General features: G+C 42.7%; 2 protein-coding genes across 7 annotated transcripts; both read left to right on the forward strand.

The window, feature by feature from the left end:
- The first annotated feature begins 1614 nt into the window (after positions 1-1614).
- On the forward strand, positions 1615-19849 carry AP1S3 (adaptor related protein complex 1 subunit sigma 3). Of its 2 annotated transcripts, none has more exons than XM_083868921.1 (5): positions 1615-1680; positions 14832-15010; positions 16185-16293; positions 17244-17381; positions 18320-19848. In XM_083868921.1, exons 1-5 carry the CDS (start codon positions 1678-1680, stop codon positions 18353-18355), a joined length of 465 nt encoding a protein of 154 aa, XP_083725047.1. In that variant the 5' UTR covers positions 1615-1677; the 3' UTR covers positions 18356-19848. The 2 variants fall into 2 exon arrangements, with proteins under 2 accessions (XP_083725047.1, XP_083725046.1); XM_083868920.1 differs by lacking the exon at positions 1615-1680 and adding an exon at positions 1868-1980 and having other exon boundaries at positions 18320-19849.
- A 3892-nt stretch (positions 19850-23741) lies between these two features.
- Positions 23742-59438, forward strand: SCG2 (secretogranin II). Of its 5 annotated transcripts, none has more exons than XM_083868867.1 (2): positions 23742-23790; positions 57102-59438. In XM_083868867.1, exons 1-2 carry the CDS (start codon positions 23757-23759, stop codon positions 58988-58990), a joined length of 1923 nt encoding a protein of 640 aa, XP_083724993.1. In that variant the 5' UTR covers positions 23742-23756; the 3' UTR covers positions 58991-59438. The 5 variants fall into 5 exon arrangements, with proteins under 5 accessions (XP_083724993.1, XP_083724996.1, XP_083724997.1 ...); XM_083868870.1 differs by lacking the exon at positions 23742-23790 and adding an exon at positions 25354-25377; XM_083868871.1 differs by lacking the exon at positions 23742-23790 and adding an exon at positions 34451-34457.
- Positions 59439-144179: the final 84741 nt, after the last annotated feature.

Raw genomic sequence — 144179 nt, forward strand, 5'->3', positions numbered from 1 at the left:
CTGGGGTGCTTTGACAGATTCTGATTGTACTAAGCATGTATTTGGCAAGCTCACTGAAGGCAAGATGGCCCCAGTAAGGGGACAGTGCTGTCTGGGAGCACAGCAGGGTGTGTGCTGCACCCCACAGCACCAGGAGTGAAGTGCTCCTGCCCTCTGGAGACAGTGCTGCCCTATGGGCCCACCATGGGTACTCAGGAAGGGCAGAGGCCCTGGGCAAGTCAGCAGATGAGGCATCACTGAGATCTGTGGGGCAGCTGGGCCTTGTACTCTGTGTGTGGTGCACAGGAGTGGAAGCAGAGCACTGGGCAGCAGCACAGCACAGCACAGCCCAGCCTGCTGTGTGCTGCTTGAAATGCAGAAACCAGAACTGAGCAAGCTGCAGTGAAAGACTCCAGGAACAGTGTGTCTGTTTAGACCAACCCAAAACTTAGGGAGGGCCGAGGGGAGTAGGGTCATGCACAGTTAGAGGAATGTGGAAATTACCTCCATGCTGTTGAATGACATATGAGCATAAGGAGCACACACCTGCATTTGCACTCTGCTCTTGCGAATTTGCATTTCCAACTGGGAGCAGATTTCAGCCCAGCTGCCCTCTCAGCTGTACGTGCACAATTGTTTTTGGCCAGGGATCGCTCTCCCTTCTCTGAAGCCAGAGGCTGCAGAGGGGTTGTCGTTGACACCACAGGGATCCCTTAAGCCCCCAAGCCCCTTTGGATTTCTCTCCCTTTCTCAGTGATGGGTCACATGCACCACTCCATCCAGAGCAGGGCACAGCTCTTCTCTGCCTGAGCAGTTGGGATCCATATCCTGAGCTGATGCATGCTGTGCTCTGGAAGATGTTTCTCCTTTAGACTACAGACATGGGACTTAAGTATGCTAAGTCTTCTCACTTTGTGGTCCTGTGGTAGTTTGCATGTGGATCAGACTCCTCCTTACAACTCTGAGAAGCCTTAGGCCTGGATTTAGATCTTTTGATTCAACCGCTGAGTCTGTGGATGTTTCACATTCTTTTGGCAGCACCTGCTTATCAGCAAATCCCTGCCACAGGTTACGGGGATTTGCTGATGGCCTGCCCTCTCATGCAGTGCATCACAAAGCAGCGGTGGGCAGAGCCCAGCCAGCCAAGGTGTTTAAACTATCAGAGCTCCATTTTGATGGAGATGGGCAGCAGAGCGATCATCTCTGCAGATCTACCCGTGTCTTCAGGGCATGAATGCTTGACGGGGGAGTATCTCCAGCCAGTGGATGACATGAACTGGGTTTAATTAACGTCGGGAATGCCGAGGGGAGAAGCTTTGAGCGGTTCAGGCACGTAGAGGGGCAGCAGGTGGGGCCAGCCCGTGCGGGCGGGGGCTCGGCACCCCCGGGCTGCCAGCTGCTCGCTGCTGGGGGTCTGTGGAGCCCTGCCCCTGTCCCTGGCCCTGCCTGTGCCCCTGTCCCTGGCCCTGCCTGTGCCCCTGGCCCTGCCCCAGCCTGTGCCCCCGGCCCTGCCCTGCCCGGCCCTGCCCTGCCGGCGGGGAGCCCGGCCCGCGCCCCGGGGCGGCGGCAGGAGGCGCCGGGAGTTCCCTTTCGGGGCATTGTGGGAAGGCGCGATGCGGCCCGGCCTCACCTGAACGGGGCGGGCGGGACGGAGGCGGCCGGGCCGGGCTGGGCCGGCTCCCAGCCAGCCGCCGCACCATGGTGAGTGAGCGGGGCCGAGGGAGCGGGGCCGGGCCGGGCAGGGCAGGGCAGGAACAGCCGCCCGTGCCCCGCCGGGGCCGCCGAGCCCCTCGACGGGCGCGTTGTCAGGGCGCGGAGCGGGGCCGGGCGGAGCGGGGCTACCCCTCGGCGCCGCCTGAGAGCCGGTCCCAGCCGGGTTCCAGCAAGGTTTGCACCTGTCTGGGGGAAATGAAAGTTTTGTTCTTTTCCGGTTTGTTTTCCGACCCTCGAGATGAGCTCGGGTCACGCCGAGAGCTTTTCGTAGACAACCAGGAAAACAAGGCATGTTACCGAGAGGTTTATAAAGTCTTCCTGTAACTCGAGGAGCTGAGGTGCGAGTCGGCTCCAATACCTGGGGAAGGATCGAGTCAGGTTTCATAGGGATCTGTCTGTCTTTAGGGTGACTGGTGGCAGAGCGGGTCAGTGTTGGGCAGTGGGTTTTCCTGTGGCGGGATCATTGGGAAGAGCTTTTCCCCAGGTGTATTCCCTGTTGTCAGGTAAGTGGAGGGCTTGGACTGCAGCATTTCCTGCAGCCCGGGCGCTTCTGCACCGCTGCCCAGTCTGATGGGGCATGTTGGGTTTTGGCTGCACCTTTCCATAGGTAATGCATCAGCGAGACAGCGTATGGGTTCTCTTTCTGTTCTTGTCTGCCGGTCAGCAGTGTTACTGTGCCCCCCGGCCCCAGGGCCGGCAGTGCCCTGTTGGAGCTCAGAAGGGGCCGCAGCCCTGAGGGTTCAAGGGCTGACGGGCAGATCTGGAATCCTTGGCCTCTGCAGTGCTGCGCTTGGTGTTGGTCTGCTGAGATCAGAAAAGATTGCTGTGGATGCTCTCGTCTGTTAAGAATGATGGTCAACATCCTGAGAACAATGCCTAGGTCTTCCTCAGGGGGGACTGCAGGCTTCCAGGTAGTGAGATGGTCAATGATGCCTCTTAAGAGAGAAGCCATCTCACTGCTTGGTAATTCAGGCTTGAGGCAGGTTCTGCGGGCATGCCCCGAGCTGCTGTCTTGCACAACTTGCCCATTGTGTGCACCTGTAATACCAGTTACTGCCAGTGCAGCTGAACAGAAGCCTCTCTACTCCTTCAGTGGGGCCAAGTGCTGTTGTTTGTCTCTATCCTCAAAGGCAGAGCTATGTTGTTTCTCTTCAGTGGTTTAGCCAGAATGCTAAATACGTGTTAGTCTCCTGTATTTAGAAAGGTGTACCTGTCATTATATTTGCAAATAGAATATGCACAGTAATGAGTTTACAGATGGCAGTGCAGTCTCCACGCCTTAAGTCCCTGTAGAGATGTAGCTTTTCTGGTTACACCCCGAGACAGCCCTACATACCCACTTCCCTCTCGTAAAGCTTATGTAAACAACTGGAGTTCTATTTTGCCCTTGAAGGTCAGTAAATATGGGAGCTGATTTCAGGGAATCTGATCTCAGAACTCTCCTTGATGCGTGTACTTCACAAATGCCAGTTTTCAAAGCACTCACGATAGCCCCAGGGGAGCACTGCTGACAATAGTGCTGCTTACTGACGATTTGGAGCCTGGCTGCTGTATTGATGGTTAGAATTTTACAAGGTGAGTGTGCGTTCTTACAAGTAAGAATTGCATGTTTCCTTTTTTTTTTGAGGCCATAGTACAAACAGTTGTTGTATATTAGTGCTGTCAGCCTTACCATGTTATTCTCTTGAGGATCTGCTGCTGATGAAACAGTGCTTTTGTCAGGAAACTCTAGTTTTAAATTCCTCTGTCATCCAGTCTCGGGAAAGGGGTTGTTAACACTCGGTTATGAGTCAAGAAAAAAGAGTTTGCTGGGTTACAAAGCAAGAATAAGCCTTATGAGTGATGAACTTTCAACAGGTCATTTAAACTTTCCATAAACTGGTTCCTCTGTTTTGGAATGACAGAGTTGTGCTTGCCACCTCTTTCTGTTTTGAGATGGAATTAAAGGTGATTGTACAAATGGTACCATGTCTTAGCAATAGACCGTTGTTCCAATTGTTTGCTCTCTTGTAGATTTCCAAGCAAGTTTCAGGGAAGAGTCTGTTGAGCAAAGCTGATTTCATATCCTGTTGAGAGATACAGCTTTTATACCCAGCTTGTGCTTTGTGACATGTTTTTTAAAAAAATTACTTTTTAGAAAGACTAAATTCTGCTTCCTGACATATGTGGGTGCAGCAGAGATACATGTAATGAAGGATTGCTGTCTCAACAAAGTCAAAGAGTGGGGAGAGAGCACAGAGGAGAAAAAGATAAGTCTCCCCAAGGACATATGTTGCTGTAGTCTCTCGTGCCTGTAAGTGTTGCAACACCTCGATCCTACTGCTGCCTCAGTGTTATCAGTATTACTTTTGTGAATAAATACAGGGCTCTGCTTGCGTAGCTCTGCATGCAGGATTGGTGCCTGTATAGTAAAGGGCCTGGTTCCCTCCTACCTGTGCTACTCATCACTGCAGGGAGACAAATTAGTACTTGTGGGCATGATCTGAAACCCTGGAGGAAGATCAAAATAATCCCATTGAGCACAGTGGCTCTAAAAATGTACTTGGCCTGAATAGCAAAGAAGTTGGCAAGCACTGTTTCCACTTAGCAAGACATTTGATAACCAGTCACTGATCTAGAAGCTGGGGTGGAAATTTAGTTGATGTGACTGCAGCTGCTGGCACCTGCCTGGTGTTTGGAAATGAACTCTCAGCTCTTCTGAATATTGATCTCATCAACACTCTCAATGCTCTTAATTGTGAAAATGAACATAGATCTGCAAAAGGTGTTTTCAATGCTGCACAGAATTTACTATTTACAGTTCTAAGAATGACTGCTTATTTTCCACTCATGATACAGGCCTCACAAAGACAATGAACTTTGCCTCTAGGCATTTACCTCTGGAAGACAAGAAGGGCAGCAGATTAGAACAGATGAGAGGAGAGAAAATGACAAATTAGTCTGTTGTTCAAGACAGCGGTTCTTATGTTACATGACCAAAAAAAAAAAAAAAGTTGATGTGGTATTTCCTTGTTAATGTGTCTTGTAGTGAACTTTTACTGTGGTAGTACATAATGGCAATGGAATGGTATCCTGAGGTTTAGAAGATCCTGAGCTGATAGACTTTCTGCTGGCAAAGAGGTGACTGCAGGGGGAGTGATAGAAACACAGGAAATTGTGAACACTATAAAGATTGGCTGCTACACAAAGAGTCAGGGTACATCCTGTGAAATTTAAATGTATAAAAAATACATGGGAATACTTTCTCACACAGTGTAGATGACTGTTCTCAGTCCAGTGCTGAGCGTGCTGTGGGTGTCCCTGTAGTTAGGCAGTTCACAGAGGGTGGGGCCACAGGTGGGTTGTCTGGATGCAGTTTCTGTTCTGTAATTCTTAAACCTGTGGTTCTTGGAAATAGGACTACCAGAGTGATTTTACATATGCCCTGTTCCTTATGCTTGTGCCCTTCTGGAAGCAGCTTAGATCAGAGTACAGCTCAGGGGCTGATCCATAATCTGGCATTCCAATACTCCCTGTCATTCAGCTGGACTTCAGAATTTTGTGGGATTTGTGAGGAAAAATGTTTTTACAGTCCTTTGGAAGTGTGTGATCTCTGGCTTGCCAATTTGTGGATGTTCATCTCTGAGTGCTCATGACCATTACAGATTGTCACTGTTTAATACTGGAGCCCTCTCAGGCCATGCAGGAATTGCCATTCATGCTTTACTGTCCCTGAATAATAAGCTCCTTCCTGGAAAGCAAATGTTATGGTAGATCATCTGCTGATTATTTGCTTAATAATCACCAATGTAATAGTACTTGCTTTATATATATATATATATTTCACTCACAAATAAGGAAACTGCAGGCATGTCAGAGCCAGGAGTTACTAGGATGTGGAATGCCTAGAGGGCCTTAGAGATGCATTTAGGGTAGGCAAATGCAGGGAGAAGGCTGGAAGGATAATGAGCAGCTGGATCTGTCATGAGGCAAGAAAATGACAGATTTTGCCACTTTCCCGTCTCTTTAGTTACTTCCAAATCCCATGTTTTATAAACAATCCCATGGACCTTCTGAAGCCATCAGTTACCTGCAAGAGGCACAAAAGGACAATGTGATGAAAGTACTGAGGAAACTGGTGGGTCAGGGAGGGCAGGTAGAGCGGCCCCTCCCTCAAGTACTTGCAAGATTTATGCTTTGGCATCCACATGGGGCAATTCTGTGACCCAGTTGTGGCCTTGCTAGTGACGCCTAAGTTAAAACAATGCTGCTTGTGTGAGAAGAATTCTGTCTGCATCACATGTTCCCAGTTACTAATTTCCATCTCTGCCCATTCATTTCCCTACTGTCCTGTTCCTGCAGGCTGTCATCTGCGTTTTCTCGGCTGCATTGGCTCTGTGCTTTCTTGAGTAGCCACCCCTGGGCCTTTGCATTTCTGCAGATGTTGCAATGTGGAGAGCGAGTTGCAGGATCTGGTCTTGCAAGTGTGGCACTTCATTTGGGAGCAGGAATACAGCATGCAGAGACATTGGGTAGGATGGGAAGGTGCAATTTACATTTGTGTGTTCAAAGGCAAGCTTGGTGTGCCTTTCTGGCCAGACATGCCTGTCTGGCCTGGAATGTCCTGGTATGTGTTTCTCAGTATTACAGACATAACCCCAGGTGCTCTATGCACCAGTGTTTTTTCTTCTCTAGCTTGCTGAGTTTATGTAGGATGTCCATCTGCTTTCCTCTGTTAGGGAGGGCATTAAAATCCCTATGCACTAACCAGTAAATGCCTGTTGTTACCTTGCCTTTGGAACTTGGGGATAGTTTTGCTCAGACATTTTCGGTTCTCAGTGACTTGTTAAGCAGCACAGGAGCTCTGTGGTTACCATCCTCTGCTGAGTCCCCTGGGGTAAGTGATGGGCACAAACTGCAAAAGAATGAGAAACAGACTCACTGTTGTTTGAGTAAAGTGCAGAAATGTACTATGTTGTGCATTTGTCATGCAAGGCTGTGTGCTGGAAGGAGAGCAGGTGAAGAGTTGGGTGAGTGCCTGTGTGCTCTGAGCTCTGGGGAGGCTGTGGGAAGTGCTGCATGAAACTCTCATCAGCCACTGGGCTCAGGAGATGGGATGGGAAAGATGCAGGACCTCAGGCATTCCCTTTCTTTCAAGTCTCCTGACAGGACTTGGATAAATAGCAGAATGAATTTGTGATCCTTTCTCATTCTACAGGCTAAATATTGGGCCAACATATAAAACATTTTGAAAGATTCTCTGCTCTGGCTCACCCTTCTGTAAACAGTGGTTGCTTCTTTTATGTTTATGCTTAGGTTAAATCCATGTTGGGTTTTTACCTTAATGAAAAAATGCCATTTTAAAGGGGAAAATTGAGAATTTCTCAGTTGAAAATATCTAAATTAAATGCTTCAGTGTTTCCAAAAGATTATTCTGTGCTCTTTCAGAGTTATGACCATGATCTGAAGTCACATGTATCTTTGGTCCTTTTGGAGCTCAGGTTTTCTGTGAGCATCTTTGTTGGGAGCTGGAGGAACGGCTGTGAGGCTGCTGCCAATCTGCACTCCTCCTGCTCCACCAGACATGGGGATCCCCAGGCTGGAGCAGTGTCTGTCAGCTGCCTGAGGAGCCAGGTTAGCTTGTCACCATCTGGGTGTGCCTGCCCTGTCCCAGAGCAAAGGTTTTTAACTTTGCTCTAGCGAGGTCAGAGGCAAGGGGAGGGCACTGCAGTGCCTTCTTTTAGCAGGGCTTTGCAAATAACAGATAAGGCAAAGTGGAAATGAAACTAGAAGAGCTGCACCTTTTGCTGGAATCCACTGGGTGAGGTTTTAGTTCTGTTTCTTCACTTGTAGTTGAAGGAACAGGCTGGAAGAATAGCTTCTTGTGCCTGTAAAGCGCACTGGGGGTGTAGTGAATTAGGAGTAGCTCTCGGCAGCTTGTTCGGCTCTCCCCTGGTCCCTTCCTCCTTGTAGTAACCTAATGAAGGTGTCCTCTGCCTCCCAAAAACATGTAAGCAAATAAAAACACCTCTAAGAGCCCAGCCTAGGAGGCAGAAGGGATGTGATTACCTAGTTAATAATTGTTTCAAATCTCTTCAGGCTGCTGCTTTCTGTGAGCTCAGCCAGCTCACATCCCTGCTGTGTGTCCAGTGGTGGCACTGAAGGGACGGTGCTGTGGCTGCTTCCCTGGCCTGCTCTCTCTCCTATGGCAGAGCCTGAGGCAGCTCTCATGCAAACTCCAGCCTGGGTCTGTGCTTGCTTATCACCTAAAAACTGGAATAATTCCACTTACAGGAATAAAAATTTAAGAAAAATTTTAAGAGTAATGATCCTCTGTAACAACTGGATGCCATTGCCTGGATCTGCCCCTTAGGAGCTGTTTTGGAAAGCTGTGCTGCCTCTGCTCTCCAGAGCAGTGCAGGAAATCCAGGTCACTGTTGATGGGACAGCCCAGCCTGTGAGGAGGAGGCACAGGCATGTCTGTGCTGTAGGGAGGACACGGACAGGAATGTCACCAGGTCAGGAATGTCACCAAGTCGTGCCTGTGCTGTGGGGAGGGTACTGGTGAAGGAATGCCACCAGTTTATGAGGAATGAGCCGAGGTTGGGAGGACTCGACCTGCTGGATGTAGAGATAAGCAGGAGCAGAGCCAGAGGGAGCTTGGGCACTTATGGGGCACAGAGAAAGCTCCTTGAGCTTTGTTTTCTGCTCCTTAGTTAAGGATCAGGAGGGAGCAGCGTGAGCTCAGCTATACTGTTTTGATTATAGTTTTATTTAACTCAAGTGAGGCTATCAAGAAGGTTATTGCTGTCTGGATCAATACCATATGTTATAAATATCCTTAAAATGCTGGTGTGCTGGTCCATTTAAAATCTTGGGTAATAAGATAAGGGTGGCTTCTGCATCATGAAAAGCATAAAATCAATGTGTAACTATGGTCACGTGTGCCTGTAATGATCTGGCACAGCTTTTATTGTGTGGACTTTGGATGTATTGTTTAGGGGAAATTGCTCAGAAATGTTCCTAATGGAGATTAAGTGAGGAAGAATCCTGTGCCAGGTAGGCAGCAATACACTGCTTCAGGATTTCCGTGTTGCTGGGTTTGTGCATATTTTATTTTTTCTTATTTGCTTACATCATGCAGACTAATTACATGTTTGAAATTTTAAAGCTGAGAGCCCACAGTATTTAACAAACATCTGTCAGCTCCTGTGCTGCTGTGAATGTTTTAGTGACAGAGTAAGCAAGTAAGGAAAATAATATTTTTAATAAAGTAGTCTGTTTTGAATTTTATATATTTGCTTTAGAAGCGTCTGAGACCCCAGAGTGTGTATTAAAGGTCAGCAGCCAGATGGGATTTCGTGTAACAGCAGAATACCAAAATACCTGTACTTGAGTGTGTTAGTATTCTGTCTTGTCCTGATGTGGGTAGATTATTAATAGCTCAGTAGGTCTGTTCAGTACATCTTCCTCATTTCACCCTAAACACTTGGCATTCCAAACCAACTATGTGTTCCCAATTTTTTTTTTAAAATTTCAGTATTTACTTTCCTTTCCCCCTCCAAAACAAAACAGAAAAAGCCTCACTAAACAAGCAAAAACTAAAAGGAATTTTTTATTCTTTAAATGCCTTAGAGATTAAAAGGAAAAAAAAAAAGCTAATGGCTGGAATAATGTGAATGATCATATTTTTAAAAATAATTTAATGAAAGTAGATTTTGTTCAATTTCAGTTGTGATGTAAAAATAAGTACTGATAAAAACATCTGAACAGCTGTCTGTGCTGGGAAATAGAGTCTTTCATATCAGAGGAAAGAATGCAAAATAGTAAGAGAGAAGCAGAATATGAACTCTGTTAGTCTAAAACAGTGGCAGCAGATCAAGCAGACTTCAGGGGGATCAGAATAAGTTTAAAAAGAAGTTTATCATAGCAAGTGGCTTCCTCTCCACCAGGTACAGCCAGTCAGTCTGGATTTTCATCCCACTTCCCATTTTATGTGGTCTGGGAATTTTCACTGATGAGCATGTCCTGTATTGTCTGTTGCCTTACAGAAAGTTTTTAAGGAAAGCTGAAAGTTTCCTCACTCTACCAAGATGTCTGTTTAAGGAGAGCAATTCCTAATTTGCAAATTTTACTTACATGTGAATTTCAGGTGTCTGTTTTATAAAGGTGGCTTTGATTTTGGAGGGCTCTTAACTGAGTTTGGGGAGGTTACAGGAGAAGCAGGGTGTAAGCCCAGAGCTGCTGGAGTCACAGAGCTGCCTCACCAATCAAATCCTTGCCCAGCCACACACCCAGACAGGAAAGGGGATTCTTGGCTCTTTTTTTCTGCAGTCTTCCTCTTCTGCCTCTCCTCCCCTGAGGCTCCTTGATGAGTTTCCCATCTCCATCCTGGTCTCCTCCCCCAGGGACATGGAGAAGCCAGATGCCACAGAACAGGTTTGGAACCAGTCAGCAAATGTTATGCAGGTTGAATTACAGGAGGAGGAGAAGCAGTTCTAGTGCATGTTCTTCTTTCTCACAGAAGGGTGAATTAGTGACTCTTGCACACCCATGGAAATCACCTTGCAGAAAGAAATGGGGCATCTTTTACATGTTTGTGTTATTAAACAGTAAACTGGAGAAATTACTCTAGAAAAAGAAAGCCAAAGCCCCTTTCCCATGTATTCATTTTTATCTGCTACCCCTGCAGGTGGTTTGTTGTGTATGTAATGGAATACAACCCTTTAGACAGTTGTACTAATTGTTGCCAATTAGGTTAAATTTTAAACCCTCTGTAAAGGCAAAAATTATCCAAGTTTGAAACTACTGAGCCAGTCATAATGTGTTTGATCAGTCTCAAGTGTATAATGGCCAAATAGTGAGGAAGGCTGCACCAAAGGGGACCTGCAGTCCTGGCAGGGAACAGTCCAGAAGACAAGCTTGGGTGAGCTGTTTATCAGATTATCACAGCCCATTAGTTAAAGGAGGGAAAGGTCTTCCAAGGAAGGCAGAAAGAAATCACATTGTGTGTTAGTTTCATCTATATCTCTGTTTGCTGTTCATGAATATACAAACTTTCTGTATTTTGCAATTTTGATGACTATTCTATTTATTGGTAAATTACTTAATGTCAAAGTCTACTGTTTGGTTTTGGTGGTTTTTTTTAGCCCTGGGACTAAAAGTGTTGGTTTTTATCCTGGTACAGTTTTGCAGATCTTGATAGAACAAAAGGCCCCATAACTTTCCAGCTGTTGAGTAACTTACTGCTGCAGATGATTCATATATGCATGAGAAGGGGATACAGTTCCAGTTTAGAAATCTGGTTTAAGTGTTTGATCTAAAAAATACCCCAACAAACTATTTTTCCAATAGCCTACAAATAGAAAATGCAGTCATTTGGATTACTTACTGATGTTTATGGAGGTGATCTTGCACAGTGCTGTGCGTGGTTGGGTCTGATTCAGTCAAACAAGCTAATAAAATTACTCTCAGCTCCCAGACCAAAGCTTGTCTCCACAGACTCCACATGTGAAGGAAGCCAATGCTCTGTTAGGAACTGTACTCTTCATCCCAACCCACTCAGTCTCGGACCTAAAAATTCCCTCTGGCATCAGCCTTGGGTCTGGTGATAGTTAGTCACAGCCAGCATGCCCTGGGATGGTAAGAAAGGGAACCAAGCACCCTACTTTTAAGGTACTTTGCTTGTAGCAAGTCATTTGCATTTGTTTTCCTCTGGAATTAGAACTTTTAAAAATGACTAAAGCATTGCAGGATAATCTATCTCTCTTTGCAGTTTGGCTGCTGAAAACCAACCAAAAATTTCTTAATCAACATCTGTCTTGTCATCAGCACTACAGGAAAGCAAATATGTTTTCACAGTCAAGGAGCAAGGAACAGATGAGCTGTTAGATTTGTGTTTGTGCAGTACTACAACATTACCAGGTTTATTGATGCATCAGTCTTTCCAGTGGGATGTAATGAACGGAGCCATGAGAGTGAGGAATGTGTTGTGTCATGACAGTGGGCTGGGCAGAACAAAGCTGAACTGAATAGAACAGCCCTGGATATTGAAATTGAAAATGCTGAAAGCCATTTAACCTTTTAAGAATGTATTATTTACCTCCTACAGAGTTGCCCAGATTGAAGAGGCTTCAGATATTAGAAAAAGGAAGAAGAACTGTAAGAGGAGAAACCCCCACACAATATTTTTGCTTCTAAGTACCTACAGCTTTCTAATATGTTGTTTTGTAACAAGAGTTCTTGGCTGGCCAGTGATATGTACCTAGACTTGAGCGTGCACTATTTTGCTGCAGGGTATAAATTTTAGAATTTTGCTACAGTAAAGGCTCTATTTTCTAGCTGTATATATTACTGTAATAATAAAATTGCCATGTGATGTATGCAGTTATAGTCTGCATATGAAACAGGGTGGATAGGAGACTCAAACAATGAGATCTTTTGAGCTTGTGTATGAATGTTTATGCATTTAGGAGCATTAATGGATATTTTCTGATTGCAAAGAACATTGCCTCAACTCATAAAAGTGGTGGTGAGACATCACCTGCATGCGTACAAGAAATAGTGGAGTTCTCAAAGCACTTCTAAGTGGAGAACAGCTCACTTTCCTATGGGTGAAGCATAACATCCTGAAGTCACTAATCAGCAGAAAGTGGTGGTAATATTCACAGCGATTCCCTGGTTTGTTGGTATTTAACCTTTTGGAGGCATAAGGTTGCACTTTCACACATATATGTGTATTGCATGCAGGTTTAAGATCTCTTGGGTCCAACAGCTGACCCTAAACCAGAGTATCTTTTCTTTTTTTTTCCTAGTGAAACACTGCAGGCAAAGGATGCCACAAAACTGACAGTCTGTGCTGAACATGCTGTCAGCTTTTGATAGTGATTCATTGACTCATTCCCTGCCTTTTCAGTCAAATCTGATCATCCTCTCCTATCTGGTGATTCACCGTATTTTTAGAAATTTGTTTATCAAATAGCTGCTACCTGTACCCAATGGCTTTAGATGGACTCCTGCTGACCTTATCTGTGGAACCAAGGCTCTGCTTTTCAAAACACCCTTGTCTTTACAAGGGCTTTGGGGTTAATGTGCTGTACAGCAAGCAAAACAGCCTTTCATTCAGCCACTGAGCTCCTCTCAGTGGGCAAGTGTGTGGACAGTGAGTGCTGTCCCTACCTCACCTGGGAAGGGGTAACCCTGGCAGCTGGAAGATCCCCATGTCAAAACCCAGCTGGTAATATGAACAGAGAAAGGCAAAACCATGGTGCTTTGCTTTTCACTGTAATCAGGCCATGTGTCCTGCCAGCAGCATACTTGTTTTTATTTAGCAAGCTTGTTTGGAGAGTATTATAGGACTCAACAGAAGGCAGCTACAAAGTCCTTGTAATTTTATCAAGCACATTAGACTAACGATGGCAAGAGCTTTATTTCCAGCAGTAGATCCTGCCACAGACACACATGACTAAAACCTTCCTCCTTTCCCTAAAATGATCCTGCATTTGAAGTCTTAGTATAGTCAGAAGTCTTATCTCCAGATTACTCAACAACTATGCAACTCAATAGCTAGAGAATGGTTCTGAATTATGAATGAATGCTTTGTTTAAAATCCAGTAGCTTTTCCCTTTTTTGTTTTTCTTTCATGTAGAAACTTCTCTGACTTCACCAGAGTGTGTAATGATTGTGTCTTCACAGAAATCTGCATTGTAATCTTGATAGTGATTGTGAACATTAACTTTGTAATCCTCACTTGGAAATGTAGTGATGAAGTATAGGTACAGCCATCGACTGGAACGGGAAACAAGGATTAGGGTGTAAATTGAAAAACTCTAGGGAAGGGTAAGGTTAGGCTAATGGTGAAGGGTGTGGTAAGAGACCTGCTGGATCAGGGCCTTGCAAGGATTGGGAGCAAGTGAGGAAAGTGAGGCCCCTGTGCTTCTCCCTGGTCCCCCCAGGATCAGGGTAAGCCACCAGTCACCGTATGGACAGCTGGCAGTGTACCTGATTGGATACAGGATACACATGGATATAGCTACACTTACCCTTCCTGCAGATGCCTGGGTCCTGATGTTGGTACTGGTGAGAACAGCAGCCAGCATGCCTGGCAAGAACAGGATTACAAACAGCTCTATCTCCCTGCCCACCCCCCAGGTGGGTCTGTAGGGCTTTTTTTTTTCCAGTTAGCAGAAGATGTCTTGTTGGAGAAGGATGTTGTCCTCAAACTGATATCCTACATTCATGCTCTGGGGTGAATGAGTTACTATACTGCTAATATACACTATGGTCAGTTATTTTAACGTCCTAATAGTACTATTTATATAAATGTGAATTGATACTTTTCTCCCAAAGCTCTGCTGGCATATAAAAGCTGGCTCTTGTGTATTTCAGTAATACTGGTTATGCTAAACATGAAAAAATTATAGGTCAAACCCTGTAAAGTTATGACTAGCTTTAAAGTTGAAATTTTTGAACAGTATAGATACTGTCCTTTATTTAATACAGTATCACTCACTGAGGTGACAAACTCACTCCTTTGTCATTACAGTTGCGTAAGTTTTGTAATATTACTGATTTCTTCAGTAAAGCCAGTCAAGTCTCCTTTCCAAAGTAGGTTTCTTCTGCCCCTTATTGCCTCTTCTAGGCACCTGCTGTTTTGTGATCTGAAGTAGTGCAATATCAGAGTTCTTAGTGATTATGATTACTCTCTCAATCTTCATATTTCTAGTCTTCTGCCACATTGATCCTAATTCCTTATTCCTGTTGTGGATAAGTTTTTATTCCCTTCACTGAAGTATTTGATTTTGCTGATTGATGCCCTCTTCTCACCACTGCAAAGTCGTGATGCTCCTCCTGTTCCCCAGGCAGGGGCAGAAAAGGAAGCAAAGCTGCTGTTTGCACAAGGTAAGGAGGATGGGTAGGAGAGGATGCTAAGGGTTTACCTTTACGTGCTACGGGGAGGGGAGAGCTGCCTGGGAAAGAAACAGGAGAGAGGAGGGATCTTTCCCAAGCTGAGCCTCCCCCAGACCTCACTGACACCGTGTCCGGCCATCACGCCAGGGCTGCAGGTGTGTGGCCAGGACTCGGATTTCTGGTGCCAGGCAGAGGAATGCTCTTCCCTGGCCATGGCCCTGGTGTTAACCATGTTGCTTTGTTTACTCTAGATACACTTTATACTGCTGTTCAGTCGGCAGGGGAAGTTAAGGCTTCAGAAATGGTACACGACGCTACCTGATAAAGAGAAGAAAAAGATCATTCGAGAAATTGTTCAGATTATTTTGTCTCGCAATCAAAGAACAAGTAGTTTTGTTGACTGGAAAGACCTCAAGCTTGTTTACAAAAGGTGTGAGTAATTTTGTAAGAACATATAATCACTATTTATATGAATAACACGTGCTAGAAGAGAAGTAAAGACTCACTTAAGAAGAAGCAGCAAACAACACTTGTGCTGGGCTTGAGATAGGAGCCTGCCATTGGCAATCTGACTATAACAAGGCAGTGTCCCTGGACAAACCATAAGGGTAATTGTGGGGTGCAAAATACTTCTACAGTCTGTCAAATGAGAAAAACAGGAGTAGCCGAATAGGTATTACTGTTCAGAAAGTGTTAGACCTCACTGCCCCTTCAAATTCCCTAGGGTAGCCTGGCTGAGATGTGTGTGCTGGGTTTTATCAGCTGTGGAGATTGCAGGAACTGTTCCAAGGCACTTCCATAATTTTGTCAAATTTTGTTTTTGAAATATTTGTTGCTCTGAAAGGTATTAATTCCCACTTCCTTTTCCAAAGAAAGCACCCCAGATACACAATGCCTAATGCTAACTGCCTATTTGTTCTCCTAAAGTTTTAGCAAACAAATGTAGCCTTAATCTGTAGTACACTGGGTAAATTAAACATCTCCCACTTAGCAAAAACTGAGTTCCATGCTCTGAAGGGAGGGATATAAACATCTGACCAGAAGCTGTGACAAGTTGGCCTCCAGCCACAGTATCAGCAAGCTGAATAGATGTTGGGTTGGTTTAAACATAAATTTTTGGTGCAAGTTAGTAACAAAGCTTGTTTGGTCTAAGCAGCTTCATGCATTCTGGCCCTCTATAAAACACTGTCAGTTGACAGCCAGCAGGCTTGCTGAGATCTAATTCCTTTCACCTTTGCCTTATTTATATTTTTTAATTAGAAGGGGTAGCTTGTCCTACAGTTTAATTAACCCATTTACTGTAGTGCTATTCAGCAGGTGGAGGAGACCTGAAAGAACTCTTTACTACTGATTTATTTTATTATGTCCAGTGTTACAGGTGTCCCACTTTAGCAAGGGTGGAGTTGGTTCTTCTAACTAAAATAATAACTCATTTAAATCATCCGATCTTCTAAAGTGTTCTCTGGGATACTATAAGAGTGAAAGAAAATGTTTATTTTTGAGACTAGATAGGAATTAACTGTCATATGAATGACCTCTAACAGATGAGCAGAGCACTGAGGTCCCAGCTGTTCACTGCTATGTTTTTGCCTGTGTTTCCCCAGGTATGCCAGTTTGTATTTCTGCTGTGCAATAGAAGACCAGGATAATGAGCTCCTGACACTAGAGGTCGTTCATCGATATGTGGAGCTCCTGGACAGATACTTTGGAAATGTAGGTTTCACTTTCTCCCATGAACTCATTCCTGTCTGTCTGATAAACAAAATTATGTGCAGCTGATTTGCTTTGTTTCTGTCTGCTGCACTTGCCCTGCAGGTGCTCTCAATCCAGAATGAAATTAATTATTGGAGCATTTTATGAAATAGTGCTGAAATGATCATAAGATTGTTTTTCCATCATTTTTCCACTCACCCAGAATTAATCTTGATGCTTTGTATGTCTGTCTTGGGATAAAATTTAAAGGGTAAGCATCAGGAAAATTTATTAAAAAACTCAAAGTATGTTAAAATACTTAAATTCTCTCTCCTGACATCTTCAGATATGCTGGTTTTGTTTGTCTCATAACACAATTAATGTGTAACAATTAATGACATAGAAGCAAAAGATAAAATCAGTGTGTTTTTAAAGAAAAGACTTAAAGAAGGCCCAAGTAAGTCTTTCATTAAGTCTTTAGAGGCTACAAAAGACCCATCTTTTCTATGAATACTTTTGAAATTATCCTGCCTGCCTTAATTCATATTTTAGTTAAATCACTGTGTCATGACTCATGTCTTTACTGCCTCAAAAAGCAGTTGATGGCTGTTGCAGGCCAGGGAATTGTGTTGCTCTGTGAAATTCTGAACTCACGGGTAGGTAACCCATATTATAAGGGCTGTGTTGGACCTGTGGTAAGGTTTGTGAGCCAGGAAGTCAGCTTTGATCTCTCACAACCAGCATGAACTTAATACTAAGTGGAATATCTTTGCTGTAAATCTGTACATGTGGAGAGAATATGTGCAGAAGCTTCAATATGACATAACAAGCAGTTTGTTTCTTCACCCTGCTGCCTGCCACAGGCATGCATATGCTGGGGATATTTGATCATCACAACAACTTTTGGTCTAGTAGTATTTAAAATACGATAAAAGTGATTTAAACATGGTTGTGCCCTCTTGTTCTGGCAGGTGTGCGAGCTGGATATTATCTTTAATTTTGAAAAGGCTTATTTTATTCTTGATGAGTTTATAATTGGTGGAGAAGTACAAGAGACTTCAAAGAAGACTGCAGTGAAAGCCATAGAAGACTCTGACATGTTGCAGGAGGTAAGGCAGAGGAGGACAAAAAGCAAACACCTCATCTTCCTTGTTTGTTTGAGGGGAGATGAAAACACAGCTAAGCACTTCTGGTACTTAATTATCCAAGTGTGTCTTACATTCAGTTTCAACAGGTAAAACAGTGCAGTTACATAAGCTTCAATTCAACCCTCTTCTGGAGGCTCTTTTATATAAGCTGTTGCTCTCTTGCAACTTAACTGCTAGAGTTTATTAAGAAATGTTTTAGATGTATCCAAGATACCTCTTCAGTATAATAACATAATCTAAGGTTATATTTTTTTGTATGCATATGTATATGTAAATACAGAAAATCTCTGCTATTTCACTAATACATGGGAAACAACCTACTATTAACATTTCAAATGGGAAAGATTATGTGCTGGTAACTCTGCTTTTATTCAGAAGCACCTGTGTAAATTTTCTGCAGGGTACAGATATGTAACCCTTATTCAGAGTGGTGCAGGAATTCTCTTGTAACTTGGAATGTAACAGATACCATTGATTCAAGAATGGCAAAAACAGTTGAATGTGATGGGTTTCGTTCATTTTTTTTCCTTGGCAGTGAAGGATCCATCACAATCCTGAAGGGAGCAGCACACTGGTAAAACTGGCTTGGGACATGGTGTGGGAGTTGAGCAGGTTTCCACAATGCTCTGCCCTGTGCATATGAAACTCAGCCACTGTTCAAAGACCACTGGTGTGATGAGTTCAGCCACAACTGTGCTATGGCATGATTTAAACATCAGATTTTAAACCACTCTGTTACATGTTTTAAAAGCAGAATTATTTCTGCATTTTGATCTATTTTTTCTAATTTCCTGCAAAACTACAACTGTCCTCAAAGAGGACACAAGAGGGTTTCTATGGGTATTACTATACCACTCCATAATGCATCAGTTGTTTCTTTTTTTTTTTTTGTTTCCTAGACAGTGGAAGAATACATGAACAAGCCTGCATTTTAATGTTAAACTACCTGGAGAGAAAACTGCTGTATGCACCTCTGAAGTGCACTTCCTGAAATTGCTTCCCAATGTGCCAGATCCTCGGAGAAAGACCAAAAATCAGTAACTGAAGGGGTTTGTTTGTATAATGGTGAAGATGAAGGTCAGCTAATGTAGCAAAGGGTTTAACAATTCTGTGCCTTGGATTACTCTGTATATGAGTTTCTCAGAGTTGTTATTACCCCAATCTAGAGAAGTTTCTCTTCTCTTTGCTGGACTCAGCTCTTGTTTTACACCCCGTCTTTTAGCTACGGGTTTTGTCATCACAAAATGCTCCTCTGACAATACTTTGAAGAGGTATTTTTACTAGTTTTGTTCACTGCTGACTGTATGACTCTACTTTTGTACAAATGTCCATTATTTTGAATGTAATGGTTATTCTGCTGTAATAATAATTTTTTTCTAAAAGCCAAATTGTTGTGGGCCCTGATTTCACCAACTTGTTGTGACAAGATTAACCCTTGAGGTATAAGAGGAAAATACATGTCTCTCTGGGGAAGCCCCTTTCTTTCACTGTCTTCCTTCTCTTTCCTGCTCTAGTCTGCTAATAAGACTGCTCTAACTGCTCCTAGAGTGCACTCCATGCCTCCATTTAATCTGGAAGACTGTTTAGAGGTATGCTTCTCCTAAGTTTATTGAATCTTTTTTCTTCCTGCTGCATGCAGATGGGCTGTTTCTGTCTTTCTCCTCATTTTCCTATCCCCTTCCTAGATCCCTTGGACCTCTGCAAAGGCTCCAAACTTTGGAATTTGCAGCATGAGTGCAGGAGAAAACCTGAAGAGAAAAAAATCAGCCTTTGGAAGATAATCTCATATATCTTTCAGTATCCCAAACCTATGTTTTTCAGAAGAGTTTTCCAATCTCAAATTCACACACCTGTTGGGATGATCAGCTTTCTAGTAGTTGAAGATGCTCTGTGTTTGTGAAGGTTGGGTAATTTAATTAGCTTTTTATAACTTTACCAGCTGTGTAAAGGATAAAATAGTAGAGAGGAGTCAGCTGGGCTGCGGTGCCCTCCTGTGTGTTACAAACCATTGCAGTGGAGTGTGTGTGCAGCCAGGTGTGTTAACTCATCTTTTAGTGCAATTTTAGACTCTATAAGACCCTATAAACTGACTGAGCTGGCTTTCTTAGAGAGATTGTCCTCCTTTAACAGAATCCAAAGCTCAGAGAACTTCTGTTTATCTGAGCTTATAACTCTCAGCTAGATGTTTTGTTTACGTCAAATCATGAAATTATTCTATATAAAAATTAGGGAAGTTACCAGACAAATATGCCAGAATGATCCAAACATTGTCTCAGTTCCCTTCAATATATACTTCCCTTGATTTCTGGTATGTACAGTCAATATTTTCTTTCAGAGGTCTTTCTAATCTTTAAATGTCCTGCATGCTTACTCTGATTTTGTCATAGCTCCTTCCTTCCTTGTCAGTGTGTAGCTTCCTACAGGAGGGACACTGGGGGTTGTTTGGAGGCTGGGGGCACTTTAACACAACACAACTTTGCTGATTGTCAGCCCACCATTCTGCCTGTGCCTTCCAGTCTGTTAGTAAAACTGTGACAAACTGGTTGATAGCATCATGTTGCTCTTTTTTATAATTACTTTATCCATCTGTTTTCTCTGTATTGATGTCAAAGGCATACTTTCAATCTGGAAAAGACAGTGAAAATTGCTGAAGGCCTTTTAATAGCTCTGAGGACACCCAATTTAATAGTAAATTAATGAAACTGTATGATTTGTATATTTTCTCATGATTTGAAATTAAGTTTTTTAAAGTACAATGTTTAATTGATTAAGAAGTCATTAAGAAATTACTTCAGAATGTGCAAAGAGGCTCCTTCCACTCTGCCTTTGTAAGTGACTTCTGCCAACTGAAATCATCAGTAGTTTGATTTTATTCCCTTTTGGAGCCATTCCATGATTCTCTGACTCTTAAAACTGTCACGTTGGTTGAATTCTGAATTAGATCAAAATAGGAGTACCAAGAAGATTTCTTGTACAAATAAGTGTATCATAAGCCTGTCTTTTCAGTCATTTTCAAAAGAGTTAGAAGGTTTCTTTCTGCATCATTTCAAGCTGAAGAGAATTCCTGATGGAAGAAAAGAATGCACTGGGTAGAGATACTTACACCAGCCATATCAGTGTGGGATCTGAAATAAATAGCATTGCCAAACTGGTGTATCCAGTGTCAGCTTGAGAGGTGCGAAGGAATTAGTTGGGTAAGTGTGAAAGAGTTAGTCTGGTTTCCTTACCCTAGTGCAAAAATTCATTGGAATATGGTGTGCCTGTTGTGCCACCTGCCTCTGCACTACAAAGATGAATGGAAAGCATGTTAAGTACTCTGAAAAAACTGCTGAATTATGTTCATCCTTCAGGAAACATCTACAAACTCCTGCTGTTTTTTCGTGTAAGAGAGTTCCACAAAGCCAACAGGTGAGCCTTAGCTGATGTGACTTTTGCAAGCGCCAGCCTGCATACTTAAAAACAGATGGGTTTGAAACATAAAACTTGTATTTAAACATTTTACAACCTTCAGTGAGAAAGGGATCACTCAACTAAGTAATGTTGTAATGGAATTCAGTTCAACTCAGGTTTTTCTCCAAAGGGAAGAAGCCCAAATGAAACCCAGTTATTGTTGGGTCACCTTTAGGTCACCTTTAGGTCAGACTGCAAGTATTCCCATCTTTGTGAATTTCATTGACACTAACAGAACTCTACATAGATAGTGCACTGCAGTGCATAGCTCATCATAAGATCTGTGTCTCTTGATGTCTTAGTTCCTTGATTTTTCTTGGGGCAGGAGGTGCATATTATCTTTTGTACATATTCACTAATCTCTGAAGCATTACCATTTAAATTTGCTATTGATGTTTCTCTTTCCAACTTGCCTGACTATCCTAAGCAATGTTGAATGTAAAGTTTTCTGACAAACTTTATGAAATCATTATCCAAAAAAGTATTAGCAGCTCTTTAAGTTTTTCCCATCTCATCTTTTGCTGCTACCTAAACTCTCACCTTGCTGACAAGCTTCCAGCATATGTCCTAGTTTGCAAAATTGCATTTACTAAAATAACTATTAATCATGGTCATGTTCCTAGCCTAGATTCCCTTCCTTACTCTCACCAGCTGCATGTAACAAAAAAAGCTGCTTGATTTTCATGTGAGTATCTCTACCTGGAGGATTCTTAGTGTGATCTTGCTCCTCAGCAGTTGGGACAGTGCTGCTTCTCTGTTGTGCAACTATGTGTAGAACATGAGTTGAGACATCTCAGAACATACCATGGCAGAAAAGACAAACATTAAACTGGGATAAAAATAAGTGTAATAGTGTCAAAAGTAATAAAAATGTGACAAATCATCGTGAGCGAGAGGCAAGAGCAGCAGGATCACACAGGATTAATGAATATTTATAATTTATGTTTCTTTTTTCATTGTGAATTTCTGAGTGTTCATTAAAAGCTGTCAATTCTTACAAATAATTTAAGAAAACTCACATTTAGGTTGCCTCCTATCAGCTTTTATTTAACCAAGAGCCACTGAAAGTCTTCAACACCTTCCCCAGCTGCTCCTGCAACCCACCTATGCTTTCAGAAACCTCCGTGAGAAACTCATGGTAAACTTTAGGTGTGATTCTGCATCTGAATTTTCCTTGGACAGGATAATACTTATAAAAGAATGAATTACTATTTTTTCCTTTGTTTCAGAGTCCTTTCAATATAGAACACATTTTTTTATCCTCTGCTTAGCACTGCTGCATTGGAGTAATGGAGCATGCAGAATCAATACATCAGGTGTTGGGAGGGGCTGGCTTATAAGGGAAGATCAGAGTGTAAGTGTGTGAGTGGGGCTTTCAAAGATACCCAGAGATGTTCAGTCTACAGTCCCCTCAAAATAACAAGGCAGTTCACAGAGAGAGAGAGAGCTCCCATCCTTGCCTGTCCATGACGTTCTGTTCCACAAAGTGCGTTTGAAAGTATTTCTGTCAGCACAGCTCCTGTGTGAGGGGGATGCTGCTCTCACCCTGCCTGAGATGACTAAACCCAAAGGTCTCAGTTGTGCAGCTGATCCGGATGGTGGAGTTTTCATTAACTTTACCCAGTGTCTTTATGAGCGTGGAATCTGCATCATCCTCCTGCATCACTGTATTTCTGACTGAGAGGGCTGGCAGAACTTGTGAGCTCAGACAGGTAACAGTGTCCTTCTGGGGGAGCTGACGACATTCCTGCTGAATTCACTAGTGTGTGTGTGTGTTCCTTGGCAGGATCACGGTACAAATGAAATAGAGCTGTTGGTTTAAATGTCTGTTAGCATATTTCAGGGATCTTTTTTCATGAAGGTAGCTGGGCTGGGTTATAGTGTAGTAGTGAAAGCTTTGTGTTTGTAGCAGAATTAACAGGCTGTGCTGCAAGAGAGTTAATGTTTGCTGTCATGGAAACCTGTTGCCTTGGAACATGATTAATGAGACAGGCTAAAGGAAAGGAAGAAGCTATTCTTGAAATTAGTGTTCAGCAAACCCTAATCAAGACCAGCAGTATACAATACCATGAATTTTGGTTGTTTCAAATTCTGTTGTCTAGTTCACTTAACCTTGTCTTTTTATTTACTTACTCAACAGCTCTTATAACCACATATTTTTGTGCAAAGAAAATAGTTTAAAACTAATCCTTTGGCTGACTAGAAATAAGTAGCATGTTACTTTCACTCCCAGTACACTACAAAATTTGTTCAACTTTTGTGGAAAGTACACGCTGAAGACAAACTTCTCTGGAATGCTCCAGTAGGCCAGGAGACAGAAGCAGTTTAGGTGAGGATTTTTGCCTTTTGACTGTAGTTGTAGATTTCAGAGAGCCCAGGAATATGAGGTAGGGAATATTTCTGTGAACTTATCCATTTGGAGAAATCTGGTTACTCCTGTGTATTGGTGTGGTAAGATTGCTGTTCCCTAATGCTGAAAGGAAACTTGGTGAGGGGAACATACAAAATGTGGTTTAAAGTTGATGTGACCCTTCTGCCATCTCCTTTTAGAATTGCCACTGAGACTTCTTTCTTCCAGAGTTCCTGTTCCAAACCCAGTATGTATCATTACACACCAGATTCTGCAATGGGGAGTAGAATCTTTTTCTCCTGCACAGGTGAATTTGTGTGTCTGTTGTAAAAAAATAATGCTGAATGTAGAATCCTTAGTTTACACAGGATGGCAAATTCATTTCAGCTTGCTGTGAATTTCTGCCCTCTGGACCAGGATCTTGCATGAATAAACTACCAGCAGCTCTAAGTCTCCCATGCCTTGTGGAGATCACACTCCAGGGCCCTCCTCCAAACTCAAGGGGAGGAGTCAGCCTTAGCTGGGCTGAGCCTATAATGTCACAGGGGAACATCTTCACAGAAGTTTCAGGTGAAAGAATCTTTTTATTTCTCCAGAGGGCTTAGGGTGGGATTCTAGGTGAGTATTATGCTGGATAACAGCTCTGAAGGCACAATCTGACAATGTAGCAAGAAGGAAATATTCTGGGAAAAAGAACAAGGAGCTGTCTGGGTTTGTAAGTTGACAGCTACACTGGGGTGAAGAAGGGTTTTTTCTGGTGTCTGTTGTCAAGGACGAGGTGGTCCTTGCTTGTTCTCAGAAGGAAAACTGGCTTGGATAATGAGTTCTTGCTTGGCAAAGGCTGACACAGCATTATGTTGGCAATGACAAGAATGTTCTGCTGGCAAAAAGGTACCACAGAGAGTAATGAAGAATCATAAGTTATTTTAAAATACAGTAGTAAAACATTGATTCATTCTGCTTGGGTTAATACGAGGAAACATCAGCATTTAGCATGACAGTTCTGTCTGAATGATGATGGAAACAATTAATTGTCAAAAAGGTTATGTCATAATGCATATTCCAATATTTCTGTTTAAGTCTGGCATGAGAGTGGAAAGCCTAAGATATCAAGAAATCTTATTCTTCCTTCAGTCCCAGGCAGGATCAGCTGTACTTACATTCTGAGTGATATTTTTGTAACTTCTCCAAATCAGCCTGTGGTGGACATTTCAAAACATTCCTGAAGAATCTGCCCTGAAACTAAACTCCCCCTCTGAGATGAAATGCTTTTCCTAATGCCAGCTCCTTTATTGCAACACAAGACCAGTACTACTTGTGATACCAAGCACAGATAAAGAAAAACCTCTGTTCCATTTCCCTGCAGCAGCCCTGTAGGGGTTCTCTGTTTTGCAGTCCAGCTCCCAGGTAATGCTCAGGAGCTGTGAAGCTCAAGGCTGGCTGTGCCCTTCAGAATGGGCTGAGTGGTTTTAACCTTGACTCTCTTGAACTGTATTCAGTTGTGATGATGAGTAACTGGTCAAAAAATGTAAATAGCAACTAAACTGATGAAAAGCAGGATCACAATTCCTTTCTCCTGTTTTCTTATTCTCTGTAACTGCTCAGAACAGCTGAGCATGAGGCCTGGATTCAGCAAATACTTTCTACCCTGTTACAAACATGGCACAAAGCTCAGACTGCTTTAAAGGGGTACCTGCATTTTTGAGTTTAAATCACCCTCTGCCTGTCTGCTCAGCACTGAGGAAACAGCTGTTTCTGTCCAGGTGTAGGAAAAGGGGAGTTCTTTTCACTGTTACAACTCTGGAGTCCTGTTTTAAGATAAAATTAATGAGAAATTAAGCTTGTTTAAATTTGAACAGGTTCTGGCTGTGGGTATCAGGTTCCCACATGCAATTTTCCAGCTGGGAAACAGCAGAAGAGCTCACCTCTAACAGGCAGGGCTTTTCTGGAGGGCAGGAAACTTAAAATATGAAATGGCAGACAGTGAAAGAAGAAATTTCAAAAGTGATGATTTCTGGCTATCTGGGTTCTCCTGTGGGATGCTGGAACACAGCTGGGCACAGCTGCAGCCTGGTGCCTGTGGAGGGGAGCATAAGAGCACACATGGACAGCTGGTCTTTGACAGAGTGTGGTGGCCAGGTTAGTCCTGTTCAGGAGGTAAGTGCCCAATCAGTGTCCCAAGATGTGTTGGCTTGGAGAGGAAATGGGAAATGAAATCCTTTGGGACAGCAGAAGAAATTAAGGGGCTGGCAGTGAGACACAAGGCTCTGCTGTTGGTTGGCTTGTCCTGCCATGCATTAGGAGGCAGAGAAGCCTGTGTATGATGTGCAGAGAAGGTTGTCATAATAGCCATGTTGGAGCATCCTGTTCTTTCCTGAAGGGGAAAAATCTGGGAGCCTAAATGTTTGCGGATTACTCTGGTAAAAGGAAAAACTATCAGAAAATCAAATGGATTCTTAGAGAGAGAACCTCCATTTTCCTTCTGTTCATTCTTAAAAATAAAAAAAAAATTGTTTATAAACATACTGATGGTTGTTGAGGGGTTTCTTCCATTCCTTCCAGTAATGACTGTATAGCTGCTGAGGGCTGTGTGTGTGAGGCCAAGGAGTAACAGTGTGGCACAAGCCAACAGGAGTGAAAATGCTTATTGCTCCCCTTCTGCTCCAAGGTGATCCCAGCCAGGAGCAGGAGGGAGGTCCTCCAGGTCTCTGGCATGCAGCTTCCCCTTGGCACAGGTCGGGGAAGCAGGAAATCTCTCAGTCAGGGATGGCAGCCAAGAGCATTCAGAGGTCCCCGGTAGCAGGTGGTGGGAGCAGAGGCAGACTGCCCTGCTTCCAGCATCCCTGCAGGAGAGGGCAGACAGTGTCAGACAGTCCACGGCAAGGAGAGGCTGTTGCAAGGGGGAAGATTTAGAAGCAGGGCCTTCAGGTGCAGCCTGCACACCATTTGGAGGGCAATACTTTTGGTGGCGTTATCCACAGCTTTTAATTCATCCACACTTTTCTGCATCGCTGCTGCCCCCATTCATTTTACCACTTTTTTTTTTTTTTTTTTTTTTTTTTTTGAAACCTTTCTCCTGTTTTCTCCAGTTTTTTCTTTCTAGTTTTCCTTCCTTTCCTTTTCCTGATGTGTTGATGTGTAGTCTTGCATAAACTCTCCTTCACCTCCTGTCTCTTCCTTTCTCTACTCATTTTGAACTGACTTTCACAGAGGGAAGGCAAGGCTCTGTCTTTCCAGGGACAGCAGAGCAGTGGAGCCCAGGAGCCGTGTTCTGCTTAGCCCTCAGCTCCTGCTGATGGCACTTCCACAACCTTTCCCTCATCTCCTTTCTGTTTGTGCTTCTGCCAAGAATGCAGAGTCTGTTGGAAGGCCTTGTTTGAGGAATGACCACATTTCTGGTGTTGTATTTCCTGTTTCTCCTCCTTGAGTAACTGCAGAGCTCGATGTAGCTCAGGTGAATTTTGCCGTTTGTGATGCTTTGCGTAGGGTGTTTCTGCTACTAGATCAGATGGCAGCTTGGAGCTTTTCCAAACTGGAATGTTATATAGGGTCCATATATGTCATTAAGAGCCATATGGAAAACTGTTAAAACTTCACTGCTAATCAATTCTAGAAAGATGAGCAAGAAGAATATTTTTACTCACATTTTAGCATGTTTGTTGTCCAGAGTTAACTCAGACACCCAGAGGGCATTTTGCTGTGAACTTTCCATCTCTGCTGCAGCTGTGTTTGAGAAAACTGATTTGGAATGCAGGTAAACAGAGACCCCCACAGAAAAGCAGTTAAACTAAGCCAAGGCTAAGAATGCTAACAGAACCAAAAGGTCAGTCAGGAAACCAATTCCACACCAAAGTGACAGAAAGATGGTGTTGATTTTGTTGATTATTTTTAAATAGAAAATTGTGTTGGGCAGAGGCTGGTGTCATGGCAACCCTTGGCCTGTGTGTAACAGTTTTTTCTGCACCTTTTCTGTTTGGTCTATCATTTCAGTCATCCTTGCCTTTCATACTGTGGCTGTAGCCTGAGTAGGTGAGGGGGAAAGGAGCTCAGGTGGGAGCACAGCCATGCTCCGGCAGTATTTTCCAGGTCTGGCACAAATCCTGTGTGTATGGGCAGCCACACATTGCCCCATGCACTTTCCAAACCTCCACTTTGTCCCTGATTGACTGACTGTGATGAAGAGTATTTCTGCAGTATTTCTGCTTCCAACACCGTGCTGGGGAGGTCAGGATTCAGGAGCTGTAAGTGATGCTGCCCTCCAGGCAGCCAGGATGGGAGCTAAATATATCCCCTGCCACTGCCACTCCCAGCTGAGGAGTGAGAACTGCTGCCTGGGCTCAGAGCAGGCTGGGGCTTGGCTGTGCTGCCTAAAGTTAGCAGAGAAAATACATATCACAGATGTAAGTAATTAATCCCATGTAAGAGCTAAGTCTCAAGTTACCCAGCTTGTTCTCCTCTCCATCCCTTTGCAGGTTTTCTGGGTAAAATGCTGTGGTCCATCTAACAGGACTTGCAGCCTCAAATAAAAATCCAAGTTTTAACTACATAGAAATAGCCCCTTTCTACGTTGCTTCTTCTGCTTTTAACTTTTATGGCTCTCAGTTCTTGTTTGTTTCACAAATTCAGGGTTGTGTTCATGTATGATTTTTTTTCATGTCTTCACATTTCACATGACCTTAGCAAGGACAGAAGGTCTGGAGTTTGGTAGCACCTGACTTGTTGATGTTTCTCTTCCTGTCTGTTTGGGCACCCTTATCAGGTGTTACTGGGCAGCATCATTTGGGCATTTCAAGGACTGATGAACAGCTGCTTTAGGTTGTGTCAGCGTTTCATGGAAGCCTTCCCACCTTGCTGTGAGCATGGGGAGGGCCAGGGCAGGGTGTGTGCTCACCACCCTGACGAGCTCTGCTGAGCAGGGAGGTTCCTGTGGGCTGCACAAGCAGGGCTTACCAGCAGGCCTAAGGCTGGGAGGTTTGTTTTCATTTTTCAGTCAGTATCTGATAGATCAGTGTGCCTGAAGAAGTATGGTGTTGGTACTCAACAGAAAAGTTTCCCCTTCGAAGGTGCAGTGGGTGCATACACAAGGTGCAGCTCCTCAGGCAGCAGCAGAGATGACCCCTGACCAAACCCCTGTGTTTGGGAGGAAGTTCAGGCTGTTATGTTGATACCTTTTTTTATCTTTTTAATGAAACCTCCTTCCTGCCATTTCAGAGGAGAGGAGGCTTTGACGTCATGTGCTGATGAGTCACTGCTGTTAACAGGCCAGCAAGCAGGGATTGAGAGTGCTGTCTGGAGCAGCTGCTCTGTTAATCATTCACAAAAAGCCCAGAGAAAGCTCAAGGGGAATGCTTGTGAATAATTAAATTTCTGTTTTCATTATGAAGACGCAGTTGCTTTACCTGGATCTGCTAGAATCCAGGTATTGTGAAGTGAGAGAAGTGGTCAACGATCTCACTGATTTGTTGATAACACTGTAAATAGCTTTTGGATAGTCGTTGGTGTCAGTCAAGCATAGCCATGACTTAACAATTTCATGTAAAGGTTATCTAATATAGTTCTGACCATCATCTACATCTCACTTGCCACAACCACTTCAACCATATTTATGTTTTGTAGAAGAGAGTTCTTGGGGAAGCAAATGACCTTGATAGGGCAAGACATGGATTTTACTGGAAGGCTTGGCTTCTGTGTGTATCTCATAGCCTAAAGTTGTGTATTCTTGAAGAAAGCAGAGTTGTCCAGGTTTGTTCACTGATAGTTCTTCTCTTCATAAACATCTTCTGGGGTGACTGGATCATGTAGAGCTGCTGCTAAATTGGTACCATGACAAAAAAATGTTGCACTCATTGTGATAAGCTTTAAACTTCAGTTGTCATGATCAAAGAATTAATTAGATTCTGTTTTGGGTGAGTAGGAGTTTTATTTCAGACAAGGTCAAAACTGGATAAATTCCTAAATATTGAATTATTCACTGCTGAACTCTTCCTCTCTAGTTTTAAATGTCTTGGACAAGAGCTGCTGCCTTTTACTCAGAGGTAGAATAAGATGGGCAGTTTTACTCCCCAAATAATCCCATCCCTTAAGTGGTCAGTTGAAACTACCTTAGAACAGAAGGATGACGCTTGGTCTTGGCAAAATATTAGGTCTAGCTTTGCTTATGCAGTTGGATTGGTGGGACCATGGGGAGCGTAGGATTGCTTACAAACATCGACTTTAATTACCTGTACAATGTGACAGAAAGTTGTTCTGCCTGTCAGACAAGTAATGAGAAGGAAAGCCCACACACCAAAACCATTTGAGTCTGATGAACCTTTCTGTCTTTGGGCATTGTTCTCATGGACCTGTGAAAGCCCACGGATTTGTAGGCAGAACCTAATTAACTACAGCTGTTGAAGGAGAAACTTAGAAACGATTTGTTGAAAACTGTGTTTTTTCATCTTTCAGCACTGTGGCCAATTTACTGTGGGTTTGCTTTCTTGAATTGATTTGTAAAAAGTGTAACTGATCATATCAGCTCCTCCATACCCACATTAGCCCCAAATTCTGCAGCTTCCTATCATCAGCTTCCTAAAACATGCTTATTCAATGGGCTGAGTTATCCTTGATAGATAAAAAAAATCCTGGCAGATGAAACCAGATAACATCACTGTGGAAGAGAGTTGTCCTGGAACTGCAATAGCTGATGATTTGCCATTTCTGTAATGAGATGATTTCCAGAGCCCACTTCTCAGTCTGCAGATATGGTGGCCAGTCTGGAGCCTTTCAGAAGAGCTGGCCTTGCTCCTTGAGCTGGAGTGGGAGAATGGGTGGCTATTTAGATATTTCAGGGTAAGAGCAAAGGCCCAGCAGAGAGGATACATGAAATCTTATGGAGGGGAGCAAGGGGGGATCATTGGAATGGTGAAATCTGGGATGGGATGCCAGCAGCAAGCTGACTGTCCTGGGTGGGGAAACCAGAGCCAGAAGGATGGGGGGAGCAGTTACAGTTATGAGGGTGCAGCTTCCCAGATCATTGCCATGCTGGAGTGAGGGAGGAGCTTTGTCAAAACCATGGAAGGGGTTATCAGAAGGAAATGAAGTTTGCATTGATTTTGGCAGTGGTAGAGCTCAATTTGCAGAAGTCAACAGTGAGAGGTTCTGTACATACCCTGTCACAAGCAATCAGAGATCATGAACCAAGTGACTGTGTTCCCCTCAAAATCAGAGCCAAGGATGGATGATTTGTAACTTTGGTCCTGTGGCACACCCCTTCTGGAACTTTTCATGTTTGCCTTCTGAGCCTTTGAGATTCCTATGTTCAAATTCCTATTAATTTCATGGCCTGGAGAGACTTACATATTAAAAGTCTCTCTTAGATGTGATTCTAATAAATAATTGACATTATAAGTATATCTGGCTTTACTAATAACTCCTGATATTGTGAAATTTGGACTCTTCAGCATCATGAGCCACTGAGCCTGGGCTGTGGGATAGAGTCCACTTTGGATATCAGAGCTTAGGGTGGTTATTTACACAGCAGAGGAAAAGGTGTCATCAAAGCAAATTGTGTTGCTGGCAGATGGAGCATACATTATATGACATGTAATAATAATGAAGGTCTCAGAGCAGAGCTGCCAGCAAAAATTGAGAAATACTGAAAATAGGGGAAAGCAAACAGGCACTTACGAAGTGTGAGAATAAAACAATATCAAAAGGAGGACACCAGTTAAAACCTAAACCAAATACCATTTCTGAGAATCAATATTTTTCATCTCAAATCTTGGTTCTACAGAAGATGCTTTTTTTTAGCTGCTCATTAAAAAGGGTCCTCCTGAAGAGCTATTGTTCCCTGGGAAATCAGATGCATTGTGTAGTCAAATATCATATTAAAAATAGAGAAGGATTTCTGGAAAGATGTGGATGCAAGAAACCAATAAATTCTGAAGAGGTTGTTAAAAGCCACCCAGAGAAAAGGGCCATGTGAGGTGTACTACAACACTGGGAAGCTGTCAGCAACCAGAAATCCTCTGGGACACCAAAGCCTGGGTCTGCACGTAACCCTGAGCACCTGGGAGCCTCTGAGCTCCCTCCCCTGGAGTCCTTGCCTTATGGATGAGGACAGCTGAAGGCCTTTGCTCTGACTTTTCTATTACTGGAAGCATTCTCTGTGGGAAGGGCTGGAAGGTTTAAAAACAAGTTTGAAAATTTTCCCTGTTCTCCAGACACATTTTTTTCTCATAATTGCAAAGCAAGTATAGGCTTTTTTGTTATTGTTGAGTTGTTGTTTTTTTTTTTTTTTTTAATGACTGATTCAGCCAGCCATTTAATCTTTTGCTCTCTGTACTCAGCAAAAATGTGAGTTTATCAGGAAAAATAATAATTAGAGAAAGATTAACACAAAGGACCAAAACAAACTGGGATTAAAGGATGAGTTCAGGAATCTTTCCCCAGCCCAGGTCAACAGTTCCCAGAAATTGTCCAGCAGATTTTGTCTTAAATCGTGTTCTTGGGCCAGTGTCCAAGCCTGAGCCCCGTGGCATTGGAGGGTGGATATTCCCTCCCTCAAGCACTCTCCTCTGAGCACAGGCCTGGCTGCTGCCTGCCTTGGTGCTCATCAGTGATCACAGCCTTGTGCAGGAAAAGGCACAACTGTTTGCTGCTCAAATCATCAGATTTGTTCACTCACTTCTGGCCTCTCAGTTTGTGCTTGGGAGAACTCATCAAGGCTCCTTGGACCTGCCAGCCCCCCAGGGCTGCAGGCAATGCCTTACTCACACAGCAAAGCATTTGGGAGTTCTTGTAATGCCAGAGCTGGTTATTAGGTGTGTCATCATTAATTATTGACAGAGCACTCAGAGATGGGATTGTGATAGTTCTGTTCTTTGTTTCTTTTATAAGAAAAAGAATAGCTTCAAAAGTTAAATTTTAGAAGTTTAAAACTTTACAGCAGTGCCTATTCTCCCGTGCCTGAGGGGATGCATTTCTTTTCTTCTAAGGTCAGAAATAACTTTCTCTTTTATCTTCCATCCTTGATCAGGCACTGTGGGATTTCCAGAGGGCTCTGTTTCCCATATAAGCCAGCACATCAGATGACTCCAATGCATCAGCTAGGAGCTGTTCTCACAGATACCAAAGGCAGAAGGGTAGTTCTGACTCTGGCGCAGTGATTAACTGCTCCCTGCTCCTCAGGAGACACGAGCAGAATCCTCAGGATCCATCCTGCCTTCAGCCCATGCTCATGAAGATGGAAATACCTGTTGCACCCCCTGCTCTCGCACCCTGATCTTGCCCATCACATCCTTACAGACTTTGTGGCAGGGTTCTGAGTGTCCCTGTGATGCTGCTCTGAATTTTGAGAGTGTGGCACCTTGTCTCCTCAGAGAGACAAAGACGTGCCCTTCATTTAGATCCAGCCTGCTGGAAAATAAGGTCAACCTGATTGTTTTGGAACAGATGGCTTCCTTCCATGTAGTGGCATTTCCCTGGCTAAATGGAGCCTGACTAGACATAAATATCAAATGTAGCTATATGTGGATCTATAAGTATAGGCAATGAATTGTGGGGTTACGAGAATTTAGAGCTGCTGAAGAAATTATTATTTTTTTCCCAAAAAATCAGTCAGCCCTTATTATGAATAACTCCTTTACTTTATCTTCAATAGTCAACCTTTAAAGTAAGTTAAGATGACAGGTGACAGGTTAGCCCAGTCCCCTCAGGGGAAAGTTTTCAGTGAAAGATGGCTGGGAGCTACTGCACGAGAAGAGTGTGATATATTCTGAGCCCTCTGCCTCAGCAGAGAGAGGGTTTGTTGAGTTCTGTGGAAATGTGAGCTAAACCAGATCTGATCTGGATACTCAAACAGGAGATTGATGGGGAAAGTGTGGGTTATGAGGCTAGAAAAAGTACAGGTGAATTAATGGCACACAGAAAGACTACTTTGCTGTTTCCAAGTAAATGCATGCTGATGTCAGTTTTGCTTGCTTTTTTCAAAATATAGGGGATGAATTTGCCCCAGATTCTTGTCTGACTGTGTTACAGCATGTCTGGAGGGGGTAGGGGGAGTGCACGTCTTTTTCATGCATTCGAGCAATACTTGAGATTTCCTGTTTTTCAGAGTGTCCATATGCATTTTGTGGTCTTATAGAAGTAATTTAGATAATATTAATTAATTGTTTCTAATACTATTGTGCTGGAAGGGGCCTTTAGAGGCCCATTCCAGCTCTATTTTCATATTGCCAAAGAAGCAGGCAGCTCCAGCAGTGAAGGTCCCTGCTGCAGGGTGTTTTACTCCTGTGTGAGAGAGTGGCCTTGGTGGCCTGGGGCGCTCTGCCTTCCAAGAGGGGCAGTCAGATCTCTCCATCTTTATCTCATTAGCTCTTCTCAGAAAAAGCAGCAGAAATCTAATGTAATCACTTTGGTGTTCAGAGGCCCTGGCTCAGCAAGGACACTCTGGCTCAGTAAGGGGAAATGCTGCTTCATGACTCACTTCCACTTCTCTTGACTGAGTCACTGTCCATCCCTGCTGCTAGAACTACCTGAAAGAGTCTGACTGCATTCCTGGGCACTTGGAGTCTACCTAACTTCAGTGAACTGAAGGGAGCTCACTCAAAGACATGGGAGCTTGTTGTCCCCTCCAAAACACCATGAACTATAGAGATTTAGCAAGTGTGTTTGAAAGCCTGGCTTAAAAATGTACAGATTTCCTTTGGCTGGAAGGTCATCACTGAAAATGGACTGAAATACACCCATGAGGACTTCAAAGGAGTTCACATCTGAGCTAGACCTGAATTTCTCTTTCAGAGCTTGGGCAAGTTTCCAGAGCAGAAACAGACTTGGATGTGGATTTTAAATATGATCAGCCTTGCAAGTCAAGCACCAAGTTCAAGTGCACAGTGAAGGAAGCAGCTTGACTGAGTGCCCAGCCACATTTATGTGCCGTTGGGCTCCTGTGTCTGAACAGGAGGGGAATAACCACCAGGAGCACCTCCACACTGCCTCTATGGGAGATCCTCAGCTGCTTTTTCCTGGGTTTCCTTCTGGCTCTTTGAGCTCTTTTCTTCATCAGCTGGTTCTGCTTCCAGAAATGCTGCCAGCTCCCCACATATTTGTCTTTCCTGTCGGGTTTCCCAGTGCCTGTGCTGACTGCATCCCACAGGTCTCCCTGGTCCAGCTGCAAGTCCAGAAGATGATGAGGTCTTAGGTGTGAGCCTGCTCAGCCTCTCCTCACATGATCCATCCACACATGGGAAGAGACCAAGGTATTTTAAAAGCAAAACCAGTTAATTACAAAATAATTTCCTGAAACAAACATTTGTGTGCATTTAAAGGATTTTTTTGTCTTTCTTCACTCAAAGGTTTTTTTGTTCTTCATCAATATTGAAGTCATCCTGTTTTAAGAAATTTAGATGAAAACTAACTTAACACATGATACCCCAGCATTCTTATAAAAATGCTCACTTGTTTAAAGATCTTTACAAAATGGGAATAAATAAACCAGCATCAGCATTGAGACTTAAATAAAGCTCGATGCATCATTTATTTCTCAGTGAAGTTAGGCTACCCAGCTCCTCAAATACATAAGTTTTCATTCTTTTTCTTGTGATTTGGTTGCCTAAGGCACTAATTACATAGCAAGGTAATATAGCATAACAGTCCTTCACACAGACCTTGTCTTTAGTTTCAGTGTTTCCAAAGGAGATCTCTCAACCTGCCTGGAGCAACCTTCCAGAAGGCAAGGTCATTATTCAGAGACCTGCTTTACATAGACATCTTTTCTGCTCCCAAGTAAAAGATTCCTGGTCATGAAACTTGTTGACCCTCTCCAGATACTTTCATTTATCAACCCAACTGTTAGTCCAGAACAGCTTTGGGGTTTTTTACTTTGCTAAGATGTAGTGATCAGTCAAATGACCCAAGGAGGGTCAGAACACCTGCAGAGCTGCTGGCTGCCTTCCCAGCCCTGAGCTGCTGCTGGTTGTGTCCAGCTCCTGCACAGACCCAGTGGCAGCAGCTGGGAGCTTGGGCTGAGACCTTCCTTGCCCCAGTGAATTGATACATCCCTGTAGCCCTGGTTCCATGCCTCAAGTGTTTTGGGTGTTTTGGTTTTCTGAAATTCTTTTCCCAGGGAATTTTCTGTAAACAGGAGAAATGTTTTTGTAACTGTACCTATGTTATTCGTTCCTTTTCCTAGGAGGGACTTCTTGATGCCCCTCTGCTCTGACCAATGTGATTGAAGAGGTTTGCCTTTGTTTCACCAATCAAATTGGTCTGTGTAAAGTAGTATAAAAGGGAGACACATCCCAAAAACAAAGGAGTCATTTTCAGCCTACTGACTCTCATAGTCTTTGTTGTTGTGGTGTAAAACAGTGTCACATCCCTTGCAACAAACACAGACCAGAATATTACTGTAAGCAGGTCTTACTGTATTATATAAGGCAATGAGGAAATTAGCAGGACACAAAGCAAAACCTGGCTCCATTAAATCTGATTAGTAGTTTTTGCTAGTGAATGCTGGCAGCACAGAGGTTTTGTGTTGTTTCACAGAGGTTGGCTGATAGTAAGTGACTGAGGCTGAACAAGGAGTGCTTGTTTTACATGTGCTGTGCCCAAAACAATCTTTACGTTCATGTGTGAATTTAAATGATCCCCAAGTCTGTGCAGAAGTGAGTCCCTGAAAATTAATTTTCAAAGGCTGGAAATGTATTCCCCAAGTCCCTGGTCTTCTGGCCTTGCTCATTATAGGATGCATTCTTCCCTGTGATTAAGGTGGTTATGAGCTATGTATTGCCAGCTAAACACAAATAAATGAGACTGATTAATGAGTTACCAGCCCTCAGTAATTCCTGATGATTGACATGGTCTTGGTGTGGTTTGGGTTGCTCCAGTGCAGCTGCTTGAAGCTGTCTGTACCCTCCTTGTAGCTCTCTTTTCCCTCTAGGAGGGAGAAGAGACCATTCCTGAAGCCTGAACCTGGCTTCTGAATTTCTGCAGTCTTTCAAGTTTGCTTTTATTTGTTACATTTGACAGGTCTCATGAAGTGATTTATTAGTGGTGTATTGAATATTGCTGGATACATGGGCTTCTTTGTTCTTAGTTCTACAGCCACATTTTAGCTAGACCTCTTTTCCATCATTTAACTCATATTAAAATACAATGTATGTTTTGGAACAGAAAATTAAATTCTATAACTCAATCTGAAAACTAATACCTACCAGAAGCTAAATTTAAGTCTGTGAGCAGCCCAGGGGTTTGCTCTTTGGGCAGGCAAGTTTTCAGCCATAAAAAGATGGATCAGATGCATCTCTGGATAAGATGCAGAGAGGTTGCATCATTGCAAGACTCTGGCTGGCAAAACATGCCATAAGAGCAGAACACTGTTGCTTAGCGACTCATGAAGGATGATTAACCCTTTCCCAGAACTCCCAATATTCCTATGGAAGCCCTCTTGAGCCATCATTCTGGACAATAATTGAATATGAAGAAACTATTCTAATATCTTTAGCTATTAGATGTATTGAGGTATTAATCATTAATGTTTAATGAAGGACTGTCTTAATCTTACCATTAGTTACTGGAGGAGATCACTAAATCAAAAGCCATTTGTCCTTGGTATGATGTGTAATTATTGCAAAGGAAGGCTCATATAATTACAGTAAAGTTGGAGTAAGAAGTGATTAAAACTATTTTGGGACTGATGGTGGTCACTGCTGCTATTTCCTCATATGAACTCAGGCACTTCTAAAATTTCAGCTGAATTTAAAGACTGAGCTCATGGATGGACATTACTCTTGCATGAGGTACCTTGAAGCAGAGTTCAGTACCAGCAGCAGTTAGGGAAATACCTCTCATCCCTTTCCAGTGCAACAGAGACATAAAGGCCATGTCAATCTGAAACCAGTAATTTTAATAAAAAATATAATTAATCTTTGATGTTGATGGGCTGGAAAAATGCAGTTCTCTTGTTTGAATGGTGCCTGAAATTCAGCATGAGCTGATAAGCAGAAATGTGTGGGTGGAGTGGGCGGGTTGGGTTTTACCTGGTGCTGCCTTTTGCAGATACTACAGAGCAGAAATTTTTCCACACAGTGTCACTAATGTGTTACAGCATTTGGGTTGATATTTTTCAAAATGTAATCACTTTGAATGGTGTTCACCTTATGCAGGTTGAGCTCTCTTAATGTGAAGTGTGGAGTTGCTTTAGCTGTGGGCAGCCAGAGCAAGATGAGCAATCCTCCCCTCTCTGAAACAGCCCCTTGGGTGGGCTGGGCTGCCCGGGTTTGCCCTTTAAAGACCATTGACTGCAGCCCACAGAGAGTGCTGGGTGAGAATCCCCCTGCCCTCAGGCTGGAGGGGTGTCCTGAGGAGTGTTGTCTTCAGAAGGATGGCCTCCCAGTGTTCAGCGTACTGCTGAACAGCAGTGGTAGAGCAGCATGGTGTTCCATTGCAGCAGTGGAAAAATCCCCCCATGGGAACAGAAGTTCATAGATAGAGGATTTTAAATTGCAATGGTCACTCTCTGTGATTTTAGTTGGTAATAACGGCAAGAATTCCCCTGGAGCAAGAAACACTCTTGGTTTCACCTCTCCCCCTCGAGGAGCTCCAGTAGCAGCAATAATTTTCTGTAACTATTGACCCTCAGTTCTGGTAACTTGAGAGAAGGTGGGGGCTGAGAGCAGCTACCATGTACCTGGGCCTGTGTGCACTCCCAGCACCTGTGTGACTCTGCTTCATCAACAGGGAAACCCACCTGAGCTAGAAACATTTTGTACCTGGTAATGTTGAGATTGTGTTCTCTTTTGTTTGCAGATGGGTAACTCTGTGACCTTAGCAGAGACTTATAAGGCATTAGAATCAATCCAGGTGACAAGTTGGCACGAAGATAACCTTTGCTGTGGCAAATCCAAATGAAGGTCTTGTGTTTCTTAATTTGTCCTTATTCTGTGTGCTGCTATCAGGCAGATGCAGAGGCTGCTGGTGATCTTGTTTCCCAAATGCATTATCCTGATGCATTTCAGACTTTCAGCTCCAGAGAGCAGCCCGTGTGACAAACAAGCTGACTGTGTGCCCTGTGGGGTTTTGCACTGCTGCTTTTTGAGTGAGTCCATGCCACTGAGAGATCTCCAGGGAGATTAATGCTGTGACAGAGGAACAAAACAATGCAGATATTTCTGAATTGTTTGGCAGAATATTCACTGTTTTTTGAATGCACTTTCTTAACTTGCCAACAGCAAAAAGAAACTTGTGTGATTGATATCTGAGCTGTTTTCTTTTGCTGTTGTCAATAAGAAGATGGAGCTTCCAAACTGGGATGTTTCGGCGTTTGGCTGGAATGGATGGATTTGCCTTGTGTGAAATACGATTCCTGTTGGCGCCTGTCAGAGGCTGCAGCCATTTGTCTTGTGCTGAGCTGGCTGGCTTGTCACGCCGTGGGGACAGCATGTGTTATTACCCTGCTCTGTCCCTCCGTTGGCAGGCTCTGATCATGCCAGCTGTGGTGGTTTGGTCCTGAGTAAGAGATCCTGCAGTGGGGCTTGCAGCTGTTCCTGAGCAGAGACCAGCCTGGGAAACCTTGACACCAGTGCCTGTGTACAGAGCAGTCCGGCGGTCAGCTGTGTGCTCCAGGGGAGGAACCAGCACAGCAGTGCTCTCCTGGTGCTGGGGAGGGACAGGGCTGAAGCAGCAGAGCCCTGAGCTCTCTGCTGAGCCCTGGGAGAGGCAATACTGCTGTCTCAGCTCCTGTCTCCAGGCCTGCTCCTGGCACTGTTCCGGGCTGATGGGCACAGCAAGTGCTCACACCATGGGCTCTGCCCGGGCTGCACCCCGAAGGTCTCTGTGCTCTCATCTCTGCTTCTGGGGGTGCACAGAGCTGAGACACTGGGATTTCATCATATGCTTCTGGGAGGAACAAACTGAGGCTGGGATTTGTGTGGGCAGTAGGGCTACAGCAGAGCAATATGTGTGGATGAATCTGATTGCCATTGGGGAAATTCTTGGCATTTCTTGTACCTGTTCTGATTCAGGTTTGGTGCGGTTTGGGGGGCACTGTGTGGTTTTGTCTCTGTAGGAGAGCCCGGTCTATGGAAAGGCTGTGATGTACTTTGACAGTGAAATGTCAGTGCACATGGAGTGGCTGGGGCTGTGTGGGGTTCAGGGTGAGGGTGGTGCTGGGGCTGAGATATTTCTGTGGGCTCAGGCACCCTGACTTGGCTCTGGGTCCCCCACAGTGTGTGAGCACACAGGGCACCTGGGGCTTAGGCTGCAGTGAAGCCATGGCTGTTTGTAAAGCTCTGTCCTGTCCCCTCCCTCCCTCCCTTCTGTGCTGCACCAGGAAAGGAGTAATGTGGCAGAGAGAAAGCCCAAACACCCTGGGAGTGAGTGAGGAGGACAGTCACACCTGAGCACGGGCTGGGGCCTGCCCCTGCCTCTGCACCCTGGTGGAGTGAGCCCAGGTCAGCCCTGCTCCAGCATCCCCAGGGCTGTGCTTGTTCCAGGATGGATTTGCTGTCAGCAAATACACATGTACCTGCCCACAGGGATCCAGTGCTCCATTTCCCATAAATTCTTTAGTTTAGGGTGAAAATCTGGATGTGTGGTTATTCATTAGTTCCAGGGGTGCTTCAGCCATGTGAACTGTAAATAAGAAAATGGCATGTGAAACTAGAATGGGGAAATAAAAGGCAACTAATCTAGAAATTATTGATTTTCTTTTTCCAGTTGTTCATGGTTAATATTTAGCCACCCCTAGCTGTGCTTGAACACGCCTGTGAACACAAAATGTGAGACAGGCAATAAGAAGTGGCTGATTTCATTTTAACATCCTTTAATTAGTGCAGAAAATAGCCTGTCACCCATATCTGAGGTGGAAGGGCTGCACACTGAAGCGTTCCCCATGATGAAATAATGTGTGATTCCAGGTGAGGATCTTTCAGCACTGTCAACAGTGAGCCCTAGGGAGTTTGTTCTTTCCAGCTGGATGATAGCAAGTGACAGATTTCTTAATATTTGTTACAGTGTTGATGCCTTTCACTGGCACATCAGAGAAAAAGATTCAGTGCTCTGAATAGCTGAACCTGGCGTTTTTGTTCTCACCACTGGATTTTAGTGGTATAGCTTAAAATGTAAAGCCTGTGATATGAGATTATCAAAAGTTCTTTAGTTAGCCTGTAAACAACTATATTTTAAATTGTATTAAATTCATCGTGCTTCAGAGCTGGAGCCCACTCTAGTGCCACAATGCTATACAACACAGAAATTTCTGCAGGTAACTTCTGTTCAAAGCCACAGACAGTTGATTTCAGTCACAATACAAGGGGCTATTATGTCACATTTCTCTTCTCTTGTGGTTTATTTTGAGCAGATTTCTATCCTATGAGTTGTTTGCCTTCATACCCCCCTCAAAACCTGCTGAAAATTTTATGCCTTTTTGTTGAGGTAAAAGGGCCTCTCAGTCTTGAAGGCTTAAGGTTCAAGCTGTGATGGTCAGGGAAAGCTGTCTGTTCTGCAGGGAGACAGTCTGGGAACAGGGAGGTTGAGGGGGCTGATGGAGTCCCTGCAGTGAGGCTCTGCAGCCAGCCTAGGACACACAGCCAGCAGAAGGGGAACCACAGCCTGGAGCCCCATCAGAGCCTCCCTCTGGATCCATCACTGTGGCTGGAAAACTTCATCAGCTGCTTGATTTTCAGTGACTGACAACACATTGTCATAGTTGGTGTTACAAAGGGGAACCTGCTTTGTCTCTCAGCTCTTCCTCTTGCAGGCTGCCCATTGTTAGTGGAGACAGAGCAAAAGGAGCAGTAGCAGCTTCCAGTGAGAGGGAGATAACTGGGGAAGGAGGGCTGGGGTGAGACAAGCCCTACCCTCAGGGACACCATGTACAGGCAGAAGGGCTCTGATCACCTCCTCCCAGCCCCTTGGCTGGGCTGTGGGTGAGTGTTGGTGCACAACAACTCTGATTTGCCTTCAAGTATTAGAGAGCAACTGCTGATTGTCTTAGCAAGTGTTTCTAGGTTTTCTAGCCCAATAAACTTGGATGGTATCACACTGCAATGGCTGAAGAAAGTGTTTTGCAACCTTTACTGGAACTGAAAGTTGGGAAATTTTTTGTGGCTACTGAAGCCAGCTCCATTAAAATGGCTTCCCTCTCTGTCTCCAAGAAGTTCCTGGTAACAGAGATAATAGTTGGATGTTTTGATTCTGTCTAAAACTAATTTCCATTGTATCAAGAGGGAAAAGGTGCTACAGAATCAGATAGTTTCAAGAAATCACATATGTAAGCAATGCTATATTGTGAGAAGGTGGCTCTATTTCAGATAAAATGTATAATTGTTATTGAGAAACATCAGAAGACACCCATGAAATATGTGACTGAATGTGTATTTGATAGTAGACAAAAATGATCATCAAATCCCAAAGTGTCCCAGTTACAAACATTCAATTACACACATTAATTTCTTCTGGTCTAGATCACCCAATTCTGTCTGGTAAACATCACTTTTATTTTGGGAGTGCTTTTTCCCCCTGACCCATGTGAAAAATTGGATCTTCCTGGCCCATTTGCAGCAGCCTGTAACAGGCAAGCATGTGTCTCCAGATGTCACACAGGGCTTGATGCCCTGAGATCCTGGGCACAGGTCATACCTTGGAGCACTGACAGTATCTAGTAATGAGGCAGTGTCATGTCAGATACAACTGGATGAGTTATTTGTAGCAAACAACTGATTTAATTTCTTTCCCTTGGTGCCTGAATGATCTGCTGTGAGGTTTTGACTGCCAGAGATCTGCGTGTGTGAAATGACAATGACTGTTTTATGCAAATGGTTCCATGCTCTGGGTTGCCTATCAACTATTCAGAGACATTATTTCTCATTATTTGCTGTTTCGGCTGAATGACAGTCCTTGCAAGTCACGGGGCACTGAGGCTGAGCCCTGAATGAACAACTTCCAAACTCACATGGAGCCTCCAGGATGATCTTCCAGAAGCACCATACGCATGCTCTGAGCACAAACACTCATGGAAAGGAATTTGCTGTGCTCTCCTCGTGTTCTTTGCTGTGTTTATTGCCAGCAATTAGGAGCACAGCCTGGTGTGTGGCATAACCCCGTGCCTCTCTGCAGGGAACTTTGTGAGCAGGTTTTGGCAGCATTTTCTTGGTTACAAACACGTTAGCCCAGTGCAGGGAGGCAGGGTGAGCTGGCAGTGGGCAGGGGATGATCTGGGTGGGTTTGGCCACAGGACTCAGCACTGTCCCTGCTCCTCCTTGCACAGTCCAGGCTTCTTCTCTGCCTGGGAAGCAGGAGACGTTTGCTGTGTTCCTTATGCAGTTTTTCAGCAAGAGGTTGTACATGAGAGAGCTACATCACTTGTGACAGTTGTAGCTCTAAATAGGGAATGATTAATATTTCATGGTTATTTTTCTGTAAGACATGATTCTTGGGAGAATGCATCAGACCGACTTGCTGGAGAGAATGAGCCTGCCTTGCTCAGCTTCAAATGAAAATGTAGTCAGGCACTGCATGCTAATATTCCTGCTTTAGATGAAAGCTCTCTGTCTGCCTGACTAATGCTCGACTGCCAGTACGTCAGTGCAAAAGTGTGCACTGCAGTTTTGGAAACTTCTCTTTTCCTCATCAGTCTGGCAAGTTTTCTGGCACTCTGCCTTTACCTTCTGCACCTTCAGTCTAGGTTTTAAATAGTACAAGAGGTCATGAATGTCAGCCGACTGCATCAACTGCAAAAACTTTGATTCTGATCTTTCCTTTTTTATTTATTTTTTCCTTTCTTGAGTCATAAGCAAACCACTTCAAAATATTTCAGGGTTGCACCAGACAATAGCAAACAATTGGTCAAGGAAACATTCTTGTCTCTGTGATATGAATTTCTGTGAAAGTGGTTGTTCAAAATGCCTCTAGATAACAAATATTGGCAAATATCTTACAGAACTTTTGTTCATATAACATTAATAGAATGGCCACAGAGTTACTGTTATTCAGCAGCGAGGCTACCAAGGCTTTGACTGCCCTGGACTGCTCCAAGAATCCAAGAAAGTCTACAGGAAGACTATGGAAAGCTTGGTAACAAAAATGCAGTGGAACAGTGGAAGCTGGTGGGGTTTTTTTGTTTGTTTGTTTTTTTGGTTTTTTTTTGTTTGTTTGTTTGTTTGTTTTTTTGTGCTCTTCCAGTTGTTCTGTAGGAGGACTTATACTCTACTGTGGTAGGATGCTGTTAAATACTGCAAACCAGGATGAAAGAAACAAAAGAAACATAGGAACAGATTCCTACTTATATATAAAGATTTTTTTTAACCTGAACTCAGACCAGAAGAAAAATTCTGTATGTTCCCCCAGGCTGGCATAATGAGATTTAATCCTTTCACAAACAGCTGTACTGGAATAGAAACTATTCATAGCAGATTCTGCGGGTCCCACCCAGGGTTTCATTGGGTTAGAAACAGTAGAGAATGCTCAGAAATGTGATGAAAGAGAGGCAAGATTAAAGAAAAAGTCATATGTTAGAATGTGTCAGCATTGAAGTGGTCTGTGAAAGGTTAATTGAACCATCCTCCACTTCTGTCCCCTGCAAGTGCTACACCTGCCCTAAATTACCGTCATGTCTGCCTTCTCTGTCTGCGCAAAAGGGTGGATATACTTGCTGCCACCAAGCAAAACAAGCACTCCTAGTTCTTTCTAAGATGCTATTTTGCAGCTGGAGTTGTTTCTATATCACAGCTGTTCCAGATAATTTTAAAGTATCTTGGTAGCCTCTAAGTGAAGCAGAAAGAAATGTATAGGAATGGCAACTACTTTGCAAGACCTCTATACACACAAGGCAATTGAAATTAAGTTTTGGAGAGGAATGATTCGTAGCACCTGAAGTACATAGAGAACTCATTAAGGCACAGGGTCATCTCAGAACGTTTGTCTGTGCTGTGTAAGGATTTAGGGATGTAGAAAACTACATAGCCTGAATTGCTTTGCTTTGCATTGTTTTTCTGCCTAAAAAACCTGATCAAACCATCTCTTTGGGGTGTGTATAATTTTCTGCACGTGTGGTTATATACTGTGGTATTTGGTGATCCATCTTTTTTAAGCTAATGCAGCTTATACGTCAGGCAAGACTTGCTCAGCATTATTAAATTTTGTGTTGCTTTATGAATTTAAGACTTTCAGCACAATGCAAAATATGAATTCAACAGCTACTCTGTAGGTCAGAGTAGTCTTAAGCTAATAGGCAATATAGGCATGGGAAGATGCCACATTTATCAGTGGATTGTAGGCAGCTTTGTAGGTGTTGCTTTCGATGATCAACAGAGCAATCAAATTTGCGGGTTTGTTTTACAGTCTGTCTGCCTGAAAATTTTTTGCTTGCTTGCTTTTTTTTTTTTTTTTGGATCTTTTCTCCTGAAGTGTCATTGTTTTGTAAAAGGACTGGTTGGACTTGGTTATAATAATTACAAAAAGAGGTTGGGTTTGATTTGGTTTGGTCTGATGCCACTGGCACAGAGAAGCCTCTGCAGTGGTGTTTGGTTTCCAAGTTAATGCTGTCTGGGTGTTGCTGTCGATAGATGGTCTCTGAGCCCTGGCTGTCTGTGCAGCTGTGAGAAGTAACAACATAAACCTAGTATTAAGGTTTTTGTCAATACTAATTTAAAATCATGGTTGAGGGCTCTCATTCAGTAAACACTGACTGCTGCTCAAAGCACTTAGATATGTTTTTAATTTTGTGCATATTGCAAATATATTTGGTCTTATTACAACTGAAGCATATATTTGGAATCCTATGGGTTTACTGCTTTTTAAAAGCAAATAAATGGCTGGAATTCATATGTGCTTGGTGAGTAAAAATCAGGAAACATAACTGAAGTTTTTATATGGATTTGCTTTTGGGAGCAGGTTCTGTATTTCTGCTTCCCTGCAGGTTAGTTGTGCTGGGATTTACTCTGTTATGCTTCTCCCTTCAACTAATTTTTCCTCAGATTTCCTCTTACATTATAAGCCTCATTTCATACATTTAATATCACTGTTCATCAGCCTAATTACCCTTTGGTCCCACCTCCTTGGCACAGACCCTCAAAGAGACACTCAGTATTCCTGCCTCAGCTCTGCACCATCTGGTCTTTCCCGTTCAGAGCCTGTGCCCGTGGTTTCCAGAGGAGCTCTGGTCTCTGTGCTCTGCTGGCTCAGGTACTGCAGCTGCAGCCCTGGCAGCTGCCTGCTTCCTTCACTTACCAACTTCTGCTGTCTCCTCACGCTACAGTTCTTCCTTCCCATTTCTTCCTGTTCCCTACAAAATACCTCCATTCTTCAAAAAATAGAATAAAATGGGATTGATGTCCTTCCCAGGGGCTCAGGGGGCTCTGCTCCTGCACAGGATCAAGTCTGTACCTGCCAGGTACTACCAGGTCCTTGCAGAAGAGAGGATGAGGAGTGAGAAATGACATCAGGGTGAGAAACAGCCAGCAGGGGTGTCACTGCAGCCGTGGTCAGAGAGGCACAGTGTGACACCACGGGGACACACACCTGCCACAACAGGCACTGCTACACCAGGGGAAACCCAGGAGAATCCACCTCAACAGATTGGTCATGGCTCCCTGATCAAAAGCAAGCATCAGCTTGGGTTTGTTTTTGTTTGTGTGCTTTGTATATAATAGCATCATGAAATTGTTGTGTTCAATTGAGAACCTCATCAATATTACATCTGCAACAGATGGTGAAAACCTCCTGGTATGGACAAGTAATCCATTTAGTTCTTCAGACAAGATCTCCAGCACCAGGCAGAGCATCTGGCCTTTTGGTCCATCTTTGAGGTACATTGGTGGAAACCCACAGCCCCTCAGAGCTCCCTGTGACCCCATGTCCACACAGGAGCACCTGTTTGGGATGATGCTGACAGCAATTCATTGAGGGCTTTCTGACCTGATTTTAAACAGCTGCAATGAATCACTTTTGCCTTGAATTTCAGACCATTTATTTTTGGAGAGCAGAACACTTCTGTGAGATGCAGCATCATGCTGAATGCAGTAGGAACAGATGACAGGATACCTGGCATTTTTTTGGAAAATAGCCACTGAGTCCTTGGGGACACAGGTTGCATCTGTGAGCAGCTCCTGGGCTGTGCTTTTTGAGTTTTGTAGCCCTGCTGCTGGTCGGGTGGACCTGAGGTGATGCTTTGCAGCACAGTGGCAACAGCAGAACTGCTTCAAAATAAAGGCATCAGCTGCAAGTTTGGTGAAAAAGGTACCCTCCCAAGCAGGAATCTCAGGACTGGGAAGGGCTTTCAGCCAGTCTCAGGCACTTATCAGTAAGGTATGTAAGACAGAAAGTATTTTCCTTAGGGGAAAATCACAGCATTTACACCTGATTATATGGATTTTACTTGCCAGTCAAGGCTCTTATAGCTGAGAGAGATGTGAGACTGCTATCTAAAACAGTTTGGACATCCAAACAAACATTCTTCCCAGCTTGCAGAAATGTTAGTAGTTGTCCTGTAGGTTTGAGTCTGTTTGGAGAAACAATGTCACCCTTTGTATTTTGATTTTTGCCATAGAAGGGAGCCTGCCTATCAGTTTTTTCCTGCCCCAAGAGATCTTTCCGTGGCTGAGTGATAAGAAAAAGCAAATTACAGACGTTAACAGAGCTCTTAATATTTGCGGTGGATGGATGCCATGCTGTGCCATATACCCAGCCATACCCACCCTGAGGCTCCCACCCCATCCCATGTTGGATGGACAATGGTGGCTTTCCATGTACACCTGCTCACTATGGAATTGTGCAGCTCACAGATAACACTGATTTCTCTGTGTCCTGCTGTCCAGAATCTGCCTCCTGCACCATCTGTTTGATGGCATTAAACCCTCCCCACCCAGGGGTGGGGGTCAGTAGGTCAGTGGGCTGTGCTGGTTCTGGGCTCACTTCTGAGTACAGCCCACAGCAGTGGGGGGTAAATGATTAACCTGCATCTGTTCTGCTTTTTGCACTGAGACTCTGGATGTGCCTTCATTCCACAGCCACTGAACTAGGGAAGCTGCCACTGAAGCCAGCCAGCTCTCCCTGGGTCTATATCCTGAAATTCAAAGTCAGCACAGCTGAACCCTAAAATAACAAGATTTCTGCTTTGATGCTGATATGCAAATGCTAATAGCCATAACCACATGGGAGGACATGAATTTGTGCTCTCTTTTTGATGCAATCTCTCATAATTATGTTGACTAAACTTTTAATTTAGTACATATTTTTTAAACAGGGCATGGCATGAAGTGGTTTTGCCTTGTCCACACAAGCTAACAAATAAAATTGTTTGCACTTTTCTTTTAGAAGGAGGAAATTCTATTACACTGTCTCTGTGCTGTGCCTAGCACTGAGTCTCTTTTGTCTATTTTTGTCACATTCTTGACCAAAAACTCGATTTGATTTTGACCCAATTCTGTATAAATTACTGTAGCAACAGGGTTGGAAATCATGCATGTATGTACTGAGCAAAGGACAAACCTATGGCCACAGAAAGGGCTGTAATGAAACCAGTGAAAGGAATGACCCTGACAAGGACAATGCACAAGAAAATTGTGATAATGTTTTATGGCACGGAGCAGAGCATGGCTTTTTGCCCTCCTGGCTTTAGCACAGAAATTCTCACATGCTCCATTGCTAAAGCACCCGTTGCCCTAATGGTTTGGGGATGGAAGAACCTTTGCCCACGTGCAGTAATGCCAGCATGCTTTGGGAACAGTTGGGAACTCAATAAAAAAGAGGAAGCACAGGAGTGTTAATTTGGAGTGGCAGTTTTTCTCCTCTGAACTCCATCCTGTGCTGTCAAACAAGGCAGCAGATAACAAAATGAATACTTTTCTGCCAGAGACACGGAGATCCAAAATCACTGAGCTTCTTCATGTTTATGACTGATTAATGTAAAAATTAATGAGGCTTTAATGTAAGTAAGGAATAGAAATGACTTAGCCCCAAGATCATGTAGTTTCTGCAGAGCAGAATTGCTGAATGATTTAGCAGAGGACTAAATAATGGACCTAATCTTATGCAAAACTGTGAAAGCACTTCTCTCTGTTTATTTAACATGAAAACTCACATAAATGTGTGTACAGACCACTGTTGTGCAATTTTTTTTTCTCTCCCATGCAAAACTTTTGTGTTCTCTCATGAGAAAACGTCACTGAAGGGCAATCCTGGCTGACCCAGATACCCCAAGGTGGCCCATGCCCCAGGCTGGACACTTACACCAGCTGAGGATCTGGACATGAGCAGGTGGTATGCAGTGGGAAGGCACAGGCAAACCGGTTTTGCTGGCTGCTGCTGCTCAATGTTGCCACAGCTGCTCTGAGGAGTTTCAGTTATGTAATCTCCAGTGATCTGGGGTGAACCTGTGCAGATTCTCCAACTGCCAAGACACGGTTTCTTTGTCTCCTTTCCCCATGAGCCAGCAGTGGGGAGAGGCACAGCTCCTCAAACAAACTCCACCTGGCTACAAGCAGACTATTTGGAGAGTTGGCTGGGGCTGGAGTAAAGGCTGCCTCTTCCACATGTGAATGATGCTGAAAGTTGCTGGGTCGTGCAGCATCCTGTGGATGACGAGTTGTTGGAGCAGGCTGGGAGCAGCAACCCCTGCCTGAGCACAGCCAGCCCTGCAGCTGAGACCCTCGAGGTGTCAAGGCAAATGGGAGCCTGCCCCATGCTAATTAAAACTCTTTTGTCAACTTCTCCTTGGCAAAGTGCAAAGAAATCCTCTTTTCATGCCCAACGGCAAGAATAAATCCTATTTTGGGTTTCAGAAGCAGCCGCATGACTTAAATGAGCCCTTCAGTTTCATTCATGTTTGCTGTCTATTAATCTGTTCTCCTCAACCTCAGCAGGGTATGACTCAGGGCTTCACATTGTCTTCCTCCCTGAACTATCTGTGTTTTGACTTTAAATTCTGCTGTCTGACGCAAAGCAGTGCTGAAATCATGACAGTTTGATCCAGCCAGCTCCCAGGAGACTCTTGATCTTTACTGGCTGGTAAATGTAGCACTCAGAACAGCTATGCAGAGCAGATATCGATATTTTTACACCAAATGTTGGTAAGCAGATGTCACAGGCTTGTGAAAAGCCTTGAAACTCCTCAGGAGAAAATATGTGAGTATGTGTGTGGGAGGCCTGGAGATAAAAATAATTTGGTGGTTCTATGAGAAGGCATATATTCCTTAATCCGTTGGTGTTCTGCTATTCCTGTGCAGGGCACTCAAAGTGGAGGCTGCTATACTGGAACAAGTATAGCAGTAAACTCTTTCCCTCTTGATTCATCTGCTTCTTTTGCAGCTCCTTCCAGCCCAGGTTTCTCTGGCCCTGGCTGAGCTGATAGATCCCATTCCCTGCCCTGAGCAGGGAGTCTCTCTTGTGGAGTGGAGCCTGATTATCCCAAACTTCAGGCATCCCATAGTAAGTGTAGGTCACTGGGCAGGTAGCAGCAGTGAGGCAGCAGGGCTGGGCTCCTCCAGCAGTCACTAGAGAAAACGAGAGACACTGGAGGGGTGACAAAGCCCCAGGGGAGGACTCTGAGCAGGCGGGGCACAGCTGAGCCTCAGGTGAGCCCGGCCCTGGTGCAGAGCACGGGCTGCCAAGCTCCAGTGGGTGTGGAGTGATGATTCCACGGCCGAGCACTGGGACACACCCCCGTGCTGCAGGAGGGGCACCCAAGCCTTGCCCAAGGCTCCTCTTTTGAGTTGTTGGGGTTTGTTTTAATGAGCAGGCGGCCTGAAATCCTGAGCTTGTAAATGTTGGATAAAAGTCCAGATTTGGATTTTTTGTTTTTCCTTAGCTTTTCCTGTTCTTGAAATATTCCCTCAGGAGGGTGTGTGGGGCAGACTGGTGTTAAACCTGCTCGTTGCAGTGTTGAATAAAGCCCAGTGAGCTACAGCCACTGGACGCTTGCCTTGACATCCCTGCTTTTAAAGGACTGTGGTTACAAACTGCAAAGGCTTTTTTTGTCCTTACAGTGCTGTATTTATCTCTCCCCTTATGGCTTTGGAAATGAAATTTGAGCCATTTATTGTGCACTAAATTTAGGGAGGCCAAAAATATTTGCATACAAATATGATTGATCTTTCAAGCATGAAAAATGAGCAGAAAATGACGAGTCTGATGTTGGAAACAAGCAGAGCTCAAGTATTTTAAAATTAAAATAATTTAGAAGAATCTGTATCTATGATGGCAGATGAGCTTTTTCCAAGGATAGAAAACCTCCTCTTTCTCATTATATACAGAATAAATGAAGATATTCAAGTCAGATATGGGCTGAATTTTAAATGTGACAATGGCATTTATTCTGCAGGAGATGTCATGGTTGTAATGAATTGTAAATTATTTTTAGTTGCTACTAGAAACAGAAGAAGGAGGGAGAAATAATCAATATTGACACAACCATGCTTTATTTTTAAGTAGTGCTTATCTTGGTGGCACCAATTAGAGGAGAGAGCTAGAGCTGCAGAAGAGCAAACCATTCTGGTGTTTAGAAAAGGGCCACAGCAGCCAGACAAATGTGCTGCCTCTGTGTTTCTCCTGGGATGGTCATTCCAGCAGAATCATCATTCCATCCTTTCCTGGGAGCTGGGCAGTTGTGCTGGGAGGCCACAGTCCATGAATAGCTGTGGTTCTGGCCACCATCCCCCGACTGGTGCTGCTGTGTCCTGGAGCCTGGGCACAAGGACAGTGACCCCAAGGCCCTTTGCCAGACCATACTTCCCCCTCAAGACAAGTTTCCTGACTTTTCTTTTCCCATTGACTGTAGGCATGATGATATTCCAGCTGGGGTATGACAAACAGAGTGGGCTGGAACCCTCTGGCCTCTGTTTGCTGCAGTGAGCTTCCCCTCCCAGCCCCATGCCCTTTTTCTTGCATGAAATGAAATAAAAGCCTTTTGCTTCAAGGTGCAGGGTTGATTGATTAACTTTTATCTTCTCATGATGCATGACTAGGTAAGGTAGAGCATGTGACAAGGCAAGCTGTTCAGAGAAATCACTGCAGATAGAGCTGAGCTGCTCCCATCATCCACAAAAGGATGCAGCATGGTCAACATTCATTCAGAAAAACAAGATTACCCAGCTCCTTTGCTTAAGCAGTTGATATTGAGCTAATTCTAATGCAATTTCCTAAAATTTAGAGATGCTGTGATGCGATCTTTCTCTTGTATAAAATGCCATGGAACTTCTGATGACAGAACAGATCCAATTTTCTTTTGCGTGACTCATCCTGAGGAAAAGAATGCTGTACATTTAATAGGACCAAAAAAAGTACATTCAGTAAGGCCCTCCTTGTAGGGCTGTGTGGATGCAATCAGTCGTAAGCACAAAGTCCAGGCAACACTTTTTGATATGGAGTAAAATTGACAGGTGGATTGTACAAAGCCTTTGGAAAATTTTATCCACTGAACCCAGAATAGCCACAGCAGAGACCTAAGCCAAGTGTCTGCCTGACTTTATATGCTGTAAATCTGAGGTGAGTGGTTGAGGAGGATAAAATCTTGCTCATGTGCCAAATAATTTGGGTTGTCTGAAATGCATTCTAATGTGGAAGATCAGGGATAGATGGATGGGGTTCAACAGGATGATTTCATGGGAAAGAATTTGTTCCAAAAGTATTAGTCATTTGGTGACAGAATGCACAAGAGCGTGTTGGAAATACCTGCAGAAGCACAAGAAAATTCCTGAAAGTCTGAATTGAGTAATTTTCTTCTGGATTTTTTCTTTTTTGTTATTATTTTGTTTGTTGGTTTTGATTACATTGAATATTCTGTCCATGGACTGAGGTGTATTAGTGGCAGCAATGTCTGCAGAGCTGTGTTTGGTGGGCATTCAGAGCCCTGCTGAAGGGGTTGTGATGTTCAGCAATACAATTCCCAGCTGCTCAGAGGGCACTTGGACCTTGCCCTCTGATACTGCAGCAATGCCTTTCTGTTTCACTTCCTGGGGCTGGCTGTCATGGGCCCTAATGCAATATTCTTTTGGGCTCTTTTCTTCCTGGGTGTGGTAATGAGGATGAGTCTGGATGGAATCTGGGACCAGAATAAAGTTGCTGCTGAAGAGTTTTGGCACAAAAACTGATACTGTATTTTACTCATAAAACTATATGAGGTGAAACAAGCTCTCTATTTCCAGATCTCCATGTCAACTACAGCGAATGCAGCCAGGATTTTTCTTGTTGTCTGTTCATGGCTACAATTATTTCTAGCTTACTGTTCTTACAATAATTTAATTTTGTAATGTTTATTGGCTTGGAAGGTACATTCATCCTAGGGTTTTTTGCATTTTGTGCTGTAAAAGGTCAAAATTGTCAGGAAAGATTTATTTTTGGGGAAAAGGAATCCTTATTTAAAAGCCAAAGTAAAACAACCTTTCTGTAATAGAAAGGAAGCTAGAAAGGAAGAAGGAACAAGCTAAAGTTGAGCATCAGCTGAAGCCATGTGTTACATCTTATGTTGTGTGATTTATGGCATGGTGGTATTTACTCACCCCACTGATCCAGGCATGGACGTGCTGCCCTTTCTGAGTGCTGAGAATGGAGGTAAAACCTGAGGTCCTATTCAGCAGCTCCTGGCAGTGGTGCTGGGGATGGGTAAATCCCTCTCTGGCTCCATCCCCATCCAGAGGAGCACCAGCCTGGCCCCTGTCCCATGCCACAGCCACTGGCAGAGCCAGAGCACACAGGCTGGGATGGGGCTGTTGGGGCAGGAGGACCCTGCTGCCTTATCTTTCCCCAACATTCTTCAGTTTTTCCATCTACCTCAGATAGACAGTGTCCTTCTCCCCTCAGCCCTCTTCCACAGGAGTGCCCATCTCTAGTTGGTCCAGAGCTCCAGGGCCTCCTACACCTGATGACAGACAATTCAGAGCCCTGCTGAAGTGGATGTGGTGTCAGCAATACAGTTCCCAGCTGTGTGAACTATCCCTGCCCTGTGACAAAGCCAGAAATGTGCCACAATAGCTGAGTCAATGAACTAAAGAGAAAAAAATAAAAAAACCCTGCTGGCCATAGCTGTTGACAGACCATCTCCTGCCAAGGCATGGGCACAGCCCCCACACACACTGTCACACTGACCCCGGGGTGCAGAGTTTTCCTCATCACTGTCACACTGACCCTGGGGTGCAGAGTCTTCCTCAGAGCTGGGCTCACACCCACCTCCAGCCCCTGTGTGTTCCCTGCCCCACAGCACTGTGTGTCCCTGCTGCTGGTTTGGCCTGCACCCACCCCCGAGGTGTGGGTCATCTTCACCCACCCCCAGCCTGGGCTGAGGATCAACTTCACCCACTCAGCCTGGGGTGAGGGTCATCTTCACCCACCCCCGAGGATTAGGTCGGGTATATCAAGTCCTTCCTCTCAGCCTGTGGGAGCTGAGAGGCAGAAGGCATTGGCTGTATCACCTCTGTCCTTTTTTTCCCCTCTTTAAACCCTTTTTCCCTTTCCCCCTTCTCCCTTCCTTGCCCTTGCTTTTCTCCGCTTGTTTTTGCTGGTGGCTTTTTCCCTCTATCTTTTTTACTCTTCCCCGTGTTTCCCCTTGCCCGTGGCGGTGGTGGGTGCGGGTTTGGCGGGGCTGTGTTCCCGCGGAGCCGGGCGGGGCGGGGCAGGGCGGGCGGTGACGCGCGGCGAGGGCGGTATAAGCGGAGCTGTCCGGGTGCTGAAGGCGGCGGAGCGGCGAGCGGCGGCAGCGCAGGTAGGGCTGCCGGGCCCGCGGGATGGACACCGGGCCGTCGGGATGGATACAGGGCTGTCGGGATGTCGGGGTGTAGGGATGTAGAGGTGTAGGGGTGTAAGGGTGTAGGGATGTAGGGATGTGCAGAGGGAGCCCCAGGGATGCGCACGGGGATCCGGCACCGAGAGAGCGCTGAAGTCGCACCGAGAGCCGGCGGTGCCGGGGCTGGGGCTTGTGAGGGAGCAGCACATCTCTATAAAACGCGCCCCTCTGGCTGTGTATGCTGTGTCCATGTGCTGTCAGCACCGCCCGGGCTCAGACGGGGAGCCGAGCGCTCCCGGGAGCGATGGCGCTCAGCCCTGCCCGGTCCCCGCCGCGGCACTCCGGTGGATGGGCGGGGGGTGCCCTCGGATGCAAACACCCTCCGAGTCACTTCCCAGATGTATCCGCACATAAACAGTCGTGATATTCACTAGAACTGCTGCGGGGTTTGGGCTTTTACCCTTCCTTGCTGTCTTGTTTGTGTTTTCAGTTCCTTCCACAGGGTAAAGGCTTAGAGAGGCTTTAACACAAGGCAAATTTACTGCAGTCGTGTTATTTATTGAAATAAAAAATGGGAGGAAGAGTGCATAATGTATTTATTTTCCCTGTGGGAAACTGCTGTTAGGTTTCACCTAAGACTCTCAGGGCACAGACCCATCTATAGGAAAAACCTATGAGTTCTCATAGCAAAATTTCACTGGAAACATTAGTGTCACATCAGAAACAACTGCTAGGAGAATGAGAGAGAAAATTACTGCTACCATGGAAACATCCCAGAAAGGAGATATATTCTGTGTCTGTTTTTTAGGGAACTTTTTTTCAGTCTGTATTGCCTTTGTATGTGTTAAATTTTGATCATGATTGCCACATTTTGTAAAGAGGAGCTTCTTCATCTTCCTTTGTTGGCTAAAAGATGATTTTCCTGTTTGTTAGGTGCTAATAGAGGAGAAAATACGCTCTCCATGTAGCCTGGCTTCACAGTTATCCATCTGGAGACAAAAGAGCTCTTTTAGCATATTGTCTTTTGAGAGGCACAGAAGAGAATGCTTACAATATTTCCTAAAGATAGGCTAAAATGTCCTGTTTCAAAAACAAATGTGGAATTAAAGTCTGAAAGACTGGGGAGGAGTCCTCCTACCTTGGATAGCGCAGTATATTTAATGACCAGGTTTACGACCCGAACTCAGAGCTTTTAAAAGAAATCCTTCAAATATCATGTATCAACAAATTAGAAGTACAAATTGACCTAGAGGCAAATGCACACAAAATATGTAGAGAGGAGTCAATGATCTGTTATTGCTGAGAAGGAAATATCCAACTGAGCAACATCCTTGTGGAACACTAAACTAAACTTTGCCTGGCTGCACACATTTTGATTTTAGTGGGATGCTGACAGCTCTTGCAAAGGCTGTAACAATCCAAATTGTGTGCAGCAAAGGAGGGTGAATTCCTGGTCTTTATGAGTGGGAGGTGCTTGGCAGATGATTATAGAATGACTCCCCCTTCCCCCATCCCTTGGAAAGGACAGTTTCACATGTGCTAAACAAATGAACTCTGTTAATAACCGGTCTCTGCTGAAAAAGAAAGTCTTCATTTCATTTATTTGTTACAGAAATAGAAAATTAGGTGATTTTTTTTTCAATGGAGATATATATTTATGTACTGGGCTAGTGCCTTTTTTGTGATAGAAAATGAAGCAATGTGTTGGCTTTGTCTCAGGGCAAACTCAGATCTGGAGGGTGGGATCTTCTAATCAGCTGTTGAACTAATCATTTGTGAAATCAATGCTCAAATGTATCCAGGCTTGAAGTCAGAAATGTTTGGGCAAATTGTTTGCTATTATGCCTATTAGTCTGCTCATGCATACTGAAGGGGGAAAACAAGCAGCTCTCTAAACTGATAGTGCTTTAATTATTTAGTTAAGTCACATTATGTTAAGGACAAAAACTGAGTGGAAAAATCTACAAGTGAGCTGAAATGAACATAGTCATGCTCACTTTCTACTCCCACAGTGGATAAACATGGGTGCACACAGTTCCTTCAGGCTGTCATGAGCCACCAGTGTCTCAACAGGATGCTTTTACCAAGCCAAAAAACTAAAGGAACCAAAATAGGTCAATTAATCAAAACAGTTTCTATCTTTATCATTCCTTTCTCATTACTGTACTTTATTTGTTAATGTAACTGGATCAGAAAAGAGTCTAATCTGTCCCGTGGCCCCAGTGTACCAGTGCCTGAGTGTGTCCTAGGGAATGACTGATGGCAATTCTCCCCTGTGCTGTGTGGAGGGTGCACAGCTCCCTGCAAGGCTGGGCTTTTGCAGCTGTATTCTCATGCACAGTGATGCTGTCATCGTCTTAATTCTGTCAGAGGCATATTTTTCCCAGTTCTGTTGCAGAGTTTATTTTTGTCTGGTGTGAGCTGGGCAGACATGGGCGTCTACTGAGCTATTCTAACCAGATTTGCCAGTGGTGGTGTTTCCGCCTGTCCTGGGACCTGATTCAATTTCTGCTGAAGTGAATGAATAAGCAAATGAGTGAAATCACTGCTCAGAACCTACCTACTCGAGCTCATTTCCAAGATGGGCTTTAAAAGAGTCAGTAAAATTATTTTGTACCTTTAGGGTAAATTATAGTTTTCCTCTCATATAAGAGACCATTGCCCTAGGAAGATGACTCATAGAGTCATTAACTGATATTCCCTTGTAATACAAATAATTTTTTTTTAAATGAAATAGCAAAATAAAGGAAGTAATAGCTTCAGTACTATCAGTACTGACAGAAATAAACTTGCAAGTAATTTTATATGCCATGTTCTCCACTTCATCACATTAATTTTATTATAGTTTAGTACTCTTTAGCAGTATTGTCCTGGCATGAAATTAGATGCCCTATGGAGCAATCTCACAAAATATTTGTCTGTAGTTTTAATATTAGTATTTTGAGCAGCATTTAAATGTATGGATACACCAATTTTGTAATTTAGGTGCTTTGTTCTTATGATCAAAATGACATCTAGGTATGTCTATGGGCATTTCATGAGTTATACAAGATTGGTATTTTGTACTTTGGGGCTGCCATTGGAGCAGTACATGGAGCATAAAGATAAGAAATTTCTTGCATAGGTCTGTTTCCTAAACATGTCTCCATGTATTAACAGCTTCTTTTTTCTTCTTCTTCTTCTTTATTTAAAGGAAATACTTTAAACATGGCAGAAACTAAAACCTTCCAGCCCGGAGCAGCCTGTGCTCTCACCTTTTTCTTTGTCCTAATCTGTTGGGTTGATGCAGCCTCCTTCCAGCAGCACCAGCTGCTTCAGAAAGATCCAGACTATGCAATGAAAAACTTACAGAGGCTCCCAAACCCTGATATGATCAAGGCACTGGAATACATAGAAGACCTTCGCAAGCAAACCAACAAAGGAGAAAGCAGCCCTGATTACAACTCTTATCAAAGTGTCCCATACCTCCTCCCACAGAGAGAAAGCAAGGATCAACTTCACCTCCCAGAAAATGGACGGGATTCTTTGACTGAAGATGAGTCCCAGTGGGTTAAGGTAATGCTGGAAGCTTTGCGGCAAGCTGAGAAAGAGTCAAAAGCTGGCCCAAAGGAGAATAAACCTTACCTGAGTTCAGATAACAACTTTCCAGCTGGAGTAACTGATGATTACGAGGCTTACAAGTGGCCTGAGAGGTGGCAAAAGTACCTCAAAATGCCACTTGGGCACTATGAAGACAGTTCAAGAGACAGTCCATTCAAGCGTACCAATGAAATTGTGGAAGAGCAATACACCCCCCAGAGCCTTGCCACGCTGGAGTCCATGTTCCAGGAGCTGGGAAAGATGGCAGCACCCAACAACCACAAGAAAGAAAGGCTGGAGGAGGACCAGAAATTGTATGCAGATGATGAAGATGATGTGTATAAAGTGAATAACATTGCCTACGAAGATGTGGTTGGAGGAGAAGATTGGAATCCCATAGAGGAAAAAGTGGAAAGCCAAACCCAGGAAGAGATAAAAGACAGCAAAGAGGAAATTGATAAACACGAAGAGGAGATTGACGACGAAATGAAAAGATCAGGAAAACTCAGCTTCCTTGAGGATGAAATAAGAAGAGAAAATAAAGATCAAGCATCAGAGGATGTTTCAAAATTAATGAATTATTACCTGAAGAGGCTGATGGGTAGTGCTGGGAACAGGAAATTGAGGACTGGAGGAGATCTTGAGGAAAAAAGAGCATCCATGTTTTTGGATAAACAACTTGATCCTCAGGCTATAGCTCAGCTGATAGAAATCTCAAGGAATTTGCAAATTCCTCCTGAGGATTTAATAGACATGTTGAAAGCTGGAGAAAAAAAGCAGCTTCAGAGTGAAAGGTTGGAAACTGAGCAGGAAATGGAATTCCCAGAAGACCTCGACGAGATAACTGAAACCAATCTAGGACAGAGTGATATATTTAAAAATAATATAAACTCTAAAAATGGATACATGAAGCAGCCTCTTATTCCAGAAAATCTACCTGAAGACCTCAATATTGAAGATATTGTCAGCCTTCTGGGAAATGACAATTTAGCTAATCAGAACCCCTCCTACTTACTAAATCGTCTTAATCAAGAAAATGATTTGCCAAGACTGTCTTACATTCCCAGAAGATTGAAAGGACACCTGTTCCCTAAAGCTGCCTGGATGAACGATTTGGAAAGGCGACAAGCAGAGTATGAGAAACTGAATGAGAAAGATGAAGAGCTGGCTGATTACTTGGCAAAGGTGCTGGCAAAGTACCCCGAGGTGATCAATACCAACCAGATGAAACGAGCCCCGGCTGCAGCTCCTGAGAACAACCGGCAGGAAGAGGAGCAGCTGGAGCAGGCCATCCAAGAGCACCTAAACCAGCTGGGACCACAGGAGGCTGCCAAGCTGGCTTCGCTCAGCAAAAGGCTCTCCATGGCTGGGGAAGCTGATGACACGCAGAGCAGGCAGTACCTGGATGAGGATATGCTGGCAAAGGTGCTGGAGTATCTAAAACAGGAGAAATCAGAGCTTGAAAGAGATCACATCACCAAGCGAGCAATGGAAAACATGTAATTGTTCCCCAAGTATTATTTCTCTTCAATGTGTTAACTTCTATCCCAATTCAGTTGTGATTTATTCCTGCTCTCCCACTAAACAACCTATGGTAGACTCTTTGCCATTGAACAGTCTGCATATCTTTCTCAGAGCTGTTATATTGTTTATTGATATACTTATATGTTATAAATTGTGGGGCAAACAACAAAATTGCTTCAAGTGTTTTAAGAAACAATTTAATGATATCGAGTAAAAGTATAATACATAAACAAATGACCTTTGCATTGTTAATAAAACATGATAAATGAAGAGTGACAATTATAATTTAAAATTTTTAAGATTAATTGGATTATTTTGTTACTGTCTGTAGTGGTTTTTGTGCAGTATCAAATAAAAAAATAAAGCATTATATATATATAGTTTTATTTACAAGGCTTTTTCTATTCAGTGTTTTATTGTTGATGAATAAACTATTTCTGGACAATCGACTGTGTTTCTTTGTGAGAGTTGATAAAGTCATACTAATTGGAAACATATTTTTACTTCTACAGATGACTTTTCTGAAATATATTATTTTTGCTACAAATTAAGTTGTAAGCATAAACTTGTGGTTTTCTGGGCCATAAGAACATCAACTGGTATTACTCTTAAGGGCAGGGGATACCTAAAGAGCTTGCTGAAGTTGTTCAGTGTAATAACCGCATTACCTACAACTGAAAATTTAGCCTCACATAATTAAGAGGTATAGCAGCACCTCTTGGCAGCAGGAGGAACATAAATGATCTGTCCAGCTGAGACAGACTTGATGATGAAGCTCTGAAAAAAATACAAAATGGAATAATATGTGATCTCTAGGAAGCTCTGCTGGAATATCTGGGAAGCTCTGCAGAGGAGTCCCCCTCCATCTCCCAAGGGAAGAGCCAGGCTCCAAGGCAAGGCAGGCAGAGTTCTCTCCTGTGGGGAACAGCATTGGTTTGTCTGATAAAAGTATCATTTCCTTTTTCATGAAATGACCATTACATGTCATATAAACACACAGAAAATCTTTACTATTCAGCACACTATGGGCACTTGAAATGCCTCTTGAGCTCCTTTTATGACCTGCAGTAGATGGTCTGGAAAGGTTCTGACTCTTTTACAGAAGGAAATGTGCTTGCAGAGCTCTGTGAGTCAGAGGTGGTTTTGACTGGGACAGCTCATTTTCCAGGATTATGGTTTAAAAGTGGTTTTCCCTGTGGTGTTCTGCAGCAGCTCATCTGGGCTAAGTGGGGTGGGGATGATTTTTGGCAAGGCAATGTCTAATGAAGTACAAAGGCTGCCGAAATAAAACTTCATCTTCAGTGTGGCCATTACCCTGAGCAATGGCAGCCAAGAGGAGCTCAGCCCCTGTTCCAGCCATTATTCCTTGAATACACACCAGACAATAAAATATCTGATTCTCCAGGTGTGTGTAGGACCTGGAAGAGATGTCACACATGGTGACACCTGACAGGCGGGAGTTCCTTAGTGTCATTCCCCTCCTGCAGTAGCCTGCAGCACTCCCTTGTCCTGGGCTACCCAGGCTCCTGAGCTGATCAAAGCCCTGGGGAACTATTTGACTGCCTCCAGGCTCTTACTCAGGGAGAGCTCAATGAAAATTTTGGATACCAGAATGGTTTTGGATCTAAGAAACCAGTAGTACAAACCTATGCATAAAATCTTAATCTTGGCATGAGTAACTACATCACTTTTTAGAAGACCACCTCACTTACAGTGTGTTCAAGCCATTATGGACTTTGTGGCTCATCTTCACAAACAAGAGAAGGGGTATTGTACTTAAAATAATGGAATTACTCTTTGTCTAACAGAACTACATGGAAGCATCAAGCTGATCTCAAGCTAAGAACTTACATCAGTCAGTACTTTTTCCTCTTCAAGCCACAGAGAGCAGACACCTAATCTCCCTGTGAAGTGCTTTATTTCTAAAAAACTCATCTCCAACTCTATACTGGAATTAACTGAAATGAGAAAATATTAAATGGGCAGCACTCTCTTGGTAGCTATGGCTGCCTCTTGCTATGCAACCAAGGCTCTTGCTGAAGAGTGATAGTTATACCTGAACATGCAAGAGAGCATTATCCAAATGTACATCCCATCATGAGATCTGCTCCATTAAACCACTCCAGAGCCTCCCTTTGCAGAGAGGCTGTGTAGTGCTTAATTGTTCTTAATAGCCATGGCTGCTTCTGCTTTCATTTGTCTGTGGTTTGTGTTTTCCTTATGGGTGCAGTGGGACAAACAGTCATGTTGTTAATAATGCACACAGAATGCATAATCCATAACAGATACACTATCAAGCTTATTATTATAATTATATACAAGATAAAGTGATCACCCTGCAATTTTTAGTCAGGCAAAGTGAGGAGCAGATTTTTAATTCCCCTTTTGTGCTATGATTTGACAGCATCCCAGCTGCAGCTGGTTTATACTCTCTGTGTCAGTGGCTTTTGTCCAGCAAAGAAAATGTTTCTGCTCAAATCTTCCTCCTAAAACTTGCTTCATTGTGTCCTCATATTTAAGGTCCTCCCCAACACACAAATTGAACAGAAATTCTGTATCTGTTCCAAATGCACCAAGCTACTGAACACCTTCCTCAGGATCTGAGGTAGTTCTTCTTTGTACATACACTAAAATTCATTTATTAGTATCCATAAGAGTAAGTGCTATTTTTTTTTTCTTCATTAATTCGTATGCTACTGCAAGTGCTTTGTTTACATCTGCCTCTTGATGGTTCCATTATTTTGTCAGCTGGAGCTCTTAAATGAGAACACTTGTTGATTCAAAAATTAATGTAACCAAATTACCTCAACTGGAGAAATGAGATTGTAGCAATTATTTCCTTCTAAAAGGGTATTTCCACAGAGCACTGGAAGGGGTTGAGTTGCATGTAATGTGACAGTTGTAACTGTTTCCCCAAAGCACTTTGCAAGACACTCGTTTTGCAGGACAAACAATATCAGCCATGGTTTCCTTAACATGACAAAGGGGAGCCAGGGCTGGAGCATGGGCAGCCTGAGTTGTGCTTTGTCCTCCAGCTTCATCCTGCCATTCTTGCTGTTACTAATGAGAGCACTAATGATTCAAACCTGAATCTGCAGACACACCTGACCCAGCCCCATCTTCCATCAGCTGGGTCACACATGACATCACGGGAGCAGAGGAGCTCTGTGGCCAAGGGATGTGCAGTGGTGTGTGGGAGCAGCATTCCCTGGAGCATCCCATCCCTTCCCCCAGGCTCCATGGCTCTGAGCAGTGCCTGTTTACTACGTGATGCACAAATCCATACAGACACAGCTGGATGTCAGCTGCACTCTGCATTTGTTCAGCTACCCAGGCACCTCTGAGAGGTTAATGTGAGCTACAGGAACTCCAGTTAGCAGCAGCAGGCAGGTGCAGAGCCTCTAGTGCATAAAGTGGAAAGGAGAAGCCCTGAATCAGAGCTGATTAGCTGAAGAGCCACGTTATTCCTGACTTTAGGATCATTCAAAAACATTTGAGATCGTTAATAATTCATTTGCAGATGTAGCAGAGCTCTAAATGTGGCTGATTAAATGCATTTGACGTTTCTCTTGAGAGAGGCTGTTATTCCAGGAAACCACTTGGTATCTGCAAATGTCTTGGAATTAGTGTACTCAAAATTATGGGTTCACTCACAATGTTTTCCCTTGTAAAGAAAGGAAAGTGACCTCTGATTTCAAATGTAATGTACCCTGATGAATACTATGGCTCAATTATTTTAGAAGTTCCCCACAGCCACTCAGCAGATCTGCTGTGTATTGACATGGTCCAATGTGCAGAGTTCTGCCTTCCTCTGCTAAGGCAAAAACCTGCAGCCCATGAGCAAAGCAGGCCCTACACACCTGGGGAAGGAGATCTGAAAAAGGGGTTGTTTGGCAGCTGCCCAGCTCCTACAATTGCTGGTCAGTGATCTGCTTCCCAAAACCCTTCCTGGCATCAGCCTGAAAAGAGAGCCTCATGCTTTATCCTGGCATAGGAGCCAGGCTCTCATGGAATGCCTTGGTGGGAGTGTCACAAAGCCTCCCAGCCCCTCTGGGCTGGATGAGCAGGATCCAAGACAGAATCTAAAATAAATGATGAGCTTTATATCACCTTTGTGTCTCTCTGATTACGTCAGCAAATCTGGGTCCACTGGGTTTGTTTGGCTTCTTGCTTAAGTTGGAGTAAATCTCTTCTGGTGTAGCTGTGGGGTGCATTTTGTGCCACCCCTTTTAAACGTTTAATGAGAACTAACTGTTTATGTGAATTTGAGCACATGTTTTTCAAGGGGGTCACCCACATCAGGGCAGTTTTCCAGCTGCTCTGCAGTCACCACCACAGGGACACCTCATCTGCTGGAGACAGTGGGACACTTCCCTGACAGAACTTTGCTCAGGGTCACCTTGGGAAAGCCTTTTTGGGTTACTTTCCTCCTGCCCTAAGCTCATGCCAACACACAGAAAGGAGGGGCACAGCATCTATCTCTTGAGATCTCTAGGTGAAACATATAGTCATTCTTTATTGTCTATTAAAATTCTTTCCAAAAGCATACTTCCTTTAAGTGGATCTTTTTTCCTAGCTCAAATTTTAGATAACATTTAGTTTCACATTTTACACATCTTGAGCCTGAATGGAAAAAGAAACCTCCCGTCTCCACTTTTCTCTCTCCTCTTTGACCTAAGGGAAGGTATGAGACTGCTTGGATGAGATGCAACATATAATTTCTGCAAAGAAACACATTTTTACCGTGGCTACATGTTTTGCCACCTGCTAATAAATGTCATAGCAGCACAACAAACCCCTTAGAGCTACCAGCACTTGTACTCCCCTAGTAAGTATGTAAGAGCCAGGCCAGGAACAGCATATACAGACAGAGAAAAAGATAAAAACAAAGATAAATCATTAAATGGGGAAAACCCCAACATTCCTTGCTTGTTATTCATGCAGTATAACAGCAGGAGATGTGTTAAATCCCTGCAAGTAAGTTCTGGGATGGAAATATCATCTGACAAGAAAACTGTTTTCTGCAAGGGTAAATTTACTCAAATTCAGCACACTATCAATTGATTTTTTTCTTACAAACATGAATGCAACAAGGTAGAAACTTTTTGATAGTGACTAGCACACTAAAAGAGGCTAAGAAAAAAAGAAACTAGATTGGAAAATTTTATTCTGAATGTAAGTCTGCAACTACCACCATATTCTGCCAGGTAATTTAGACAAGAGACTGTTACTGTGCAAACTTATGAGCTTTTAGTCTCATCTGTGGCCTCAGACTTTGCTTTCCTAGAAGCAATAGTCAGGTTGAACTTTGATTAAATGTATTTTTGACTTTCTAATTTCTGTTTAAAAAATGCTATCCCCCCTGGCCCTTTCCTCACTCAGAGTGTATGGTCTGAAGTTGATGCAACCACAGTAGCACAAACTTTTAGGAATGGCTGGGGTACAGTGGCTTCTGTAATGCCAAGATGTTTTGTCTTCTGCACTCCTGAGCCTCCTCCTTGTGACAAAGGGACTATTTCCTCCATAGGATCTTTATCTGCAGGGAAAGGTTTATGGATATTTTTATTCTAGAAGAAAAGTTACTGTTGAGAATGACACAACTGTAAAAAAAACTTAGAAAGAAGAGAAAAGCTGACAAATTCTCAAACTTTATTACTTGATTTTTTTTTACTTATTGCAGAAACACAGATTTTGTTTTATTTCATCCTGTTTCTCCTTTGCTCCTTTTAGAGTCAGCACACTGCACTTTTCTGATGCTACACAAGAGTTCAAAGCTACTGCCTGCTTCCTCTTTTGGCAACACCTTTTGCATCAGTCTTATTTATATCTGACCCAATGCAGGTGGATCTAACAACTTCACACAACTCTGTGCTGCATGGTGCTATTTGTTTCTGTGCCAGGAAATTGTGCAATATCCCACACAACAAGGCTGTTTTTAAGCTGAAACTCATTTGCAGCCCAGAGAAGATGTGGAGCAGAGGCAGTATCCTTCACCATGGACAGAGAAGTGCTTGACACTGCCTTGGCAGCCCCATGTCCCCCTCCCCAGTGTGGGGACAGTCAGGGACACCAGTGCAAACACTTGGAGACACAGTGACAAACATCCAGCTCAAACATATATTTTACTGTGTAGTCAAACAAACCACTTTGCAGAGGAAGCCACAGAGCAGCTCTGGTTTTCTTCAACACTGCTGTGGCTGTGAAGTTCCTTTCAGGTTAGAGCAATGAGCCCTCTGTAGAGCTGGTAACTGCTTCATGCATAGATAGCCACATCAGACTCCAAATCTCTTGGCTCCAAACTATTTACAGATCCTCCTCAGCTCTCCAAGCAGTCTTCCAAACAGTCTGGAGTATCAGCTCTGAAAAATAGGAAAACTGTTCAGGCACAGATATGAGAACAAAAGAGATGGTAAGTAATTTGGATATTAAAAAATATGTTAAGATAAATTGTGGCAGACATGTTAATTTCCCGAGGAACAATATTTTGACAACAACCTTCCAAGAAAATTTCAGTGAAATCAATACTTGCTCAGACACCTTTTCCCATCCATCTGATTCACAAGTAGGCAGCCAGAAAATGTGATTAGCTTTATTCCATTAACCTTGCTAAAGGCAACATTTACATTTTTAACATAATGCTGGATGCTTGCTGAAGTGCGCTCCAAAACCAGGTGATGAATGAGCCTGGGGAGGCCTCCCATCCCTGTCACTCGCTCCCTCCATGTGCCACGGAGAAGATAAATGGTAATTGGGAACCTGGCCTTGCTGCAGAATAATGGAATCATCTGGGGAAAATAGGGCTGGAGGCTGCCTGAATATCAGCATTCCCCTGGGCAACCTTTGGGAGCCTTCTATCTTCGAGCTGACACCTCACTGGTAACTTTCTTGGCTAACTCATTTGTTAGTCAGGTTGTGTAATTTCCTTTTCATTTACCATCCTCCTGATTTAGCTAGGTGCATGAGTCAGTAAGCCTGGCTTAATCATGTTCTTTATAAATTCTGAATCTATTTTATTGTGGATAAAGTTCTTGCTGACCAGCTCCTACATCTTAAATATTCAGAATGGGAAAAAAAACCAAAGTGGGACTTCACCTTTGGCTTGAGATTTTTTAAAATTAACTTGTGCCCTATAGCACCTCTCCAAAGAAGCAGCCAAAAGCAGCAGAAGACTGTTCTATAAATAGAAAAAGGAAGTGACCTTTTAAAAATATATACTTTACATATCAAACTGCAGAGATAAAATAGATTATAGTTATCCTGTGCCAAGACCATTGAGACACTTGCCTTTTTCCTAAGGAAATGACTTTGCCTTATAGCTCACCTTTTTATACTGCACATTATTCTGCCTGTGAAATTCATTACTCAGTACTTGATCTCCTCGATAGCCTAGTGCTGATGTCCTTAGGAAATGAATTTTTTAATAGCCTTCTTGATGAACATGTGTTTTGTGGCACCTGAAAATAGATGTACTGCAATTCTAGGCTCGCTGCATATTTTACCTATTCAGCTGTACATTTCAGTAGCTGCGACTTTCTATGTGTGGAGATGGAAATAATTTAAAGAGTCATTTGCCTGACAAGATATGATTATTTCCCCTCCTACATATCCTATGAGTACAAAGTTGGATTTATAGCTTGACCTTTTTACTTTACATCTTTCAGGAGCCAAAGAAGAAGGAGTGTACTACTTTATAAAACCTTACTGAGTGAGCACAAGCACTGCAGTGATAGAGGCCCCTTATAACAAGGACTATTGAGATGTACAAAGCAGCAGCTACTTTAGAGCAGCTATTGCTACAGACAGGCAAAACACATGGAAGGAGAGCAGGCAAGACCCTGCTTAACATTCATAGGTTAGGAATGATGTGTGGGGGACCATTTCTGCCACCAGATCTGGCTTGGGCAGCAAGAGACAGGTCTTCAGCTTGACTTTCTCACAAGGAAGGGACCAGCCTTGGCTCATCAGTGCTTCTGTTACCTATCCATTTTCTGGCAAAAGAAACTAAAGGCAGGGATGCTGTTCTCCTAAAAATATTATGACTTTTGGAACTGTGAAACAATTTGGCTGCCTGAAACTGGGCATCTACATTAAAATAGCTCATCTTTCCAAATTGCTGTGCTTTGGCAAAACTAAGAAAAGATTGGGGTTGGCTTTTCCTTATAAATAGCCACATTGTGTACTGGGGTAACTTACTGCAGCTCTGCTGACTTCATTGAGTACAAAGGTTTGGCCATCTAGACCAAAAGGTACATGGAGACAAATGATTTCCCCTGTCTATGTCCTGTTTATGACCATTCCATGTGCAGCCAGGGGCTCTGGAGAGCACCCACAGAGCTTCTCTGCCCTGTGCCCCAGAGAGCAGCAGGCAGTAGAGGACTGGCAGGTTGTGGGAGCACAGCTGTGGCAGGACCACCATCCCCAACCCCACAAGAAGAGAGACAAAGGACAAAACGTCCAAGGTCTCTGTGAAGATGCAGGGCTGTTCCCCAGGGGCCCCACAGGAACATGCTCATGTGCCTCCATAAACCCACCCACTGAGCATTTATACATTCTGCCCATTCTGTACCTGGGCAGGGCACAAGTGTCCAGTGTCCTGCAGGCCCTGGGCCATTCCTGCAGCCCCAGGAGTTGGGCACCTCGGGACAAGCCTGGACCTTGCCTGGGGAGCCTCCCCTGAGTCAGTGCTGAGGGGAGGCCTCCCAGGGGACAGAGGTGCTCCCAGCTGTGCTGGGCAGAGCTCCACTGCCCTCCCCTGTCACAGGCCACTGTCTTTGGGCAGCCTCTGAAAGGTTTTCTCCTTCATCAGTCTGATCCTCAGCCTGGGGAACACAGGGGGTAGTGGATGGGGCCATGTAAGGACGGACATGCTTATGGTCTTTCCATGCTACATTTTATCCAACACTTACATGAATCCAAACATTATCAAACCCCAAACACTTCATTTCACACAACACAAATTTTTATACAGCTCTTGAAGTTGTTTTTAAAGCTCTTCTATAAAAATGAAGTACGAACTGAATGTAAGAATTATCTGAACATAAAATGAACTATATTCTCTTCTGAAAATTCCTTTTCTGTTTAGCTTCTAAGGATTTTTACCTGTTCAGAAATCTTCAGACTGCTTTACTCGAAGGGGACTTTCATTTTTCAGGATAAAAAAATCTCGTTTCAAGAAAGGAAAATATAATTCTCCTCTCTGAAGCTAGAAAGCAGAAAATAGGATCTTCTTTTTAGCATTTCTGTAGCTGATAGCATCTGTAAGAGACTTTCTACATTCTTTCTGGCAAGAGAATTAGTGGAGAATTAAATATTATATAAATGTGTTGAGACACAACTACAGTTGGATGCAAAATATCCTGCATCAAGAGTAAGGTGTCCTCCCACCCAGGGAAGTATTGTTATTCCAGAGAAGTCTGTCAGGGACCATTACTGATAATAGCATAAAAGCTGTAGTTCTGTTCCCCAGAACTAGCCAGCTTGCTTTCTTCACATGCAATTTAGAATTTGATATAATTTTCAACTTTGCAGTGCTGGGAGAGCAGTTCAACTGACTTTTAAAGTTAATTTCAAGAATCCAGTTCAATTTAGCAAGTAATTTGCAGAGACCAGCCCTCTTATTGCAGCATGGTTTTCTGCCCATTGCAGAAAGCTCAGAGGGGAAGGAAGACAGTGTCATTAGCTCCCCCACATAATACTCTCTAACACAAAATGCAATTGTAAGTGGATATATTAAAGGGTTGAGATGCCAATTAGCTACTTCAATGTAAATTATTCTTTTACTTACAGGGTGGTTCTTCCTTAAACCTGAAATTGCTGCAGCTCTGATGCTAACACCGAGTCATGAGATAAATGAATCACAAAGTCAGGTTACTGCATCTGCAGAGAATGTTCTTGAGTCTAACCTGATGCTACAGCACTTGAAAGAGATCTGTGTGTGTGCATGTATCTGTCAGATGAAGCAGTTCGCAAGGGACTTTCTGGTGAAACATCTCCCCCATGCTCACAGGGCTGGAGGAGCAACAAGCTGGAGCTTTGGGTCCATCAAAGGGGAACACATCCCACCCCTTCTCTGCTTTTGTCCATGGCCCCTTTAAGTGAGTTCACCTTTTTAGGTGAGTTCACCCTTTTAGATGAGTGCACCCTTTCCTGGGCACTTCATGAGCTCCTCCAAGCCCAGAGCTGAATCCCCTCTCACTGGAGCAGGGCCCCCAGCAGTTTGGTGCCAAGTGTGCCAGGGCTACCAGAGGGGCCCTGACCTGGAATGTTTTACATCTGTTCCATCTCTGTCAGACTGGTCCATTTAGTGGTCTCCATGTTCCTCACCTGCCTTTAGAATGCCAAGTTTGCAGTGTAGCAAACACGAGCCAGCAAAGAGGAAACAGGCTGTGTTATTTTTAAAGACAGATAGCTGAAGGCCTTCCAGAAAAATCTGGAGGTTTTACATTGCTGATGTCTTTGTACATCCAAGATGAGACCAAACCCACGGGGTGGGCTTTCTGCACTGCCAAGCCAGCTTTCCCAGCCATGCTCCCCCACATCCCCCATGAGTAAAAGCTCTTGTCACCCACGCCTTGGGATCCCCAGTGCTGCTCCCCATTTCAGCATGGGCTCCCTGCATCCCACCAGCACCAGGCACACCACCACTGTCTGCCTGTGCTGGCAATTGGGAAATGGCATCTGGGACTCAGGGGGCTGCTGAAAAGGGTCCACAGCAGTCCAGGAGGTACACAGGGCTGTTGCTGGTCTAGCTGAACACAGTGCTGCAGCCCACATTGACCCCAGGAAATGTCTAAGACGTGCAGTGAGAGATAAGTGAGAGACGATGCTCTGCAACACCACACAGTCAGGAGTTGGCTGATCACCTCTTGTCTGAGGTCATACAACACAGTAAATACAGAAATGGGATTATAACTCCATTGGCCTTGGCCTTTTCAGTTCAATTTCTAGCAGAGGAAATATTAAAGTATCCGCAAGTACTCTGGTCAATTAGTTACCAAATGTTTCTGCAGTATCTATAGCACCTTCACAATTCAGAGTGCTTGCTGTTATTGAGAAATATTAAATTTTACTACACTCTGGTTTCACCCTTAGCAGAGCTGCAGCAGAGTCCATTATCACACTGCTAACTGTGCTCTGTTAGTGCCTACAGGGAAATTAATGGCAAAAATCTGATTGCTCTGAGCTCAGTGGGAGTCCACCACTGCCATCAGTATCTCCCAGACTTTGTACAAGTCTTTAGAGACCATGTCTGTGAAATATGTCCTGTCTCTAAGGCAAAACTAAAGCTCTCTCCTTTTTCTAATGCTCTTTCTAAGCTTTTAAAACTTGTGTTTAAAACTTGTGTTAAAATCTGCCTTTATTGGCATTGAGTTACAAACCCTTTCCACAAACCTAGAAAAGATTTTGTTATGCTCCTATATTTAAAATAGAAACATTGCTCAAGTGTTCAGTGAAAACAAAGTCACTGTTGCAGGACACAGCCATCCAGTGGGGGTGACACAGAGTCCCAGGACTCCACCTGCAGCTGGGGAGGTACAGTCTAAAGGAGGCTCACTGGAAAGCATCAGAACCGAAAGCACCCAGCCTCTGTGGTCACTTCCAGAGACTCCCAGCAGCCATCTCCAGCTCCTGCTGTTTTCCAGCATGTGCAGAGTCAGGCTGGTGCCACATCAGTCCTGAGGAGATGTTGGCTCTTGTTGGCAGCAGCAGCTGCCTCTGCAACATTAGTCACACATGCAAAACAATTCAGCCAACTTAGGAGAGACAGCAGCATAAACTGTTCTTCAATTTCCTATTTTGTTATCTCTGTACATCTGGTTTGCTTGTTTGTCTCATGTCTCCCAGGCTTGATCTCAAGAGTGATTTTTCTGCTGGGGTGATTTATTTCTGCAGGAATATCTGCCTTTGTCAGGCTGATTGTGCAAGTGGAAATGAATTTCCATTGAAACAGATTAATTAAAAGAAGATTAGTAAGATTAGCTGAAGTATAACTGGTTTGTGCCTTCCTTGTTGAATGAAAAGCATTGTGCTACCAACAACAAGCCAAGGGCCAGCCGTTCTCTATAAGTAACCAGCATTTCTCCATGTATTCTGGCTTTATCAGCAGCTACTTGCTAGTAAGTGGATGATAGCTGCTGTAAGGTTCTGGTGCTATACACTCACAAGCACACAGAAAAAAAAGGACAAGGAAAAAATTCCAGTCATTGACAGTGCAGCACTGCGTTGTTTCAGGAAGGTGGGCTCAGGGTCACAGCTCTCCCCAGCACAGCACACCAGCCAAAGGGAGCTTCATTTATAATGCACCCAAGCTGTGCAGCCATCAGGGACTGTTTTGTGGTGTTAATGGAAAGACAGAGGTATTTCTAGCTTCTCTGAGACTTTTAGAGCTATTTTCCAAGAGCTACTCACGCCACTCTGAATTCTTGGGTGATAGGCTTCCCACCCTGGGGCTCTCTGAGGGATTTTGGACCTGCCTTGGTACTGAGTACTTGTGGTACCCAGCCAGGCATGATTGCTGGTACCTGTGTCTTCTCCTCCACACAAACCCCTTAGCAGGAGCACTGACCAACACAGCAGGAATCAAACATTTTCCCTGGCACCAGAGCTGGAGGAGCACCAAGAGCTCTGGGCTGGGCAGAGGCAGTGCTGTGTCTGGTGGTCATTTGGAAGAAGGGAAGGAAAGAGGGTTTATCACACTCTTACAGCCCCACACATCCCTGCCTCTCCAGCACAACTCATGGGCTGCTCCTGCTGTGCCCAGCCCAGCAGTGCTTTCTGCCACCTTCGTGTCCCAGCAGGAGAAGGCATGGCAGCAGATCCCCAGGCACCATGACAGAAGGGAGTGGAGGGTATTTCAGCATTTGGAGACTGGAAGGATTCAAGATTAGCCAGAAGCAATGGATCTCACAGGAAAAAAACCTTCCCAACTGAATTGTTTACCTCAATTACACAGGAAACCACTCTGTGGCTGATGCTAGACAGGCTTTAGCTCTTCTTGTAAACAACAGTGATCTTCCTCCTCTTGCATTTTCTGCTGCCTGCTTTTTTTCCAGCTCAGGAACTTGATGGAAAAAAAAAAAAAAAAAAAAAAAAAAAAAAGACAAACAACAAAAGAGAAAGAACAAACTTGAGTCACAGCAGGTCAGGAAGAACAGAGAGAAGACACATCAGGAGCTCCTGTCCTTCCCATCTCAGAGCACATGAGCAATCAATGACGTGAAAAACAGCAAACACAGAGCTGATGGAAGGAAAAACTCTGTCATCTAACACATAATTAGACCAAAGAACTCAGTGCTCTGAATGGGCATCCAGGGAAGGGCAAGTGAAATTTGAACAATTATTTGTGTAATGAGAATAACAGCTTTAGCAGTTAACACACTCGTGTGTGTGGAGATGATGTATCATGGCATAATCCCAGTTGAAGCCAGTCGGGGTGAGGAGAAACCTAGTTAGAAATGCAGTCTGGCCTTAACAGCTGAAAGCAAGGCTGCTGGGAGGTGCCTGGAGCACCACATTTGCTGCAGACCCATCAAGCAATGGAGAGTGGCCCTGCTTTGCTGTGGCAACCCTCAGCCCTTCTCTGTGACACTCCTGTTGTCCCCATGAGCACAGCAGTGGCCATGAGCCCATCCTGCTGCAGCTCTCCAGCCTGCACCACACACCAGTGCCTCTGGCTGCCACCTGTGCCCTGGTGCACTCACCATGTGGAAGGAGAACAAATCAGTGCTAAAACACCTAGGAGAGTGTTCAGGAAATAGATTTTATTACAGTCTATGCAAACTCCATTTGCAGCTTGAGCACACCAGACTATTTATGAGAGGAGTTTTGCTGCTGGAGATAATGAGCCAGTTTTCAGCAAAGTGTAAATCTGCTGCTGCTTGTAGGGGCTCCCAGGCTGTCAGAGCACAGATCATCATTGCTGAGTGCTCTGCTAATACTATAAACAGTGATGACATTTAGAGAATTGTTTAACTGAGGGAGAGGTTTAAGTCACTCCTGCAGTAATATCTAATGGGGGGGTAAACCTCTGCAGATCATACATCACAGCTCTGGCAGCAGTCTGTAATGTCTTTAAGCTACATCTTTAAATTATGAATAATGCCTATTAAAAAATCATAACTCTTAGTTGTGGTAAGCATGTCTGGGTAAGGTGCTGTCAGAAAGATTAGAGCCCAGATCACAGATGCAGTATCTATTGTCATCCCATGGAACAGTTTGGAGGATTGGCACTCCATTATAATGGTTTATTGCATCTCTTAAAACCAACACACTGCAAAGTGTTTCCCACCAGCAATCTTTCCACTTGGATTTGAGTTAAGCCCTTCCAAGTCTGAGCATCCAAGAGCATGAGAAATCAGTAGGATGCACATTTTAAGGAAGTCTTTTGTAACTGTGAGAAAACTATTTCCTCTACAAGGATTTATTTATTTTGTAGCAAGGTAACTTTGAGGCAATGCAGATGAGCGTGACATTTCTTTCCTGTCCCTACAGCAAAGAGGAAGCCCTTGGTCTGTGTCCCTGAGACCACCCTCATGTCTGTGTGGTTATTTCTGCAGCAGTGCAAGAGGTGTGTGAGGGAGAGCCTCAGGGCAGTACCAGGCTATGTAAAAATTTACCTGAAGTCAGATACTTTGGCCTTAAAGTGTATTTGGCTTTCACGTTAATGTGCAAACAACCCTTACATTGATAAAGCCAGTGTTAAAGTTCCAGCACATATGTCCCTAAACTTCAGTAAAAGCAGAACCAGGTGCCTCCTTTAGTGCAGGTTTGAGCTGCTCCAGCCCCTCTCCCCTGTGAGGTCAGGGAGATGGAGGCTCCATCCAGCTGCTCGCTGCAGTGCAAACCTCACAGCACAGAGCGAGCTCAGGGCTGGGGATGAGGAGATGCTTCCCTTCCTCCACTGCCATGTGAGGGCTGAGCTGGGTCTACAGGATGGTGCTGAGACCAGTGGGGTGAGCCACCAGAGGGGTCCAAATCTTCCAAACCCAAATGTGCAATCTGGCACACGGCAGAGACACCAGCACAGTGCAGCAGGACCAGGGGCTCAACTACAGGGATATTTCTTATCACAGAGAATCTGTGGGACTTGCAGGCTCTGGGGTGGGAAAGCCACAGTGGCTCTGCTTCCCCCTGCCTCCCTCCATCCTTCAGGTGAGGAGGGGTGGAGAGCAGGCTCAGTGGCTGAGCTAGTATTTCTCTCATCACACAGACCAAAAATAGCAGCTGACCTTAATGCAGGCTTTTTCTCTAACCACTTTCTTCTAATCAGCTGCATAAAGGCCAACCACCATGTATTTACCACAGAGCAAGATGGAAATGCTGAGCAGAACTGCCAGGTCACTCATTTAACCTCAGGAGTTTAATCTTCTTACTCTGCCTCCATGAGCAAGGAGTGGGACAGCCTCTGGCCAGGTTAATGTCCTAAGTGGATTAGCAGCACCATCCATAGGCTTGCAGAAGGAAAGAAAATCAGAGTAGTATCACACAAGGAAAGGAACTTCTGGCAGCTTATCCCAAGCTTTCTGGAAGAGCAGGCAGGCTACAGGCAATCAGAGCAGCCCAGGACATACCAGATACCATTTTATAATGCATTTTCTTCCCAGCTAATGTAAAGTTTGTTAAAAGTGGGAGACCAACAGCACTGAGAAATAGCTGAAGAAGGAAAACTGGTTTCAGTAGCATGAGATTTCACACACCTTCTGTCAAGAAGCAACCCTTAATTTCAGAAGTCCCACTTCAGTGAGAAATTTTAAGTGATGGTCCATTTACACAAGGTTAACTACAGCCTGCAAGGGCCATGCAGCTGGATGACATCCTGTGTCTGAACATTCTGCTCATTTTCCATACATACTATCTGATAAACAGACATTGTGCTGGCTCTCAATCCAGCATGCTGACACTGTTGGGGCTCACCACGCTCCCTGGGCCTGATTTCTCATGCAGCTCTGGCTGCAGCACTGGAGGATCCCTCCTACACCCAGCCTGGTCTCCTGCTGTCCCAGGCAGCCACTTCACATGACCCCATCTGTCAATCAGGCCCTGTGTCCTTGCACTGAATTACATTGCAGGACACAGATCCATCCTCAGATGACCCAAACCCCTGGTGAATGTGGTGCCCACCATAGAGAAGGACAAGTGTCCTTTTGTTCTCTGTAACCTTTTCTCAGTGAGCTGCCTCTGCTGACAGGGCATGGTCCCCCATGCAGGAGCTCTGTGCCTCCCAGATTGCCTCCAGCTGGCACAGGGGTGAAAATGCTTTCTTGAGAAGAGATACTGTGTGCTCAAACCTGTGCAAGTGTGGGAGAGGCAGTCTCGTGTGGAGTGCTCCAAACACCAGAGTCAGTGCCTAAAGGCACTACTGATGGTTCCACTGATACCCCAGAGGACAAGGGAAGAGACATAAATCCTTCTGCAGCATACACAGAAAAGAGACCAGCACTGCTCTGGGACTGTTCCAGGCTGCCAAGGAGGATGCTCTGAGGTATTGGCAAGCCTCAGGCATGCCAAGATTTTTTGATGTCTTATGTGTAGTCAGAGTTCCTCTGGAGTGTTTTTACTCAGAGGATTCAAGTCCCATTTTCTTCCCCACTCTGTATTCCAGTGGATGGGGACACATCTACAGGACAGCAAGAGTTTTTGAAGTGTGACTGAAGCTTGCAGCTTACCATGCTACAGGTACACTCCTGTAATGTGAACATGTCACAACCAACATCTCATTTAACAGTTTGCAGTTACCACAAACTACCAACATTAAAATGAGACGAACTGACAAACACACCAGCTGCACCTCCTGCTCTGCACAGCATCTGAGATGGCCACTCTTCCTTTCCAGGAGATTATTTCCCCTGTAGAAGCCAGCTGCTGATAATATCAAGCTCATCTGTTTTGAACATTAACTCTCTAATTCTCACTTTCTTGGTGGGTCTTTGCCATAGAAACCTTCCTTAGCAACAGGGAGGCAGAGCAGCAGCAGCTCAAGCCAGAGACACTCACGAGGCAGCCCTGGACCCTCTGTGTGCCACCTCAGGCCCTGTCTCCCCATCTTACCTTTCCAGCACAATCAGGATGTGTGTCAGGAGGCAAATGGCTGCACTGTTGATTTGAGGCCACTTCAAAATCACCTTTTGATTAAGTTCCCTTGGCCTGGTTTATGAACCCAACTGACCCAAGGGAAACAGTCTGCACCCACTGAGTACTGGAGTGACAAGGATGATTTCTGATGTCTGTGGCTGCAGGTATAGGGGGTGATAAGAGGAACCTAGAAGAAAATGGGGAGGAAATGGGAGCTGGAGCATCTCAATATCAGCTCAGGAGTCACTCTGCTGAAGTGGAACCAGTAGAATGGCTGAGACCACTGAAAACAGCCCTGAGAACTCCATGGAAAAAGAAAATCCTGAGCACAATCCCATCCTGCACAATCATTTTTTGACCGTCACTGGCCAGCAGGCAATGGTGTCCAGTGTATCTGAGCCTATGGGGAGAACTGGTATCTGAGATGTTCTAGAGTTTTTCGTGCCACACATTTCTGCTGTATCTTGGCTTGACTGCTATTTCTTTTACTGGCTAGAAAAGTCAGTATTTGCCTCTCTGATGGGAGGCATGCTATGAAGAGAAAATCAGGAGCTGCATGAGACAAGGGGCAACACCTCAGTCCAGTACCACCACAGGAGAGATGGCAAAGAGAAATGCACATAAGAAAAGCTGGCACTTCAAATTCCTAATCAGTCAGCATGCAGGCTGTAAAAAAGGTGGTGAAGGATCAGAGGCAGCATTGTTATTGCTTCTGTATCATCCTTCCTCCAGGCTTGTGCCTTTCTGTTCCCAATAGCTTTATTTTGGCAGGCAGTTAAAGCAGTATGCATGTTGCTCAGAATTTTCCACTTCTTTCAGGGAAGTGGCTGACTTTGGCTCTGCAGACAGGAGCAACTCAGCTCTTGCTGTGCTGCAAAGCAAGTCTGAAGTGAAACATCTCAGCCCAGGTCCAGGGTCAGGCTAAAGCCAGTGATATCACTTCTGTTGTGGACCCTGCTTTTGTCCAGACACCCTGGAGGCCAAGTGTCTTAACCAAAGCTTCCCCAGCTGCCTCCTCTCTGGAGATCCAGCACAAGGACGTGTCTCAGGTATTGAGGGAGGCACTAACTACCACTTCCAGTCTCAGGAACCTGTACCTTTATCCCTCCATTCTCTGACTCATCCTGTCACAAACACACCACGCAAGCACCCTGCTGCTACCAGCATTATACCATGACTCACTGGTAAACCTGCACTGCCCTCACTTCCAATCCTCCCTGCCAGGTTTTTCATTATCTGCTCTGCTGCCTGTGGGACAATCATCTCTGGGGAGAGCCCAGGAGGTCTGGTCTGCACCTCCAAACCCCTTTCCCCTGCTCACCTGTCAGCACAGGACACAATTAACTGCAGGGAGCTGACCTGAATTCACAAGCCCAGCCTGTAGGGAATAGGGAACAACCAATTTGTCTTGCTTGTCCTGTGCTGTGGGAGCAAATACTTTTATCTTGATGAGTTGCAGGATCTGCAGAATTCTCATTACATATACAGGAAAACATTTTTCTGTTTTTGTTAGCTAGTTTGGTTTCACATTTTAATGTTTTCTAACTTTTATCCAGTGACAAACATTTCTGCTCTTAGATGAGGAAGCATTTGTTTATGCCTCTGACCAAAACTCTGGCCCTGAGAGGGCTTAGATTTAGCACATTCATTCAACAGCCAACTGGGGAACAAGAGGCTTGACTTATGTGATTTATTTGATATGTTTGATCTTGAAGACATATGAAAAGTTGATTATATCAAAGGCTGCTATTTATGAAGTCTGTTTCTCAAATATAGAGACAAAAATCTTAATTCTTAGATGAATGCTTATTGAATAAAGGAACCAAATGGCTTTCATTACACATGCAAGTATTCTCACACACAGCTATGAGTAATAACACATAAAAAGTTCATGAAAAAAATCAAACCTGCTAAAGGCTAACTATAACATATCCTTCAGCATCAAAGAGAGAAAGTTTCAAGGCTTTGAACATTCTTGACACAAAGTCAAAAGTGAACACTGTTCCTAAGGAACAGGCACCACCTAAACAGAAAGGGTGAGGTGCCAAGGCTGGGCAGTGCCTCATTCCCAGGAGCTGGCACAGGCTCAGGTAGCTCCATTCAGGTGCAAGTAATTCAAGAAAGTGGAGCTGCTTTCAAGCCTGGCTTGCTCTCTGGGTTTCCTCTGTGGAGAAGGGAACCCCAGCAGGTCTTTGTTTTTGGAGAGGAAAGGAGCTCTGCAGAGCCACCTGTGCCAGTGCAGGGAACCAGGAAAAGGCAGCACAGGGCACAGACAGCAGAGAGCTTGGTTTTCTGCAGAGAGGAACACTCCGAAGACCTGGCTTCATTCTAGAATGGAAAAACCTGGAAATGTGATCCAGCATAAAGCCTACCCTTAGTGCTTTATTCTGATCACAGCCTCTCAAAAACCTTTTGCTTTCTTTTTCTTCCAAGAAACATAAATAAATAAATAAAAGTGTTGTTCTTTATAAGTGTATTTGGAAATATTTTCTATTCTGATAAAAGAAAAACACATTACAATTTTGTTCCTCAGATTTTTTGGTTCAAATAAGGAATAATTCCTGCTTTGCACGTAGATTTTCAGGAGAAAATAATTTTCCCTTCTATGAGTTCTAAGCTTTTCTTTTATGTTGTTTTTTCCCTTCACTATTAAGTTCTCTGAGTTTATGGGCACCCAGGGTATCAACAGTGGCATTTCTGCTCCAGGATGCAGATGTTAGGAGCTGTATCTTCCCAGGGGAAGGGGAACAAGGTGAGTTTTCCTCCATTCCCATTCAGTTTGCCCGTGCCATGCTGCAGCACTGCAGAGGACAAACTCTCACAAGCAGATGGCTGAAAGTCACCATGCAGGACAGGAGAGATCCCCCACTGCCTCTTCAGCCCTCACGCACTTTTTAATCACCAGGCAAGATGACCTTGGCTCTCTTAACACATGATTTTCTTCCAAAATTATGAAACCAAATTAGCTTTCACAACTGGGTTTAAGCACTGATTTTCCATTCAGTAGTTAGTATTAGTAGAGTGAGAAAAATTCACAGCAACCTACAGCTTCCATGCATGTGGTTCACACTTTCTCTGCAGCCTGAGTACCAAATAAACAATTTAACTGGGATTCTGGGGGAAACCTGAGTAGTGTAAAGAATTAAAAAGCAAATATCATGGATGCAGCTAAGGAAGAGCAGATTCCCTCCTCACCTACCTGCCAGGTGTTAACCAGGCTGCCAGCAGCTCTGAGAGAGAAAATCCTTCCTTGCCAGCCAGGAGTCTTCCTGGAAGGTGGAAGTAAAACCTAAAGAGCACTTCAAAACTGAGTCTGACTTCAAAGAGCCCTGTTGGGGGACCAGCACCTGCAGCTTTTCATATTTTCTTGCTCTGTTGGGCTGTTTATCATTAAACTATTCATTCAGCCAGATCAGCACAACAAATCCTTTCATGGCTCTTAGGCTGAAAAGAGTTCAGCCTGCAAACATAGAAAGCAAAACCATAATTTTCCATGGAGAAAACTTTGATGTATCTTAAAATACCAGGGTTTTTTCAGGACTAGATACATATTCAACCTTTCTTTCCTTTCCTGTGGGCTTTTCAAGACTTAATAAATCTCTGAGCCCTTACTGACCAGTCACAGCAGGTGCATAGATTGGAGCATCACTCTGGAATCCAGGATGAGGAGACCAGCTCTGAAATCTCCCACTGCTGGTGCACCATACACAAGCTCACACAGGAAAGGTCTTCTTCTCATGTGTAATCACAGAAACATCTGCAAAATTTTCAACCAGGCTGATTCTCAATGACTCAGTGAAACTTCTGGTTTTTTACCATTAAGGACTTGGCTCCATCTTTTTGGATTCTGAAAACTAAATTGAACTATGTAAAAAGCTTCCTTTCTTTCTGCCCATCCTTGTTATAAACCCTCCATTGCCATAGTATTGGAGTGCTTCATGATTTTTAACATTTATGCTCACAGCACCCCACTGCAATGGAGAAATTTCTTCCTTTTGAAGGCTGGAAACTGAGACAGAGAGAGACCAAAGAGTCTGATCCAAGAATTAAAGGACCCATAAGGACTAGACTGCAAACTTGAGTCCCTCAAGCTCACACTAAATGCTCCTCAAAATCCACCAAGTCCTTAGACTTAAGTCTGTCTTAAATGTTTGGCATCATCACCATCATGAGAATGCTGGAAAAACCACTCATCAGAAAGTCAGTGCTCAGGAAAGAAAGGAAATCAGATGCTCTGAAATTATGAAAGCAAGTCAGGTCAGAGAATCTTGGTTAGGGCAATGAGGCACATCCACATTATTTATCCTAATAAATAGGCCTCTCTGGACCACACAGAAATACCCAGACTCTCTCCCTTGGCATCAGCAGCACCCAGGCCAGCACGAATCCTGGAATATTTTGAACTTGTCTTACTTTCTCAGACACTTAGTGGGGAAAAGCAGCAGAAAGTTATGATGAAAGGGATATTATGTGGCTGTGTGACTGTCACATAATGGAACACTCTCTCTGAGTAATTGCGTAAGGAGCAATTTTGTGGCTTTTATTGAATAACTCAAGATAATTTAGACCTCCATAAAAGGATAGTGAAAATAAAAAATAACTCTCTTACAGGAAGACACGTCCTCACATAAGGAACTCTAGAGGTGCAACACTTACGAATATGTTTGAATTTTAACTTTTTCAGAAGACATTATTGCAGCATTTTAAAAGGAGTAGTTTTTGTTCAGACAGTCCAATAATTTAGTTTGCATCATACAAGTTCTGCATGTTGTGTACATATGACATGTACTACATTCAGTATATAAGTGCTATACAAAACAAAATGGAAAGAAAAAGTCCTGTTTAGAAAAATATTCCCAGCCACATAAGCCAGGTGGATAAGAGAAAGGAAAAGCTTTCTTTGCACATCAAATACATCTTCTGCAACTGTGCCTACACCTTCACCTACTTCCACTCATACTCTTAGCACTTTTAAAATTGGACAGATTTTTGCCCAAGATATTCCTGCTAGAGGGCTGTTGTAGAGCCATACTAGGGCCTCATCAATAACATCTAAAGAGCCAAAATAGAAAAATTACATACAGTTGTTGGGTTGTTGTTTTGTTTTGTTTTGTTTTGTTTTGTTTTTTGTTTGTTTGTTTTTTTGTTTTTGTTTGGGTTTTTTTGTTGTTGTTTTTGTTTTGTTTTTGTGGGTTTTTTTGGTGGTTTTTTTTTTGTTGTTGTTGTTGTTGTTTGTTTTGTTTTGTTTTGTTTTGTTTTTTGTTTAAGGGAAGCATCAGCATAAAAGATTCAATCATTTACTCCCATCTATCCAGAGTTACTGGTGGCAGATCTGGAGAGCTGATCTTTGTGCCTCCCAGCCCTCTGTTTAGCCAAGTGCAAACAGAAGTTATTAGACATGTCGCTGAAGACAAAACCGCTGAAAACACACCCTGAGACACAGTGTCCAAATTTAGGCACTGTTTGGTTCTCTAGTTTATTTTAGTTCCTTTAGTTTTCCCTTTTAAAGGAAATATCAACATCACATCTTTCTCAAGGTGAGGATTTTCTGAGCAGTGCTACTATTAGTCTTGCTGTGGAAAAAACACCCAAGCAAACAATGACAAGCATAATTCAGTTCTCACAAAAACCCATATACAGTGGCAGGTAGCCAGTTTGTGATCTCATTTACACTGGGGCAAAGCCATGGCAACGGCAGAGCCGAGGAGCTGGAGCTGCTCCTGCTGCTCAGGAGATGAGCAGAAGTTTATAGCACAATGCAGACAGCCTCTCCCAGCAAATGAGAAAGATCTAGATCAGCCCTTGGAATGAGCAGCAACACGTTTACACATCACAGGAAGATTTTCCTGTCTCACTTGGACATTTTGCTGTTAAGCTTTTCAAGCAAATTCTAGAAAACCTGGGCTTCAGCCAGGTGTCAGCAAGACTTTGCCAAGGGCTTGGCTACAGAAGGAGGTGAGGGTCGGACCAAGTGCCCCATGCTCCCTGGGACAGCTGCTTGGCTAAATCACCACTCTGAGCCACCAGGGTGCCCTGCAGACCCAGCAGGGTTTCTTCCTCTTGGGCAGTGGCTGCTCTGAGCTGGGAGATGCTCTGGGGAGTGTGGCAGTGCTCAGTGCTGAGTCAGACCGAGGGGGAATGACTCACCCAGAAATGTCAATGAAAGACAATATTTCTTCTCTCCAGGCTGCCCTTGTGCCTTGTGTTGCCTCGTGCTTTTCATCCTAAAGGACAGAGTCCCTTTGCACCTTTCTAGATAACAGCTGAGCAGTTTTTAGCAACGCAGACTTTCAAAATGCTGTTCTTTCTTGATGTTTCTCTCACAGCAGATGCTTTGCCTGTCCCTGGTACAAGACACCATGTGCCATTGCAGCAGCAGCAAGTGCAGCAGGAGCCACAAAGAAGGCTGATGGAAAGCAGAGCCAGGTTTGGGAGGGTAAGCTGGCTGTTGTTCCAGCAGAGAGACACGGGACAGCCTGACTCCCACTTTGGCACAGCTAATGGCTGCACACTCATCCTCCTCCACCCCTCTCCAACCACTGTGACCTGTTTGCTCTAGGTGTGACGTGGGGAGAGACGTCAGCTCACTAAGTACATGTAACCATGATGTGCATATGCTTAATAGAACAAATTGTAATTTTTTTGTATTTCATGATTTCAAGCCTGTTTCAAGAAGAAAAGGCACACACTCTGCAGAGATACAGATACTGCCATTACCAGGCTGTTCCCTGCCCCCTGGCTGGGGGCCTTGTGGCCTCTCTGTAGTCAGTGATGGGCTTACATTCAGGCTCTTTGCTCCTGAGACCTTGTAGCTACTTCTCTTCGTTTGAAAGATGGAGCTCAGAGGCATCTGAGTCCATCATCTCAATCCAAATCACCTTCCAGGCTTGTGAAGGTGATGACTTTATTTTGAACAGCCTTGTTACATCACTACACAGCATTTGTGCACGTGTGTTTCCATTTCCTCAAACAGGGGATATGCAGGCACAGTAACAACAAGAGAACTACATAAGAAATAGAAAAACCAGATCTAAAGGGGATGTCTGTGTCACAAACAGGGCTGTAAATCAAGGCTTCAGTCATCAGCCTATCAAAAACATGCTCATAGACCTGTATTAAGTCATTTTTCTGGCATTATTTCATGACCCATTTTACTTGACAGGTCTGCAGGAAAATCTGTAGTCTTTAACAGGCAAGTGTACATCAGGGACTGAAGAGTAGGCGACTACAAATTGACTCTAATTGAGGACCTAACATTACTTAGGTTAGGAACTCCAAATATCCTGCCTTATTTGAGACAATCCTAAGATCCTACATTTCTGATAATGCTGGGAAGTTATTTTGCAGCAGACTTTAGAGGTGGTGTAATGAACAAGAAATTTGCTTGCGTAATTTCTTCCAAAACAGAGGAAAGCACAAACCCCAGTATTTCCATTCAAGCTGTGGCCCTAACATGTACACATGCTCTCCAGCACAAGAGACTTCTAACCTTTCCATGGCAGGACATGACTGGGCATTCAGGGAATATTTTCTTGGTTTTGAGAATTTACTCAATTCTGGCCAGTCAGGGGAGAGAAAAGAGGGTGTGCTTCTTGCATCATCTTTGCTTTAGTCTGTTCTCCTTAATTTAGACAGATTGCAAGTGTTCACTCACTGTGGGTCACACCTACCCACCAGCACATCACTGGGATCCAAAGAAGTGTTAGTGAGCGTGTGTATTACAGCAATTTTCTTAGAGAAGAAATGAATGGTTGGCATTTTAATGGTATAATTAACACCCATAAAAACTCTACTTTCTAAGAACAGCCACAAGAAACAGAAATATGGAGTGGGAGCTTATAAAATGTTATCAGTTTTGTCATCTCTGTTGAGGAAAGCCTGCCAACTGGCCTCAATTCATCCTCCAAGGGCATAGTAAATGCTGGAAAATAGATTTTCAGAACAGTTTTACTCCAACCTCCTTCCTCAAAAATCTGAACAGTTTCCTGTTGCTCCTTCCTTGAACAGCAAAGCTAAAGCATGCCACCAGATGTAAAAATTCTCTGGTTAATTAATGAATTAATTAATTGTAGTTGGCTGCTATATATGAGTGTTGAAGTACAAAGCAATAGTATCCAGTTATAAAATTGACCAGGGTACAGCATGTGTACCTTTGTATATAGGATCCAAGAAGCTGATAAACAATAATTGGCACAGGAATTTACACAGGTTCATGAAATACAAAAATTTCTGCAGAGGTGGGGTAGAATTTAGGAGAAAAGACAAACCAAGAGTCAAAATTTAAATCCAAACTTACTTGGCTCCAAAGCAGTGCCCTTTTGCTGCCGTTGCTTGGTTGCTTGTCACAGACCTGCCCTGCTGCCCATCAATCAGGCAGATTGATGATGCCAGGCAAGCCTGTGCTGCAGCTCCAGGAGAGGCACCTGCACAGCATCCCAGCACCTGTGGGATCAGCCTGTGCCCCTTTGCTCCATCAGTGCCTGTACAGGTCAGGCAAACCTGCCTGTTTCCCTGGGTAACCTAAACCTCAGGTACTCCACTTTCATTATTGAAACCTACATTCCCTTAGGCCTACAGTCTTAATCACCCTTCTAATATTGTGCTGTTGATGTGGGATTTAGGTTTCTTTATCACCTTTGTTCTTATCTCTGCTGTTCAGAGTGGGTAAACACTGCTGGATTGTTCCAAGTCACTGCTCTTTTTCTTCACAACCTGACACCCATCTTTATTCTCTGCATCTCTCTCAAGAGAGGATTATAAGGTAGATTTGCCTGGCTTTTGCACAGTAGTTAGGTAAACAGAGAGAAGATAAAAGAGTTATTCAGCTGAAATTACTTCTCCCTTCTTCCCAGTTTCTAACTCCTGGCCCAGACCTATGCTGAAAATCAGGTGTGGCCTAAGGCAACATGAGCTTCTCAGGACACACACATCTGCTCATCCTTCCCAGCTGCAGATGTCCACACCCAGAAAATAAACAATAGGTGCACCCTGCTTGCCATTTGATTCTGTAAATTAAGAAATAAAGATCACCTTGGAAAAAAGCTACAAACAAAAATGGCAAAGAAATTAATTAATAAATCAGTTTCACTTTTGGTGGCATTGAATTCCCAGCAAGGGAAGGAAGCAATTTATTATGATGGGAAAAATTTGTTGATTCCACTGGGAAGCCTCAAAGATCAGCTGCCAATTCCAGTTAAAGATATTGTAATGAAGATGTACTAATAGACAGCAAGGTGTGAAGATATGTCAGTAAAGCAGTAGATCGTGTTTTTTAACAGAGTGCAAGGGACATTTGTGGGAAGGGCTTCTGAGCAGAGATTCAAGAGGATGCAATTCAAAACACTGGAGAAAAAGCAATAGGGAAACAACAGTAGTTATTTTTAACTCTTTGATGTGTTTATGACTTTTTAAGAGGTTTATAGACAGTACTTTAAAAAAGGGTATGAAAAGCTGCTTTGATTGCTGGAGTGGGAAAGATCACCTTAATTATTGCCTCATCTCTGACTAAAGCTTAGACACTGTTTCAGGGGAAAGGAAGTGCTCAACCTATTTTGAGATATAAAATATCTCACCAAATCACCCAAAGTGGGACCATTTCAAGTTATCAAAAAATCTTGCAAAGATTTCCCAAGATTAAGAATTTGCTCAGTGAGAGGAAAGACACCATGAATTTCCCCTCCTCTGAGACACAGGACAGCCCTGCAAAAGACTTTGATAAATCTTTTTTAAGCCTTCCCTAGGATGAGGGTCTTAGAAAATATATTGAGTATTGAACACAGCCCCTTCATGAAGGGCTGATACATGGCTCACAACAATATCTCACTTTGGATAGCAAAATTTGCTCCTACACTGCAGCAAACCCAGCCAGGAGATTAAGAATTATTTGCTACTGGTAGATGTACATTATTATTATTATTATTAAACTGTCTTTGAAAATACTTGATCATCTATCATTCTTGTAAATCTGCAGTTTGAAAGAAGTCCAAATATAGTTGAGGCAGTTAATTATCCACAAAAATTGAAGGAACACAGTGCTCCTATGTAGTTTCCATAAATCTGAGGTGCTCAATAACAACTGGAATGGGAATTCATTGTTAGATTTCTTAAAAACATCCCAGACTTTTCAGATAAGAGAGAAGGGTCTGAGAGGAAAAGCAAAACATGGGTAAACAGTGGAAGAGTATTTCACTGAAATTCAAATATCACACATGGTTTCTGATTCTGCTTGAAGAGAGTCATGTTTCATGCACAGCTCATCAAGTACAATTGTCTCATTCTCTTTGGAGAACTGTGTTTTCCTCCTTCCTTCTGGCAATGTGGGCTTCTTCCATTACAGATCCCTGCACTGCAAGAAAGTCCTTTGTTCCCTTGTTCCATCTTAAGAAACAAAACAAGAAACCCCTCTTGTTTCCTTTAGGGAGCTATTTTGTCATGCTGATTTTGAGGCAAATCAAAATGCGCAAACTTTCTCTAATTTAATTTTGCTTGGACAATTAGCAGTAGCCATTCCTGCAAATATGAAGGGGAGAAATAAACTGCAGCTTTTTCACACATGAGAACCAAGGAAAAGGCAAGCTCAAACTAGAATATCCTTGGACAGCTCCAGATGTCAATATGTCTGGATTTCCAACAGTTTTGCAAGTGGCCTTGGCTTCTTGCCTAAGCTCGCTAGAAACACAAGGGCAAGGCATGAAGACCCAAAGGAGAGGCAAACCTTTATAATTTTCTAGCCAGGAAATCATTGAATCGTAGAAATATAGAATTATTTGGGTTGGAAAGGATCTTAAAAATCATCTTGTTCCAACCTCCCTGCCATGGATGGGAAAAGGTATCAAAGTTGTCAGCATCTTATCAAGCAAAGATTTCATCCAACAAATAGGAACCTTATATGACATGCTTCTGTTTTGTCCAGCATACAGATATTCCCTGTATCATCACAAAAAACCAGCAGATACCTTCTGCTCTGATGTGCCAAATCCCCATCAGTGTAAAAGCTCTAAATTCCACAACACCACAGCTGCAGTCAACAGAAATCATAATGGGGAACAAACCATAAATTGTGCTGGCTTTTAGGCTTTCCTTAGATCCAACAGCATGGGTCCATTGCATTCATTTTAATAGGAATGGTATGACTTTTTCTTTCAGAGACATGACTGGTTTGAGGGGGTTTTTTTTAAATATTAATACATAAGAGCATTGATATTTGCCCAGGTCTTAAGATTCAAGGCAAGTTATCTTCAGAGATATAAGGTATTACTTCAGGAAAGATAGCAATTTTGAATTCAAAATTACTTTTTCTCCTCTATCCTACCCTTTCCTTCCAGTACAGTATTTGTCTGCAAAAATGCACTTCCCAAGGGGTCACACTAATAATAGAACCTAAAGTGGTCATATACATACATACATACCACTCCAACTGGAAAATCTGTCCATAATATGCCTCTATCCAACTGGTTAAAGCACTGTTTGACTGTATTCCTTTCTATTACTAGAAATCTTGCAGCTCTGTAGGAAAGACAGTAAACATCACAGGGTTATTAAATTTCTGCCTCAAGGTACAGCTGTGAAGAATGGGTACTTAGCAACCAGAAACAGAGGAGCACAACATGTTCCATCCTAATGGCACATTTCACAAGGAAATACAAAAGCTCATATCAGCCTGTAACATCTAGGCCAACATAAATGATCTCCACAAACAACTCCAAACTTGTAATTGGCAGGAAATGAGCAGATTTCAAAGCCTAAACGTGTCTGGCAAATATAACTCAGCCCCTCAACTTCCTTGACATTTTTGTCCTTACCAGCTCCATGTTCTCCAATTGGATTTAAATGAGTAATCTCAGTTTTAAAAGGTTGGTTCAATATTTACGTTGGTTATTAAGGTCGAGGAGTCGAGAAATGAGAACGCTAATTTCTGCAAGCAGATTGCCTGACATTTGAACAAGATTGAAAATTCCATCAATATGGAACATTTTTTTTCTTAAAAAGTTCATGTAATTTCTTAGGCATTAGTCAGCAGAAGTCAATCCTGAGTGACAAGGAAACAACAACCCGGATCCCGATGCCATGTCATCCAGTCTCATTGGAATGTCCATGCAAAGGGGAGGGCAGATTACACAGCAGGAAGTGTATCCAACACAGCCTGTAGAGACCTCAGATCCCATTGGGCAAACTGTATGGGGATCTACTTAATGGGGAGGATGAATCTGGGGAGCAGCTAAAGGACCACACACATGAAGCCATCATATAAGTGTAGGAGAAATAGCGAGTGGCTTGGGCCCCAGGAACTGGCTGTAAAAAGCTGTATCCATGATTTCACTAAGGCAACATCAGGTTTGGAAAAGGAAGGACTATTCTGGTCCCTGGACACTGGAACATCCCATTTCTAGTGAGTGTTGCCATGTCTCAGAGACACCATGCTGTAAGACCAATCCAGGTTTCTGCCTGGGCACAAGGATTGGTCAAGGCATTGGGATGTGAGAGGACTGGATGAACCTTAGTGCTCTTTTAGCTGCAGCTTTTTCAAGCTTTGCTGAGCTCTGAGAACACCCACCCTCTCTTCCTTTGCTGACAGCCAGTGGGAACCCTACCTTCTTTTATCCCATTTCAACCAGCAGCCACATCAAACTAAGGCATGTTTAGAGTCTCTTTGGCTTGGCAGCATAAGGAGAAATACATCCCCAAGTGTATATCATTCAAATGGTTATTTAATGAGCCAGAGGAAATAAAGGCTTTTAAGGCGTCTTCCTGATCGTTCAATAAACGGACCTATGGCAGCAAGAGGGTTCCTTCTTTACAGGACGTTAGAGGAACATCATCATGCTGGGAATCACTCAAAAGCCAGCCAGCTCCTCAGCTGCACTGCAAACAAGGAGCAAGCTGGGAGTGCCACGGAGGGAAATACATCAGACTCATAGATGGGAATAATCTCATGGTGAAGCCAATTAGAGACTTTTGGAGACTTAAGTTGAAAAAAAAAAAGCCTTTGAAAAAGCTCCAGAGCTTCATGCATACATGAAATGTTGAGGATTATTGCACTCTTTTCCTTCAAGTGTTTTTCCTTTCTAAGATCCCCCAAGAAATGTATATGGTGTTAGAGAAACATTCAGTTAACTTGCACAAGAAAAATAAAAGAGAGAGGAAAAAAATCCCCACAAACACCAAAAAATCCTCCCAAGTTTGAAGTTGTAATTACGAGAAATTATTCCCTTCAGTGTGCCAGCTGCACAGTCTCTCTCTGCTATTTGGAAAGTTTCGTGTGTGGCTTTGGTTGGTTGGGGTTTTTTCCAATTTCTTATGATGTGATTAAATATTGGCCATAATTTACAGAATATATGTTGGTCTGGAGTTCCTTTGAGTGATGTAACATGGGATACAAGCTGCATTGCTGCTGTGTTCTGCTTCCAATGACACACAGGCATGAGGCCAGTCTGTCATCTCCCCACGGGCAGCTCCTGCTGGCTGGGGATAAAACCCCTCTATTGTCCACCAGTTAGTAGCTGGGTTTGCTGGTAAGAGCCTTTTCCTCGTGTGTTCTCCAGGCAGTTGTTTTGCAATACGTTAACTGGAGACAAAGAGTTTTGTCCTTCTTCTGGATCCCCATATGAGCTAAAAAAAATGGAAGTGACCTTGCACATAACCCCCGTGTTTATGTGTACAGTGCAGTCCTAGGGAAAGGAAGGTTACATGCGTATGTTAAGTGAGACAGAGAACAGTTATTGGCCATGTTTGAAGTTTTAGGTTTTTACAGGATTTTTTTCTTGCCTAAGAGCAGAATTTGGTTAAATTTTAACCAAAATACAATAAACAGAATGATCACAAATAAAGCCTGAATAGGGTTGGCTCAACAGTTACATCTGTTAACACCCTGAAAACTACAGGAAAAAAAACAAGCTCGATAAAGGACAATATAAACTGATTTGAATTCAGAAACAAGCAGCTGTTTCTAATAACTACATTTAAAACACTTATGTTGGTCATTTCGACAAATCCCTGCGGCATTCCCAGGATTTGTGAGCTCCCTCTGGCGGCTGCGTTAACAGTTCTGGGCTGGTTTTTATCAGCCCGGATTAACGCCACACGAAAGGGCAGTTTGTCATCTCTGAAGCAGGAATTGATTTTCATCTCCTCGGTGGCTAAATGAGTCACCCGAGCTCCTGCTGGATCACCGTCACTAGCGGTGCGAGATGGATTTTGCTGCCCCAGGGCACGTGGGGGCCGGGCAGGATTCCCGCTCCAGCTGGTGGGTTCCTCCAGCTCCAGGTTGGGGTGGCAAGGGCAGCCTTGAGTACCAGGAGGGCTGTGCTGCTTCTCAGGGCAGCCCAAGGGCAGGACGCCCTTCAAAAGCCACGCGCTGCCCCTGCAATGTGTAATTTCCAGGCTACTCCAGCAAAGGCGTGCAGCACATCACCAGTGAAGGGTGGAGGTGATGCAGGTGCTGGTGACCCCAGCAGGCAGGAAAGCTTGGGAGGGTGCCCTGAGGTCTAGGGCTCAATTAATGAGGAGAAAAAGCAACATCCAGCTACCACACTGCTCTGTTAAATGAGCTATAGGGAAGTAATGGGTTGAGAGAGCAACAGGGAGATTTGCAGAACAAATCTTACACAGTTCTGAAACCAGAAGCTCCAGGGTTTCCTGGCTGAGCTGAAAACTATCTCTTTAAAAATAAAAGGTGCAAGTGTGTCATATGAGTTTTGGCCTGCTTTTTAAAGTGCCAAAACACTATTCACGAATTTATGGTATCAGTTTGCACACAGTCATTAAAGACATGACTGAGATTTCCATTTCTATTTTTAAGATAAGTGAAAAAGGGAAAAAAGAGAAAAGCTGCTTCTTGCACCCTAGATTCAATTCTCCCTCAAACCAAATAGATTGTCTCTAAAGACTGATTGTTCTCTTACCATTAAATGCTGGATTGTAGGTTCAGTAACTTAACTCTAGACAGATTTGAGTGGTGCATATGACAACCAGTGAGTTACAGCCATTAAACCCCTGCAAAATTGCTAATTTTAGAACACAATTACTGAGATATATTGCAGGCACTGAGCCATGACAGTAAACATACAGTCCTGCAAGCATTACATAAATCTCCCATGAGTACTTCTGAACACAGAAATTTACTGCAAAAAAGTTCATTTATTAAAAAGAATTAATTAAAATTCATCAGTGTCATTAATATTTCTTGTAAATCAATACTACCTGCTAGATCAATACTACCTAGTAACAAGACTATCAATATCTGGTGCAGCTCTGGGCCACACGTACCAGAAAAAACCCACACATTTAGCTCGTGCAAAAATGCGCAAATTTAATTTCAGATCATTTGTGTACGCTCAATTACCACGGTGCCATGGGCAAAAAAGATGCTAGAATGCACACACAGCTACAACTCTTGCTGTGCTGTTTGAGCTGGCAGTTCTCTCATTGTAATGCAATGTTGCTTTTCCTAACTTGCTAATCTGATCATGACAATAGGGACTGTAATAATTAAACCTCAGGTTTCTTCATTTAAAAAATTATACCCCCAAAATCTGCTCCCTCTCTGTCCTGCCTGCTGCCCCCTCCTCTCACACTCTCCCCAGGGCTGTGAAGGATTTCTCTCATTGCATTTGTCAGACTTTGGATCCAGGCTCCAAGAGACAAACCCTAAATCACAAGACTTGGTACCAAATTGCTGCAATACCATATAGCTGGGGAAGTTAAATGCTTTACTCAGAGACAGAATAACAGCAAAGCTGTCTCAAAAGGCCTTACACCAAAATCTGTTGTGCTTACACTACAGTACAAGCTCAGCTCCTCCTGCAAGTAATTATTTTCCGTTGAACAACATTTTCCTTTTTCAATGGAAGAAGAAACCAAAAAAAACAAAAAAACAAAACAAAAACAAAAACAAAACAAAACAAAAACAAAAACAAACAAACAAAAAAAACACCAAAAAAACCCCCCAAAAAAAACAAAAAAAAAAAAAAAAAAAAAAAAAAAACAAAAAAAAAAACACCCAAAAAAAAAAAAACCCAAAGCATAACAAAACAAAACCCCTATAACCCAGAAGAAAGCCCATGCCTCTGAAGGGTGGATGTCAGATGGAAGCCCTGGGAGCTGCGGTACCTCAGGAGGTGCTGCCTGCAGAAAGAACTCAGCACCTCATTGTGCCCATTTCCTGACAGGTGAAACTTGCATTTTACCACGGCTCCTCTCCCCATCCCTGTGCCTGGCACCCCATCGTTTGCATGTGAGACCAACCCAGGAGCACAGGATGCAGTGTCCAGGGGAGCTGCTTTAGGCTGTCCTCCCCAGAGCTGTCACAGACGGATACAGAGGGATAGGGCTTGTCCTTGCCCAGAGTTACCTGTGCCCAGCCCCACCTGAGCTCCTGCAGAGGAAGCAATGAGAGCTCAGCATCACTACAGGCACCAGAGAACCCCTTGTAAAAAGCTTTCCACAGCTGCATTATTGCTGTCTGGGGAACATCCCTTGATGCAAAGAGAAATTGAAGATTTCTCCCTTTACTCTCTCACCTTCCCCTTCCTGTATACTGGTGCTTGAAGGGAAAACAGATTTTAGAGATCTCTCCCACAGCCAGATCTGAATGCAGATAATTCTGTTAAGTAAATTTTGAGCTGGAAGCTCACACAGCAGCAAGGAGTTTAATTTCTTTCAAGATAATTTTAAGGGAAAAGCAGATCCAAAGAGAATCTCAAAAGTACCAATTTCACCAGACTGTTTGTCTGACTCTGTCCTTGCTGAGAAGGGTGTGCAGAACAGGCTTGGAGCAATGTGATGGCAGTGATAGCTAGCACTGAGCAGGGAATTATGAAGTGCAGATGCAAAGTTTGGCTAAGACTTTCATTGCTAAAAGGCCACAGTTGGAATTTGGTTTTTGGAATTATCCAAATTGTGAGCTCTTTGAAATGTAACAATTTTTGCAGATTTTAACACTGCATATGTAGATTAGGAATTATTTTCCCACATTCTCTCTCAGGCAGAAAGAAATTAGGCAGACTAATAACACACCCATTTTAGAGATTATGCCTTTAGGGAAAAAATAATACCCTATAGCTAATTTACTGAGGGAGATAGGTGATACTCATCTCTTTACTAGCTAGCATGATTTAAAGATACTGCAAAAAGCTAATTACCTTATTTCTGTGAAGCAGATATATGACTAAAACATGTTTAATAGTTAAGCCAGTTGCTATAACAACCACGCTTCAAGGACATAGATATACCAAACTCGCAACAACATCTGCATTAACAAAATGTCTCACTGTAATTGAACTCTACCTGGCAAAAGAACCAATTAAATGTGAAAACTTCTTTGTTCAAAAGGAGAAAAACCAAAAAATACATTATTTTGTTACTGTCAATAGAATTCCATCTTGAAACACCAACAGCCTCTCCACAGGAGATTTGCTATTTAATTTATCTAGTTTTGGATTCCTCCCCAAATGTTTCCCCTCCAAGGACAAGAAGTAAACTTCACTGTTCCTGCCTCAGTCGAGCAGACATTTAAACATCTGTCTGTTTCCAGTAAGTGATGGGAATATTGCTTTGGCTGTGCATTGCACCATGCTCAGAGATAAAATTTCTTTTAGCCTTTGCTCATGAAATAAAGAAAAGAGAATGAAGCACAGAAAGGAATGCTTCACTGTAATGTAACATAACAGGCCAGGCAAGGAAACAACAGATTTTTGTTTGTTGGTTTGTTTGGAGTAGTTTGACAAATTAAGGAGTCATTTGGCACAACTTTTTCCCTTATTAGATTATTATTTAACTGGGATAGAAAAAAGACTATATAATAACAATTTTTTATTATTTTTTTTTTAAAAAGACAGGCCAAGTCAATCTGAGGCTGACAGAGATGTGTTCAGTGATATTCAAGAGCAGTATGTGGGTTTTGCTGCTCTGAATAAATATGAAAAAAAATTATAGGCCTGGGATGTTCTGCTTGAATATAATTATGCACAAAGGACTGTTACACACAAAACATACTAATAGCCATTGGTTAGGATGACAAGATTGTTACTTCAAAAAGAAAAGAAAATGCAAATTTTTGCACAACAATTTTAACTACTCTAAAGCCACCCAAATGGTCTCATTATAAAGGGGTGCAGCTCAAACTTACACAGTTGATTGTTTACATAGTTTGAGGAGATTTCAGTTCACCCATAAAATATCCCACAGCTTGAATGACTAAAAACGATTGGGATCGAATTTCAGAAATAATTATTTTCAGCATAAAAAGCATTCATCATGCAAGTTTCAAATACTTAATAATCCTGCATGGACGGTTGATAATCATATTCATATTTGCAAAGGGATGAATACAGCTTCCTCCTGGTTAAATCTGTGCTTTGCAATGCCAGTTGGAAAACACGGCAGTGGGGAGATAAGAGGCAGTAGCAGTACTTGTACACCTCTGGTATGCAAATTTCTTGACATTTCTCTAACCTGTTTCTCTGATCAGAGTATCTCAAGCAATATAGCTCCAACAATATACACAAATTAATCTGATTATGCTCCATTCCCTCCCTTTTTCTGTTTCCTGACTTTACAGAACTACGTCTTTGAGGAAGACGGCTTCAGAAGCAACATGAAATTCAGCACAAGTTTCACAAAGCTTTCCAGAACTGTGACTTTGTTAATAATAAACACAAAATACAGGTTTCTCTACAAATACCTTTTAGCTTTCTCTTGCAAATAGCAGTTGTGGCTTTGAAAGAACATTGTTTTCATTTGAATGCACACCTGTTAAAGAAGCAATAAAAGTACTGGAAGCAGGAGTCAACAAATGTGTTGCAGTGTTCAAGGTTTTTATTTCAACTCAAATTGTGAACTAGAAAGGCAGCCTGCCAAAATCAGACCACAGAAATAAAAATCACAGTTTTCTTTTCCTTCTTAAATGTAAGCACAAATTCTGACATTTATTGGAGCAAAACTCTTTACAGCAGAAGGGAGGAAGAACATCACATTATTGATTATAGAACAACACAAGTGGCAAACCTCCTGTTTAAACAAAACCAGCCACATCCTTAATATGTGCTTTTCAGTTGGACGAATTTGCCATCACCTTCTTGTATTTTTTTTTAATTTACTTTTTAACAATCGAACACTTTTAAGTATCTGCTTATCAATAAGCAAACATACTTATGTCTTCCATTCAGAGGTCTAATGGTAGGGGCTGGAAAGGTTAATGTATCATAAAATGTTTTACAGCAGCTGCTAAAGCCAAAGGCTGAAATCCAGTTGTCTCATGCAAAAGAGACTCTTACCACTGCTTTTAAGAGTTGGGATTTCACCCACTGAGCTGATGTTTTGAATCATAAGGTGAAAGCAGAAGACACTGCTGTGATACTGATAACCATAAATAGAAGCCCAAAACTAGCAGCTCTTTGCTCAAGAATGTGTTAGGTGAGATCAAGATCAAAAAAACTAAATGTAGGTTATTAATTTGCAAATGAGATCCAATATAACAAATAATGCTCATGAAAAATGTTTGATTTTTATCATCTCAAGATTGTGATCCCCCAAACTACACATGGAAAGCAAGTTACAAAATAGCTTCTAATTGCAGGAAAAGGCTGACAAGAAGAGAATAAATAGCCTCATCACTTCATTGGCATTCATTTGTGCCACACTCATCTCCCTACACAAAAAGTCATGATCTTCTACACCTCACTCTTCTTTTGAGGTATGAGAAGAGGTAACATTTTATTCAAGCCAAGTGGTATAACCAAAGGATACAAGTTATCAGGCATATCATCTCTAGCTCAGCTATTTTGCAGCTGTAAGCATCTGGAGGCCAGTGAAGAGCTACCTTCTCTACAAAAGAACAAAGATGCTGGCACTGCAGTTTCTCTGCAAGAGAGATGTGGGTGAGGAATGCACCAGCAGCCTTGGAGGCCCTGCTAGAAGGCCCTGCAGAAGCAGTGGCAGGCTCCCAGCTGGAGAACAAGCTCTGAAGCTTCCTCGGGGCTGTTGTGATGTGCCAGACACATTATTCTGTTTTCCTCCATTTCAGAGAGCTGTATTGTTTTCTTTGGTACTCACTTTCCTGTTGTTAATCTCCTCTAGCCCCCAGCACAATTTTCAAATTACAAACAATGATAAGAACATAGTGCACGAAGTGACTGATGTTAAACATTGTCATCTGTCTCCACTAAAACCTCTCGGTTATTCAGCATAACAGCTGGCAAGAAAACAGATTACTTCTTTTATACACTTCAGCAAATTTGATCTATTATCAATTATTTATGCCCACTTTTGGTTAGAGATGTAAGAGGCAGCCCATTTCTCATTTTCCAGACTGAAGCTCTCAGGGCTGGATTCAATTACAGCTAAATTATGAGATAAGGTTTGGGATAAACGTTGCCACCCTCTGACAGTCTTCACAGACTCTGGTGAGGCTGAATGTCTGCTCGGTGACACAGGAACAGGGCCAGCCTTCAGCTTCAGCCTAGCAATGTCATGATGAGCACTCCCTTGGGGAGTGAATAGCTGTAGAATAGCTGTCACACCCACACAGGATCACAAGTGATCCCTTGGTTCTGCCTGTACTGTCAGCAACACCAGAAAGCACTACAGGCTTCTCCTGGAGAGGAAAAATGCTCAAGAAAGAGCTGTTCCACAGAAGCATGTGAGATGGTCAGAAATTTGTGCTCCCTCAATAAAAATTTCAAGGCCTTGGCTGAAAGAGAAGTGCACATCTGAAATATGCATTGCAAATTGTCACATTCCTGTTTCTAATGCAATGGTTGGAGAGAACTTAGCTCAGGCACATCCTGTTCTCCCTCCTGAGAAGCCTTACCTAGGATGTCCCTGAGGGTAGAGGTCTGTTCTTCGTGAATGTATAAGAGCCCATGCGTATCGTGGGCTACCATGAAAGGAAGTTCCTGGAGGGTAAGGAGAACATGAGGACATGGACACGGATTAGGGCATTTTAGTAGGATTTTTATGGCACATTGCCCTAGAGCAGACAGCTGCAACATTTTGTATGGAAAACAAACACACTCTGGGAAAAAGTCCCGATGAGCCACCAACACATTGAATGAAGAATTAGTTCATGCCCAGGTATTACCCTCCAAAAAGGAATGAGCAGTATTTGTGCAGGATGACTGGTCAGAGCCCTCTGGCTACACCCCCCCAAGGTCCCCGCTCCAGCCACTAGAGGTCAACACGATCCCACGCTTGGGAGCGCCCCAGGCCAGCCGGACACGGCCCTCGCTCCGCCGGCCGGTCACAAACCAGGATTTGTGCCCGGGGGGCCGGGATGGGCAAGGTTCTGCTGAGCTCCGGCAGCGCTCAGGCTCCACAGGAAAAGCTGTAGGCACCTCCACAGGGGTGGGCTGCTGCAGCCTGGACCTGCTCCACTGCCCTCCGGGATGCAGGGATGCACAGAGATGGATGGAGATGGACAGGGTGTGCACAGAGATGGACAGAAGATGCACAAGGATGCACAGGGATGCACAGAGGGTGCACAGGAGTGCACAGGGGTGCACAGGGGGTGCAGAGGAGATGCAGAGGGGATGCACAGGGATGCACAGGGGTGCACAGGGGTGCACAGGAGATGAACATGCATGTGGAGAGTGAGCAGAGAGCAAGAGAGAGCAGGGAAACACAGCGTGGTGCTCAGCAGGAGGTGAGGGCTAAGGATTCTCTTCTGAGCTGCGGGTGATCATCTGCTCAAACCCTGAAATACAAACTCAGGAAACACAGATCTCTTTCTACACAGAACAGTGCCAAATACACCTCTCACACATTCATGTCCTCCATGTAGACAATGAACAGTACTTAATTCAGTTCAGGCATGTAAATTATTTTATCTGTCCAGGAGCTTGTATAACTATGCAGCGTTTTGGATTCCAAGAAATCAGTGGGTATAAAAGTAATATACATTCAATAGAAAATAGCTCTCCAACCATTCAACAGCCTCCAAATTATCATTTTTTCTCTTGCAAAGCAAAGCACAATTGATCATTGTTAAGAAATTGTCTTTGACTGTCCCAATGTTACTGATTCAACTTGATAATTTCTTCCCTAATTCCATGTTTGCTTTTCATAATGTGTCACTAAAGTTCCCATTTTTTGCCAGTGTGTTTTTCAAATACAGAAACAGTGTTAACATTTTCCTTTCTGTCAAACAGAATTTACATGCACACTGAATTCCCCCATCTCAGTTAATTGTCAGTCTTATGCAGTCCTTGGAAATGTTCAGACTCATTTTACCTTCCTCAATTTGCTGTCTCTGTGAGAGGAACACCCTCAGTCTATCACTGTATCAGGGGAGGGAACAAAACGTTTGGTATGTTTTAGCAAAACACAAATATTACAAAGTTTACCTGCACATTTATATTCTATCCACCTCCAGAAAAAAACAATTCTTCAACAGGTTTTTCTCAAATAAGCTGGTTTTATAGTTCAGGCAACAAGAGATTCAAGTTACTGCTGGCTTCTGGAAGCTCCCATATTAAAAGAAAAATACTTATATAAGTCTTTTATTGTTTTCTCCTTTTTGACATGCCAGCATTGTATATGAACTCCCATCTGAATTGTGGCTTATTGCAGAATGTAGATTGGGACCTATGGCTATACTAATAGATTTTCAAGGTCTTTTTATTACAGTATTCCATTTTCCTGGAGTAATTACATATATCTATTAAACACTACAAAGTGCTTTATAGCTTTAGTAACTTCCAATGCACAGTGTCTTTAAAAACCAGAACCAATATACATTTTATTTAGGTCTGGAAATGTAGGCCAGTTAATTATTAGGAATTTCCTAAGGAGCCTTGGTATTCTGTACCTATTTGTGATTACAAATATTAAATTATTCTATTGATCTGGCAACATGTCCTTTTGATTTTTTTTTTCCATTTTATTATGTTGCAAGGCCCTTGGGGCAGCAGGATGGTGGCCACCTCAGCAGGAGGAGTGTTGACTCCCTGGTTCATCACTGCATTCCTTGGCACTTTTAGAAAGCAGGATCTAGAAAGGAATCCTGAGCTGCAAACTTGGGAAGGGTGATCTAGGAGGGGGCAATTCCCTAGGAGTGTGCTCTTATCCACTCAGCATCTTCCTGTTGTGCTGTCCAGTCCTGTGCTGGGCACAGCAGCTCTGGGAAAGACAGTGAAAATAATGAATGCAATTGTAGCAACAAGAGTCACAGGGCATGGAACAAGGAAGATGGTTTTTGAGATGAGTCCAGGGTCCATATGTACTTCAGGCATGGGTTTAGCTACTATAAGGAGTTGGAAAAGTCGTCTCAGAGCTCATGAATCATTCTCAGCTAATGAGAGCACACTGAGGTTCAGCTATCAAATAAACATGCGTTATCTGCTCTTAGCCCAGGCGGACGTGACTGCGGGGCTGAAACCAATCAGCAGAGCCTTGGACAAGCAGGTAAGGATTAAATTTCATTTTGCTGTTTTGCTGTTGTGTGCACTGATTTATTTGGTAACCGAAAGACCTCAGGGAAGACCATGCCAAAAGCACTGCTGAGTTCCTGTAAGGTTAAATTCATTCGTCTGCCAGTAAGATTTGAGTACTTTATGTAAAGCAAACAGGGGCCTCACAGATCTCCAGGTTTCTCCCTGCTCTGGGTTTTCAGCCATTAGGTCCTCCAGGGAGAAGATACCAGAATCTATTTTATCACATTTGAAAAAAAGCTGAAAAGAACCAGCAAAACCCCGCAGTGGCAAAGTTCCTTCTTTTTCTCTCTCTTTTTTTTTTTTTTTTGTTTTGTTTTGTTTTGTTTTGTTTTTGTTTTTCTTTCTTTCTTTTATTTTTCTCCACTCCCCTGTCAGTTCATTTCTCTCTACAGACAGCTACTGAAAGACATTTCAGGAAATTGTGGCTGTGAAAGACAGCAGCCAGTGTATCAGAATTCTAACACAGTCCTGGTAACCTGTAGCATTCAAAAATGGGATGAAGAGCTTCTGCAAAGATCCTCTAAACCAAGCAAAATTCCCTCTGACGCCACAAAGACTGCTGCTTAGATAAAGGCTGATGTCTCACTCATTGGATGGGAAAGCACATCAGTGAGCAAGTTGCATCCCCTCAGAAATATAACTTTAGCTGTGATACTTGGAAATATTCATTAGACATGTGGCTTTGATTTTAGTGAATCTTCACATTTTATATCTTCACATAAAACAGGAGATCTTATGCAGAACTTTTCAGGTTCACATGTAAACTTGGAGCAGGGTGCAAACTCTCCTAATTCAATAAATATTTTTCAACACTTCTGTATTCACATAACATAAAATAAATCAACATGCATAATCTAAATGCAATTATCCTGGCCTGTAGATGTGGACAGACAAAATCATCCAGCCCAACGATTTGCTTGGGAAAATGAAAGGAATTAGTGTGGTGTACATTATAATATTTCAAATATTACACAGGGAAAGGTTGTCCTCTCTTCTAAAATGTAAATACAATTTCTCATGTATGGGACTGTAACCAAGCAACACCTGATTGCTCATTATAAAGTGCTGAAAACATCTTGAAGAGACTACCTTCCACTTTTAATTCATCTACAGAGAAACAATTGACCCTAGATGGTGGAGGTTGATTTGTGATAGCACGTAGCATTTGCTATCTTTGTGAAGTGTAGGATTTAGATGTCTTGCATTCCATCACTACCAAATCCTCCAGGATCCAAGGCTCTGTCCTGGATCAGCCTTTCTGCTCAGACTGTGCTTGTAGTTTCATAGGCAGCAGTGTTTGGTCACAGCTGAGACAGAAGTCTGTCCCTCTTCTCTGCATTTCTCCCTTCTCCTGTTCTTGTTCCCTCTTGCTGAGATCTGCCAGGTGCCAGCTTCAGCAGCCAACTGAATTTCTCACAGCATAAAGCCAGTGAGGCTTTCACATCACACATTAAATCAGTTTCTATGTGGGTCCAGTGAGCACCAAAGGAGCCTGAGGCAAAGCAGTGAGAGACATGATGTGGAGCAGGTAGAAATGGGAGAGAGAGTGAGACACAAATATCTTCACTACAGGGTCTTCAGTGACATGTGGAGCCACTTTTATCACCCCTGCTCTTCTCTGGTCTTCTGCCCTGCTAAACCACCTGGCAGTACTGGGCAGCCTAAAGGGAAACAACATACACAGAGGAAATTCTCTTCCTTGAGATAGGAGGGCCACGAAAGACACAGGATTTGAACCTGAAGTATATTTGGAAGCTACTTATGGTTTTATTATAATATTCCCAAATACTTCACCTATTAGTTTAGGTTCAGGGCCAAGTTTTTGCATCCAAGGGCAGGACAAAAGACAGGAAATGTCTCCATGATGTTTCAGTCAATATGTTTCTGCCTGTGAGTTCACCAACTGATTTGGTTGTGTGAAAAGCTAACAGACTTCCACTTAAAGTAAAATTAAAATTTCTCACAGCCTTTCTTACAAATGGCACAAAATGGCTTGGGAGCTGCTCTGCCATGACAAATGCTTTTTACATAACCACAGCTCTCTCATCCCGTGCTCAGCTCATCCTGGCCAGCTGCTGTCCTACAGCCTTTAGAAACTTTACATGGAGCAGCAATTGTCTTCCACCATGCATTTGTTTGTAGGGCTCAGGCTGGGCAATCAACATGGTAGAAACATTTAATAATGATTATCCATAGGAAAGTGTGCAGACTGTACACTCACTCTTAGACTGCAGCCCATTGTAAAAACCAAACATACTGGAAAAGGGTGACTTTAGGCATTTTGGGGTAGTAAGGATGAAACAACCAGTGTTTCCATTTTTAATTCTTACACTGGCAGCCATTCTCCCAGCCATGTTTCAAAAAGTTAAATAAGCCAGACAAGTCGTGCCACTGCAGAGGTTTTCTTATTGATTGATCGTGCTGTTGCAGTGAACCCCAAGGAAGTGCTCAGGGAAACAAATCAGGCTGCTGGTGGTGGATCTCTGTAAAATGTGAGAGCCTTGTACTAGTTTGAAAGCCAAGCAGTGGGAGATCTCAAGTCAGAATTACAATTTAACAGGAGAATTAAGAAAAAGGCAATAATACAGAAACACTGGCTTAAACTGACAGAGTCAGGATATGACCTGACACCCTGTTGGTCAGGATGGTGGTAACAGCCTGATTAAATGCTGGCTGCAGTCCTGTTGGAGTGATGGATGTGATTCTGTTAAAACAATGATCCTGTATTAAAATCTGGTCCTTTTCTGGCAGTCCAGTGGCGACTATGGAGCTCTTTTCCTCTGGGAATCCAGTGGGTAGTACTCTCCTGATGTTCCAAATCTCAGATTATATCCAGGTAGGAATGCTTGGTCCCTCCCCATGGGTGGGGCATCTCACAATGAGATGATGTAACTCTATGAGTCATGTAGTGAGACTTGATGGCCCATGAACAGAAGATAGCACCCTGGAGTGAATTATCAGGGGTGAACCATGGAAGAGATAAAGAACACTGCCCCACCTGTTTTAACAGCTCATGAAGATGGTAATAGAATACATATCTTTGGTTACGTCTTGCATTGTAACATAAGACCTAATCTGCAGCAGTTGCAGTCTCTCCTACCTGGCAGGAAGGCATTCCACATGCAACCAATGGATTAGCAGCTTGCAGGCCACTTGTTTACAAAAACAGCATTAAAGTCTCACAATCCTGTACCTCTGTCTCTGGAGATACACATAGATAGATATATTCTGACCTTAGAAATTGCTGTCTGTCAAGCCCTGGACATTCAGGTAAAAACATTGGGCTAAGATGTTTAATGCTTCATGTGCTTTCAGCAGGGTGATGTATACAGCTTTAGCAAGAACATCCCTGGATGATGAAGCAAACTAAAATGTTTACATTAAAAAATAACAAAGGGAAGCTATTCTTGGAGCCATTTGGGCCACCAGATTCTTCCTAAATATTGCAGAAATATCAGTTTTGAATAATTAATACCTGAAGTGGTTGATTCTCACTGAAGAAAAGGAAGCAGTTTAGCTGGTCCTCCAGCAGTCATTGCCACACAAGCAGTAACAAAACACTGCTCACCTTGGAAGTCAGGGTGAGAACTAGAATTCAACTTCATGCTTCAAACCTGTATCTCCATTCAAGGCCCTCTTCCTTTGAAATTTGAGCACAGATTTCAAAACTCGAGAAGCAATTTCCAGCTAAGCCTGGAATTACAAGGGCATCACAGTAACAGCACAGCAGAGCTCTGAAGTCAAATGTTGGATTCAGATACACAACTCATTCACACAGGGAAAACAAACTGCAATAAAGCCTTAGCATTCTGCAGCTACACAGCAAAGCTTGAGGACTTGAAGCAAGTGATTCCTAAAATCACTTACACATTATGAAGACACATAGGATGGCAAAAAGAAATGGACACAGTGCAGGTTTTTTAATGTATCATATAAAATGGGCATATAAAAAAGAAGAGAGAGGGACTCTTCACATGGGCAGATTGTGACAGGACAAGAGGCAGTGGTTTTAAAGTGAAAAATGACAGGTTTAGATAGAGGTTAGGAAGAATCTCTTTACTGTGAGGGTGGTGAGGTACTGGAACAGGTTGCCCAAAGAAGTTTTGGATGCTCCATCCCTGGAAGTGTTCTAAGACAGGTCAAATAGGGCTCTGATCAACCTGAGCTAGGGAATGGAATCCCTGTCTATGGCAGGGGGTATGAAAGTAGATGATTTTAAAGTTCTCTTTCAACCCAACCCATTCTGTGCTTCTGTGGTTCTATAAAGGTGAGGTTTATGGCCCAATCTAGGCAAAAAAGGATGAGTTTGGTGGATGCTCTCACCTGAAAAGAGATTCCCTTAAGATACCTCAAAGATATCTCAGAAAAATTAGCAGTTCTTGTCAGCAAAGGTGGTCTGTGTGAGCCTCGTCAGCCCCATCCCTGTGTCCTCACTGCTCAAGCACTTTTAGACCAAGCAGAATCTTGTTCTGCAGGACTTCAGATAGTTGTTGATGTGCAGCTTCTTATGGGCTTTGCAGTAGCTGAGATTCCTCATGAGCCAGGAAATCTTGAGAGAATATGAGTTTTCTATCCCAGTAGGATGAAAAGGCAAAACCTATTCAGGTTGAGGAATAAAGTATGTAGATTCAGGGATTTCATGTGTTCCTTATCTCTTCAGGGAGACAAGAGCTGCTCAAATCCTCAAGGCTTTGTTTTTTAAAACACAATCTCATGCGACTTTGGGTGCAGGTCAGGACACAAACTCCAGCTCAGCTAAGTCTATTCAGCCCAAGGGATAGTTCAAATAGCAGGACACATGTCCTGGAGAGAACAGGGCTAGAACCAGGAAAATAACTTCACCAATGACTAAAGCCTTCAGGCAAAACAAATGACCTTTGTCCTTTGGAACCCATACAAAAAAATAAATCTCGCTCCACATTAGTGACATATAACAAATAAACTAAAGAATACTAATGACCCTCTGTAATTTTTGTATCTTTTTTTCAGAATATTATTTTTGGCATATTTCTGAACAATGGAAATAATGGTTAGAAACTGAGGGCTGATCAGAGAATGAAACACTTTCCTTCTCTGCTCCTTTGGAAACTAATTTAGGTCTCTTTTATACAGCTGAGACTTACTAGAACTGTAACTAAGAGCAAGTGTAAGAAATGAGTCATATCAAAATTCCCATACTGATTGACTGTGAGTAGTCCACTTACTTGACCAGCTTAACACATTATTATTTTTAACAGTGCCAACAGGGACAAGTGGGCTCTGTTAGGATTTGCCATGTTTATGTTGATAAAACCCCTCTAGCTAAGTCTAAGACTTGGAATGCCTTGGTTGTTGCCAGTAGTGCTGTCAGCCCAAACTTGTCTGGACCCCAGCTTAGACAGCAGCCACAAACAGGATCCTGGAGCAATCTGGGGTGTGAGGAGGCAGCCAGAGAGCAGGGCTGTGATTGCTCTAAATACATCACATCAAGCTCATCTCATTCTACATGGGAAACCACAAAGCTTGGTTACTCATGGATGTAACAGAGGCATCTGGTCTCACTGTCTTTCACCACAACCTGCCCCAAAAGTGCTCCCCTGCCAGCTGGGGGCGGGGACAAGGACACGAGTAATTGCCCACACCATTACCCACTGAGCAAGGCTGAGAGGGGAGCACAGCACTGTCCAGTAACACCACTTATCCTGGCCTGAGCATTCAAGGAGCAAGGCCAGAGGAGACTCCAAGCATCCCAACCCCCTGACTGACCCCCTGGAACAAGCCCTCAGCTGAACCCTGAGCCCCAGAGGAAATACAAGGGCTGTAGCACTCTCAGCTGTAAGGGGGTGTGCTGCTAGAGCAAGGTCATCAGAGGTATTAAAGCACCCTGTATTATCCAGAACACACATGTGTGTCTTGCCACCCCAATGATTTAAGGCCCTCACAATTTCAAGACAATATGACAAATCTGCACTTATGAGCCCTTCTTTAAAGGCTTCAAACCATGGCACAGGGAAAATGGTGAAAGGGTGGTCACGTCACACAGGATGGAAGTGCTTGCCCACAAAACAGTCAGTTAGACTAAATTAGGCTACTGCACTGTGCTGGTGCATGACAAGAAGCAAAGAAAATTGTTCAGACAGTCCCAATAGGAATTCAATTAATTATTAATAGGGACTTGTTATAGCTGACATCTACTACATTAGAGGAAATCCCAGTGGTTTAGTGTGTGGGTGAGATATTCACTTCTAGTTAAATGAGCCAATTTGGCCAATAAACTTTGGCAACTTTTCTTAGCTGGCCATAAGAATGGAGAAAATTAAGAGTCAGATGTCAGGAGAAAAATCAGGCTATTTGAACTACTGACCTTATGACAAAAAGTCTAGACTTTTATTGTCTCCAATGCTTAAAGTTTACTAAGCCAATAAATGTAATCTGACATCTGAAAAGAAAAAGCAACAATCCTTGACTGCTTCTGGAAGAGTTCTAAGTGACTGTCTCCTTTTCCTTTCTTTTCTTTCTCCTGCTTTGGGATTTTGAAAGAGGGAGGTTGACTTGTTTGCTAGAATATATATTTTTTCCTAGCTTTTCCTCCACTACCATGAACCTATTTGGAACCTGACTAAAGATGAGCATCCTTATTCACAGGCAAGAAGGGTGAATCAGCTAGACTGATGTCTGGCATGGTAACAGTTGCCAGTCACAAATATTCAGCTTGTTTTTATGAAAACCTCTACAGATTCAAAAAATTTTATGCAATGTAATCTGGGAAACTATCTGGAGAAAATTTGCAGCTAGAACTCATCACAATTTTTTCCTCTCTATAGAGAGTTTCGATTACTCCCATGAGAAGTGGAAACAATAACTCAGGGAACAAGAAGTGAGAGACCACCACAGGAAATTAACAGTTGCTTCTCAATCAAAGCAGGAAGACACAGCCACAAAGCCTTTGGGTGGCAAACGTACAGACATACCCAGCAAACAAAGGGATGAGATCAGGAAAAGTGTGCTAAATGGGAACAGAGCTAAAAGATACTGAGTTCATAACCAATGACTGAACAAACTGCACCTGCTCCTGGACAAGGTGCCACTACACAAACAGATACTTGCAGACAGGTGACCAAATTTTCAAATGTTCTACCCCACTAAAGGGCTCCAAGCTTTGTTCTGCAGACACTATCTCACAACTGGAGCCAAGAATATAAAACAGGCCATGCCTGGAGAGAACAGACTGCTATTTTAGGATGAGGTTTGTCTTTATGTGGAGAATTCTTGCTGTTCAAAAGCCCTCTAACAAATGTAACTAAGGGCATAGTTAGCTGGGAACAGCTACCTGGGGATGTTAAATGTGTGGCAAATATTCTCCATCAGAATTACTCCTCCAAAGGGATGACCTTATCACTTTTACAAAATGCCACTTTCAGCTTCCCCAGTAAAATTTTAAGTCTTTACTACAACCTGTGAACTGGGCACCCTTCCTGTACCTGCAATCAGCCACAGGCAGCCTTGGCTTGGAGAAGTGTGCAGGGCTGTGCTTTCTTTCTTGCTGTCTTTTCCAAGTGCAACCCTTAAGCCTTTCATGGCTAGGATAACCACACTTTTGCAGTTTCTTAATGCTGAAGTTAGCTTGGGCTTGCTAGCATGCCTAACAATCAACTTTGTTGGATAGATGTGACCTTTAAGGATTTCTTTTAATTACAAATATAATCCCTTAGCATTTTATGTGCAAGTAGTTTAGCTTCCCACAATCTAGAAGCCTAGAGGAAGGAGATTCCAAAAACATGTTTTCTTTGTAGACATAATTGGAAATGTCTCTGAGAAATAATCAGGTTTTTCCTCAAATACTGAAGCTCTCAATGATATCTGAATGCTACAAATATTGGCATGCTACCTACTTCTTCCAATTAGCTTCTAATTACACAGTGTAATGTATGGAATATAGTGCAAGAGGCAAATTTGTCCATTAATATGAATGTGATGATACTACAGAGAATGTGTCTGTATGAGCTGCTGAACTGACTTAAGAGTGATTGATTGCCTTCATTTCAGTTTTATTCCCAGTTTACAGTGTTGCTTGTTTTGGGGCTTGGAATTTAATAAGATTTGCATCTAGAATATTAGAGCTGAAAGCTTTCATCTCATCTGGATTTCCTGGAATTAAGAATTTTAAATAAAATATGAGAGGAAGGAAACCAAGGAAGACCCCAAAGATTCAATGCTAGAGTTGGGCTGTTTTGAAGGATTCTGATAAAGATGTGTGGAAGTTCACAGTGCAGACAGATACAGCGCTTACTAGAAAAAATATACCTTGCCCAAGCCCATGGACCCTTCTAGGAGTGAGAATACAAGAACAAAATGAAGGAGCTAATAACATATTTTTAAACAGGAAGAAAGATTTGGGAGGAATAATGGACAAGTAATCTTCCAGTGCCATTATGTTGATTTCCTATGGGAACTAAGGAAAGAGGAGATGCAACCCAGAGGCCAAGTCGCAAGATCAAGTCTCTGTATTTTAACCAGTTTTCCAGTGGTATCAGGATTTTATGGCTGCTTATTCCTAGTCCTAGGTCATTGAGCACAGGGGGAAAGCAGAAATGCCATAAGTCCCTGGTGACGAGTGATGGGAGCCTGGGAGAAGCAAAGTAGGGATATTCCTGTATGATCTCCTTGTACTGCAGGTGTTGGCTTCAGGGGCAGCTCCCTGTCCCTGCCCAGCTCCCTGCAGAACACAAGGTTGACATGCTCATCCAGCTTGGACATTTGGGTGGAGAACTGTCCCCAGCTCCACAGCCCCCTGCATGCCTGCCCACACTGCCCACTCAGAGCCCCCAGCTGCACCCAGAGCCACAGCACCCACCAGGCTCTCATGAGGATGTGCTGGGATGGAGGTGGGGTGTCTCTGCTCCCTCACCTCACACCAGCAGCATCAGCTCCTCCGAGGGCCAGCTCTGTGTGGCAGTTCTGTGACCTGGCCACCCCAGCAGCCCCTGGCCTGTCCAGCACAGGGAAACATGTCCCACTGGGGCTGAGGAAAATTGGGCCCAGGAGGAGCGATGCTGGCCCATTTTGTCAGTGCCTGCTTCACCTTGCTCAGTGTGGGAAGGCTCCCCTTACTGGGACATACTGGGGAGCAAGTATGCAGCACAAAGCATCCCCCAACCACCTCTGGGGCCACTGCCTGTGCCACAGCTCCATCCTGCACCCTGCCCCTGCTGAGCTGAGGGTCAGGAAGTGATAACACTGTCTGCTGTCTGGAACAGCTTCTGTGAGGAAATGCACAAAACAACTCTTAAATAGAATTTTCTGCCAGAAAACCGTCTGCAGATGGCAAAGGTGAAGCAAAAAATGAAGTGGCTTTGTAGAAGTAACTGAAGAAGATCAGGCAGAAAATGATTCTGTGTGTTCAAACACTCTATCTATAGACACAGCAATCAAGTTCTTAGGAGATTATGAATGGTAGGTGAAAAGGTGACATTTTTCTTTTGGAAAGAAAAACATATTTTTCCTTACCATGCTGCCCTCCATATAATTATGCTGAGAAAGATCAATTCACTGAATTTCTCCTGCTGCTTTCTTTGAAAAAAGTTCAAATGCACAGAGATGTCTTGGATTTCTTCCCCCATTCTTCACTAAGTACTATTGAGGCTATTGAAAAGACTGAAGCCTTTGTCAATACACTCCAGGTTCAGACAGTAATAGATTTTATTTGGAATTAAGTACTACCATTTTCACTTGAGCTTGGGGTGCTTGAGGGATATTTACCTATCCCTTGTCTGCAAAGCCAGTTTTATGTAGTCTAACTTATATTTGTTGAAGATGTACATTTAGATTCCTCTTGCTTGAGCTTCCCTTCCTACATTTTTCTCTCTCCTCCCAAGCAAAGCAAATACTTCAGCGTCTTGTACAGCCTGTGTTTCTGCAGCAGCAGGCAAGGTGAGGAAGTTTTGGGTTGCTTTTGTGTCATTCACAGGTCACTACTGACATACTCTGCAATTTATTATGACTGTAACACACTCACTGCAAGTCATGCTGTGACTGCAGTCAGGTCATGTCCCTGCAGGTCATTTACTTTACCTTCAGTACTAATATCAAAAGGTGTTATAGGAAATCTTTCCCGCAAGTCCCTTTCCTTTGACTGCTGATGTTGCACTGGGACAATTGACTGATGTGACACCACTGTCTGTGCTCCCAGTACCCTCACTTACCCTCTCTTATCCCCAGTAGCACTAGTTCTGATAGACACTGACATGAAAAAGGGACTGTGCTCAGGAATTAATGAATCTGAGTGACTTGCTAGACATGCTTTCAAAAGAAGGCAGACATTCAGAGGAAGGAGAGAGCAATTACTCTGCAAGGTCTGAGCACCCGCAGAGTGAAGGATCCGAGACACACAGCCCCTTCTGGCAACCCTGGGTATATCTGTGCAGCCCAGCTTACACAGCTGGGCCCATTTGTAACTATGAAAAGGTTTTTTTCCCTTGGTTGGTTGGCTGGTTGTTTTACTTTCAGATTACTTAACAAACAGGAAATGAAGAGGACATCAAACAAAAGGGCAAACAGAGCTCCACACATTTCACTGCTCAGCTGGGAAACTCGGAGTGAATCTCACTGAGGGGTGGGAGTTCCAGGGCTTGTGCATCCCTAGCTGTGACCCATTTCTTCTCAGCTCTTCTCTTTTATGCTGTGACTATGACAGGGCTTTTTATTTAACTAGCATGGGGAATCCTTTGTTTCAGCTGCCCAAAAGCCAGATGACTACTTAATTTGAAACATAAATGGGAAGAAAAGAAAGCAAAAGAGAATTAATGAGAGAAATACAGCCTTCACTGCCTCTGTGGACCCTGACAACAGGTAGTTTTCAGGATACTGTTACCATTTCAATTAGCTGAAATTTGCAGGAGCCTAAACCAACAGAAGAGTTTCTGCAATTTAGGATGGAGATCCTAAAGGATTTAAGGATGTGTGTTCATCTTGGGTTACTTTTGAAAGAATATTTCTCAAACAAGCACCAGGAATCCACACAAACCACTCCTGTTTCCTCTGCACCTCTCTAACTAACCCAACTTTCTAGCAGTGAAGTTCAGGTAGTCTTTGAAGCCACCAAAGAGGAAAAGATGGTGCTCACACAAACACCAGACCTACTAGAAGTGAGATGGGTCATAAACATAATGAAAAATTTGTTCCCAGGAGATCTCAGCAGTCCCACAATTTCATACTGCTCCTTACATTTCAGACACACAGCATGGAATATGCAGTAATGCTGATGAAAGGAGTTTATACAAGTCCCCCTGTCTGTGGTGCCTTGAGCAGGCAGGCACGTCCCTGGATGCTAACACTGGCAGTCCATGCTAGGAAATTGCTTTCCTTCTCCAGTTCTGTTTTCCTATTCTGAAACCAATATAATGTCACAAGCACATTTGTTAATGTAGGGAAAAGCAGAGTGCATGGAAATACATTCTTACTTTTCAGACTGGTTGCCACATCTTTTGAAGTAGCTTTAAACTTCAGCTTAAGGCTAGTGATTAAGTAATCCAGTCCTATTACAAGTTTTAACAGGCTATTACAGCCCTATTAATAGACCATCTTGGTCTATTAAATTAATAAACCTATTCTTAACATTATTGCTTAGTCATAAATATATATATTTGTATTTTAAACACATAAAGTATAATTTACCATGGCAGGAATGACCTAATGTTCATCACCATCAGAGTGAAAGGCAGAGCAGGGTGTGATGCCAGGCTTTAATCTTCTCTTCTACCTGAACCTGCACCACAACACGTGGAGCCAGAATTTGTGACAAGATTTTCTAAACTTCTGAGCAGTAAATACAGTAACAGCATCTCATTGGAGAGGGCTGAGAACAGGAGCTAACATGAGCCCAGGGTAAATACAGGACAACATCACAGCAGGTAGGCAACAGAGAGCATCCACAGCCTTACCTGTGCTTATTAACAACACCAGAAAACTTCAAGGGTGCTTTTAGAAGGCTGGTACACCCCAGGCTGCAAAGTTGGTGCTTCCTTGGGTGTGCTCAGCTCTCACTTGTCTGAACACATGCTGGCTTTACAATCCAGCTTCATGTGAGGGTGGCCATGGCACCTGGTGTGAGCAAAATCAGACTTTGCCTCACTGGATAAGATGTATAGCCTTTGTAGCACAGGAACGTGACAAAGATTTCTGAAAAGCCTTTGTTATGCTGCTCCATCCTCATGGCAACATGGCTGGAGCCATACCTAGGCAGGCAGCCTTTCCTTACAATCCATGATGTGCTCCAGGCTAGTTACCAATGTCAGAGCTCCCTTGCATTTGTGACATCTTTGAGGGATTCTGCAGCACTCAGACTAGTAATGAGGGGAACTGAGAACAGAAAAATGATAAATCTGAGAAATAGATCCCCAGTTAATATTTGTTCTAGACTTGAGGAGCCATAATACACACTATAGAAAGTACTGAAGTTAGAGATCAGAGTGCTGACCTCCCCTGTAAATTATATGTAATATTTGATGGCCTTAAGATCAATAATCTAAGCTTACAGATCTATATAATTATGAATTATTTCTTACAAGGTCTTGATTAAGCATTCAGATCTGTCATCTGCATGTATGAGGGACAAAATCAGATTATACCACAGCATTCCTGCATGTGAATGGTATTTGCCTTCCATGTAGCCAAGTCTGAATCCAAGCTCTGATTTCTCTCTGTGGTGATGCAGTTTTAAGTTTGAATCTGATGAAGATTTCTTCAGGTGAGAAACCCTCTTAAAATAAGTGGAGTTACTTAACTCAGTAGAGAAGGATGATTAATTTGCTGAAACACTATGGATGGCAGGACTTTGGGACACCTTCTGTGAATGTCCTCATCTCCCCTGTTTTCCATTCACAGGTTCAATGTCAAGTGGAACAATTATAAGCATCTAAAGGAAAATAAGGCCAACCCTCCAGTATGAGCCCTTGCTGGTATAAGTAAACTAATTAGGTATAACTGACATTTCTTTGGCAGGTAAAGCCCAAGAGTACAGAATTTCAAAGTCTTTTTGCTGGTCTGGCTTATTTCACTCAACAGAACTGGTGAACTTTAATAGCAAATGCACTTTTCCTTCAGTAAAAGATGGGTCTACACAAAGGCAGTTTTGTTAGAATAGCTATGCTGGCAAAACTCTTCAGCAGAGACTGATCCCAACAGAGCTGTAGATGAAGGCCAAAGTTCAGATTCATAAACCAGAAACCACTGGGTACCAGCTGAGACCCAGTAGCTGCCTTTGAGTGTGCTTTTGACCTAAGACAACAGTTTTAACCTCCTTTACTGTAGCTTAAATCGGTTTGTATTTCTGTGAACTAGGTAAATGCTCACAGGTAACCTACTGCATTGTAGCTTGTTGAACCAAAGTGGAGTGGCCCAAGCACCTGTGGAGCAGTCAGGGGAAGGGAACACTGATGCAAAACTCAAACCTGATACAGATACAAAAAATCTCAGTGTTCTGACACTTTCTGACACCAACTGAAGTACAAGTTCTATTTTCCATCACTCTATAGTCCATCACTCACTAAATCTTCAGACCAATAGGGTTTTGCTTTTAGTTGGGGGTTTTAAGCCAAAGCTCTTGGGGCCTACATTTTTCTGACTTTTCTGCCAGATCTGATTGTAACTCTCAAATGACAGAGACTGAGTATTCCCCAATGTTTATATCTTACTGAGCAGACTGAAGGCAATCAATAAAGCAGAGATCATCTCAATAAAAGTTTGTATACATTTCATTAAGTCATTTAAGTGCATGTGTAAGTAACTGCATGAACAGCTTCCAAGTGGAGCACTGTGAAACTCCATAGCAACACTAATGACATCAGGGAAAAGAATGAGCCTTTGAAAAAATAGAAAGCTGGAGAGGTCATGGCTCTCAGCCACACTTGATCCCTCAACATTCAGCATAAAACATACTGTTCATTCCCTCAGCTGGTGAAGAACTGAATGCAGGAGACAGGGGTGATGCTCTCCTCCACACTGATATAATTTTTAAACACACAAAAGCTTGGGCTCTTCACCTGTGGTAACTCTTGGAAAAATCCTGTGTAAGGCCTTGGCTGGCTACTTTTAGAAGCAGTGATTAGGACAGCCAGTGACAATGGTCAAAGAAAACACACTATGTGATGTTGGAAATAAATTTCTATTCCAGAGAATCACTCTGTGCAAAAGCCCTATTCATACAGCAGCACCAATTATTTCAGAGTTCAGAGCCACAGCTTTGAACTTTAGTGGAAAAACAAACCCCAAACATCTTTAATTTTGTCCTGGCTCTTGTCAAACTCACATCTGTAGCACAAACACCTTTTGCCCTTTATGGTGCAGGTATCACCTCACAGCTGTGTGCAAGCTCTGGCTGGATCCAGATATAAAGAGCAATTGAAAGGATGTGGATCCAGGTTGAAGCAGCCCAAGCTCCCCAGCAGCCTGAGGCTGTTTGCTCTTGTGTGGACACAAGGAAGAAGGATGTGCATAACCTAGCTTTCCCTGCTCAGCCTGAGCTGCAGGGGTGCTCAGGAGGCCCTTGGATGGCTGGTTTGCAGGGAAGATGAGTGCCCTACATCAGCCCTTCAACACACAGGGAAGCACAGAGGATCGAAGTGTCACTGCTGTGGACTTGGGGTGACAAACCCAAAGTGTTCACAGCATGGCTGCCTGGAAGGGACAGAGTCTGCACAACAGGGGCTGTGCTTCAGCCAGCTCAGGAAAGGAAAGAATAACCCAGCCAGGAAAATACTCTGAAAAAATCCTTCAGACATTTGAAACAGTGCTTATTATTTTTAATATCTGCATTTCAGATTTTCCTGGGGTTATTGTTATTGTTATTCCTATCCTTTAACAAGTAGAAAGAGACATGGAAGAGCTAAGATATTTCCTGATCTATTTTGTTTGCCTTTAGATAAATAAACCTGCAAACGTTTCAAAAGATGCTCTGAATTTTGTTTCCAATACACATGATCCACGTCATTTCCTCTCAGAAATATGTTTGTGGGAATGCTCAACCAGTTCTTGTGTTGACATCCATAATAGTCAACTTCTGATTTCAAATTAAAGAAACCAATCAGCAGCACTTCTGCACATAACTGGGCCTCACTGGCATTTGGGGATACTTGTGTCACTGTTCTAAATTCATACACTTCTTTTCTGCAGGTTGTGATACTTTTCCTGCACTACTGGTGCTCCTTACAGACATTGTTTTGCCCTGATGTAGAACTTTGTCAGTAAAATCCAAGAGTACAGACTGAGTTGTGTTGGCAAAAGAGTTTTTCTGATGGCTCTTCTTGCCTCAGAACAAACAAGTAGCAGCAGCACAAGTGATTGTGATCCTTGGAGTAATGGAGTAAGTACAACAGCAGCAGCAAATGCAAATAGCTCTTTTAACCACTTGCCATCTGGATGCAAAGATTCAATTCCAGAGTTTTCTGCATTGCAGCTCTTTCCAAGTGGCTTTCCTAAGATCCCCACAGATATCAGCCAGTGCAATCCTCAGTCCAGCAATAAAGTTGATCTTACTCATCACAGCCATCACGCAAAGATCATGGAACTCAGGCAGCAGTACACCCTGCTGCTGAAACACCCACCCCTCCCTTCATCTTGGATATTACTGATGTTATAAAAGCACTTATCACCTTGAAACGTGAGCACCAGCAAAGAGAGCCAGCATGCAGGATTTGAAGTGTGTACCCTTCAGGCTAAAAGGTTGTTGTTTAGATTCTTTCTGTTATTCCATGGCATATCAAAGGAGGGGATGCAAGGTCATTAGTCCATACCGTTTTAGCTGCTGACAGCTCAGCTGAAGAAACCAGGCTCTATTGGTATGCTACCTGCTTTTATTCACTAGAATACCAGACTTGATATATATTGGGATCATTTTCCTTCTAAGAGAAGGATTCCTTAACGAAGGAAAAAAACCAAACCAAAACTCCTCACTTCAAATTTGAAGTTCCTGAGTGTTTTGGGTTTTTTTTTTAAAACCTTTTATAAAATAAAAGCTGGGGAGGAAAGGTCTCTAGTGCTCATAGGACATGAAAGTAACCTTCAAAACGTGAGTCAAATATAACCTGTGCAGTAATGCCTACTCAAGTTGCAAAGAGCTCAAAGCAACAACATATTAACTGTCCAGTTCTGCTTCTATAATAATTATCCACACCAGCTATTTCAGTGCTCAGCAAAGACAAGTAAAATGAACACGGTCCTTACTCCAGGGATCTGTGAAATACAGTCTTGTCAACCTCAAATACTGAAAACTGTCTCACATCAATTCCCCTTCCCCAAAAAGACAAAGGACCAGGTAAAAGGGTTGAAATTAAACACTTGTGGGTATTGTTTTATGACTTTGTAATTTCATATCTCTTGCGTACGCTGAGGCCAAAGTTTCAGGCTTTTATCCACATTCAGAAATGTAAGAAAAAGAAATTAAAGTAATAATGTAGCCATTTGGCTTTTAAGGGCAGAGAAAAATACATAATTCTTAAATTCACATTTAACTCGTGAGAGAGCTGACAAGGTCAGCAGCCCATGTGGCCAGTATCTCTTTTCTGGTGCTGAAGACAGCAGATTCTGATGGATCTGCATTATAGCAGCATATGCTAAACTGGTCCTGAAAGGTCAAAGCCTACTGAAGAAAGGTGAGCTTGTTTTCATTGTACAAGTTCTCCACTTATACATCCCATTTATTCACTTACTCTGGTAAAGACTCACCCCTTTAGCCCAGTCTGTTAAAGATGAAATCATCACTGTAAGTCATCACCTCCTCCTTCACATTGAAGGACCTTATTCTTGTCACCATATATTTATGTTGCTGAAAACCAATGACAAATGTGTGAATAAATCCAAAATGCATTCCTGATGACCAGTGCAGGAAGAAATAAAATCACCACAACACAAAAGAGAACCACCCCACTAGTCCATAAGGCAATGCAATAAAGAAGTCAATTTCCAAGCTTACTTCAATGAGAAATAAAAACCAAGTCTGTCAAAACACAGATTGTACCTCTCAGCCTTTCAGCCCAAGGGAATGAATGCCAGAAATAAACAGCAAAAGCAGAAATGTCAGCAACCAGAGCCATATTACAGGCTGCTTTCAAGGGCAAGCTTTGATCCTGTGATGGATGTGGGGAGATGTGAGAATGGGGTGGGTTCCCATTTCTGAAGCACCACACGGTGCAAGCTTCCTGTACTCTAAGCAAGCTCTAGATTTGTGTCCAGCATAGCCTACTGCAGTGCTCAGGCCAAGGAACAGAATTGTACAAATGTCCCCCAATCCTCCCCCAAAATGCCTTTTACCTTAAAGAGACCCTTGAATTCACAAACACAAGCAAGGGTGAGGCAGTCTTTTTGGTTCCTCTGCAAGGTTTCCCCCAAGTCAGAGCCTGTTTTAATTTCCTTCCCAATAAAACAATATATGTCTTTGTCCCTAGTTACTATGGAGTTTTAGACAGGGAGAGGCAGAAGTGCAAGTCTTACAAGCAATGCTCTGAGCAACATTCCTCACTGCCCTTCTGTGGCAGCAGACTTTCATTAAAACAGTCTTGCCTGTGCTCTCTTCATTGTTAATAAAGCTGTGTGCAGCTGTGGAGTCCTGCTCCAGGCACAATCCCTACTACAGCTCTTCTTTATTGAATTCAGTTCCATTGTACTTATATTTTCTTTGCACAAGGACTTCTGCAATTTCAAACCTAAAACTTGCAGTATTTGTACCATTGTGGGTCTCTTTTTCCTTTCCTGAGTTATCCAAGTTCAAGCTGGACAGACTTGAGAGACAATCTATCCGGTTACAAATCACTGTGTGTTCTCCATTGGAATGGATCCCAGTGGAAAAATTTTAGCTCAGATTCAACAGCCTGTTGCAATTTTCCCTTGATTTTATAGCCAAAAAGATGAAGGAACCAAGCTCTTCTATTTTTCCACAAAGCCTTTTTAGCACTGGGACTAGGCTCATCATTACAACAACAACAACAGCAGTGTAGTAAAGACCTTCGAGGCTCACAAAAAGTCATTTTAGACTAACCAGGAGTGGAGAAGACCGATGCAGAAAGCTGCCACCAGTGGCTTCCTGTCCTTGTCCTCACTGGCAGTGTGTGTTCTCTCCGCCAGACCTTTGCATAATGCCTTGAAGAGAAGGGAGCAAAAGGCCAGGCTGGTCACCATCCTGACAGAGCTTTCCTGCCCACCCTCTCCCACACCAGTCTCAGAGCAATATGGGAGCTGTTGGCTTCTTGTCAGACCCCTGACACCAATGCCATGCTCACAGCAAGAGCTGGATTTTGCCTCAAGCACCAGCTCTAACTAAAAAGGAAAGTAAAAAGAACATTACCCTGCTGTTTCACAGAGAACCAAGGTTAGCACAAACATTTCATCTCTAGATGAAATGTTTGCAGCCAGCAGATCCATCCATCTTCTCTGGGTGCAGTCATTTTTGCCAGTCTTACTTGTGTTGGTAAAAAGGGGCAGCAAAGAGCCTTTTATCTGAAAGCACGTTTCCCTGGAGATCAAAAGTATATTCTTTAGTTTTCAAATCTTCCCTCTTTATCCTCGCAGTTCCCATATATGGGAAAAAAATGGCAAAACGTTAGTGAGAGTATATATAAATCACACCAAGCCCTGATCCTCTTATCCAGTAACCATAACACATCATACATTGAAAGTCTTTCTCCGAGAGCGTAAAATAAATTACATTTTGCTTGCCAGCGTATGAACCTTATGTTGGTTATTGTAAATTACTGAAAGCACAAAGGTATAGTCTTTGTGTGCTCTTCTTGGAATATGGAATATGAGCATCAAAGGCAGCAGTTATCAGAAACTGCTCTTTCTCTGCCTCGGCTTTTCACAATGGGCTGAGCTTCTTCCAGCCATTACCAAGTTAAAAGAAACAGAATTAGACAAATCATTAGAAAAAACAATTGTTACCAAAGATAATAAATTATCTGTGCTATAAACATCACCATAACCAAATAGTTGACATTCATTAATAATAGGATAAAAGAATAAGTAGACTAACAACAAAAAAAGAGAGGTGACAAAAGATACATCCTTTATAACTTTTTTCAACATTCAAGTTTTTCAAAATGCTTTCACCTCTACAGCTGTTGAAAATAATCATTACTGTCATCAAAATTTCATTTTTAAACAGTAGAAGATTATCCTTTTGCATGTGAAAACATTAGCCAACATGAAATCATCCAACCTTAATGCAGTTTTTTGGCAGTTTGTTTTCAGAGTCTAGGTGAGCTTGGCTTTTACTCTGAAAAAGGACACAACAAGACACAGAGTTTTTGTGTAGGGATTCTAGAACAAAACTGCACTTTTTTTGTGTTCTTGACTACAAATAACTTAATAATTTTTCTCTTTCTTAATGAGAAAAATATCACAAGCATCACCACCACATGCATTTGTCCCATTCAAGCTCACAAATCTATTTTAATTCTAGGGGTACCACAAAGCTGCTCTCAGCTGTACCCCACCTGTAGCTCTAGGATGGTCTCAGAAATGATGCTGCTGTCTTGTACAACTTGGGCTCAGGTAAGAAAGCAAAGCAACCTGAAGTTACTTAATGAATTAACTTGTTTGGATTGTTTTCTGTAACACAGCAGAGAATGCCTGCAGGTTTTAATAGTTTTTCCTGAGCAGCTGTACTTTAACTTGCAGGTCTCAACCTTTTCCCAACAGATTAATTAGAGTCAGTGGCAGCTGAGACTCTCCATCATGTTAAAACCTTACCTTCTTTCGAGCAACATATATGACTCATCAGCTCAATAATTATAACAAACAAACCAAATTTCCCATCTGTCTCACTCTAGGTAGAGCCCACTTAATATCAGTGCCTACAGATGCTGCTTTGAACATGCTCCAGAGGCTGGAGGAATGAGGAGGCACAAACACCCTGATCTTGTGGTGCAGAGCAGGACTAGCCCCTTCTCCCCCTGAGCCCTCAACAGAGAGAGAGAAGATAGGAAAGTCAGTCAAATGGGAAGAAAATGTCTATCTCCTTGACAAGAAGGCATTTTAATTATGTTTCTCAGTGTTAAAATGCACTATGATGACTTTGTTTTATAAACGCTATGGAGCCTGAGGCACACATTTGTATTACAGTTGAGTGCTTTTATTGCATATTGTATTTTTAATTGTTCCTTAGAAGATCAAGTGTTTTTCCACTGAGAAATCTAATACATTATTATTATTTCTGATTCCACAATTATTTGGATCACTGTGGTGCATGTCAGACACATGACTCGTGTGTATCTTTCTTTTTCTTCTTCTCTCAAAGGATTCTGTTGTTTGGATTATGCAATCATTTTGTTAATACCAGGACAGATGGCCACAATGAAAACACGCAGGGTACTCTCTCTGATAGATACTTGCCAATATCAACAGGAAAGAACAGAATTAAATTCATGAACTTCAGAGAGAAAGCACAAGCTTGTTCTTGAGCAGTGAATGGCATACAGCTTTAAGGTACAGAGAAATAGCCAGGGACAATCCATAGATATGAAGGTTGAGAGACTTCAATAATTCAAACAGGGTCTGAAGTCACCTGTAGAGGTCATATCACAGAGAGCTACAAATGCCCTATTTGTCACAAATGGCACAAGGTCAGGTGTGGAGAGGATGCAGGATAAGAATTCAGTGCTCTGGCAACCAAAAACTTTCCTAACATCAAAGTTAAATTGCCACCTTCCTGCTGTAATTGAAGCATTTCTCACTCTGCCCATTATTTATTCATGTCATCCTTCAGTCTGGAAAACTCTTCATTCTTCTGCCTGCTGCCACCTCTAAACCAGGACCAACCAAGCAGCTGTGATTTAACCTCATGCCTCCCCAGTTGCACCATCAGTAGCATTCAATGACTTTGGCACGGAGCCCATAACCCCTGGGGGAGCCGGGGGCACACACGTCTCACCATGTGCTGTGAGCAGGGAACAAGGTTTCCTACCCAGTGCAGAGAGAATCCAGATTTCAGCTTGAAAACTTGCAGATTTGGCTGCTAAACTCACCAGACTCCAGTTGCTGAAAGGAAGTCTAAGACATCTGGAAAATTTCCATCCTCCTGATACTGCTTGTTCCCATGACGTCGTTGCTAGCTCTCAACCAAGAGAGTCTTAGATGTCACTCAGTAACACCAGGAAATCCATCTCCCTCCACACAGAAAGAATTTGTGGCATAGAAGGTCTCTAAGGAGCAAGGAGATTTAATGAGAGAAACCCCACAACCAATGAAAAAATTTTTTTGAAGATTAAAAAAGTAAGCATTAAAATATTGATCTGACATTTCTTTTACCAGCAAAATTATGATGTTAAATGGGACACTGCTAACATGAGAAAGCTGGATGAAGGAAAAAGACAATCTTTGCTTTCTTAAACACATAGTCTCTGACACCTGGTAAGATTTTGTCAGAGCTTGGTAAATCCAGAAGTCTCAAAATAATTATTTTGAGCAAAGTATGAGAAGAGAATTGGGCATCATTGCTAGAGAACTCTGTATTTCTTTAAACCAAGTGACAAAGACCAGATCCTGCTCAGGCCAATATTCCTTGTCTTTACAATTAAAATACAGACTCATACACTAAGCAGACACTCTACCAAAGCTTACACCTCTGTATTCTGTGAGCCTAAACTTCAAGATGAGACGTGCTATTTCCAATACCTCCAAAATCTCAATTTAGATGTCTCCAGTTTTCAGCCCAGTGCTCACATACCCTTGCAAGAGCACTAGGATACAGTATTTGCTCATATGACTGAATTTCTCTCAGACAGAAATGGGAAATACATATCTGGGCCTAATGGAAGTAAACCAGCATTGTACAGATTATCTGCTACAGGTCATTCAGGGAACTATCTCTGCACTCAAACACAGGTCTTCAATTGTACTCATTAGCAGTTCAAGCAGAAGGATAAAGAGGAAATGCTACGTCATTTTCTGTATCAACTGGATCACCATGTACACATATTCTTCTGCAACCATATTTCAAGAAAAAAATCTTCAGCTGTAAATAACAAAAGGTAAGTTGGGTATGAGTGAAATGGTGGAATACAAAACAAGGACTCCTTTGCAAGCCTGACTGTACTGCCCTGCACACATATTCAAGACCTACAGTAAAAACTGGTTTTTGCTACAGCCTAAAGGAAGTCAAGGGAGTACGTCTGTGTTCATTGGAGTGAAGCACATTAACAAATATCAGCTTTTCAGGAACCTGACCTTCTACTGGAGAAATTTAACCACTGGCTTTTGCTATCCAGAAATAGGGCAGACTTTGGAGAAACAAGTGAAACCAGCTTCTGGAAAGATACACGGAAGCATTGGGGTTGATCAAAACATTTCCTGTGAGAAAATGGGAACAATGAAGGCTGTGTCAATCTCAGCAGATGTCTTTCAGAACAGAATTATAGATAATGCTGTGGTAAAATGATACAGAGAAAGGTAAAATCCTGAATTTACATACCATGTTCTCAGAGGAGCTCAAGCAACTTCCCAACAGATCTGAAGTACTTGTATGGTGCTAATTTATTTCCAACCAAGAATATTTTTCCCATATTGGCATTTTAAAACATTTTAAAACAGTTTTTTTTATACTAATTTTCCTGCCATTAAAAAGAAAATGTCACAAACTAAAACTTGAAAGGTAACCTTGAGAAAAATTAATTCTGATTCCTAATTTCAGTCCTTGTATTCCCTCACTCACTTATTCTAGCTGTCATCCCATTTTTTGGTTCATTTTTCATTAAAAATTGTTTTGACAAATGCACATTTTGTAGTAAAAATGGGTGCAAAAAAGAACACAGCAGTGGCTTTTTTATTCACAACAGTTCTAAAGACTATTGAGTAAAACAGAAGTATGACACGTCAGCTGAGTTTATTTTCTCTGTCTGACTTAAAAGTTTTATCTTAGAGTTCTTTAATGGAAGCACATGAAAAATTAAGACAATGGATATGACTATGAGTGATACTTTCCCTAAATGGAGCACTTTATCACAGCTGTTGAGCACTGGCAGAATCCCACTCATTTCATTTGCACAAGCAACTTCAAACACTTCCATCATACACATGAAAACCTCCATAAGGATTTACCACACACCCACGACACCACTGGCAGTAGAAGTGCAGTTTCTTACTGATCACACAATGTTTTCTCCCTCAAATCTATCAAGTGAAGCTTCCCATAAAAGTGCTTTCTAGCACCGGGTCTCATCTCCCTTCAGCAAGTTATAAGTAGGGCAAAATGAAGATGTATTTCCCATGTAAATTAAAATTGTTCTTATGATTGCAATATTTGTGTCCCCAAGAGAAGAGGAGTGTTTGAGGTGGGTGGATAAACAAATATTCTAATCACATTCTTTTGAATGCTGCAATTTGATTTCAACATCACGCAAGTTTTTTTCTTTTTAATTTCTTGTCTTAGCTCAGTGGGAACTATTAAGAAAACCAAAAACATGTCCTTGTAACTTACTGCTTTTCAATCTGTTATGCTATATTTGCATGTTTATTTTCTTTGTTATAATGATTGGCTTAATGTATTTTCCTTCCTTTATTCCTGTTTTCACAGTGCATTTCAGGGATCAGCTCCACTTGATTTCTACTGCTGAGTGATTAACCAGGGGGGAGTCCATCTGCAAACCCTCTGAGCCAGCGGGGTTACATTCCCTCGTGCTTCTGACTCCACTGGCTGTATTTTTACCATGCTGCCAGGGTGGGTTCTGTAGGAGCATCCATGGACGGCAGGGAGAAGGAACTCTGCAGACCTGAGATGTTCTAGAAACACATGGTTTTATTGCAAGGGTCGTGGGTAAAGAGGGCCTGCCTTCAGCCACCAGCCTCAGCTGAAGGGAAGCCCTAAAGAGAAAAGGAGAGAGAGAGGGTATGAGGTAAGGGAGGTAAAAAAGGTAAGAGGGGTAAGAGAGAGGTAAGAGCAAGAGATAGGTCAGATTAAGAGAGGTAAGAGAGAGTGAGGTCCGTGTCACTATACATTATATTTATTTTTGTGTTGAATATTCTAATTTACAGTGACCAATCAGCACAAGATACAAAATCTACAAACTTTGCATGCAGCTTATGAGAATTACTATATTACCATATCATCCTATATTCTAAACTCTAAAGACTACTTTTCTTATCTACTTTTCCCCTGATGCCTTGGCAGGGTGGAGAGGGGCTACATTCTTGGGTCCTTTTGCATTCTGTCCTTCAACCTGACTCCAGTTAATCACCATCTTCCTGCCTGCCATGATCACATCTCAAAGCTGCCCTTCATTTCTATTTCACTCACAGGTTTTACATCTCTAGTATTTCTTACTAGACAATCATATTCGCAAGCCCTTCCTGTCCCATCTTTCCCAACAGGTTCCAGCTGCTCATCTCAGAACTCTGGTGGTGAGGAAGATGGATTCAGGTTCTTGTGCCTCTGTGCTGGCCCAAGGCTGCACTGGGAGAGAGAGCACTGACCACAGGTCACAGCTGCTCTGGACACAGTCAGGCCCCGTGTCCTCCCTGTGCATCTGCCACTGTGTCATCTTCATGCAGCCAGTGAAGGACTGAAAAGTCACCTTTCTGGTTTACCAAACTAGCTTAGGCATCTTCATTGATTCCAGTGGACTAAATGCAAGGGGATTTAGAAAAAAAAAGCCTTTAGGAAAATTAAAGAAAAGGTCTCAAAGCAGTGTCATCATGCATCTGTTGTGCATGCTGCACTTACATGTGGGAAGTTGCTTAGGTGTTAATTTGTGAATGTTAGTCAGTAAAACAGCAGCTCTGGAAATTAGCTTCCTATGTAATGTAGTGCTTTAAATAACATTCTGTTTGCATGGGCAGATTGTCACTTCCTGCAGTGACATGTTAACAGCTTTCAGTGGCAGCAGAGGCAATCTCTGAAGTCCTTTAACTAACAGGACCCAGTTCATTTATTGGGTTTATGGCTTAACCATGCAATTGCTTTACATTCTACAAAAAGACATTACATTTTGCCATCTACACAACCCATGAGTGTCTAATGTCTTCCTGGTGTTTCCTTCTATCAGTCGGTGATAGAAAAAACACAAGAGAATTTGAGTAGAGCCGGGACCTGGATCAGAACTGGATCAGAACTGGAGAGAAGGCAGCCAAGGGAGAGAAGCAAAGGAACATGGGGGGGACTGGGTGACACTACTGGTTGTATTTCTCTAGCCTGCCTATCTGAGCAGCAACATCTACACCTGAGAGCAGGGGGCTCAAGGTGATTAAATTGTCACGGCTGATGAAGTTAGGTAACTGGTGAGAGGTGGAGAGCCACACTAGTGCCCTGAGAGCAGCACAGCCTTCTCTTAAGCTCCAAAGGACATACACACATGATACCACACTGCTCTAAGTCAGGAAAGGCATCAATTTAGTCCTCAGATGGGAACTACACATTTTCAGACCAAATCTTTTAGATTTGCTACAGCAACTGGAGCAATATCAAGCAGAAGAGCAAGGTTTACAAGATTTGGACGTGAAGAACTCCTGAAAAAACTACTATGGGGAACATGGGAATGCAACAGTCCAACTACAGAAATGAACTGAGACAAAGGCACTCAAATCATCACAGGCAAATGCACAGTAAGTAAGTAATGAGTAAGTAATGCTAGGGTGACAGTTCACTCTGCATATTTATATTTCTCTTCACTTTGTATTCACAGAGCTCTTTGAAATGCAGGAGTAAGTTTCTGGGAGGCTTAAAGGATTTAGCCATCTAGCTAAAATAAACAAAACACTCCTGTCTGCTGGAGAAGCAGTAGATAAGCCCAGTTATAAGAAATGCTTAAACTAGTTGTTATAAAAAGAAAAACAAATAGAAGCAAACAAAAAAGAAAAACAAATTAATAAAACAAACAAAGAGCAATAACAAAACCCCCCACCCAAACCCAAACATTCATCTGTGTCTTCCTTGTTAATTTTATGTATGTGAGTGTTGCTGCCACTCCACCTGTTCTGTGGGGCTTGGTGTCCCAACAGGAGAAAGGAAACCCTTGAAAGATGGAAGCACAAGAAGGACCCAGGAGAAACCATTCAAAAGGGTATTTCTGATTATTCAAGCTGCCCCTTCCAGTCACTTTCTTTGTGCACTTTCTCCTGGGAATGATTAGCTGTAGCTTTGAAACACACAGGAGCGCTCAACATCAAACAACCAGACCACATGGATATGTCACAGATATTACCACATCACTGTATTACAAAAAGTCAAAAAAGTTTATTGCCCCTCCTCACTTAGATCATTATCTCTGCCCTCTGTGTTTCCAAAAAAGGGCTGGTGAAAAAGATAAGCGGTGCCGAAAATATTCCTCATCCAGAAAATACAGAAGAGAGCTTGAACTCAGACAATCCCTACTTGATATTTTTGCTTGTTATGAGCTGGCAAGTAGCTGAAATTTTAGATGGGAGAAACCTGAGAGATATTTGGAAATTAATCAATACAATTAATTGCTACAGGTAGGTAATATGATGATTGGCTCTCACAATTAAGGGATGAATATTGTGTGTATGTTAAAGAGAAGTTTTATTGATGAATGGTTATGTTATTGTGGTTTGCTGTTTGGACACCCTCTCTTCTCTCCACAGTCCCCTTTCCCCCTTCTGTATTGCTCCCACCAGACAGCCTGGGTTGTCAGAGTTGTCAGAGATGTGGAGGGAGGGCTGTACCTGTGCCCCTTGCATGGGGCAGCTGGGGATGGGGAAAGCTTATGCTGGGCTGGTGTGGTATGACAACACCTCACCTCCAGCCAAGCTGCAAGATCTCCAGCAATGGAAGGTGAAGAAGAGTCAGCTGGCAGACTTTGGAAAGGACCAGGGTTGGCTGACACAACACCAGGGGTATAAAAGGTGGAGCCACCACTTTGTGGATGAGCCTCTGGCAGTTGGCCACGCTCCCAGAGCTGCCCTTTTCCTTATTCACTCCTTTGTTGTGTTTGCTGAGCTTTAACAAACCTTTGAAATTTTAAAGCGAGCTGTGGTTTCTCACAGAATTCTTCACATAAGATTGAAGAATGGGGGAGAAACAGATAAGCAGACCCAAGAGAACAATGACCTGGATGCAGGTAAAAGTCTCTCCTGTAATTCTGTGAACAGGTTATTTGCTGCACTATTGTCCTGTCTCTAACAGAAGGAACACACCCATTTTTCAAAATTGTGCTAAGGAGTATGAAGGAAAAACACAATGGGCAAGTGCCACATGACACTGATGGGAACTTTCCATTCTGAAGTATGGAGAGGCTCCAAGTGCACAGCATACAGCCAGATTTCTTTTCCCCTGCCATATCTGCCATTTGCCTAGTTACCTCTTTCATGTAAAAGTACAAAAAATATCAATTGAAACACTAATATTTGAAGATATTGTCTCTGCAAAGTTTAAGGATACACAGAATGAAATCTGGATGCAAGCCTGTTTAACAGTGACAAATTTATTTACTAGGAAATGTCCATTCCTCACCCAAGCATTGCCTGAGCTGCTCGCCCCATGCTCTGAACTGCGGTTATGTGTGGGCAGCCTCGCAGACCTTGTGCAGCTGCTTTGCTTTCTCAACACATCTGAAAGCTCCAGTTGCTAAAAGACCTTTGACATCTTTCACACATTCCTTTCTTGAGACAGTGGAAGGACAATTTATTTTCAAGACACATAGTTATCCACCTTCCCCCTGGCCACTCTCCCAGAGGTCACCTAATAATTCCATTCCAACACAATGCATTTTGCATGCTGGTGTTATCTGATAGTTCTCCCTGTGTGTTTTAAAGACCTGTTTTCTGTGCTTACTGAAAATTGGCTAGTGTCACAAGTGACTGAAGAAAGCAAGCAGTGCACAAAGCCAAGGGGTCTCTTTTAAGGCACCCTAAATGCACAACTGTGTCAATCATTTACTAATCTCATCTCTATTAAGATCTGTTTACAAAGCTCTAGACATAAAGAAATATAGTAAATTCCCATTTCCCAAGTAGAGGATAAGAATGTGTGATGTTTTCACCTTGAAATGGAAACAGTAGAAATAAATGTTACAGCCCTTCAAAATGTTTTTGACAGAACAGTTTTCACTGAATAAAATGTTATTTAATGACATCTGGAGTTTAGTTTAGGTAGATATCTGGGATTTCAAGTGAAGTCACAGAGATCCCAAATTTTAAAAAAAGTCTGACTTGGGAACCTGAAAATGGATGTTTCAACAGCTCTACTTCACAGACAGTAAAAGGTTTGATCTCTTTCCAATGGGGAATTTCAAAACCTTAGAGGCTGTTGCAAGACAGAATTTCTTGTTCCTCAGCCAGCTCTTGTTAGCATAGTCATAATAACCATAATCAGAGATTTATGTAGCCTTTTATCCCCATAGAACTTAAAGCAGTTTGCAAGTGACTGTGATCATAAAAAGCATGTATGAAACAGTCACACTCACACTCCCCACTAAGTTAAAGAGGTTAGTCTGCACTGAAGTATGACAGCTGTTGAAGAAAGCACAGAGTTATGGTTTAAGAATAAGTGTGAGGTAAATATAGCAGCTAATTGAACAGCAGAAGAGATTTAAGCAGGCAACTTATTACAACTGAATTTAGCTATAAGATGAAAGCAAGCAAGCAAGTTTTACTGAGAGGATATGTAAAACATGCAACATCTGCTGTCTCAAGAAAGGCTCCTCCCATCTGGGCTTGCCCCTGAAAGCCCAGTTTTAGTCCCTAAGCTAAGTACCATGTGCCTACTCTCACCTGATGCAGCAAAACCTGAGTCAGACAGGTTTGTGCCAACAGTTTACCAGTGTCTGGAGAAGTTACTACATCACTGCAAACAGCTTCTCCAAGACCACCAAACCAGAAGTGGAATGTCATGGGAAATAATTTATGTGGTACTTAAAAAAAAAAAAAAAAAAAAAAAAAAAAAAAAAAAAAAAAAAAAAAAAAAGTAAATCCCAATCTGTGCAGTTATATATGCAACATTTGAGGCATACTTATCACATCTATAAAGTTAAGCACAGAAGATGAAGACAGTTGACGTGATTCCAAATAGGCCAAAAAGGCATTTCTCACTCACACAGTTTTAGAAGTTCCACATGCCAATCTCATTCCACTTGGGGCTTAAATTCATTAAATACTCCTGTGAGACACTTTAAAGATTATTGTGTCAAAGAGCAAAGCAGAAAGCTCTGACAGAGAAGAAATTTCCAGGAGCTTCCTGAGACAAGCTTAGCAGAACCTACAGCTGCTGAAGTAGAGTTTCTGCTGAGAGAAAAACAACTGCCTCTGTTAAAAGCAAAGACAAGAAACTTGTGCAGGTCTGCACAGGAGAAATACTCACCAAAGTGACTAAGAGCTGCAAAGAGCACTGACAGGAACTTTGTCATTATCATGGCTGTGGGATGTCATCATTGCAGTGAATGCACTGAAGGCAAAAGAGATCAAAAAAAGTAGTGTAAATATTGTAGGATCGTTGAATGAGATGCTGTTCTTCTGAATGTTTGAATTTGTCAGAATTAAAGCTACTTTTTCTTTTAGAATAATGATTGATGGAATCTTCTCACATCAGGTTTGCAATTATGAAGTCATATGTAAGCTAACAAACGAAAGCTACTAAAAAGACTAATTATATTGACATTTTAGCCTTTTTTTGTAGTACGTATTTGTTACCTTTTTTGTTATACCAGAATAAAGGGACAAATCAGTTAGATTTGACCGTCTCCTCAGTGTCCTCAAACGAAGTGGAAATTTTAAGAGATTTAAAAACTTATCAAGTAGTGGAATTATCTGGGGTCATTACAGAGACAAAAAGCCACTCGTGCTCCCTAATTGGAGCTATAAGGTATATCTTGGCAGGCCTGAACCCCTTGTGTGGGGATGTTCTGCTGTGCCCCTTGCCACACACAGTCTGGATGCAAAGGAAGGTCAGTTGGTCAGGGTTTCCTTACAGCCTACTTTGCTCAAACATAACCAGCAAAATATGCTTGGACTCACTCTAAATCATGACACATCTGAAATAGAGAGAAAAAGAAACAGTTTAAGCCAAACTGAATTCTGATAGAACTGGTTATCTGTGAACCTGAGCAGGCTCTGGAGAAGGGTTCCTAGGCAAAAAGGGAGCACAGAGTATAGCAAAGGGCCTTAGAAGTTCTTGATGCAACTCAGAGGAAAGGGGAAATGGAAAGAAGGCCCTGAATGAAATTTAAAATGTTTCTTTTTTTTCAATGAAAGGCCTTTCAGAGAAAGAAGCACAAACATGTCTCTGCGCATAAAATGATGCTGTACCCTCTCTCACTGTGGTCTCTCCCATATGATGTTGGGAAGATCCCAATAGCAATTGTGGAGGCTGCCTAGTGTTTCTCATTAGGCTCTTAAGAAGTCCTTGCTATTGAAATCCCGAAGGGAAAATGAATAATGCTGGTTTGGGCACACAGAAAAATTGAATTCTGAATGGATATTTCTGTGGTGCATTATGAGGTGTCCTTGACTGCAGTGAAGTTCTGTTCATTGTACACCCTGCAGACTATACCAAACCCTTTCCACTCATCTTAGCAAAGACTGGCTAGCAAAAAATGGCATTGTGTCACTAGGGAGCTGAAGACTGCTGGACTCCTGTGCAAGCAAGGTGATGGAGCTGGACTTAATGCTGCCAAGTTTAAATTTGGCCTTAACACTGATGATAATTTTCTGTTGCGTTGTCTTCTGCAGCACGGTATCGTGTCTGCTCACATTTGGAAAAAGGTCTCTCTTCTGTGTTCTTTCTGCAACTCCTGTGGTCTTGCTTTCACACAGCCTTGTCCACAAAAACAGAGGGATTTCTCTGTCAGACAAGAAAGTAATGTCCCTGGTCCCACAGGCCACGTCAAAACCCTGTTCCACTGGCCTTCCATGGACGCACAGTAATGTCAGTAGGCACAAAGAATCTAATGGAACATGCACTTAAGGCCACACAGCTTTGAGGGCTTGACTTTTAAACCCAACAAAGTTAAGACCGAACTTAAAAGGACTGACCCCTAGAGAATTTCCTCAAGTTTCATGAACACTTCAGCTTATATGAATTAACTTCTACTGTATTATTGTGCCCACAGAAAAACATGTAATCCAGGCCCTGTTAAAGCTCCATCCAAAGCACTTCTAATATAGTTCATTATTCTCTTTCAACTAATGGGTATTAAAGCTACATAGTAAATATTGAGAACAGTGGAAACTTACCCCTTTGCCTGAGGAATGGGCATCAAAACAAGCTCACTTCATTTCCCTCGTCTACAGACAACTGCATCCAATTTCAAATCCCTTCTGAGTCAGGTAGAAGCCTGAGCTTCAAGAATGGAAAGAAGGTAAAACAAGAACATCCCTATTAAAGGAAGACTTCAGGGGGAACCTGTGTTGAAAAAACGTGGTAGGAAAGTGCTACCAAATTCCAGGCACTGCTGCAGGGGTTTGGAAGAGTTTAGAGTCCTTGAATGACACTGTGAAACTAAAAGGCAGAAGCAGAGGAAGAAAAATGGTGTACAAGACAAATAAACAGTGCTATATCAAGGTATAGAAGCATCTCACATGGCACAAAACTTTGAGAAGTATTTCAGAAGCAACTCTGAATTTCTTGGCAGAGTACTAAAAGGGACATAAGGAAAATGGGATAAAGTTGAGCAACAGGAGAAGGTGTGAGATGAGACACCCAAGGTACAGATGATGTGCTTGCTATGCTACCTTCACCAGCCAAAGCTAAAAAATTCCAGGCATACAAAGAATACCTCAAAATCTTCTCATATGGAAGCAGGGACTGGATGCCCATGAGTATTTGTTCCTTAATGTGAGCAGTTGGGGGTTCCAGGTTTCTCAAACTGCACCCCATTTTTTCCATGTCTTCAAAATAGGAACAAGTTTCTAGAGGTCAATGAGAAGTTTTATGTCTTCAGAAATGCAGATCTTCACCTTTAGTTACAGGTGCAGCCCTGGGTCACTGAGGGCTGGCTCCAGGGCTCAGTTTCTCTTGTGGCAAGGATCCAGCTCCTGTTCCAGGTCCCTCAGGTATGAGCCAGTCTGAAAACCCAAAGGTAACTGGCCTTCAGACAAAAATGGGACATGAGGATGTTCACCTGCAAAGCATACACGGGCTGCCACAGTGATATTTCTGACTTTACACTTACTTGTTTTCAGATCAGTTTTTCCAGTTTTGCATCTTAATGTGGGGTGAATATGGGTTTGGCTTTTACTTCATTTGAGATTTTGCTCTTCTAGCAAAAGAATAAAAAAGGCAATAAAAAGTAGTAACACCCCCTCAGTCTAATTTTGATTTCAAGACTCCCTTCAGACTTTTTTTGCATAGGCTCTGTGAAGCTATTACACTTTATTTGGACAAGATTCCTATCCTTGCAACAATAAAAAACTTTGTACTGACCCTCAGTGCTCTTCCCAGTAGAAATGTTAACACCCAAGCAGTTTTCACCATGATAATTCAGTTTTTCTTTCTATTTTCCAATGTACCAGTGCACTGTGAATAGTACACAGGAATCTGCCTCCTTACCAGTAGCTAAACGAATTATAATCATCCTCAACAAATAAAGCAGCCTAAATTTAGGTGCATAAACACAAACTTGCAGTGAAGTAATTGACTTGCAAGCTACACAGGATTAAACAATAAACAGAAGAGAATGCATGGTTATGACAATGATTCTTTAAAAGCTTAAAAAGGATTTGGGCTAGTTGGAAACAATAATTCTCATGTGAAAATCTTATTTATTTTGTAAAAGTGTCCTTTTTTTGATGTGCTCTATCCCAAGAACCTCTTTTTGTGATTTTTTTTTTCTTTTTTAAACTAGAAACAATTAAATGGTAAATTTTACAATGGTGTAGAAGATTTAGATGACTGTTCCAAAACTGCACTCTCTTTGGCTGGATAAATAGTTTTCCATCTCTGGATTTTTTTTCCTTGCTTACAAAAAGACTTCTTCACAGTTGAAAACAATAAGTCAAATATAATACAAGACAATATAACATAAAGTAAATATAATAAATTTCCTGTGAGACTCTGTATTTCAAAATTTTTAGGTTGCCTCTTTTCATAAAAATGTGTCAGAATTATGAACCTATTCCACTAGAGGAGAAAGTCAGGTATCACTGAATCAAATGTACGAATATGCAAGGCTTCTTCATTGTTTTTCCATGGTTACTAGATTTAAAACAGATTGAAATCTTAAACCTAAAATGAGGCAATTCAGAGAGTCCAGGTGAATCATAGCTGATCTTTAATTTGAAGATTCTGGTAAGTCATTACTTTTTACAAGTTTCCTGATTACTAATCTCCCCAACATACAGATTGGCACCCTGGATTATTTATGAGTAACAGCAGAAGCACAGGAGAAATATCACCCACTTGTGTCTGAGCTGAGGGAAAAAAAATAAGGTTCCTGCCAAAACCACCCCCAACACAATGCAGAATGGCTGGTGGTTTTTTATTAATATTGTTAGATGTGATTTGAGGTCAGATAAAGGCAGGAGAGGGGAAAAAATCAAAATATGAAATAGAAAACGCTTTTCTTTACAGACTTATTCCATCTTGTGTGTGTATATGGCTTTTTCCCTGGCAGTCTTTTAACACCATCCTGTTCTCCACATTGTCTGGTTGAAACTACATTCAAAAAGCTTTAAACCAAACAGTGCATATAAACCAAAATTATTAAACCTTCTCTATTGTTTCTGCTTATACTAGATATGAGTATCATATGTCTGCTAAAGGAATAAAAATGTCTTTTCTTTGCACACAGTAAGTTCTTTATCCAACCTAACATCTCCATGGTTCAGGGACAGGGTTTGGGTTGCCCAAACCATGACAAGCCCTAGATGTCATGTCACTGCTGCACTTCAGCTGATATAGGCTGTACCATTGTGTGTCAGATCTGCAGCTTATTCCTATGAGTTCCATGAAGCTAAACCACTTTAGAAGCTGACAAGCAAGACTTTAGAAATCTTAGTCTGGGTTATTTTTCCCTTCACATTAGTGAAGTATGTACTACTACTATGAAGTATTAGTACTATAGTATGAAAACATGACATGCTTAACTACCAGAGTAGTAGTATTGAATTGTATCCTTTTCTGCTTAATATTGCATAGCAAGGCCCTGGTCTTTCATTGCAGCATTAACCACAATACCACACAATCAGGATGTACAAAGCTTAAAGACACTGCTAGCTGGTGCTTTAACCTATCATGGCACTGAGGAGATGCAATATCCTTTAATTATCTTTTGCTAATAAACAATTTAACCAAAAAATGCTAAAGGAAAGCCCATACCCGGCCTAGCCAAAACAAGCAAAAGGAGCACCATGCTCTAAGCAGCCATAAGAAATGTAAATACTACGTCTAGAAAAGCTCTGGCCTCTGGCTATGCTGCAGGATGACAGATTCCCCCCAAGTGTCTCTGTCAGAATCCTGACTGTCCTTATCGATGGGCAGAGATAAGCTGGGCAGGGTGGTGCAAGCTGGGTCACACCCTGGGGCCACTTGCTCCCTCCATTAACTGTACGTGGGACCTACAAATTCCTACTTCAAGGCTCTGCACCTCCTTTAAGCCAGCCGAGGCTGTTCTCCTTCCCCATGTGCAGACACCGAAATGATGCTGTTCACAGCCAGCTCAGAGGCAGCTTCACTGCAGCTCTGTTGGTGCCGAGCTCTGTCCCAGCTGATTCACTTGGCATTATGCAGATCCCAAAGATACCTGAGAAACCAAAATATGAGATTTTTAACCCTTTCAACTATTCTGCCCCTGAACCACATACACAGAAACACCCAACTCTTCAGAGAGCAGTACTGGCAAACAGAACTATTAGCAGCTATCCATTAGCACAGATCCCTGCCCTGAGCATGAGGGGCACAGAGCCCTGTACAACACAGCACCCACAGCAGAGGGGTGAGTTCTGAGACCCTCATCTACTTCCTGACTAAAGGAAATTACAGATAGGGGTGCAGAGGGAACAGAGAATTTTATTAACTTGATAAGACCCCTCTCTAAATATATTAAATCATCTCTTGTTCTTAGAGAAAGCAGCTGTGAATTTCTAAGCCAGCTGCTGTATATACTCCAGGGAGTACTGTCACATATACATTTGCAGCAACTGATTCTCAGCACAGTATTTTTCTGTCTGGGGAGACTCACCAGTTAAAAGACAATCAAAATGTAGAGTCCCACCCAGAATTGTGGAAAGGAGCACTTGTCACCTCGCAGGTGTCCTCCTGCAAGATGTCTGATGGTACCAAGCAGTGCTCTCTGCATTAACACATTAGGGTAATAGAGGTGGAACACTGAGGAGGAGAAGAGGAAGCTGCAGCTTGTGATCAAGTCTTTGTAAATCACTGCTTCACACTGAGAAAATAACCACATGGATTATAACATGCCAATATTTTGTTGTAGGGGATCAGACTAGCATAATATCAGAGCTCTACAGAAAAGACTCGGTCCTGTTTCTCTGAAATGCCTGTGCTCTCCTTCCCCTCTTCTCAGTTCCTTCTGATGCACTTTCCAATGCATGCAAAATACCAGAGAGACATCCACAGAGAGCCTGTTTATCTCAAAGCCTGACTATCTTCTGCCCAGGATAATACCAGAGCCATACAGAAGCCTCTGTGGAGCAGAACAACTTAAAGGTGTCAGCAGAAGGAGGTGAACTGAGGTTGTATAGACCTGGTTATAAGAAATGAAAGTATTCAGAAATCATTGATAGTATTCAAGAATTAAGTGCCAATATTTAAAAATAAAACTCTTGCGTAACTTTCATCCTATTTCCTACTTGCAAACTTGCTACACTCTTCAGAGAAGGTAAATAGAATTATTTCATTTTATTGTGGGGAAATGAAGAAACAAAGCAATAAAAAGATTTGTCCATAATAATCCAAAAGACCCATGACAGGGCTGGACATCATTCTGAATTCAACCTGGCCCTTTGAACATGGGATCTAGACAGGGCACCTCAGCAATGCTGAATTTCAGGACCTGCAGGGCAACCGTGTGGTGAAGATCTCTAGCCCAACACACCCAAGTAGGCAAATATTGTCAATAATATCCAATTAAAAGAGAAGAAAGTTTTAAAAAAGGAGGGAAAGTGACATTTTCCTCCACTTGCTTCCAGCCAATGCTGCTGTTCACCCAGGTAAAAATATTACTCGTGTCTACTGGATGGTAGAAATATACTTTATTATTAGCAGTTGCTTAGAGGCAGCTGTGTAAACTTTCTCCTGATTCTGCATGGTAGGTTGAGCAACAATTTGATTTACCACATTCAGATTTCCTTTTGGTTGTTCAGTCCATTGCATATACACATTAGAGGACACCACAGAAAAATCCTGGCCCATCTTCAGTTTAAACTATTAATGTAATACTTTGACTCATACATCTCTCACACTATAAATGTTTTGTTAATATGATACAGTATTCAAGATGAGGATAAATCATGGCTGTAAAAAGAAATTGCTTTCCACTTTCAGAACCACCCTTTGAGTACCCACATAGAATATTGACCTATGACACAATGAAAGCCTCGTAAAAACTTATTTAATAAATGGAAATCTATTAATAAACCCAGCCAAAATATGGAATGAGGCTGTTCACCTTCTCCTTAGTTTTTTCCTTGTGTCAGAGACAGAACAGGGGATTAAGGCTAAGGTTACTTTTCTGCTGGTGTCTGTATCAGTTCATTTCACAAATGAGACACTGGGACTTTAAACACTCTTGGAATAATGATCACCAGCTGATTATTAGTGATTTAAATATGAAATTGAAGCAGTACCAAAGCACTGAAAATCTCAAGCCACTATTCAAAACTCAGTCTGTGTCCATTTTGATCTGAACCAAAAAAGACAGCTGGTTCTGGGACCAATTCAAGATTGGCCTAAAATGGTGCTGGAACCAGGAGCTGGCTGGCTAACAAAGCATTTTTTTTACAGAAAGAATAAATTGTAGAAAATTTTCCTAAACTTCTGCATGCATTGCTAGAATAGCTGAATTACTTTAAACCATTTCTACTATTAACAAACTTTCATTAGTTTCAGAAAACAACATACTTTCTAAAGTATTTAACAACCATATGTATATATGAAAGAGAGAAAAATATTTGTCCTTGGATACTTATTATCCAATCATAAGCAGAATTTCTCTCCCTGAGTTCCCATCCTGAATAGTATAATTTTTCTGCAAGAAAGGAAAATACTGATGCCTGATCACAAGTTGGGATCTTGATAACAGCAGAAGTCAGCATTAAATAATCTGAAAGGAGTTCAAGTGACCCAGGTTCAACATATTCATTAAAGATTTATAAAAAGCCATCTGCATTAAAAGTCTGAGCCAAAGGTTCCATTAAACTGGGAAAAATCAAAAATGCAAGTTTGATGAAAATTATTGCAGAAAAGAAATTTAAATGATTGCTTAGGAACAGTGAATGTGGGTCCTTACAGACTCCAGGTAACACCCTGAGCTAGGAATACCTGCAGTATTTGCAGCCTGGAATAAATAAAAAGAACCTGGTGTGGATTACAATTTAGGCACCTTGGATTAATTTTAAGAACATCTATATTCACACAAAATTATGGCAACATCAATTTGTTACAAAAGCATTTACATATATAATTTTGCCTATATAATATATTGATTGTTTAAGAAGTCTGAAATGGTTTTAGCCCTTTGAGAAAAATCAGCAGTGAACTTCTAGCTCAAGCTTCAACTTATGCTTCAAACCACTATAGGCTAATAAAGCATGTCCTGCAAATTACCCAGCCCACAGTGCATATGCTGAATCAGTGCTTTACAAACCATCAAAGTCTTCACAGGAAAGCCTTAGTGCCTTAACAACCTGATCTCACCCACATCGGAAGTTTGGAGAGGACTTTGCACCCCATAGATCAGCTCAAAATGTGCTTTCAACCAGAGAAAAACTCCTTTCCAGTCTAAGTAGGAGAAAAGTAAACTCAGTCCTATCCCTGGAAATTTTTCCACTAATACTGGGTTCCTTCTGCTCCCTAAAAGGCAAAAGAACTTAATCTGTGTTTAAAGAATGCAGAGTACAGAATTTTTGAACAGCCTCTTGAGGCAGGTGCACTTTCACACTAAATATGTACTGACCTAGCCAGGGAGAAGCCCCATCCTCTTGTGGCCCTGTGTTCTGTCACCGCCATGGCTTAGGGCAGCTAAACCCTTCTCCTTTAGAAGAGTGTTTACCTTTAGGTTTGGTTGTCACCAGAACTCATAGCAAGGTGTCTTCCTAAACAAGATCTGAGGCAGATACCCAACAGTCACATATTCAACTCAGTGATATTTTGAGGTCAGCTAAACCTGAGTCAGCTCCTTTGATGAACTCCATGCTACAAATGCCAAGTCTCTTAGGAAATGGAATACTGGGTTTGTGCTGAAAGTAAGTTCTTTAAATTATAGTCTGTGTGACTTCTACTTTGGGAAAAAGTCAGGTTTAACTCCCTCAGCATAGTCTTCTAAGTAGATGACTCACCAAGTAGAGAAAGATAGAAATCCTTCATTCTGAATCTAAACATGCTTGGACTTTGGATCACACTGATTGGAAATTAGTGCCCCAGATTTATTTCTAGTTAAAGTAGGCTAACTAAATTCCACAATTCATTATGTTTATTCTTTCCAGATCTACATACAGTCAGCAAACAGCTACTTTAAATTTCCAAGTAGCTCTGCTGTATTTCTGATTGCCTTCTGCAGCTCAGAACCATAAAAGGTATAATACACAATATTTTCCTCTTTCCAATTCTCTTTTTTTTTTTCTCTCTCTGTTTGGCAGATGTCAAATAAAGGGATTTTATCTTTTGTTGCTATTGCTCGTTTTTCAGCTGCATCTCTGATCTCATCACAATTAGAGTGTTCTCTGTCTCCACATATCATAAACAACAAGGAAGACCCAACAGGAGGGATACAGAGGAATCAAACAGCATTAAGCAACAAGATATTTTAAATGTGTGAAGAGATGAAGTCTTACCTGCTACAGAAGTTCTTATCTCAAGGGACTGCTGGTTAGAAGGGGGACGAAATCCTGCACCTCTAGAAGTTCACTCAGCAGACTCAGCCATTAACTGCACTGCCATTGAAACATGATTTGTGAGTGGCAGAGCCTGTGTAGTCACAGATCAACTCACTCCAGTTCCAGCCTACCTGCAATTCCATCCTCCTCAGTCACAAACCATGCCTCCTGCAGGGACATCTCCATTGTAGGGGCACCTTGAGGATTTTTTTTCCACAGTAGGATCTCTTCTCACAGGATGACACAACTATCAAGTTGCATTGCCTTCCTTCCTACAATAAGAATGACAGAAGCAAGAAATGGTCTCTGAATTGCAAATTAAGTGACAAATTTTTTCTCTCCTTTATTTTTTTAAATTAAGGTTTTATTCAGGGAGAATCTTCAGAGATGAGGTTGTGCATGGAGCTCATCCTTCAGCTGCTTAAAGAGATGCCAAAGGTCACAGAATCACCCTTAACTTGCTACCCCACCTTAAAGCAAAAGGATTACCTATGGCTTAGCTGAACTCTAGGTAAGAAGCGGACACAGACTGTGAAAGATCCTGTGCAAATCCTGTAGGGACAGGTGGGTTCAGAAGCATTAAACTGTTAATCCAATAAAGAGGAGGGGACTATGTTTGTCACACATGCAATCAAACAATATAATTAAGCTAATTTTAAGGGAACGACTAATTTGTGAAAGGAAAGATGTGAATTTCATTATCATGTGAATGACAAATGTACAGTTACCTTCCCACAATTATAAGTGTGAAGTAATGGTTTATTTCGTGCCTACTGTGTTGTAGAGGACAAGAGAGAAGGGCTGTATTTATTGCTGCTCACTCCCACCTCAATTTATGGCCACAGTTCTTTTCCCAGCAGCATGAGCTTTGTTTTGGTCCAGGATAGATGGCCAGAAGAAACGTGTAGTCAAAATCAACCAGAGCTGAATATAAACATGTGTTTATAAGTGTCTGATCAAATTTATGATTTTCAATAATATGTGCCTAGATTTAAGTCTGTTTTATGAGGAGAATACAAAGTAAATACTGAATTGTTTAAACTATTTTTATTTTCCATGACTTCTAAGACTGCTGCAAAATAAGGTCTCAAAATTCATTATTTCACCACAGAGAAATGTGAAAGATTTTTACCTCCTTTGCAGGTCTTATATTTAAATATCTATACACTTCATAATCTTTCCAGTGGCAAAAATAATTATCCCCACAATAAATACTTCACCTGTGATATTTGTTATTTGTGTTATTATTTTATTATAATACAGAGAAACCAAGGAAGAGTAAAATGGCTTATAAGTACAGCTATAGAGAATAAATCCCGTTCTGGAGGGATTTTGCAATGTGTTGGATTTTGGTTTTTTTCTGACTGGAAATTCTCCAAAGGAATGTTTTTCCATAGGAAAATGCTGATTCATCAAAAGTGAAGCATTTAGCAGTAGAAAAGGCCAACTACAGTGGAAATCTATCTTCCAGTGGAAATATGCCCAGCCTTCTGCCAGCTTGCCTGAGGCACTGTGCTGCACAGATGGGAAACCAAAGCATCCCAAAACTAAAAATAAGAAGTTTGACACTGAGATAGGATCATGGAAGGCTCATTAGCTCCTGTTGCCAGTGTCCTACATTTCCAAGGTTTCTCATTCTAACACAGTTCACCTGGAGGATTGCTGGGCTGGCAGAAGATTCAGGATCCTGAAAAGGTGGATGCCTATCATCTCCAGTGTCAGGATGTCCCACTGCTCCTGTCTGCTCTTCTCCCATTTGCCAGCCAGGATGACAGAGCTTTATTATTTGAGAACACTGTAAAACCCACAAAGCTCATGTGAAGAGCAAAAAATATAATTACCACTACTGATAAAAAAAAAAACAAATTGAAATCTCTTAACTTTCTTTTGTCTTGAAAACCACTTCGAGTTTTGCAAAGCCTTACATGGAATTATAAAGTCTTCTACAATACTCCTATTGAGACATTCAGAGCCATTCCCTTTAGCTTTAAATGCTTAAATGGGCCAGAGAGGCATCTTCTCCCCAGGCTGAAGAATATTTGATATTTTTGTCACGTGAGGAAACTTTAAAATATTAAAGAGTCATTAAAATATATTGAATTACAAGCATAGGCCAGCCTACCCCAAACATTCCCAAAAAATATTCCCAAAATATATCTGGGAGTTGCAGGTGCTAAGACACTCTGAAATGGCCATGAACTTGCCGCCCAGAGTTCCCCCACATGCACAGAAAAACATTTTTCCACCTCAAAGTTCCTGCTTGGAGCAGCCTGGGTAGCTTGTGGCATAAATCTTGCAGGGAAGTTCATGACAAGACAGCTCCCAAATTCTAGCTGACTCTATTACTGTAGATACAGGCCCATGGCAAAAGGCTTGAACTGAAGGCTGACCTTGCCTTGCTAACGAAGACAGAAGCAGTGCCCATAGCTGGTGTGAGATCTGCCAGCCAGAGCCCAGGTGAGAGCACACCTGCTCAGCAGATTGCCACAAACAGCCTTCCTCGTACCCCATCAGGTCTTCCCAGGCACAAGCACTTCTCAGGGCACCAGGTCATCACAGTCTGCACTGGGGTCATTGCTCTGCTCCTCAGGGAAGGACTGAACATTTCTCAGCACACCAAGAAATCCAGTTCTATCATCCCACTTTATGTAATTTGGACAATTCTATTCAGAGCCAGAGCCAGCAGCAACAAGGGCTTGACTACAGAAGTGCCAAGTGGCTAATGCTCAACATAAACAAGCCAGAGAATGCAAACTCCTTCAGGAGCAGGATTGCTGTTATGGCCATTGGAGTTCTTAAATCAGTGACAACTTTGGATATCTCTGTAAGACAGGTGTTCAGTGCAGTTTTTGGGAAGTGGAGTTGACTGCTTGTTGCTTAACTCATCTTGCAGGGAGCATATGACTCTGCTGCCCCAAAGTTCTAACCAGCTGCCCACTAACCCTGGGGGGCACAGGATAAGCTTAAACTTTCAAAATGAAACTTAAATTCAAATGCCAATGAAGGAAGGCACACTATTGACTTGAATAACTGACATTTGCTACAAAAATTGCTGTTCCTGCATTTGTTTCTTGATTAGATTGTGTTTCATCATTTGTATGCACTAAGATGTAACAATGGGAATTACTACAATGGAGATGCATAAAGGTGTAAATTCACTAGCCTGTATTTGGGAAATGCACAACAGAGCATACAGCTGAGATGTTGGCTAGAAGACACTAGCAAGTTCATTAAATATCTGAGAGGTACTACATGCAGTATCAAACTTACTCCAGGATCTACAGTTTCTGATGTGGCATTCAAGAGACATCGATTTAATCAATGGTTCCTCCTTTTCCTTTGCACCTCTTTCTTATGGCAGGCTTTGTTCTTTCCCTTTTCCAGTATTTTGGATCTTTGTCTTTCCTCCCAGACCTCAAAGACATTCTCTTAAGGCTACCTCAGAAGGGCTAGAGCAGAGCACTTTGGAGCTTTTAAGACACTGAAAGTTCAGACCAACAGGATGGCCATTATATAAGAATCACAGTCTGACTGTAAGAAAAAAATCTGCCACTGCAAAGGCATGAATCCTTTCAAATCAAATCACACTTCCTCTGTGGCCACAAGGGATTCCTCCAGGAAGGCCTCCTCCTCTACAATCTTCACTATACTGTCTAGAGAATGAGGGAACCCTTATATTTGCTCAGCTGTAGTTATTCTCTGTGAAACTCATCAGTGGAAACCAAAGGATAATGGGGATTATAGAGAAAAGGAACAGTTCAAAGATTCAGGCAATCTTAACATAATTTTGTGCAGCCAGAACTGTGCAGTGAAAACGGATCTCTGCTTTCAGAAAACTATAGGACCTTTCATGAGGGTTACTTCCTACTGATCTCTACTAAGAATACTGCTGAGCACAAAATTCTGGGAGATGAAAGGGACAAGACTCTAATAAAATAATTATGTAGGATTTCCACTGCTCCCTTCTAAACTGGTCTTATATCAGAAAGTTTGACCTTTGGAAAATTGCTTCTTGGAACAACTCGTTCTGGAGCACACAGGGGAGAGGATGTTCTGACCCTTGTCCTGAAAACACTCGAGCCTGGTCTGGCACAGCTCAAGAAGCAGCTCTAGTGGGGCTGCTAGTGACAGTTATCACCACAGAATCCATCCAATATCCTTGAGGAACAAATTGCTGGGGAGAGGGGCAACATATCAAAGGAATTTTTAATCCACTAGAGTGACACTAAATTCTAGAAAGAGAATTTTTTTCAAAACTCAGCTTTGTTAAAGGTACCCTGAAATGAAAATACGCAAATTGAGATACTTAGAAAAGATGTTGCTCTTGATTTGTTTGAATCAAAAATCTATCCTGAGAAAAGAGAAATTCAACTCATGCCCCTCAGTAACCTTAAGTAAACAAGAAACAAGAAACAAATCCACTGAAATGAAGGCCAAAGTGTTCCACATGACTCAGTCCGTGATCAGAAGGATGTGACTGTGATAAAATTAAAGAATGAAATTAAGTTCCTTCTATTCCCAGAAAGTCACAAGTGTTGATATTTTCTCTGCTTGTTCTGCTAGGTTGTCTAGGATGTGTGAGAGTGGAATTTGGTTTAACCAGTCAGAGAGTGACACAGAAAGAATGGTCTAGCAGGTGAAGGCACACATCAACTTAAAAAAACCATTAAAATGAATTGGTTATTAATAAGTTTATGAACCATACCAAAGTTACAATTTGAAACTATATAATGTGTATAAGAAAACTGTTTTCTAAACAGTGAAATTTTTGTGCAAAAAATAAAGGACAAGAATATTTCAGTAAATAAATTATTTCAATAATTAAATAAATTTATCAATCAATCAATAAGTAAATAAAATATTTCAGTAAATAAAATATTTCAGTAAATAAATGTGTTATTGCCATCTGTTAGAGGGTTTCTTGTGTCTTACTTTGCATACACTGAGATGGTCCTATCCATTGAGACCAGGATCTTAGGTGTGACTACAATAACCTGTGCATATAAGTGCACCTAGCACCAGTACTTACGAGCACGGAAGAAGGTAAAAAGCCACACTTGCAAATTCCTGCAGGATGTTATGGGACATAGCTCCAGGTTTCTCAAGGCTCCAAGTGTCTCTGCTGAGTACAAGGTACATTGATGTCTTGAAATGTCTTCATAATTGCCTTCCTCCATAATCTTTTTCTACAACTTCTTCCCTTTTTTAAAGGTTCATTTGCCTACATCCAAAGGCTGCTCTAATAGCACACACTGCATAACCTTTAATTCAATTTCCATAAATCCAGGAAAGGTGTGAGAAGCAGAGTTTGTGCTGTCCCATCTGGACTTTCCACTTGGACACCCTCTGCCCATTGGATAGGAGATATATTTGATTATTTTCTCTGAAGTATATGATAGGCTCACTGCACCTGGCTTTGCACCTGCCTGAACTTTCACTTTGCCTTGACTTCTTCACTTGACCTTGAACCTGTCTTGTCCCCAGACTAGTCTGCTGATCACTGGAGTCTCCTCTGGACCTGGGTATTCTCACTGGACCTGCTGCACCCTTGTTCAGGTGCTATGGAACTGGAGCCTTGTCAGAGAGGCGGCTGTCTGCCTGCCACACTGTCTCCCCCAGCTCTCTGACGCACATGGCAATTCACCACGGGAATTCCAAGCACCTGCTCAGCAGTACCTGTGTACCAGCTCACGTGAACAGCCCAGCACTGA

Source organism: Zosterops lateralis (assembly GCF_965231275.1).
Source record: "Zosterops lateralis genome assembly, chromosome: 10".
Taxonomy (NCBI): Eukaryota; Metazoa; Chordata; class Aves; order Passeriformes; family Zosteropidae; genus Zosterops; species Zosterops lateralis.

Bases quoted from the DNA above. Each gene is read 5' to 3' on its own strand.
- AP1S3 (XM_083868920.1), top strand. From the start codon at position 1,888: ATGAAAGTTTTGTTCTTTTCCGGTTTGTTTTCCGACCCTCGAGATGAG. The intron at 15,011-16,184 runs GTGTGAGTAATT...GTGTTTCCCCAG, and splicing joins CTCAAGCTTGTTTACAAAAG to GTATGCCAGTTTGTATTTCT. The intron at 17,382-18,319 runs GTAAGGCAGAGG...TTTGTTTCCTAG, and splicing joins ACTCTGACATGTTGCAGGAG to ACAGTGGAAGAATACATGAA.
- SCG2 (XM_083868867.1), top strand. From the start codon at position 23,757: ATGTCACAGGGGAACATCTTCACAGAAGTTTCAG. The intron at 23,791-57,101 runs GTGAAAGAATCT...CTTTATTTAAAG, and splicing joins CATCTTCACAGAAGTTTCAG to GAAATACTTTAAACATGGCA.